The sequence below is a fragment of the Phalacrocorax carbo genome, chromosome 3, assembly GCF_963921805.1.
Source record: "Phalacrocorax carbo chromosome 3, bPhaCar2.1, whole genome shotgun sequence".
In the NCBI taxonomy this organism is placed as follows: Eukaryota; Metazoa; Chordata; class Aves; order Suliformes; family Phalacrocoracidae; genus Phalacrocorax; species Phalacrocorax carbo.
The window spans coordinates 90,398,075-90,542,253 of NC_087515.1; the positions used below are offsets into that span (position 1 = coordinate 90,398,075).

Sequence of the window (144,179 nt, forward strand, 5' to 3'; positions counted from 1 at the left end):
GGGATTTAAACTTAGTGAATAAGCCACTGTTTTTGCCATTTACACTTTTGAGGATAACTTTAAATGAATTATGAGGCATTTCATGCTGGAAAAAGCACACAGCTTAGAAAAAGCAGGATCTCCTCAGACCTCCTGTCTTTCTTGATTCCTGTGTCCCTCCACTTTCTTTTTCTTCACATAGTTTAAGCCCTTCCAAACTAGCCAAGCATCTACAAGAAGACAGAAGAAAAGATGGACAAGAGATATGTCTGTCCTTAGAAAACATCCTTAAGCAAGCACAACTGACACGCTTGCGATTTGTCTGTTTATGCATTTCAGCATTCACTGCAGAAACCAAGCTAATGTCCACTGATCTCACTTCTTACATTGTACTGTGTAACACAAAGCTGAAAAGCAAGATGTGTGTGTACAGGCCTGACATCTCCAAGCCCACAGCACAAGAGCAAAGTAAATAATGCCAAAAAAGTCTTTTTTTGGTGAGGCTGCCATAGTATCTTTCAACTAGTTACTTAGAAGTGTAAATCCTGATGCTGCAGGGGTAGGGACCTGCCCCTATATGCTGAGCAGCTTCATTGGACTATGATGTTTTACCCAAAATTTCTGTTATTGTTCTGTTAATTGCTTTTTTGCTTCTCCATATTGCTAAAAAGAAGGAAATGCAAGTTTTCTGCCCTTTTTCTTCTGGAGAGTACAAGAATAGCTTGAGCGCTGTCTTTTTCTGCCCTTGGTGCCCAAGGACGGTCCATTTAATTTGCTAATAGTGACATAGTTTAGGATGACCACTACCTGCTACCAGCCAACCGTGAGGAGGCCTTAAGGAGAAGGAGAAGGGACAAGTACCAAGATGCTTTTGCTTATTAACTCTCAGTACTGGAAGACAGGGAACAGCGGGACGGTTACATTAATCATACACGTACACTGCTCCTGGTCTTCTCCTCTCCTAGCAAAATCCTTTCATTCCACACCAGATCAGTGGAGAGGTCAGACTTTGCACAGGTGCCAGGTTAAGTTACTCTCTGTTCTCAGATACGCTTGCTGACATGGCTGGCTGGTTTATAAAGGATATGTCCAGGATGTTGTGGGGGTCCCTGCCAGATCTCCACTGGTTTAGACTGTCTCAGATCCCCACTGCCACTCTCGGGGGAGAGGACCTTGGCACAAGCCACCCTTTCCTCTGCGTTTTGGCTGCTTCTTGGAGGACATGGTTTGGTTTGTTCCATTTTCAAGCCCCAGAGCAAGCTACCAGTTACACAGAGGCCATGGAGTTAAAACAGAGTAGGAATAAAGCTGATGGAGCCATCGCACCCACTTCAGACTACCCTAGCTGCTTGGACCTGGCCCCTGTTACTACTTTACAACCTCTGGCAGAAGGATTAGGCAAAGTTGTTTTTACTGGCAAGAACAAGATATGGTTGTAAGGGAATGTTACTGATGCATGAGGAAGAATGAAGATGGACGGTTGCACTAAAAATACAGTGGTCACAACATAACTGTTAAGTACCTCAGTAAATGCGATCACATTTCCCCTACAACCGCCTCCACTGCCCGAGCATCCAAGCCTCTTCCCCCGGTGCCAGAGGCACAAGTCACTGGGATCAATATCCCCCCTTTGCTGAGAACTGCAGTGCACGTGTCTGCCCATCTGATTACGGGTTGGATCCACGACTAGAGCAGCCAGGAATATTTGCTTCGGAAACATTAATTTGCTACTGGAGTAAATGGTTTGCCAAGGTATTTATTCCCAGAAGAAACTCACACCAGTTGGAAGTGTTAGGCTCTTCGACCTGTTGCTCTGGCTGCAGTGTCCGTCCAGCTCTCCAGGAAAGGCACAAAGGGAGGTAAACAGATGCCCTCCTTCTCCCCCTTTTGCTCCTCTGTGTGGCTGAGGTTCCCACATCATTTCTAGTATTGAGTTCCCACAACTTTTTTAGTGCTGAGTTTTGGATCAAGGCCCCTAGTCTTCCTGCAGCTGTAACAACAGCAGCAATTTAGTGGTAAATTCTGTCAGAAGGATTATGAAATTCATTGACAAATGTTCCTGTATAGTGTGTCAGATTTTAAGCATAACTGAATGGGAAAAATAGTCTTACTCCAAAATGAGTTTTAAAAAAATGCGCAGTATGTTGCACAACTATTTGCTCTTTTTTGTTGCTCAAGGAACCAGTTTTGGTTATATTCACATTTCTTTCATCACTGGTTTGTTGGACTGGGTCTGGTGGTGGCTGATGGATCTGCTTTTATGACATTGCCAAGGGAATCCAGAGGTGTGAGGTAGGAGTTCTGGCACTGTGGTCTAATACAAAGGGAAAAAAATGCATTCAAAAAGTGAATGTAGAAGAGAGATACAATGGGGGTAGTTTCTTTTCTTTTTTCCTTCCCTCTAAGTAACTCCCGTTTATCATGACCCTTGGGATGGCAAACAGCCCTAGCCACCTGATTGCATCTTTTCTCTTTTGTGATTAAGACTTCAGTGTTTTGCTGTATTTGTGACCAGCAACAGTTGATTTAAAAAACAAATAAAACAATGAATAAATAAATGAAACAAAACAAAAAAAAAACCCACCACCAAAACCCAAACCCATCAACAACAACTAAACAACTAATTCTTTAATTTGTGGAGTCTGGCTGTGCCTGCCATAAAGTGGGAAGAAGTGATAGAGAGTATTTCTCTGTACAAAGGAAGAACAGTAGCTTTCCTAGTACGCTTCCAGGGCAGAAGGACTTACAGAAAATCTCAAGTTCCACAGCACATTCAAGAAACTATTTATTTTTGCCTATCCATTTTTAGGATCAATTTTTTTTAAGTACTCAGATTTGGCTTAACTCTGATTCCACTGACTTCAAAAAGAACAGAAATAATCCACTGCTGAGTTCTTCTGCAAACCTCACTCTTAATTGCTATGCAGGAAGCTAAAAAGCAGCCTAGGAGAGCAACGAGTCGTGTAAAGAAGTTGAAATGGAGGATCTCTGGACTCCTAGTTCTTCGCTTAGAAAATGCAACACTGAGTCAGAGGCATTATAGCAGCAAAGCCTGGTATCATGCACACTATAGGTGCCAACTAATTCTCTGCCAGGGTAAACTGGGAATAGCTAAGATTTCTTATTTGGGAAAGAGAGATCAAGGACTCCAGAGCAGGTCATATTTCACAGCATGGAAATATGCACTTCTGGGAGCAGGCTGCCTTTTTCTTACTGCAGGCAGCTAAATAAAAAAGCTGAAAAAGAAACAGGAGTGGCCAACCTATGACTTGAAGCACGTGTAGCTCACAAGAAGCACAGTTGTTTCCTGAGTTGAGACTGCTTTACACGAGCAGCAGCTGCAATGTGTTGGTGGATAACTGGGATGCTCAGGAACAGGAAGAAGGGACCATCAGAGGCTGCAGCAGCTGGTGGTCACAGAGTCTGTCAGGATACTGGTTGCTTCCTTCTCAGTGGAATGGTTGGACACCTGCAGAGCATCTGCCATCTTGCATTGTTGTTACTCCCCTTGGTTTTTTGAGGTGTGTGGTACATATGCTGGGCTTTTCAACTAGGTGAAAAGCTTGATATACTTACTGGGGCATCAGGGAAGGCTGGTGACTCCCATTTGTTATAAATCCACATCCCTTGAGGAAGCAGCAGACACAGTAACACCCAGCTGGTCCCCCACTTGTTGTACTGAAGACAGTAGCTCCTGCCCTACTCACTGTCCACTGATAGAGACATCTTCTTGAGGCAATTCTTATGGTAATACAGGATTCCCACAAAGGGAGTAAACCTTTCATGATAGACTACTAACAGACTTAACCCCTGCAGGTACATACTCTCCAATGCTGAGAAGAGAGGTCTCCTACAGTAGGATACCTCAGCTGGTCTTCAACTGCAGGGTAGACAGAGAAACCTGCAGAAGTGCTTGGAAGGAGCTAAGTACAGGTCTTTCCCTATTCCATCATACACATTAGATTAATTGACCATAGCATACGGCCTCCCATGTCTGGTTGTTTTCTTCTCAAACAAGCATGATCCAGATGAATAAAGTTTGGAACAGGTATTTGGACCAATATGGATTGGCAGAGTCAGACACACTGTCTCACTCCTTTATACATTGCCATATATTCTGCATCTATAATGGTCCTGGGATGCTTCTACCAAACCATGCAGCTGCTGTCAGTAAACTTACCAAGTGAAATCCATGGGAATTTAGAAAGAAAAGAATCAGGATCTCCTTCAGAAAGGTATTACTCTAGGGCTGTGTTAAGTTGCCTTGCCTTTGTGAATTTTCATTGAAATCAATGGGGCTTTTGGTAAGATGAAGAGGTGCACGCTACAAACTGTGCAAGCTGATCCAATACATCAGAGAACAGAATTTGACCTGGTCCTCAATGCTCCAGCCCTCAGAGGGGGCATTACTCAGGATATCCCCTGGCTCAGCTGCTTTTAAGTGTTCCCTGCAGTTCTGAGGAATCTTGTTGTTTGCTGGTGTTATTGCTTCCACGTAGGAGGTGCATCAGAAGTGGTCCAAGATTCCATTGCAAGTCACTTATGCACAAGTCCCTTGGACTGAATTCCTATCACTATACGCTTCTTGCTTCACTTGTGAAGCCTCTGCAAGAGCAATCAGAAGTACTTTGTTACCTCCTCCAGGAGGTATATTCCCACCCCATCCCAGCAAGTGGCTGCTGACTCCAGCACCTACCTCCATGTACAATGGGTGCCTTCTATGAATGTTGCCCAAGTTGTCTTTTGATAGCTACAGCACTGCTTTGCATACTGTGAACGTTTAAGTAAATATATTAACCTCAGATCTGTAACTTCACAAAGCCTCATTATGTACGTTTCACTGAAACCTTACCCTGTAGTACTTAGCGTCTGTGATTCAGGGTGTCAAAGTGTTAATCGGCTGGCATGATCAAGATTAAACAAGTAGATTATTTTGATATTCTTCAGTAATATATTAAAAGTGAAACATGATCTGTTGGCCCTTGAGGTTCAGTCTCAGCACATGCAATTATACACGGAGTCCCCTGTAAAAGTGATCTGGAGAGCTGAAAAAAGCGAGTCCTTCCCAGATGTGGTCTTAGCAGTGGTCCATAATACATGACATCAATGAGTTAAACTAAGGAAACTAGTGAAGGCCAACATCTCGGTTTTAAGTTTCAGATGAGGTTTTTGCTTATGCCCACCTCAGGAAATGAATATTGCATTCATAAATTGTTTTTCTTATCCAGGAGATGAACCTTAACATTTTCATTCAGCCCCAGAGTATTAGATTTCTTTAACACTTTGCCACATTAGAATATGTTTTCCATCTGACTCTGATGATGCAATATCTGAAGAAAAAGTTGGCTGAGTGGCATTCCATAACAAGCAATAAAAGTTTATGATGCACAGAGTATGATAATTGGCACAATATGAATTGAATGCTTCCTTATGGATAATATTTGATAAGATATAGCATGTGTAGCTATCATAACATTTCAATCAACCCACGATTGCTACTTTAAACGGTATTTATTTTATTGTCTGCATAATGGATTTTACAGTGCCAAAAATTGGTCTGACTTCACTAGAAAGATGAAAAATCAGTGTGTTGTTTTCCCTGGTGCATTTATTTCCCACTGAAATCCTTCTCTCTTATTCTCTTCTCATTTTCTTCTCATTTTTTTCAACCCACCTCCTTGCCATGAGCTGTTGACGTATGATTTGTTGAAAGTCAAAGCTAGTGGACACCAGTGTTTTATTTTTTCCCCCCTTCGTGGCATTATTTTTGCATAGGGGCTTTTACAAGGTTAATTAAACCATAATGGGGAAATCATTCACGGACAATGTCCTTTCCCAGTTTCCAGATTTTATAAACCTCACACCTGTTTTTCTTAGGTTTTTGTGCTACATCAGCCTATAAATCCTCCTATATTTCCCAGTGTAGTTTCTTATGAAATAAAACTTTTTTCCCTCCATTTGCTCAACTGTTTTCAATACTTGCAGTCAAGCCTGAAGTTGTCAATCAAGGAACAGCTTATCAGTCTGAGCTTTTCCTTTTCAAGCTTATACTCAGTGACTTTTGAGACCTGTCAACACCCAGTTGATTTTAGCCTTAACAATAAAGTCACACTCTATCTCCCACCTAGTAGCTTTAGATTAAATTCTGATGTCATATACGTCATATTTACATAGTTAAAACTCATAACAAAGCAACCCACAGGCAATAGGATGTAATAACCATGCAACAGAGCCATTTCCTGTCCCCTTTTTTCTCTCACACTATGTTTCGTGTAGTTTATTGGATGTGAATGTTTTGAAAATGAAAATCGTCTGGGAGAAAACTGCTAGCCAGGCGTGAGGTTTAGAAGAATTCAACTAAAAGAATATATAGAGTTGTAAATGCTTGGCCACCTCTGGTATTGTAAAATAGAAACTCTTTCAATATTCCTTTCATTTCCACAAGAAGAATAGATGGGAGGCCACAATTATGTGCTCCAACAGTCGATTTTTAATATCTTTAATTCTGTTCATATTAAAGGAAAACAATTAACTTGGAGTCAGAAAGCCTTAAACACCAAAAGTTTTACAGTTTTCATTTTAAAGCACAAAGGACCTACTTCAAATACAATGCAACGGGAACTTTAACCACGGGCTATGTTTAAAAGACAAATCCACCATGGTACTTTAAACAATCAATTAAGGCAAGTTTAACAATTTTTTTTCAGCCTCACAAAATAGCCCCATTAAAAGTAAGAAAATAAAACCTGCTGTGTGCTTCTCTCCCTCCACCCCCCCACACGCACACACAGAGTACTCTTTAACCATAGTCATATCACAAGATCGTGTTTTATCTGAAAATAAAGAAAAGAGTAAGCCTTAACCAGTGAACTTTATGTAGAGCAGTGCAGTACCTTCTGCAAACTGGCTTTTCAAACTGAGAACAACTGAAACCCTCCCATCGATTTCGATATTGCTAGGACTCTGAGTGAAATGTAAAATATCACTTCAAACTATTTATCGAGGGGAATTTTTTTTCACTAGTATTGACTTATTTTAAGGTTTGAACCTAAATCTTAAATAAGAGAATACAAAAGAGTGAAGGAAGTTTCTGCCAGAAGGCCAAAGAGGACCGTTCTGGTTGGCAGACCCTGCGAGCTTCCCTTCTACCCTAGCCATGCCTTTCTCCATGATGTTCCTGCATGGAAATAAATGGTTCTTTAATGCTGAAGGGGGGCACTCCAGGAGATCCTCCAATTGCTAAAAGCTTACGGGTAGGCTGGGCTTAAATGCACATGTCTGCTTGCATTGAGCAGGGCTTGCATCACGGGTTGTGTGCAGTGGGCTTGCCCAGATGTGTGGCCGGCATCCAGTTCCTGCAAACCTCCCTGCTTCTGTTTTCCTTGCTGCTGTCACTGCTACTATTGTTCCAGCAGCTTTCTTTGTTATGACAGCCTGGCCAGTGGAGGTTAAATCAAACTGGCCTTGGGGTCAGACAGGCTCTCCACGGACTTGGGAGAACAGTTTTATTTGTGCTGAGTTCTCCGGTTCTTGCTGAGTAAATAACGGTCCATTTCAAAATGAACTATGTATCAAAGCACTGGCTTTCTAGTTTGCCCTGACAGTGCTTTACTCCTTAGCAATCAGCAGCCTAAATTCATCAGAAGGGACAGATTGTTACACAGCAGACCTATGGAAAAAGGAGCTATGGGTGACCCTGGCTTGGACATAAAATGTGAGATACTGGTACTGTACAGTGGGCTGCAGAAAAGGTGAATATTGTGGTTATAAACAGCAGCAACATTCATGAGGCATCCTTTGGCTCGCTTGGATGACTTCTGCTGAAGTACTGAGTCCGGTCTTGGATGCAGCACTTCAAAATGATGTGAAGGGAGGGACTTGAAAAATAACGAGAATAAGTAGAGATCAAGCAAACAAAGAGAGAGAAGAAATTTTATACTGCTTAGCCTAGAAAAAAAGAAAACTGAGATAAGAAATGGAATAGGCCTTGAATGCTTTGAACAATAGCTGCCAAAAGGGAAAAATCTTTTCTTTCTCTTTTCACCTCTCTCTAGGTGTGAGAAGCTTAAACTGGAGAATAGAAGAATGAGGTCAGGCAGTAGGAAAACCCTCCAGCCATAAGGATCCTGGAAGTTGCACTGGAAGGTGCTTCTAAGGGAAGTTGTGCAATTTCTCATTCGTATGGCCTTTGTAAGAAGAAAGACATCTGACAGAAATTTTTTTTGCCACAGCAGATCCTGTCTGGAGTCAAGGAGATGGGTAATCCCTCCCTATGGCTCCTCAAGCTCTTGTTATCTCTAAGTCTATGCTTGGCCTTTGTCTCTCTTCCTGACTAACTCCATATTAACACCTGTCCCTCCTCCTAAGCCACCCTGCTCAACCCTTCAGCCCCTCCTAAGACAAAGTTAATCACCAGCAGGCAGTAGCACTCATTGGAAATAGCTACCTTTATTCCCCCAGGTCCTGCTGGTGTTGCCTGACAGGAGCTTACAACTGCAGGGAATGGATGACCAATGGCAGTAGTGGAGAAGCAAAGTCACCCAAGGTCAAGCTACTGGTCAACAGTTCAGCAGTCATCTTGGGCCTCCTGTGCCCATCGACTTGTGAATCCAGCGGATCACATTAGGTCTGTCAGTCAACTGGCCTTCAGTACCAGGTTTTGGCTATCTCTACAGAAGGAAAAAATATATGGGTATAGTTAACATGTGTAACTCTAATGCATAACACATGTAGCCATGTATGTAGCCAGAAGGTGTTCATTGTGCTTGCTGGAGTGATGATTGCCTCAGCTTGCACCACATTTTTTGTGCCACTGCTGCATTTCCCCCACCAATTGCCTGTTTGGCCACAGAGCATGAGTGCTTTTTAATTCCTGCATAGTGAAACCACCAGTCTCATGCCAGCATCAAACCCACTGTGGACCTCCCTGTACCAGAGGAGACTTTAGGATGTCATGCAACCAGTTTGACATTCAGAGTTGCTGAGCTCTTGCTGAGCTTTTGCACCACGCACTGAAGTCAGCAAGAACAACAGATGTTCAGCAACTTTGGAAATCAAGCCAAGAGCCTTTGTTAGTGTTGGTCTGGTGGTAGAAGGACTTTACTCTGTGTATGTGATATAAAGCCCAAGCTGTAGACTCCCCGCTCCTCAAATGGACATGTCATGTACAGTGAAAGTGCATTCTAAGTCTTCTCACTGCTTCATTTCGTAGCAAGGAGGTTCATATGAAGCCTTCAGAGAAAATATGAAGCTGCATAACGGAAGACTTGAATGAGCGGATATACATGGCTTAGGCTTGCAGTAGCCAAATTTTTCAGGGAAATGAGGCAGACTTTGTTTTTCTTTCCTAGAGATTATATGTTCCTGTAGAAACAAATGAGATGCTGCTCATTAGAGAAGGATGATGCCACTGAGCAGCATCTGTCTCTGGACTCCTCGTGGGCTGAGATTAGTGAAGGCAGGATGCAGGAGCTGGTGCCCCTCACAGACACCTGTTTTAAGATTCTGTGGTTCCCATCTTCAGGCCTTGCACCATTCCTGCTGCATGTCAGTCACAACATGCTGGTTGCCAACCTTGGCACTGGGGTGCAGGTTGTTGACCACCTGGTGTAAGTTACCAACAGGATACCACCCAGTTGCTTTTAAGGACTCAGTGGGAGAGCTTTTCAGCTGACCTGAAGTAGCACACATATGTGTGAAATAGCTACTGCCCTTCTCATTTTTCAATCATTGTATAAGGCAATGAATCCCAACAAACAAGCTGAGAAAGAGCCCATGATAGTACCTGCATATTTCAGCCCATAAAGGCTGAAATAGCTTCTCAGCTTTGCACACAGAACAATGCAGAGGGATGAGGTCTCTGCTGCCTTCACAGCTTACAGTGGCCTGGGTCTGCAAGGGCTTGTCTGCAGCACCTGGGATGCTGGCCATCCCTCTGCAGCCCTGACTCAGCTCTCAAAGGCCTTTTGTACTGCCTTCTCTTCTTACTAGCAAAGCTTTGTCACAACTTTTCAGAGAAAGTATATGTTTCTTCTTCACTTTCCTTACCTTTTTGTTTATTTAATCAGAATACTTCCTCTTCCCATTTACCAAGATTTTAACTTGTCTAGGATAGAGGCACTTTCTTTTAATCTGTCACTCATTTGTACAGTGGTTGAGACAATCAATGTTGCTCTGAACCACTTCTTTTAAATAGGTATAATTCTTTAAATAAGAATAGTAGTGGTGATGATAAAAATAAGAAATCCATAAGGCTTTATAACTCAGGGAAACATGAACTGGGATCCACATGACTGCAGGAAATGTTGGGAGAAGGAACCTGGAGGTGACTTAATAAATGTATCCATACATTTTCTTCTGTGAGCGTTGCATCATTAGGCTTTCTGATTCCTTGGTGAATGAAGTGTAGTGTATATAATAAGGAAAGAAGACATTGCACATGAGAAGTTTATGATGATTACAAAGGCAGAAGCCAGGGTGCAGTGTGAGTTTCCTTCAACTAATCTTCTACCAGACAGTCTAATAGGGAGGAAATATGGGGGTAATAAAGCAAGAAAAAGAGAGGTGCAACTGAATTAGGTGGAGGAATGAAGCAGACTGACATTCAGCTTGCCCAGCTTGTCGCTATTAGATGTGCAAGTGATAAAATAATCAGACAAACAGAATGGCCTCAGATACTGCAAACTGTTACACAAGTCAACTCTGTGTGTCACATTAATGAATATTTATGAAAATTAATATGAAACAATAGAAAAGCTCAGTTGTTAAAATATGACCTGCCAACTGCTTCTACCATTGTTTTCACTGCACCCCATGAAACAAAGAACATTTGGAGTCCAGGCCTCTGCTTCATTTTCAGCTTGTCCCAGGCTTGTGATTTGTTGCAATTTCGCCAAGATGTGAGGAAACAGTGGCTGGTTCCACCACCAGCATCTTCCAGAGGGGTCTGCAAAGACTTTGTTACACGGCAACTGCCACACTGAAATGAACTATCTCTTCTCAAACCCTACATTGCATTCTCTTTTGTGGAGCTAAGGGCATTCTCCTGTCCTTAGTTATGCAGGACAAATCCTGGATTTTTTCCACTGGGAGCTGGGCCCTCAGGGCTGGGGCAGGCACCCATGTTATGAAACGGCAGAGCAGATGGTTGCAAGCCAAAATCAGGGCTCAAGCGCTACCTCTCTACTGAAGCCAATCAGACCTAAGGACCTCACTGGGTATCATCGGCATTTCATCAAGGATCTAGAATTCACACACAAGGATATCTGAGATTAATATGTTTTTTCTTTACACTTTGGCTAGAAGATATCTGTGGCCACAGTGAGGTAATGACTGGCAGACGCTGAATTTCCAGTGACCTGTAAGGATGCTTGCTCTTGATCTCAATTCAGCACTCCTGCTGGTATGTTTTCTTACCCTTTTTTAACTTACAGTCTTGGACTGGCTCCCACATACCCAGGCTTAGTTCTCTCAGGCTACATGTAGCAAATGCTGTCCCCTTTCTGCAAAAGCCTTTTTCCTAAATGTATTTCTAGTCTTCAACATGTTTATTCCCTTTTTTGTTCACTTCCTATCGCCCCTCCGTAAATTAGCTTTCCCTGCTGAACCGACGGGTCTCGACTTTTCATTCAGCCTTCACCTCCACCGTGGGCTTTCTGCACTCGTTATGCTCTGCCACCCCTTGTCTTTGGCTGGGAGGCTACTCCCACCTTTGCCATGCCCTGCTCAGGGCCATAGGAGGCAATTTCTAAGCAGCGATGACTCCTCCACGCCAGTTCTTTCTCTGTCTCACATCTCAACCCTCCTGCTTTCCAGAGCAAAGGATGGAAAAACAAATTAATAAAGAATTTGCTTGACTTGGGGGCTTATGCATGGACTCTTTGGTCCTGGCACCTTCCATTCTCCTTTAATCTTATCTATAGCTCCTCCTCATGCCAGCATATAATATGCAGCATATAATGCATTTTCCCCTTGCTTCCTGCTTTCGCCAGCTTCCTTGCTCTCAGAATTTGAAGTGCCAGCACTCTCTTTTAATGTCTGAATCTCATTTTTCTTGATTCCCCTCTTGGCTTCAACATTTTTGGGTGTGCTGTCTCCTCTCTGCCTATGTGATGTATCTTACAGACACTGCTCACCCCTCCAAAGGTAAACCATTAGTATAAATATAGAACAAACAACTGAGATGAATGAACACCTGGGCAACCATGATCAAGTGAGAAAACTGATTACTGAGAAAAATAATACCACACACTTTTAAGAACACTTGGGGAAAAATGCTTTGCTTTTTACACAGCTCTCCCTTCCAAAGACAGCTGCAAAGGACAGCTGCAAAGGGAGTGGGTTTTTTTCGTTTATTTTCCTGGCTCAAATGGTAGATTCATGTAGTAACTTGAAAAAAGTTCATCTTTGTTTCAGGTACATTCAGTTGTCCTATACTGTTATATCCAGAGATAAACTCAAACTGGTAACACAAGCACAGCTCTGAACACAGGTGGAGCCTGAACATAAATCAGACTGTGCCCAACAGTCTCAACATCACTTCTCCCCTATCTTGAGGTCCCATTGGCATCCCCAACACAGGCAATGCATGAGGTTTAAACAAAACCAGGAGGGTTGGAGCCAGCCCTCGATATTTCAAGTACCTGTTCATATTGCATTGTCCTTCATAATTGCCATCATATGTTACCATGTGCAATGTGACTGAAAGATAGCTTTATATCCGTTCCGCTGCTTGCTTATGCTGCATCACAGTATATACAGCAGGAGTTTCTCACAGCTGTATAAAAGTCAGGACCAAACTGTCCATAAACAAGCACAATCAGTAGCCTGGACTAATTTTCACTAGCAATTATATTTTAGTTGTGTGTTCTATGATGGAAAGTAGTTAAAATCAACTCTCTGCTTCTACCGATATTAGATGCAGATAGTATTTTCCCTGCTGTAATTGCATAAACTAATTGTAACGAATTCATTTTGGTTAAAGCAAAAGTAGACTATGTCACATTTTAAAATAATATTTCTTTATTTTTTTTCTCAAATGTAACAATAATATTAATTTAATATGGCAGAAAAAAGAATACATTATTTAATTCTTTAAAAGTTTCACATGAAATTCAATCGACGTGCATAATTTGTCTCAGATTGTTTCACACTTTACTGCCAATACTGTTCGGGGTTTTTTTCACGTGTTTGTTCATTTTGTTTTTAACACTCCGTAATCCCAAAATTGCCATGAGGAAAATTTCACAATTCTGTGTACTCAAGGAAATTTGACAATGTTACTCCACCAAAGACATTTCTATTTGGAAGCTAAAATGAAACAATCCTGAATAGATGGCAGGACTGTTATGAAATGAAAGACAATGTTGCAAACTTCACAGCACCATTATAAATCAAGATTTTTCAATATCTAAGTCACATGATCACCATGGTTCCCTATTTCCTCAACAAATTAAGACTATCCATCAAACTACAAATCCTTCCATTGATAGGAAGGATTGTCTCCAGGCTCAGTAAATATATATCCAGTTTCAGAAATGCAGTAATATGAAGAAGATCCTGTGCATAAATAGAGACTAGAAGTATCCTACATTGTTTCATAATTTTACACAGTATCACCCAGACAAAAGAAAATCATTGTCTGAAATCAAAGCACATGAACTTAGATAGCATCACTTAGAGAAGAATAGTTCATTCAGCTCAGGGGTTGGGGTCTTAGGCTGCCTTTGAAACATTCATGATGCCTACGACCACATGCATGGCTAATTATCACTAAAGTGCTCCATTAGGCAGAGGTTTTCATGGGTTAAACAATTAGAAGGGACCAGACAAACATGTCCACCCTGATCTCCATCTGCCTCTCTTGGTCACCATCTTCCAGATTTCAGCAGAACTGTGTTTTCTTTCTGTATCAAACCATCAAAGGAGGCCAAACACAGTCAGGGAATCCATTAGAAACCTCAAACCTTGGTCGAACCTGCTAAATATTTATTGAAATTGGAAAAAATGTGAGACAAATTTAGACTGAACTTGGGCTGATTTATTGTGTTTGGCAAAACATGGTTGTTTCGTATGATTATGACTCTCAAACCAGACAAAGCTAAGTGGTTTCATTTGAATGAAACTAAAGCTTAAATCAAAGCTGGGGAGACATTACTGGAACAAAAGTTTTTGGCATTTTTGTCTTTTCTTCTTCTTTTTTTTTTCTACAGGAACAAATGTTATTTTGGTTTAGTTCTTTTTTCATCTTAAGCCAAACTCTATAAAATACTTTCTCTGCACCTTTAGTCTGCCTGTACATATACAAATGGAAAATCATGCTGATTTTCACTATGAAAATCATTATTTACCTATCTTCACCAGAATGTAAGAAGTCCTTGCAGTTTTCTCAAGGTTGATTTCTTCACAACAAAAAGATTCTTCCAGAACAGAGAACTCTTTGCCTAAAATATGCAGAGACTTAACCAAAAAGAGAGCGGAAAACTCTCATGGGTTTATTGGAGAGGTTAAAACAAATTACTATTCCAAATGTTAAATTACAGGGAAAAGGTACATGAAAGCAACAATAAAATAGCAACAGAAAGATGAAAAAAAAGAAGCTAATTTTGCTATTCTGGAATTCCCATGCATTTCAAAATTTATAGCACTTTACATCATCATTATCATTATTATTTGGAATCATCAAGTAGAGTGTTGCTTTCCAGACAGAAGTTTTGGAGAATGCAAGTTGCAAACAGTTTTCTCATTGTTTCATTGATACTTTTACATAGACTTTGTTTTTACCTAGCGCAATAATTAATTTAAAACTAAAATATAATCTTATCTTGAAGTTAATAGCGACTCCTCACAAAAACGAACAACAAAATTTAAAGAACTTGGGCAGGTAGCACTACATTTTTCCCTCATATATTTATATAAAATCATTTTCTTTCCAGTTTGAATTATAAAATTCACCAAAGCAAACACAATTTTTGCTTTGAATTGCAGATGTTTTCATTGACAGAAGAATACATTTAATTTAATTTGCAATGCAGTTGATGCTGGAGTAAATATAGCAGTAGTTGCACTCCGATTTCTCTTAAGATAGAATTAAAATTTATTTAAAATTTTCATCACTGCAGGCTAAAGAAGAACATTTTGGTATCACCATGGACATGTAAAGCAGAATATGATGTAGTTACAAGTTCATTTACACAGATACTGTGGCAACTGAAGGTGGAATCAGGGACTTTTGGGTGTCATTCAAGAAAATCCAAAGATGATGTTTAAACCTGAGCAAAATGCAAAAGGAGGGCACAGAATATTTTGACACAGGATGTGATCAAAGGTGAGAAAATAAGGTTTAAAAATAAATTGGCATTTTATACAGATAAGACGACTAACTAGAAATGCAATAGGTAATGCTTAGGAAAGAGGTGGTGAGAAACATGCACCTTGGAGCTTCATCCTGGGATTGCTTATCCCTCTAACACCCATCACAAAAGCATGTCCTTCATGAGGTCAGACCCCAATGTACAAGGTGGCTGTGCTGCCCAAGCCTTCCAAGATGGACAGGGGAGACCGGCAAGGCACACTGCTGGGCCAGGGGTGATAGCAGCTCCTCAGTACCGACAAATTAAAGACAACAGTATGGTAGTACGGCCATGCAAAGGCTAATGTAAAGAAAAATCCTGCAAAGTTTCAGTACAGCAGATGTGACAATTGTGTCTGCTCTGCGGGCAACTGCTGGCTAACACCTATGCCAGCCGGGGTCTCCCCCTTGCCTTCCCATTGCCTTGTGTAATGCTATGCTGCTCAGTCTGAGTGATGTTTCACAGCCTTTTGCAGGGTCGCCCCAGATTAAGTGTTTGCAGAATAACACAGCAGAAAGGTAAAGTGAGGTGATTTTATACTCCACCACAAGCACATCTAAAATAATACCCACTCCCACTGTGGCAGGAGAAAAAGGCTAGTTGTAATTAAGCTGCTGAAGTATAGTGCTTTCATTCATTAAAATCAATTCTTTGATTTAGCGCACAACACCAAACACCCACAGACCACAGGAAATCTCTGGGCTAATTCTCCTGCCCTTTCACCTCTCACACATTCGAGCTTTCTGCTTTCTTCCTCTTGTCCATCTGCTTTAATCATTAGCAAAAGCCTTGTGCAACAGCTCTAGCAAGTAAAGTCAGCTGTCATCAGAGCATATTTAAACTCTGACTGTTAGTTTCCACTAAATCAGCTCTATGCCCACAGGCCTCATTAAGCACAGAGAAGGGCGGTCATGCAGGTCCCAAAAAGCTCTAGGGGGAACTAGCCTTTCCCAGATGATACTGTGGTCCACATGGTCCTCGGACCATGTTTATCCTTTCCTGAGTTTTCTGATAGCTTTGAAGTGGAAACGGAATCGGCACAGAAAACAGTTGTGCATGACTGGCACGCTGGTGGTAGATCTGAGGATGGTGGGTTTGCATTTGAGGCACTGGAGTGCCAAAATATACTATCCTTAGGAGGGAAAAATAAGTGCAGCTCTTGACAGTGGTCTAATATCGTGAGTACAGAGAGGACTGCAGTAAAAGACCTCATTTGATTTTGCTTAGGAAATGAGCTCCCCTTTCATAATATGCTTGCCTTCCCTTAGAACAATGGCTGGAGGAAAGAATTGAAGGCAACAGCAGGGGAAGCACTTGATGCCCAACCAGGAGAGGCTCATGGGCAAAGAGGTTTGGAAAAGTCACAGTACTTGCCTTTGAAAGCAGGAACAGCATTCATAATAAAGTAAATATACTGAAGATGCAGTCCTGTGTTGTGAAAATGTTTATACACTTGGATTAGCTCTGCTGGACAATGGCCTATGAAATTCAGAGATGCAACTGAAACTACCAAGTTAGGCCAAAAACCCAACTGGCAACAGGTAATCTGGCAAGCTGAAGCGATACCAGGGCACTTCAGTTTCCATTGTCTTAGAAGAAGCTTTGGGTTTTTTGGCTGTGCTCCTAAGAATACATACAGTATCTGCTTTGTACATACACTATCCACGAGAGTGTTAAATCAACCATTAAGTAGTCCTAGAGGTGAACACATCAACGGAAAAAAGTCGAGTAAAAAATTGAGGCGTTCATTCTGCATATTCATTTTAAATGGATGGGTAAGTACACATCTTTGGACCAGATCCTCAATCGGTGCGAATCTCTGTGCTAGAATTAAAGAAAATACATAGACAGACAACCAGGACATTCACACATAGAGTTATAGAACCATAGAATAGTTTGGGTTAGAAAGGACTTTTAAAGGCCATCTAGTCCAACACGCCTGCAATACACAGGGACATCTTCAACTAGATCAGGTTGCTCAGAGCCCCGTCCTACCTGATCTTCAATGTTTTCAGAGATGGTGTATCTACCACCTCTCTGGGCAACCTGTTTCTTCCTTATATCTAGTCTGAATCTACCCTCTTTTAGTTTAAAGCCATTACCTCTTGTCCAATGGCTAAAGGCTTTGCTAAAAAGTCTGTCCCCATCTTTTTTATAAGCCCCCTCTATATATTGAAAGGCTGCAATAAGGTCTCCCCGCAGCCTTCTCTTCTGCAGGATGAACAACCCCAACTCTCTCAGCCTGTCCTCATAGGAGAGGTGTTCCGTCTTTCTGATCATTTTTGTTGCCCTCCTCTGGACCCGGTCCAACAGGTCCATGTCTTTCCTGTGCTGAGGGCTCCAGAGCTGGACACAGGACTCCAGGTGGGGTCTCACCAGAGCAGGGTAGAGGGGCAGAATCACGTCCCTGGACCTGCTGGCCACGCTTCTTTTGATGCAGACCAGGATACGGTTGGCCTTCTGGGCTGCGAGTACACATTGTTGGCTCATGTACAGGTTTTCCTCCACCAGTACCCCCGAGTCCTTCTCTGCAGGGCTGCTCTCAATCCCTTCATCCCCCAGCCTGTACTGATACTGGGGGTCACCCTGACCCAGGTGCAGGATCTTGTACTTGGCCTTGTTGAACCTCATGAAGTTCACAACGGCCACTTCTTGAGCTTGTCCAGGTCTCTCTGGATAGCATCCCATCCCTCAGGCATGTCAACCTCATCACTCAGCTTACACAGCGCCTGCCATTCAAGAGGAGACTATTTAGGTTAGAAGTCCTCAGTCTGGAAGAGTGACAGCAGAAAAGTGACATTACAGAGCAACCAATGGTATTGTAAGTGGCATGGCAAAGATGAATAAGAAAAGAATGTTTGGAGGTAGGCAGACTGCCTTTGGACCTACCCTTTGCCGCGTGCAGCCTGTGAAATTATCAGATGCTTAAAACACCTGTACAGAAGTAGTGTTTAACATTGCATGTAGTGTTAAAAAGAAAGCCAGAAAGAATCAGAAAGATTTATGGGAGGTAGATCTCATTCAGGTTATTAATCATAGTGGGTATCAGCATAGGGCATCACTAAGCCACTGATTTCTAGAGGCTAGGAAGATGGGTGAAACTCGACATGCCTTGTGTTACTATTCTGTCACTTCGTGCCTGCTGCCACCACTGTTAGAAACAAGATATTGGGTTTGAGTGATCTTCAGCTTTTCACAAAGACAAGAACATGTTTATGTTCTCCAGAGAGCTTAACAACTCATAGGACGTCCTGCCAGGTATTGAATTCAAACGTTAAAGTTACAGACTGAAACACTACAAAGCAAACAAATGAATAAGCAGTGAAAACTCATGTTCCCATCGCAGGATTGCCAAATTATCACCTGATATCTTGAATAGTGTTTTTAATCTCCAGCATACTTTACTTATTAGCTGGTGGAAGGGTGGCAAGTCTACGGAGGAAATTACCCTGAGCTTCAGAAAATAAGGTATGTTCCCCTTAGGGCAGCAACAGATTCAGGTTACCCTGACTGTACCTTCTATAAATGGGTATATTTAATGAAATAAGTCTGAATGTTTCAACAAAGCTGAATCACTAGCATTAATATAAGTGTAATTAAAATTATATCAGCACCTTTGTTCTGAAATTGCATCTCAGTGGGTCAGTTTCAAAAGTGTATTTTGGACACAAGTTTCAATAAGTAAAAAAAAATCTATGCTAAGGACAGTCCTAGACAGGCAGTTCCAGAGGGTGCAGCTACGCTCAGAACTCCTGACTTCATGCTCCAGGCTTCTGCTCTCCATCTCCCTCCGGAGGAGCCTGGAGCTCTTAGTGGTTAGAGAGTGAGGGAGTGCCTTGGACCAGCCTCCCAACTAAGGCACCCTTCCACATGTCTGCTGAAATGAATCTGGCTGTTTTCTGCCTTCTTACACCTCTCTAAATGGCCACATTTTAAAATACACACATACACAGCATGCACGAGAACATTTCACATTTGGTTTTTGCAATGTAATGGTTTTGCTTGCTTTGTTATGGTTTCTTGCACCAGATGTAGGAATGCTGAGACATATGGAAAAGAAAATCAGCTACAGCAAGAGCAAGCTACCAGTCATTGTTGCAGGTTCCTCAGAGATAGGTGAATAAGATTAAAGGCAATGTCAACCGACTGCCAGAATGATTTAGAGAACCACTAGCGTTTCCTCCTTCCTTATCAACTCCCTCAGCCCAAAAGAGTGTAATGCTGGGCCACGATTGCTCAGTTCTTCAAAGGAAGCAATTCCAGAAAAAAAGCCTATGATGACAGTCAGTAATTAATGATCCTGTTGTAAATGTTGCAAGATCATAGCAATTAAAATAAATTTAAGCCTCTTCACAGCCTGGCTTGGGTCTCTTCACCCAACACTTAGGGAGGTTAAACTGACCTCTTATGAGCAGTCCAGCCTTAGAGATGTTACAGAAGACAAACATTACAAGACAGTTTTAAAATATCTCCCTCCATACTATGGGAAAACTTGGACATAGGATGGAAAAGCTAGTAAGGATCTGTTTACTCCTGGTTTACAACCTAGCACATGCTCTCCACTCCACCCCAGCCTTATTAAATGTCATCATTTCCTCACCTCTGTCTGCCTGGGAGCCTCAGCAGAGACATCATGGACATGCTTGAACTAGCTTTCATCTCACCAGCCTGCAAGACCTGTGGCTGGGGACCAGCATAGACACGTAATGGCCGCAGAGAGCTGCATGGGATGCAGAAAACACCCACAACTCTGACATCTGCCCTGCTTGGCTGCTGCCGTCCCTGAGGCGAAGACGTGTGAGGCAATGCCTCTTGCTGAGACAGCTGGCCAGAGCCTTTCTGCAGCACACTCCTGGTCCTCCTCCTCCTCCTCCTCTTCCTCTTCCTCCGTGCAGCAGCAGCACTGACTGGTACGGCTGAGAAGCTCAGAGGCAGTGCGACATGCGCAAGCGGCCATGGCAGTGCAGAGAGCAAGGTGGCTGACTGCCTGCGAGCTTAGCCAGCCTCTCATCTGGGGTTCACAGCCCTGGCCACTGGCCTTCTCCCAGTACCTCAGCCACCTTGTTTAAAACTAGCTTAAATAAGTAAGTCTGCACTGCACCATGCTTCCAGCCACATTCACCATCCCAACCAAACGGCAGGCAATCTTGGCTCCAGAGATAACCCATCGCCTGTGTGGTCATGCACAGAAAACTCTGGTTTTTGAAAGTATTGCTCAACCCTTCAAGCAGGCATTAGGATCGCTTACAGAAGCATACAGGATACTTTGTTTCAGCACTCAATGGTCTGTTTGTGTGTTTACCAAACCGGAGGGGGCTGTCGCTCGCAGTTTTGCCAAGGCAAAAAGGTGTTCCAAGAAGAGCAGCAGCAGCTGCAAGCAGGCTCTGGGAATTAAATAATGGCATCTTATAAAACTTCACAAATTGAGCCAATAAGTGTGCAATAAGTCAGTTTTGAAATTACTGTCTTATATCAAGTTTCTCTAATAAAAGTCAAATTTGTGCTTAGAAAAGCTTAAAGCCCATATGCAGGAAAACTTTATAACTCTAATGGGAGCCATGATAGAGCAGCATGTTAGTAAATACATGTGTAAGCAGCACAGTACAAAGAGAAAAGTAGCAATATGTTAATTATCTCCCTCCTGTATTATTTTTGCTTGTCACTGTGGATGCAACTGCAGCAAAACACATGCACGCTCCTGACAGCTGCTCTGTTCCACGAGGAATAAAACAGCAGGAAGACTGGCAATGTGAAAAAGAGAAAACAGGCTTTTCTTCTATAAAAAATCATTACATGTCCATCCAGAGATAGAAATAACCTTTTTATGTTCTCGGTGACTGATTCAGAGGCAACTTTTTTACAGGAGATATATGGGTTGGAAAAGAAAGCTGTCTGATGCTGGAGAACTAGTCTGCAGGGACAGGCTCCTTATTAACAGCCACAGGTTCTCACTTAGCTTGGAAGTGTTGCAAACAGTTGTGCCAGCACTGACAGCGAAGTAGTCTCTCGCATCCAGAAGGCCTGTATGGCCTCTGGCAGGCTCACTCAGCGAGCGTGGAGCCAGGCTGGAATCCACTTCTCCACCAGATGAAAGGTGAGCAAGGCTGTTGCTGCTTTGCAGGTGTGAGACTTGGACACTCTGCAGAAGACACGTCCCATCATTGGAGATGTTCCAGCTGTGCCGTGCAGAGCACCACCAAGCAACAGCAACTCAACCAGTGGCTAACTGCATTTGCCAAATGGGCAAACTTTCCATTGCCCTAAATAAAACTCTTTTTCCTTGCTTTTTTCCTTAGCCGCAGTACAAAGCAGCACCACTCTGTCCTGTCCAAGTGAGATAACCACTGCTCTACTGGTTGATGTATAATAATAAAGGTTCAGCTGAAATATGCCAGGCAAGATCTTCAAGGACAGATATTGGTCCTCTCATTTGAGCTTTTAGAGAAAAAAAGCATCTAATAGAGCACCAACATAAAGGACACCGTAGGCCTTTTTCCACAGAAACCGCATACCCTTAAAAAGAAAAGATGTAAAGACAAAGAACTCAGAGCAGCTTGACAAGGTGGTTTCACATGCTGAGTTAATCCAGTAAATTATGGGATAAAAAGAGAACATTACACATACTGTCGTCCCTGCATCCACAAAACCTAACCAATCTACCACACCACAGAATCACCTTCTCATCTAGAAGACATTAACCATAACAGGGCAAATAGAAACGTTTCCAAAGTTATCAAAAACTATTTTGGCCAGTCTACAAAGATGTGGATAATTAAACTGAAGATGTTGCATAAAAAGGGTGACAGAGTGCCTAAGACCAAAAGGATATTCAAGGCTACAAGTTTCAGTGAGTCCAGAGTTAATAAACTAAGTCCCACCATAGAATGGGTCTTTAAGATATACCTCCCTCTTCACCATTTCTTAGCTTCTATGACTCCAGTTCAGCCTATTGGATTTTGTGGTTTCCGTTCTTAGGCACTTGACCCATGCACTGCACTGCATAAGAACCAATCCTAATATCTTTATTAGATGATGTCTCAAACCTGGGCGTTACAATGCCTGCTTCTTTTCATGGAGCTACTCTTGGGCTTAATGTAGTAGACTGGGTCACCTGCGCTTTAATTACATTTTTATCATTTTGAGTTATTGGACAAGGCCACTTCAAAGATTTCCTTTGCCTTTGAGAAAAAAATGTAGCTTCTATAACCTTTCCTTATCACCAGGTCTCCTTGAGACCTACTGTTCTTCGGATTACTGCATGCTGTGCTTTTAGAAGTAGACAAATTATATCCTCTTCCTGTGATATGGTGACTAAAACTGTATAAACAAGCCTTTCAGATAGCAATGTGTAAACAATGTGCCAGGTCATCCCAGTGTGCAAATATAAGAGGAATGCAAAATTTCCTGGGCCACAGAGAGGGTGTGAGCAAAGTTAACTCCCCAAATATGCAGGGGCTCTGGACCTGGAGGCCAGAAAAAACTGCTTTACCAGTTGTACTCCACACAACTTTGGTCATCACGAGAGTATGTAAGTGTGGAAGCCTCTTCCCTTAGCATGGTATCTGTTATACATGGCTGGTTGTCTGGATAAGAGTCATGCATAAGGCAGTGGGTTGTTTTGCTTGGGCGTTTCCTTTTGTGGTTTGCTTTTCAGGTACACAGAGAGGATGGGTGTGTTGGAGACAATAGGTCATGGATGTTCACCCTGCTCGTTGGACAGGTGCAGATGGTCCTCCTTTCTTGTAACAGGTTATTCCATGGACACAGACAGTCCTTGTCGCTGTCAGGGCCTTCAAGGTGAAGCCAGGCAGCCATCTATGGTCTCACCTCCCAGACCTCTTAGCCCATCCTCTGGAAAATCTGAGTTCCAGTCCTATTTTGCAAACAAGCACCAAGGCCTTGAACTTGCTTCATAATTCAGGGGAAAAACAGTTTTCCGACACATCCTTAAGAGGGAAGAGCTCCATGGTCCAGATTTTGGGCAGCCTAATTCCACTTAAATCCCTGTGCTTAGGGTTTCCTGTGGCTGGCTCTAGACCTTTGGGCATCCTATGCAATACAAAACACTAAAAGAGGGGTATTGAAGTGAAGTGAGGCTGACTGAACCTAGGCCTATAGGTTTTTACTCCTAGAAGTGGTTTTTTCCTATGTTTTATCCTACAGTATGTCCAAGACAGGCAGGAAGTGTCCTGGTTGAGAGCAAATTACACAACAACCTGCTGCAAACAGCCTGAGCTAAAATACCTGACTTTCAATAGGGCTTTCAACTCTTAAGATTCCGGATCCAGCTGCTGGTCTTCAATTTTGGCTGCAACACGGGCAGAAAGCTGCAGCCTCTGTTGAGTACAACGGCAGGAGCATGCAGAGATATTTTTGTCACATTTTGTGAGAAGGGCTAAGGTAAATAAACAGAGTCCCAAAATCCAGTACCTGAAACAGCTTTTTATCTCTGGCATTGCAGATTTTTTACTCATCCTCTTGATCTCTTTATGCATGTGTATGTATACTAGAAAATGGAAAAAGGGTCTGGAGCAAATAGTACAATTTGGTTTAGTATAATAATTCTGACAAAGCCATAAAGTTGTAGTAGAATTTAAGTTGGATTCTGTTAGTAAAATAACTATGTATTGTTTTCAAAAACATTCGTATTTTTCCATTAAAATATTGCAATCTATGCCTAGCTTTTGAAGCTCTTTTGCCTTTGAGGTGATAAGGCTCGACAGTTGTGCAACCAACAGGTTTGGCCATTGTTTTTTTCTATTATGTCACAACATGCTCTGCTCCTAAATTGGAAAATATCACTGTCTCCATATTTCATGATATTCTGGGGAATACAAAGTGAGCTTTTTTATGGACTAGGACAAAGAAGCATTGGAACAGCATGTGCAGGAAGTCACAGTGTGACCACTGGGGATACGGTGAGATGCAAAAAACTCACATTTCTACTTACAGTGCTATCTGGGAAGCAATTTCCCAATAATATAAGAAGATATATGGATAGTCTGACCTATTTTTTTGTAGAGACTCACTGCAGCTGAGTATTTCCTGTAGTGACCTGGATCCAATATCGTAGAACCTAATAAATCAGTTAATATTTCAGGTAACTAAAATATTAAAAGATGCCTTAAAGATTTAAAATTTTCCACACATCATACTCCAGCTTAACAAACAAAGGTAATGTGAAACATGTAAAAATTCCCCTCCTTTATTAATTTTTCATTCTTTTTTTTTTTTTTAACTTGAAAGCTATCCAACTAAGCAAAGGGGAGCCATGACCTTAGAAAGCACTTTTCTCTTTACCAGAGTGTTCAGAGACAATGTGTGTGGCACATTTAAGTGATACATAATCCCCAGTTCTTCCCCTCAGTCTCTAAGGAATAAAGACAGAATCTCTTGTTGTGGTAAGAACTATTCCCCAGAATACAGATTTCATCTATGCAGTGCATCTAATGCTGTTCAGTTATCAAACATCCTGTTTAGTTCTGATCTGTCCACACATATGGGATTTTTGTCTGTGATTTGACTCAAGAATCCAAATTTTCATTTGTGTCACATAGGCTTCATGGTAATCCCTCACTTCTCCTACGTATGAGATTCCATATAACCACCCCAGGAATAAATATACTTGGAATAGACCCAACTCCTTTCACTTTGTTGGGCTGTGCTGACATGATGTAACTGCACAGGCATCAGCTGCTTAGCCCAGGAGAATCTTTCCATTAAAAATGAAAAATAAAAATGGAAGCCTTCCTATTGTTCCCCTAAAACAAAAGGATCCCAGTTTCATATAGCCAGTGCTTTTGTATTAATCAGAGATCTGTTGATCTTTGCCAGCCACTACATTTCTTGGCAGTTCAAGGAGCTGAAACAGTTAATTCAATATGATCTCTTAGAAAGAGCCTAGTAGCAGAAAAGGGTTGGCTGAAGGCATTTTCCTGTACTCAGGGTTTTAGTTAATTTTATATACAACAACTAGGATGACACACTATTATGGAAAAGGTCATAATTCATTCCAGTCCTTTTGCAAGCCAGGAATTCCAGGATTTTTATAAGTCTTTTGTAAAATAGCCAATTTCATGTTGGGCATGCAAACACTTGGAATTGCAACTGTCAGGAGACAAAATTCATCAACAGTCGAATGGAATTAAACTCAAAACCATTTCAGTTACTGTCTTCTCAACTAGATAAGCACAAAACAAAATTTTAGAAAAAATGGTTGTGACACTAAAATAATATTTTGCCATCAATCCATAGACATGAATTCAACCCCAAAATCCATAAAACTCAAGGCTTTGCATTTCTCATGAACCTCTGATGCAGGCTTCTACCCTTTTCAAGTTATCCTGCCTCTCCCAGCCCCGCAGAGAAACATGCACACTAGAAGTCCTTGGTGTAGCCATAGCTAACCACCGAGTTACTGATTATAGTTGGTTTTTTCTATTTGCAAATATTCTATGAACGTGCTGTAATTTGCTTATTTCTTTAATTTCATGTAATTTCATTTTCAGGTTACAGACTGAATACACCGTATTCATTGCAAGTATCGAGCAAGACACAAGACTTGAGCTAAGATTTCAGGTCATCACTGATAAACCAGTAGACAAAGACTACATCATGTCATTATGCTTACACATATACCTAATGCTAGAAGTTAAGTAGTTCAGCTTGCAGTGGGATCAGGGACTTGTCACAGGAGGAACATCAAAATACTCTTCAGCATTGTTTTTACTTTAGAAAAAAGAATAAAAGGGTGGCTTCTTTCATTTAGCTGGTTGATTCTTTTTTGTTGCATAAATGTGGACCTAACAACATCAGGTTTGTGAACACATCAGGTTTATGAGCACAGAGTTTATGAACACAGAGTTTATGAACACATTTTGCTTTTTACAAATTGCTTATAGATTGGGAAATGTTAAAAACAAAACCCAAACCATAACTTTTCACAGTGACGTTTTATAAAAAAATATTTTTATTTTTCCTAATTAAAATAGGAGATTTCATTCCAAAATATCCTTCCATTTTCTTTTTTAAAAAACGTTTAAAAATCCCTCAGACCTATAGGTGTCCCTGGTGGTTTAGGATTTTGCCTGTGCTACCCACCAAAAATCTCTGAATGTTTTAGGTTTGGTTTAACCTGATTTCCCCCTCGCCCCAAACTGCAGAAAAACCATCCATCCTGGAAGAGTTCAACAGAAAGACAAAACAGTCACAAACTTCAGTCTGAAATTACCCAGATATTCAGTCCCCCTCAATGCCACAAGCCTAAAGCCGTGGCAGGGCAGGAGGTGCCCAAAGGCTGGTGGTGGTACCTTCCTCTGGGGATGCAGCCCCCTCGGCCAGCTGGAGCACACAGCTGGGGGCAGAAACCCCTTCAGCCACCCGATATTAATCCGCTGCCATGTGTGAGTCAGAGCCCAAAGACTCCCCAGGGCAGATTCACCATTTCATAGCAACCTTTCTTGATACGCTCTAAATTTCGCCAAGTCAAGCAGCTGCATAGTCATTTGGCAGGCAGGTTGATCCTGCAATTTGTTGAGCACACATAGTAGTCCTTTAATGTAGTCCATTAAACAGACCTTGATGCCTGCGAGCAGTGCTCAGATTCAGTAGGAATACTGCAGCGATTGGTTTCAAGGTCCCATTCCTGGTGAGTACATGGAGATTTTGTCATTGAATTCCACCAGTGTGTGTGGCATACTCCAGGATCAGGTTGACTCTAACAACGTGGAGGAAAAAATGCTTTCAGGTGTCATGTCTGGTTACCCTGGCATTGTTGTTCTGCTACAGAAAAGTTTTCTGCATGCAAAATCTGCATTTTCACCTTGTAATGTTACAATTACAGCCTTTGCGAATGTCTGCCTAAATCCACTGTGAAAGTGGGGATAAAACTGAAATTACTCGAGTTGAAGGTTTCACATTTTTGCAAAAGCTTAAAATGCCTTTTTCTCCTAACTCTGCACACCACACATCCTCCTGGCTAATCCTGTGAATCCAGGGAACAAAAAGCCGCTTCACAGTCTGGCTTATTTGGATAATGAACTATCCAGAGGAATTAGATCTGGGGAAATGCTCTGATTTGCAGTTGTTTGAAGGCAGGACAAGTTAATAGTGTCACTGGTGAAGATAATACAAGGAATTTCAGAGATAAGCAGGGGCTGAAATGTCCCTGGTTTAATGGATAGCTGATGTTACACCTTGTTATTATTTTTAAAAGTCTGCACTTATAAAGACTGTCAACAGCAATGGATATAGCAGACTTCAGCCGCCTCATATCCACCAGACAATCCTGTTCTAACCCAACTATCACATATTCTTTGACTTGCAGCTACTTTTCCGATAGACGCTGCTACACATCAGTGCTGACCTACCTCAGTTTTGGTCCATGTGGCTATTGCTGTTCCCAGAGCACTGATAGGTGGCTGGAGGATATACCGTGGAGCAGAAGAAAAGGTCACTACTGAAATAGCTTTCCAACCACAAGCCCTGTCTGCAGGGGCAGATGCATCTTCTCACACACACCCTGCATCCCCCTCAAGTCAGGGGGCTGCAGGAGGAGCAGACAGGTCTACCTGTAGGGAGAAACAGAGAAAAGGCACAGATACACCCCTGATAGGAGAGAAGGGTCAAGAGAAAGGGAAATAAAAGTGCCCTGAAATAAGCTTTGCTCATTATAAGGGTCTGGAAGCTGGTTTGGGTAATTTTTTTCCTCTGACCTGCAAATGCCTCTTTGAAAAGAGGACATATAAGCCATTTAGGAAAAGTGTGTTTCCAGAAAGTGTTTAAAGGAGAATTATATGAAGGCAGAGACAGCCAGCCACTCCAGGCAAAGGAGACCATAAGTATCAAAGTATTTTTAACAGTAGAAAAAAACATAACTATGTTGTCAAGTAATTTCTTCCTGCTGAAGTCGGCAAAAATATTAATTGAACAACTTACTTGACAAAAAACTCTGGCTATTATTTAGTCAGCTGAGGTTACAGCCTTATTTATGTCTGTTTCCAACCTCATTGTTATGAGAGTATCCCTCAGGAGCTAACAGTGTGAGATAGTACAAAAATGCTTTTATTTTATTTCATTGCCTACACCCAAATGCTTGGTAATTGTACTAAGTTTACTCAACAGGACAAGAAAAGGACACGGAGAGTGAGAATTTTAGTAGCAAAAATTATTCAAGAAAAAAAAATTTTGTTTCCCTCAACTCCCAACATCCTGGGCACCAGCAAATAACTAAGAGAAAAATGTCATCCAGAAAGAATTATTTGTGACCCAGCTGGTTCACTAGCTGGCTTTAATGAGATGACAAAAAAACTAGAATCTAGCTGTCTACAGTGAATCTTCAGGTCTTCAAGGTGGGGTTACTTCCAAATCATCGAAATAGTCTAGTATTCATATGGCAGGCTTGGAGATCCCCATTGCAAAGTGTCCCCACAGCCTCCTCTTTGCATGTACACACAAGGCACGCACATAGTTTTTAAAATGCCTGGAAAAAAAATCACAGTATGAAACAAAAAATACGGCAAAGCCAGCAGGTGTTTGGGGACACTGGAGTATTTCCTCCCTTTATTCTTTTGCTTTTTCCTTCTGCTTTTATCCTCCCTCTCCTCCCTTAGCCGTGCTACCCCTCCCGCAGCCCTCCTCCCATCCCCCGTGCATCCCCATACATCCTTCTGCAAATACTCAACGCCTGACCAGGGCCTGCCCACCCAAAAAGAGAGGGAACAGTTGAAATATTCCCTCCAGGTTTTCCCTTCAGCATCACCATCAGGAAACTTGCTGCTCACAAAGGCACTGGTGGCCCCAGGAATCAAACACCGGCCCGAAGAGCAGGGGCTCTCGCCGTAGCCCAAACACAACTTATTGTAATCCCTTGCTGCCTCCTGTGCTTATACAGTACAGACCTTCTTGGGTTACAAGACACTTTGAAGATCTCACCTTCTCCCATTACTTGTCTTTTACATAAAATGTCCACAGATGTGAGTCTGCTAGTGTGTCAGAGGACTGCGGTTAATAATTTATAAACCAATACTTCCTATTGGGCATATTGTTTAACGTAGGGGTGTATTGGCAGCAGGAGTGGGCTGCTTTGCTGCAGGAGCACCCTCTGCTGACTCATGTGGGGCAGCACCCCTGAGGCAGGGTGATGGCCGCCGTGGGGGGCCAGCTGGGGGCAAGCCCCCAGCTGCAGGGACGCTGTGTCTCACCTTCTCCAGGGTGGTGGTGACTGTTAAACCACTCGCTCTGCAGCAAATAGCAAGGCTTCATGGCCAACAAAGCACAAATGAAGGGGACTCTAGTGGAAATACCCTGATGTGTAATTCTCAGGAACCCCATGCAACGCACCCTCAACTTGCAAAGTGTCGCTTTTAGAAAGCCTAGTGTTCTTTCCATGCATGTGCTCCAGCAATTACACTGAAAGGGCTCCTCTTGAGCCAAAGCCACAAGGAAATGGTCTAGGCAGCTACACCTGAAAACAGGCTGGTGTGTGTGATGGTGTTTGCCCCGTACTCCTAAATCACCCCAGATCTGAGCGGAGCACAGGAGAGGATATGGGCAGATATATTTGCTGTGTCAAAGATAACTCTCTGCAGGTGGGACTGATGCTCTGGACCAGCAGTCACAGCCTGAGAAGACAGGTTCTCCCTAGGAGCGTGCACTGGGTGGATCTTCTTCAGCTCCCTTCCCATCCGTGACAGCTCTGGAGCTGGAAATGCCGGCAACAATAGTGAGAACAGTTGAACAGCATCTTCCTGCAGGGATGTGTGAACCAGATCATCATAAATAAACAATCTGGCACAGCTAGCAATGGCTGCTCATTAAAGAACCATTGTGTAGCTCAAGAGTGCTGGTGGCAAGTGCTTATCCTTCCAACTCTTACCACATCTATCTCTATGAACAGTAAGTCTATTTACTATTTCACTTCTTTGAAATATTTTAAAATGTTTCTAAACACTTTTTGAGTATTTGCTAATTGGTGAGCTAATGGTTCTTCACATCATCAGGAATCCTTGAGAGATTTTAAAATTATGATTAACTTCAGATTCCCAAAATGCAGTAAGTGGTATAAATGTTATAGAAAAATCTTTCCAGGGCACTGTGCAATTTCAGCTTGCTTTCAATTTTGCTTATGTCTTAGGTCATTTTTTTACTGGAAAAGTGATTGCAAAACCAAAGCATTCATGGCTCTCTAGGCATACCTTTACTGACCTGAGGAAGAGTTTGCTGAAAGCTTGTCTGCTTTTTCAGAGTAGTGTAATAAAAGATATTGCCTTCCCTTACAAACCTTGCCTTGTTGACTGATAAAAATGTTGTGAATGTCATTTCCAGCAGTGCTCTATTATTTTGATTAGAAGGGCAGGTTTAAAAACCTATTGTAGAGGGATGTCCTCATTTAGATAGAAACCAAACTGACATCCTCCTGCCTCAAACTTTTAGCTGCTTATCTCCAGTCTGTGGCACAGGAGTCCATTTTTGCACCAGCAGGAAACACAGCCATTGGAGGCTCTGTGCTGAACACCCTTCATGGTGGGATGGAGGTGCCATCATGTCCTGCCCCAGCTGAGGCTTCAGTGTCCTCTCACCATGCACCAAACATGCCAGCTGGGCTATTCCTCTCTCCACACTGGTGCTGTGAGCCCCAGACTGCCCTTTCCCGCTGTCTTCATGTCAGGGTTGCTGCTGTTGATATATAGTGGGAGGCAATAAGCAGCCTGGACAAACCGTGGGACACATGGAAGGTGCTGTGTTGATACTTGTGCAGAGGACTGTCATAGACTCCTTCACATGCACAGCACAGGTCCTCACCAGAGGTAAGGTCTACCTGTCTTCACAGACTGCTGCACCTCTTGGAGCATCTCCAGGGCATTTGCTGTTACCAAATTTCACTATGCCCTGCTTTCTTGGATTATCACACAACACAGAATTTGTCTTGCTGATCTGCTGTTAACAGGGCAGGAATACAGGCAGAGGTGATTTTGTGGTAAAAACTGAATTCTTTCCCTCTGAAAACTGAATTCATTCACTCATCCGGGGGGAACCAACACCTTCACAGAGGGCAGGCCTCAACCGTTGCAAGGACAGACAGTAAACTGAGACCAAATGCTATCAGAAATACTGTGCGTGTTATACTGTTGTGGAGAGGCAATTTATTGAGCTCTGTTTCTGTGTATCAAGACATTTTATATTTTTAAAGGAGGTGGTAAAATACAGACAGCCTCCTTCTGCCAAAACATAACTAGTAAGAGGTCTTGGGCTTTATTTAATTGGAAAAATGTTCTGATTGAACTGGCTTTTGGGTTTTACTTCCAATTCTGTTAGACTAATTGCATCAATAGCACACGTACCATCTCTCTTCCACAGCTATGTAAGCATCTCAGTTTCCTTTCGGTGACCTCCTTTTGTTGCTTCTCCTTTTCATATCTATAGCTTTCTCTTCCACTCAATAGGGAGGAGGAGTTTCCTCCAGACAGTCATTCATGATGTGGACCAAACCTTGGCTCTGCAAGGCTCTGGTGGCTGTAATGTCACAGGGTGTACCATGTTCTTACGAAAAGCCTGAGCCTTTGGGGTTTTCATGAGACTCTCACTTCTATGTGACAACAACAGAGGAAAGATTGCCAGTAGCAATCTTGGGCATCTTGAACATCACCCAGTTGCAAACATCTGCATACAGCGACTTCCAGACTGTTCTTTTAGTTGGCTGCTTTTAACATAGCCTTGGGCCACGGCAAACCTTGAGTAAAATCAGTGGGACTTCTTTTCTGGAAACCAGGTGTTTCTTCCTGGGACATGCCATGTTTTTCCACCACATGTAAGCTTCAGTTTTGTCTTCTAGGTGCCTTCTACCTCAGAGGCTCATCCTCTGTATTTTTACCAGTCTTTGGATCAGCAACAGTTTGCTGTTATGTGTGTGCTTGATATTCATCCTCATTGTGGACAGTCAGTCATCAGGTACGGAAAAAGGGCAGTTTTGACCACAAGTTGTTTCACTAGCACTTCTTAAAAAGCAGCATCTAACAAACTCCCTGGCTCGCTCAGCCCAAGCGTCCACAGAGAATAAGGTGCATGCCGTCTGACAGAGCAACTCCCTTGCAACAGCAGTAACAGGATTCGTTCTGAAGGTCTTTTATTTAGGAAGAGGAGCAAAATGTTAAGAAGTGCCAAGATTTTTCTTTTGCGTATAAATCCCCTCACTTTTTATTTCTGGGGTCATGCACCGCTGAGGTATGTGGTAAGGAAATAGCATCCTGAACTTGCCTTATACTGAAAAATGAAACAGATCTTCAATATTCCATGGAGAAGAGGGTGTGCATCGTTTCTTGAGAATAAGCCCTTTGTGTCTCTATTATTTTTACAATGCGCTTTAATGACCTGAAAGCATGTGTGTGCCTTCTTAAATCATCGCATACAAAACTACATTTTGACTGTAAAATATATTAAGAATCTTATAAAGGAAGTTATGCCATGTGTGGGGTTTTTTCTCTGTTTTCAAAGATAGGATGAGTTTTGCCCATATTACAAAGACAAGCCCTAAAAATGAAAAAAATAAGGTGGGAAGGGGAAGGGTTTTTTTTTTAAAAAAAACCAATAAATCCTAGCCCTAGACACCAGTGTTAGAAAAGTCACCCTTACCAGATAGCTAATACAGACAAGGGAAAATAGCCAACTTGATTTCAAATGTGAGAGTGATTTTTAAAATGAATGATAGAAACTACTTCAGATTCATTACTTTAAGCAGGGAAACTCATGTGTTTAGCTTATGGGTCTGGTTTGAATAAAAGTTTGTCTTTCTTGAATAGAAATCATATGTGATTCCAGGCAGTGGCCTGGACCATTTGCTAATACTAATTGTTGCTGGTTGAAAGTAGGGTAGAAGATTGTTAAAGTCTTCCCTGGCAGTAACTTGATCTGTGGAAATGTACTTTACAGGAACTGTGATGAGGTTTACAGCTGGCAGAAGCTTGTGATAGGATGGCCACATGACTTTACATCTCCCTTGTAATAACAGAAAAAAGCTCACAACACAGTTCTGGTAGGTAAAGGATGGCAGGGATTGTATAAGCTGAAACAGGGATATGTATTTTTATAAACATTTCACATTTTGAAAGATACCTGATGATGTGCCTGGTTTGAAATAATATTATCAGAATACACTGAAGTAAAGCTGGCAAGTTAGAAAACCACCAACTGAGGCCAGATGGGCTGTTGAAGTTCTCACATGAAGCATGAGTGCTGAAAAAAAAGTGTCAGATTATAATCATATTAGTCTGCCCTCACCCAGTCTCAACAGAAACCTGGTCAGTTGGTAAATACTTTGTTTGCTGATAAGGAACAGCTCTAACCTTAGTTAAATAGATAAAATGTGATTATTCTGCATAATTTACATGTTAGCGCTGCTACTCTGGTAAATTCCAGAATGAAGCCTTATCTTCTGTTTCTGAAATGCCAAGCAGGGATACACTACTTTCAACCTTAAGCCATGGTGCAGCGCTGCTATTCATATTCACATCCAAGCTGGTGGCATCTTACTGCTGCATGAAACACTTAGGACATGATTCAGCTGCAAAAAAATAGGTCCTGGTGCCCTTCATAATGCCCCAACATGTCTGAGACATCCCTAAGGGGCTGGCAGATGTGGTGCACAACCCACCACAGCCCATGTCCCTGTGTCTCTGTACATCAGCATCCTTCCAGAGTGGCAGCCAGCTGCTCTGGGGGGGACACCCTGCAGCATTGCAAACATTGCCAACAGCAAAGGTTGAAGCACTAAATGGAGTCCCCTACATCCATGCCCTACATCCATGGTATAAACTTGCTAAGCCACCTCAGGATCAGGCTTTACAGGCACCCATAACAGAGCAGTGGCTGTGGAGCAGGAGAGAGCTGTGGGCTTGATGCTCTCTTCTTCCCAGGAGGGATGCCATCACTCCTTCCCTATGGGGGGTGTGCTAGAGTTGTAAGAAAAGCTCAGCCCTGGTCAAAAGGATGAGCGGCATTTTGTTGGTGTTCATACCAATGGCACATCATCTGCGAGCTCACCCAGAAGTATTTCATCCTGCAGTTTCAGTCAGAGCATTGCACACTTATTTTCATTGCACATCCCATCAGTATCAACATGTTTTCTGAAGCTTTGTCATGCTGTGGTAGACAGAAAGTATTCTTTTCACTAATATTTGTATTGTTTCACATCTGGTTCATAATAATTCTCATGCTATTGTCAGTGGAATTGCTCTGCCATTTCCTTTCATGATGTGGTTGAAGGCTGCTCTGGAAAACAGTTTATTTACAGGTTCAAGAAGATGCCATTGGGTGTATTTTCCATTTGGCAAACTACAAAAGTAGCATTTATAGTTATAAACACCTGCATAGACTAACATGTATGTTGTATAACTTTCTTCACAGAGATGTACAGAGCATAAATAACATGTAAACAACTTTCCAGAAGTCAAATGAATTCAGAAAAACCCAAGACTCTTAGGGAAATAAAAAACAGAGAAGTGCAACTTTTTTTAAACCTTTTCACTTCCACTCCTTCCCAATCCTAGTCATGGTTACTTCACATTTTCTCCAGTGACTCTCTTTTGGAAGTAGTCAATATTGTGTACTCGTTTTATATCCTATTGAAAAATGCAAACCTTCACAACCACTGATTCTTTTTATTCTTGATTTTACTTCTCTTCCCATTTGCAGAGTAGCAGCTGGCTGTGAAAATGCTCTGTGTTGTGTCCTGTTCTGTGGTCCTATAGGTGGTCCTATAAGAAGTTTCAGTGTGCTTTTCTCTGGGGAAAGCTGAGCTCCTCAGCTGAGTCGTGTCCACAGCCAAGGCTGGCATTAAGTCCTTTCACCTTCTGCCGGTTCTCACCTGAGCATTCTCTGGCATTTTTAAGCAGCACAATGTCCTTGCCCTAAACACAGGTAATCAGTTTTCAGACCTGTTGCTCAGCTGGAGAGCAGTTCTATAAATTTTGGAATTAATATTCTTGACATTAAAATGTGGGCTTCAGTCATACTGTTGTCTGGGCTAACTCTTGCTTTTCCTTGACAGTTTGTTTGGGTATTTTCAGCAATGTCTTGTGACAACAACAATAACCTTACAAGTATAGATCTAAAAGCAAGCTATTCTAATTTCTTTATAGTTGTCAGGTGGAAATAAAGGTAGGAAGGTGGGATGTACAAGAAAGTCAGTGTTTCCATTGTTCTGATGTGTTCTGAGCAGTATATTGCGGCATCAGATATGTCTTCCATGGCTAACCACAAAACACTACCCATATAAATACTATGTTTGGATACATAATGGCCACTTGTGCATAAAGACAGGAGCTTCCCTGACTGTGGAGTTTTCAAAATATTGTAGCAAACTCACAGCTGCCCATGGCAAAAATACCTGGGAGAAAGTTCAGCTCTTACACTCATAAACCTGATATTACTGACTGAAGCCTACCTCTGCATATCTCTCAAGAGGAATAGAGATGGCTGTGGGACAGACCTCCTCTTCTCTGACTCAAAGACCAATGCAACATCTCACTTATTTTCCTGGCCCTCATGTTCCTGAGGAAACGTACTTTCTTTCTCCTTGCCCCTTGTACCTCCTTCAGTCCTCTTCCAGTGGACAACAGGAGGCAAACAGGCACAAAAGGTGCAACAAAACTCATTTCACTGCCTGTGGGTAGGTGGAGCCCTACCCTGTGGTCCTCTCCTGCCTCTGCTCCTGCACATTTCTAGGAGGTACAGAGCAGCTCCAATGGTGTGGAGAAACAGATCAAAGGACCTGCAATTCATAGCTGTTCACTATGGACAAGGCTGCAGCATGGACCCTTGGGCAGGTTCTTGGAAAGGACTGATTTAACTTAACTGGGTCTCCAGAACTGCCAAGATAATGCAGAAGACAAGTGAGGCCACTGGAAAAGGAGAACAAGATAGATTGAAGCCACCTGAGACCCACACTTCTAAAGCCATGCCTCTGACAGTTTCTGGACATGTCAACCTTTCACCGGCAGTTTGGTGCAAACGCTGAGCAAATGTTGGCCTTTGCCAGGAATATACTTTAGAGAACAGCGTGGACAAAAGCTAAGAAAAGCTTTCACAAAAAGCACAGAAAACAGGAATTAATGGAATCCCTTCCCCAGCTGTAATTCGTATGTGTTTTAAATCCTATTAACACAGACAAAAACAAATTCTCAGATAGTTTCTGTAATAGCAAAAGCAGTTGCTGTTATAACAGGTTATGATTCAATGTTTCATTTTCTTTTATGTATTATAACTTAAGTCCAGCCATCTTTTAGCTGGCTCTGTCACCAAGTCCTGACTCCCTGTTAAGCCTCAATCTCTGGCACTCATAACTAAAGCAACAAGACCAAGCCCTTAAACTTATCCACTAAACGTGTTGGCTCTGAGAGCTTTTTCCAGAATTATGTCAACCCTCCACTTATCACTTATCTTCCTACCTCCTGCAAGTGCCCTTATTCACAACACTTCGTACATAGCCTGGGACTTTCAGAGACCATCATGCAACATATTAAAACCATTCTAATCTGCTGCTTCACACATAACCCCTCAATCACAGCTCGTACTGATTCCAACCATCAGGCTCATAATCTTTGTAGCACATTAGCCAAAAAAAAAAAAATATCCATTTTCATTCTATCTTATCCATAACACGTGCAAATATTACCTCATCCATCCTTGAGCTGGCTCCAGAGATTAACCCAAAGCTGACATGATAGATGTCTAATTTAAAAAATAGTCCGTTTCCTGGCAGTTGATTTTATTGTCAGTTTTGTTTTAAACATCAACTTCGGGTGTGACATTGCTACCAGAATTTCATATTTTTAAATACCATTTCACTTTCAAAAGCTGAAGCCAAGGATGATGTCATGTGTGCTAGTAGTTTAGTGCATATCTGAAGCGGGAGCTTGAAGATTAAAAGGAAAGTTTTCCTTGCAAAAACAAGAGCAGGACATATAGGAAAAAGATTTTTGAAGGAAAGCAACGTGACACTATTTAACCTTCTGATTAAGTAAAGCATTACATGAGTCTTTTTAATTGAGGGAACGTCACTTAAGCAGTTTACTAGGCAGGAAGTGGCCGCTGATGCCTGGGAAAAGCAGGCTGCATGAGGTTTGAAGCAGCACCCTTTGAAGTGAATGGAAAGAGTTTTACTGAGCTCAGCGGAGGTACTCTGCATTTGTACTAATGCAATTCTGAGTACAATTTGACCCATGGGGATGAAGGGCACTGGCTAAATGAAAAAAATAGCATGAATCCTTTGTTTATGTTACAGAAAAGCTCATATTGTATGCAGTATTACTAAGAAATAAAATATCCTTTGCAGTGAAACAGTTTGTTCTTCCTAATCCAGTATTATTGTTACGCATGTGTTAAATCATAGGATACACATGGTTGTAAAAGCTGATTTATTAAGTAACTAAAAATCAGAGGCATCCACCCAAGCGCCACCCAGCATCTGCTGGGACTAATGTCCCTCAAAAACGTCCCATATGTCAAAGGAGTGTATAGGCTCAGAAAAACACTAATCCCAGCTGGTCAAAAGGAGCAAAAGAAAAACAGGTTTTGCTTTATAGACTACAGTATTTTGTTTGTTTTCATTAAACACTCTTACTGATTTTAAACATCTGTATTTGTTAACTTGTTTAGTTCTTTCAAACTTAAGAGTACAAACAGTGCCATCTGTGCTCACTGCTGGCATTTCTGCTCCCCATGCTAACATTTGCCTCCAGAGCCAGGCTTATCTCTGACAACTCCGTAAACACGGCTCGCAATGAAATTTGAACTATGCGAGGTACTTTGCTGCCTAGAGAAGGCAGAAGGGACACGTGGAAACCTCTCTCAAAACCTACGACACCCCCTGTGGCAACGTCGGCTCATCTGAAGCAAAGCTGACATATGGGGAGGATTGCATGTGGCCAGCTCTGCTGTCTCTGGTTGTTAGCTTTCTCATCGCTTGTGTTTGCTGGCTGGAGTTTACGCAAGCAGGTGGAAGGATAAACTCCAGTGACCTGCACATCCCACCGTTCTATTATCATAGATGCTGGCTTAAAATGAAACGAGTAGCTTCCCAGAGTTGTACGAAGCCAGTCTACTTGCCTCAAGTCACAACTGGTCAAGAAGATGATTAAGAAGTGGTTTGGCTTCAGTGGACTAGTACTTTCACAGAGACAAAACAGAGTGCACTCCAGGGCTCTTTAATCTAGCAGAGGATGCTCTCACAAGTGGAAGGGTCAAGCTAAAAACAACTAAGTGATGAATTAGATGGGTTTTTAACAAAAGGAGTAAACGTTATCACTGAACAGACCCAGTTACTAGGGGAAGCAATGCCTTTATGGCTGCTTTTCTAGAAGGCAGGTCACAGTCAAACAAGTTACCAGTTCCAGAGCCGCAAGACTTCAAATGGACAGGAGATCAGACTACACAATGTGTAGTCACCTTCACCCTGTATACTCCAGGAAACCACCAAGCAGTGGATACATCCCTTACACTCCCAGAAAATGTAGGGAAATTACAGTCTCGCTTCTTCTTCCACTGTGGGACCAACCGAGAAACAAAAAAACCTTAAATTCTGCTAATTTTTGGCAATTTGAGCAGCCATGTTCAGAAAAAAACAGACTCATTTAAGGCATTTCCCATAGAGTGTTCTCATTTGGAATACACAGGCTGCCTTTTGCAACCATTAATCTAATTTCAGGCCGATCCCTTTTTTGGAATATTTTGACTTCAACTCTTTTTTCTCCTATGATCGACTTGTCATGTCTAATTCCAGTTTCTAATGTATGCTTCCTTGGCAGGCATATAATCTTGGAACCTGGCCTTGAAATTATCCAACCTAATTTTTGGCACCCAAGTTTCCTGCAGAATAGTTAATACAAATGGGTATCTCTTAAGCAATGATTCTCAGCTGCTTTTTCTCAGGAAGTTTGCCCCTTCACACAGAGACCGTAGATACTGACATTAAACATTTGTCTATATTTAGAATTACAGAAATATGTACCTCTTTCATCTCAAACCCTGTCCCCTTTGCATTCAAGACCTACGTTTCATACTCAGTCCTTCTCTAAGGCTTTGCACCCAGCCTGTGCTCCATGCTATAGAGGTACAAGTCAGTGGTCACCTGTCCCAGTTTATTCTCCATGAGCCAGGCAACCATCCACTCCTTGAGACAGGGATGTACCTATACGCAAAAGCATGTGTGTGCACATATGTGTGTTCACACTCATGCACTCACTTTCTAAACAAATGCAACAGCTCTGCCTGCCCCTCTCCAGCAGATGACGTCGGAAATACTGATGCTACACAAAAAGTGGGGGAGCAGAGGCAAGAAGAGGGGGTGGTAGGTACATGTACACATATACGTCTTCAAAGGAGAATAGGAACGGTTAGTGGAATTTCAATGGGAAATGAGAGGGGAGAAGCAAAGGGATAGCAGAGCTTATTTGTCAAAGGCTACAGAAGGCAGAAGACACAGACAAATTGGGTTTGTGGATACTGGGGACAGCTTCTGCAGTTCATGTGCAAGTGTATTCATGTTGGGGTGAGGGAGAATCATATTGTGAATAGAGGAAAACTTCTGATCCTCTCTGGACACATCCCATGTGAGCCTGACAGCAGCTGGATGAGGCAGCTAACAGAAGATGAGGTCGGGCAAGAGCTATGGTACAGTCTTGGTTCACTGAACACTTCCCGAAGGCAGGAATCCAGTGTTAGTAGAGGTGCATTAGAGTCCTTCAGAAGGCTGGTAAACAATCCATCAGAGCCACTGAATGTCACCACTACTCCTAGAGATTTTCTGAAGTGTCTTGCAACATTTCACTAACAAAAGTGTGTGAAATTGTCTCTTTTGCCCTTGTACGCTTCCCTACAGGTGGCACCAGCAATATGAGCCGCTCAGAGAACGCACAGGTTTCTAAACATGTAGTTGGTACCTTTTTCTTGTTCCTCTTTTTCCTGCAACATCCCTTTCTCTCCATGTCATTCTCTAATGTGTATCTTTTTTGGATTATTAACACTGGACTCCAGGACAGCTAACTCTTGGCACATCAGTAAGAATGTGTATGTTAATCTGGTTAGACTCAAAGTCCCCTAAAAAGGCAAAAAAGCATCTGAAGGGATTATCACAAGCTTCTAGGCAATGAAATATCTCAAGAAATCTGGCTTTACTCTCCTGGGTGTGGACTGTGGCTTGTATACATTTCTGAAATCAGGGGCAGGTGTCTGGGAATGCTACTGCAAAGAAAATACGCGGGGGGGGTCTAATTCATATCACTTCACATTCCCTTCTGAATTTGCACCTCTTTCCATGTCCAACTATTGGGTGTTTTTTATCGCTTATTACATTTTGAACTCGACACTGTGAAGATCAAATAAGCAGCCAGTCATCAATTAACTTTCCAAAGCAAATACTTCAATATTCACAACACATATGTGTTGCAGGCATAAATGCTGGGGGGTGGGGTGTGTTGGTGTATGTGTGCACATGTAGAAGGAACCGGGGGAATGGGCTGCTCAGTTAACACACAAGTTTCCAAACATATGGATTATACACTCTTCTTGTACCTCTTTTCCTCACAACGTCTCTTTCACTCCAGATTCAGGCAGATACACATACACACGCATGCTCACCTTTGATATAAAACTGGTCCTGGCTCTTGCTGTGAATGTAATTTTCTTCTGCTCAATGGCTCTCTTACGCTCTCCCGTAAGTGGGCTGAGGGGGCCACCAGGTAAGGAGAATTTTGGCCCACCATGTTTTAAACCTCATCACACATTAGGGCCAGAAGCAGCAATAGTTTCTCATTATAAACTGTGCCTGTTATTGTAATTTATCAGGATCAAACAGTTGCTGGCAGCCCTTTCCATAAGATCCGGCTGTAGTGTCTATATCAGCATCAAGCAAAATCAAACATGGCTTGCGAACAGAGGTTTAGCGATAAATAAATCACTCAGGAAGCTTTAGAGAAACAAGTCTTCACACACACCAATGTTATGGTACTTGTCTTTATTTCTCTTCCAGCTTTCTTTTCTTTTCTTTTCTTTTTTTAATTTGATTCACAGCGTTCAGATGACATGTGTTTTGCCTTATTCGGCCATTTGGAGTACAGGTGCATGACTGTGTTTTTGATGGAGTGTTGCTATTCTGGAGTGCTCCGTCCAAAACACAATCCCACACATGTAATCCAAACTGCCGAAGATGAGTCAACCATCTTCCCGTTGCCATGATAATTAGACATTTTTTTTTTCATTCAAAGTTTCATAGTCTTTATTATTAGTTGCAGATGCCATGCTTAAACAATATTGTTGAATCTTAAAAGGCTTTCGCACCGGGCTATTTTGTCCTTTATAGTGGAGGAAATTAACAAAAAGCCCAAGCTTATCCAAACTTAAATGACATCAAATCAAATATTATTATACTGCACGAAAAAGTGAGACCTAAATACCTTTAGTGTACATGCACAAATCGTATCTTAATATTCTATTAAGTAAATACAGCAGCTTGCCAGGGAAGATTTGTCGTAATTAGGGGATTCATGGAACAGCAGCTTCCAGTCCTACTAATCCACACAGGCCACACATCTAAGTGTCTTTTCTTTGAAAACATTTCAGTTTCTTATCACATTAAGAAAATGACCACTTTCCAGAAGCCTGAAACAACAAAGAACTTCACTAGGTTTTAAATCCTTAAGCTAGGTATTATTTTCCAGACAAATGCCTGCAAAAGGCAGTTTTCACAGGTCTTAATATACACTGTCTGAACCTTGGGGCTGCTCATGTTTATTTCTGGTTCCTTAGGAGCTAATAGGCGATTAGTGGAGTAGATATGAAGAGAAAGAGAAGATGCAGGAAAGCAGGTGTCATAGTCCTTCGAGGCTAAGCTTTAAGGACCATTTTAGTCCTCTGACAAGCTGATCTCTTGGTGGCATTTTTGGTACTAGGTGGGTGGCAGACAGACACCAACTATTCAGCTGCTGGAAATCTCTAAGTAGTGACAGGTCATACCCCTACCTAAAGCACTGTTTATGGGGAAAAGAAAAAATCTGCCTGTCCACATTCGAGAGTTTTAGAGTGGTGAGGTTTTCCTTTCCATCATACCTATCTGGCCCGCTTTTGTTTTCTGTACATGTAAGATCAGTTTAGATCATCTTTATTTCCAGTATGAAAAAAAAAAAAACACAAAAAGGAGGACACATGCTGACTCCAGAAAGGTTGCCTCATCTCCTCATCTGGTGGAGAATAAGACCTCTCCGTCGAGCACCGCCAGCACAGGACAACAAAGGCAACGTGCTTTAAATGTGTTGTAGATGAGGGATCTGCACCCAGCCGAAATGGCCCCAAACACTGCTGGGGATGTGGCAGTAGAGAAGGAGACCACAGATCCTCTGACTTCCCCATCCCCCAACTTTGTACTAACAGCATCTGCACAAACAGCACGGGACCAGGGCCTGCGTCTCCACGAGCGAGAGGATGACGAGTGAGACAGCTACATTAAATCGACAAACACGAAAACTCGCTGTGCACAGACTTGTAATAGTCACCCTGTCCCCCGCCATCGATACCGGTTAACACATCCCAGGGTTTTTGTTATTATGTGTGAACCTGAGTTCTGGGGAATTTATTCCTTCGTTGGCCAAAGACAAAAAAGGGTATCCATATGAGCCCATGTACCTTTTTTCCATTCATTGGGAAACAGAAACATGTTCACCTGGGCAGTCCACGGATCAGCCAGGGGAGCAGAACTTGTACAGGCAATGATTCCTGGCAAGGATCTGATTTTAAGACCTGATGCTCAACTCCCTGTGTAGGAATGTTAAGACTGAACCTCGCAGCACAGTTTCAAAGAAAATAAAAAACATGGAGCAGATTAATTTAGGATTAAATTATAATGAGAAAAAAGCTTCAGGTGAAAGGTAATTGGGATAAATTTCACACTCCAGCTCTCCTGTCCAAATATACACTGTAACCAACTTTAGCCTGCTGAAAATGCCATAGAAATACTGCTAACAAGCCGCTTGGTTCACAGGAATACCATTTATAGCAGACATGTAGTCAGGAAAACTGTGGAATACATTATTGGTTAAAAAGTTAAATCAAACTCCTGGCAAATAAATTAATGGTCATTCCAAATTTTCTTTCTAAAAATGTAGGCTAGTATACAGCAAAGCAAGTGATCCATTAACAAAGTAATGACCTTTCAAGCCAGAAGACAATCTTGTCCCATACCTAACTGCTTAATGAAATCATTACCTCAGCAGCATAATTACAAGCCACAAGGAGTCGAGTAGACCCTGCCCACCAAGCTTGAACTGTGGTGCTTACAGCTCCACTGCTCCATTTCGGTGCAAAGAGCCATGCAAGCACGCTGGACGCCCGGCATGGAGGGCCGAACCACTGGAGCAACACAAACTGGTATCGGATCAGCATTCATTATCACACCTGTATGCACCTGTCGCTATGCCCCACGCCTGTCCCAGGGAAGACAGACCTAGAGTTACTGGGAAAATGCCAGCAGTTACACACAGGTAAAGAACAGGTTGGAGGGACTGTTCTCATACGCCTCTGTACGAGGAACAAGCGCCATGTTCCTCAGCTGCAGCCATCACTGGTGTGGGGCACGCTTAGCGGCACGCGTCTGACAGGTGACGCTCCCGGCCTCTAACAGAGACAAATCTCAATATTGTGGAGGCATAGCAACTCTGAAAACATTTTGACCAGTTTTCCTGAGAAGATGCACAAATCTTTCTTTCTACCCCTTCACTTCAGCAGAGACTCCAACCCAAAACGACCAGCCTGCACTGAAAGAAGGGAAGGACAATCCTTGGCCAAGTGGGTGTTCCAGGTTCCCACCACTCCAATAACAGATCATTTTTAAATCACCCCCCTAAATCCCTGAAGACCTCCCAGTTGCACAAAACACAACAGCTTGATCCTTTTTCAGTAGGATAAAATGTGATGTTATGACTAGCTGTATTTTAGGGAGAAATCTCCCGTGGCAATCCTAAAGCTACCTTACTTTCAGAGGAAAATGTTGAAAATTGCAAATCTATCACTTACGATCTTGCGCTATTTCTGTACCGACAAACGTAAGAGCACTCGCCATACTGTGCTTTTTCGGATATTTATCTGCAGAGAAATGATGTTCCCCTAAATTAGCTTTTTAAGATAAACACACATGCATGTGCTGTTTATTGTACTTTAAAAATAAAAAAAAAAAAGAAAAAAGAAAAAAAAGTTAAGCGCAGAGAAAATTCTTCAAACTGCATTTGGAGAGTGACCTAAGATGTGGGAAAGTTGTCTATTGCTTATGTTATTTTTTCACCCACTTTTGAGTGCTTTGAGGCTACATTTCCCCTGAGTTATGACAGATATTGCCACCCACCTTAGTTCTTCCTGCCTCTGCCCTAACAGAACCTCTTTGTTGTTTTATCTAATCAGATTCAGAGGCCCTGCTAGAGTTGGCTCTTTCAGACTGTTCAAAGCGGTTATATTTCTTATTTCCCAGGCTTCAGAAGAACTAAAAATAACCAAGTGAAAATCTGAAACGCAAAGCTAATATTCTTGCCAGTGTTAAGCAGATATGTTGTCAGGATTAACGAGAGATTTTAAAGATCTGAAAAATTTGAATAAATCAGAACACTTAATTTTTCTTTTCTGAGTTTTCTGAGTTTAAACTTTCCTAAGCCACGAAGAATTTTTTATAAAAATATTTACCTTAATTTTTTCTGAACCGAAGATATGTGGTGTGTCTTCATGCAAAGAGAAAAATTTATTACAAATCTTTCTGTATACAAAAGAGAATATTCACGACAGATGAGGGCTTGCAGCTCAAATGACTCTGGGGTGAAAGTGACCCAAGTTGTTTGTCCAGTCCCCGTGGAGAGTAGGAGTCGTAGGTGTTCTCCCTGAAGCCTCTTACCGGCAAAGACGGACCCACAGTAGGCATAGGGCAGGATCGTTAGGCTAGTTCAAATGTTGGTTGAACACGGTCACACCAGCTATGTTTGCATCTATCTTTGCACAATAATTTTGCCAGGATTTGTTAAAAGTGAAAGCTCTTAATAGGAGGGATTCTGCTCCGCTGGCTGGATTATGCAGTAAAGCAATGTTTCCCAACAAGTTTATAGAGAATTGGGAAATGGAAGAAAAAGCAGTGTGAAATGTTGGCAAATGCACTTCTTTTAAGCTGAGAGAGTGACAAGCAGCTATAATTACTGACTGCAAACATCCACCGTCTTGAGGGAACTTTTAACTGCTTACATTTGCTGGCGGTAGCCCAGTTTTCTCTATGATGGAGAACTCCAGCAGCCAGTAATTACAGCAACTTTGCGCTTCCCCTCTTCCAGAGGAACTGAAGAGTTGGCAGCACAGGGCACAGCATTAAGGCAATTAAACATTTACACAAATGAGCCAAAGGGAGGATCCATTTTCAAAAAGTCTGAGAAACACTGCATGTCTGCTGACTTCCAGAAACCGGGAAATGGCCGGCAACGTGACAGCCCAGCTTCCAAACTTGGAGCTCCGTTCAAGGGGCACGAGCCTGAAGCAGAAAGATTAGCGACCAGTCTAAGCCTCTGGAACAATCTGAAACACGACGCAGAATTTAGTTCTCAGCTCATGGAGAAACCACATGATGGAAAAGACCTGGCAGGTGAGATGCTAAGCTGAGTCCAGGCTAGCTACCGTAACATGGCCAACAATAAATCTGGCCCTCAGGATCTGAGGACTAGGGTTATCAGTGACAGAACAAAGTAAGACCTGTCGTGAAATAAAAGTATTAAAGATGGTCTTTTAAACTGAAATTATAGTTAGGTGGACTATTTTATAACTAATCCTAACTTAACAATGCCAGAGTACTGTTTTCTTTCGCACAAAATGCAGTTTCACATAATTTTTCCATCTTCTGTGCAACTTGTACTTTTATGGAAGGCTTTTTCTTTTTCTGATGGGTATACTGGAAAGGATTTGTATTGCATAGTCATGTAAGGAAGTATTATCACAGTGGGCATGCACAGAGAATGCAGTTTTAACTTCTTAATTCACCACTGTTTGTTTGCTTTTCATTCAGTATGAAACTGTTAACCTTTAAAAAAACATAACCAAGAATATGGCTAAATATTTATTATCATAATCTCATATTTCACATATTTGCAAGTTCAGTACTGAAATACTATCTAATGCAATGCCTCAGCCAAAGTGGATGTGGCAGACGTTTTGTTTCTTTTTTATTTGATGTCTTTTTCCCCATTGACATTTATGGATGATATGAATCTGAAATTAGACGTGCAAAAACAAAAGTATGGATATTTTATCCCTTTTAATTTTACCACTAATTGTTTGAACTTATTACACTAATACATGAAGCCCTGTATTTTAGGAATCGGAAGGAAAAAAATTGCATGAAGCGTACATATGCCACACATTTAAATGAGAAACTGGTGACTACAGAGGCAAAATCTGGGTTCATAGAAGTCAACAAGGGCTTCCCACCCATGTCAGCAGAGCCAGAATTTTACCTTATACTCTGGGGCTCTGCCCAGCAGGATCCATTTCAGAATTTGTGATCACCCTTCTGCTTTATTAGCATCGCCACACAAACTGCCACGTTCCTGGCTGAAATTCAGGGCTAGCCCTGCTCTCCGTTTTTTAAGCTCCACTCTTAAGACGTCTTGAGAAAACTGCTCCAACTGGTTGGCATTAGAAGGAAATGAAAATCTTTTAAGTGGCTATTGTGCATGTCATTTGAATGCACTGGATGACATTTCAGCACCAGGCAATGCCTCCTCTCCACCACAGTCATCAGGAGTGGTTTGGTTTTTTTTTTCCTTCCCATATGGGCACTGAGGTTTCCAACAGCATTGATCCCGCTGCACATTTTTCTATACTTTGTACAAGCCTCTTTCTTTGAACATATTTCTGCAAACAGAAAGCCCTCAATGTGCAACAGTTTTTTAGCAGCTTGCAGGACTGAGCCCTTGATGTGATTATTTGATTAAATATGAAATAACTCTCATGATCAATGAATGATGTCACAGCTATCACTTTGAAGTTAGCAGCAAAATTTGCATTGGCTTAAGTCTGAGCAGGATCAAGGCATGCAGCATCAGACTGACATCCCTTAATTAATTTCCATATTTCTCTTTAAATGCTCATGCCTCACTCCACGCTTTTTCATGAGACGAGAGAAAAGAACAAACGCTGGAAACTGATGTTTTCACCAGCAGTAGGCTGTCACGCTTAACAAATTGTTCAAGTATATTAGTTTACGTGGGCATCCTGTCCTTGATCAGCTCCCACATTTCCCATAGACAGCAGCAGAAGTTGCACACAAAGACAAAACAAATGACCCATACTCGGCAAATGGAAATATAGCACTCCATCTGCAGACAGAAGGCCTGACTGAAAGAAGCGCTGCAGCACCTTTAGCAAAGAAACTGCCATAGACTTGGGTGGAAAATACAGAGTCCGTATTTCTTTGCTTCTTTGAATTTAAACTGTAATTTATACTTGCATTTAAAAAAAATCTGGGATATATAAAGGCCATATTGGAAGCACGGTCTTTATCTCACAAGCTAACAGGAAATGAGAGACAGTAATAGGATTTTAACTAGTTTCTCACTTGCGATGAGCATCCAACACTCACCAAAGAAAACTTCCTTTCAAAATCTTTCCATTCCAAGTCTGCTCAACAGAATCAAAACGTGTGTGTGTGAACAATGTTCATTTGTATTCTTAAGTGAGCTTGTTTTATTTTGCCATTTACTAAATGCTGGCGTAAAAATTCCTAAAGCAACGTGACTCTCACAACAAACACAACTGACGGACCCTAGCTGGAGAGCACATGCAAGCACAGACTGCAACTGTTCTGTGGTTATTTGAGAGACAGTGGTCAGGGAAACAGGGGTCATTAATTTCTCTGCGTATTTTAAACATTTCCAGAGATGTGCTAAAATGCATTTAAAGCACAGCAGCCGACATCTAAGGCCGAAACGCTAAAAGAAGCTTTAGAAGGGGACTCCTGTGCAACAGCGAGAAGGGATGGTTTGGTTTTGACCTTTGCAGTAGGGAAATCAACGCACTTTTAACTCTTTCCATCTTGCTTTTGCAAAAGGCCCGCTGGGAAACTTCCAAAGCAGGGCGCCCTTCCCAAAATCGCCGAAGGAATTGTGGCGGCAGGTGGCCACAGCGCTAGCCCCGCGGGCTTCGTGGATGCGGAGGGGGCAGCCCTCTGCGCGGGCCTGGCACCGCCACCAAAAGGAGGAATAAACTGAACTCGGTTTCAGCCCCCGCGCCTCACCCACAGGCTCCTGCGCGGCTCCCAGAAGGCGGGAAAACCAAAGAGCCGCCGGCTGAGGAGAACCGACAGCGGGGAAGCGGGTGGGGGCGGTGTGTGTATCCAAAGCCCCGCGGCCGGGAGCCCGGGGGTAGATGGCCGGAGGGCCCCCAGCCCGCCCTTGCGGCCGGGCGGAGGGAGGGAGGGAGGGAGGGAGCCGGCGGCAGCGGCCTCCCCTCGCCGCCAAACCCCCGCTGCTGGCTCGCAGCCCCCGCCGGAGGCAGGTGCGCGGGCGGGCCCCGCTAGACCGGCGGCTGCTGCGTTATCCTGGCGTGACCTCTCATGGCGGGACCGGGGAGCGGGGAGCCGGGACCGCACCCCGCCCCCGCACCGCCCTCCGCCGCCGCCGCCCAGCAGGTGGCGCCGCTTCGTACGCCCAGCGCGTGCCGCCGCCGCTGCCGCCGCCTGGACGTCACCGCGCGGCGACTTCCGCCTCCAGCCGCGCGGGGCGGGCCGGGCCGGGCTGAGGCGACCTTTGCCACGGTAGCAGTGGCCGCTGGGGACCGTTCTGTGCCGTCACGTGCCTGCCCCGCGCGCCAGCGGCGGCGGCGGGGCCGGTGAGAGCCAAGCCAAGTCAAGTCAAGCCGGCGGGTTTGGCGGGATCGCGTGAGGCGCCGTCCCGCCCCGCCCCACCCCGCCCTCAGGGTTGGCGGGCGGTACGGTGGCCGGGAGGGTTTCCTCGGCAACCGCGCCGCGCCGCCAGCGGAGGCGGCCATGGCCGAGAGGGGCCCGGCGCGGCCCAGGTACGCGCTCGGCGCCCCGCGGCAGGGCAGCTGCCCGCCCGCCTGCCTTCCCTCCCTCCCTCCCTCCCTCCGGGCAGCGCTCGGCTCCGAGCCGCTTCCTGTCCCGCTTCCGTGGCCGTCGCGCCCCCTCGCCAGGCCCGGGGCGAGAGAGGACGGGGCTGGAGGAGCGCCGCGGAGCCGTGGGTCGGGGGGGGAGAGGGGCTCGCCGCCGTGTGCCAGCCCTGCCTGTGCCGCAGGGGAGCCGGAGGAGGAGGAGGAGGAGGATGATCAGGTCACGGCCGATCCTAGCCCGGGGGTGATTAAAAGATTACATGAAATGCGTTAGGCTGTATAAGCTTTCCTTCATCCCTGTGGTTTAGCCGTACCCTCCCAAAACTTCTGCTCTCTGCCCTGTGTTACAGCGTGTAGCCCAGCAAATGGCTTATGTGTTTGGCAGCTTGCAAAGTCATTTGTGAGCCTCCAATTCTAAAGGTATGGCTGTAAAGTGTATTTGCGAAGGGTAATGTTTGTCCCCAGTCTTCTGTTATGGAAACTGTCTGACATATTTGTTGCTGTCCTTTTGAAAAAGTTTTATATTGTTTGTTTTTATAAAAGGTGTAGTTATAGGGTAGACTAAAGTACAGATAATGTCAGAAGAATCTTTTTGTGACAAGGCTGGAATTAAGTATTCCCCACTTGCTGAAGTAGTTGGCACAGCTAGTAAACTGCATCTAGTGTTCTTTGATGTAAAAGCATAAAAGAATACTGGATTATATGTGTCATGAGAGGTAACATTCATAATCTTCTTATCATGTTCTCAGAGTTACTGTCCAAGTGCTTACAGAAGGATATCTTATTCGATTCAAAGTCTGGGTACTCTGCTATAACTTTTTTTTTTTTTAACTGCTAAAGCCAAAGTGTCGGGTGGTCTGTGGATGAATAAGGAGTGAAAGCAGGAAGCGGTTGTCACAACTTGCCTGTCAAAACCAATTTACTAGGTAGGTAACAGTCCCATGTACTGAGAGTGCTCCATATTGAGAGAAGTTTTGTTTAATGGTAAAAACATTTCTGCAAATGTTTAGCCCTTTTATGTTTACATAGCACTTTTCAGCCTGGAAGATGCTAGGATAGATTAATGCTGCCATACATACGCAGTTTTGAAGGTAGCCATATGTGTTGAGCAGTGTGATATATGAAAGCTTTGTAGCGTTTTGAGTGTGGAGTATATTTGATACCTGAGAAGCCAGCACAGAGTTTTGGGAATGGGAGGAGGGCAAGTGCCATTGGCTTTCTGAGACAGGGCAGATCAAACCAAAAGTCATCCTCTAATCTTGAAGACTATCATGCATTTATTGCTTACTGAGTCCTAAGCATAGCAGAGATGACAAAATAAAACTTAGAATGCCAGATGTCTCCAGTTTTGGAGAAGAAACATAGAAAGGAATTAAAAGCCCTTAAGATGGATGGGAAGTATTACTGCAGTGGATTCTTTTTTGATCACTGACAAAATGCTTAATTGTGGGTAGCTAAGAGAGCTGTCTTTTGAAGAAAAATGTAAAGATGGTGATTTATTTATCCCTCAAAGTTTAAATGCTGAGACTGTTGCTTTGGAAATTAATATTTTGATTATAAGGAATTTGGGTAACCCAGGTATGTTTGCATTGATTGTCTTGTTCAGTAAATAATTTAAATTAGGAGTTGGAGGAATGAAATGTGGCATATCTCGAGATTTTGTTTGCTATAGCTCCCTATGAAAGCAGCAAATCACTAGGCTACCTCTGATTTCAGAATGCTTTTAATTAACTTTTTTTTTCTTAAAAAAAAATCTTAGTTTTTAGACTCAGTTGTTTGGAAGGTAACATCCAGTTGCAGATCATGGCTCATCGAATTTCAAAAGAAGAATTAGATGAGCAGTTTGAAGAGTTTCTGAAAGAGGTATGTTTCAGAGCAAGGTCACATCCCTTTTGCCTATTAAAATACAGGAGGGAAATTGAGTATGGAAGAATATGAAATGGAAGATGCAGCTGTGCTTGTATCACGTAATTCACATAGCTGTCTTATGTGTGAGCCTTTGCAAGGTCTTCGCTTCATTGCTAAACTTAATTCATACTGTTTTACTGTGTTAAAATCAAGAGAACAGTTTTGTGATTAAATATTTTGTCACCCCTAGTCCATATCTTCAGAAAGAGTCCTTGCTTCTTGATTTTTGTTTCAGTTTGTGTGTGTTATTTAGTACCAAAAGCTTCAAATTGATATATAATTGAAAATGAGGTTAAAAACTTTTTCTGTATGTAGGTATAAGATACGTTTTACTGAGTTCTATTTAAAAAAACTGTTTTGTTAGGATTAATACAAGATATGTTGTAGTGATCAGAAAATTTTTAATTTGATTCCTTTTATTCCTCATGTTGATTTTGAGTACAGGCAAAATCATGCAAGTCTGTAGGTTATGTCTTAAGTTATTGGACATAGTCAAAATGGCTTGCCTTGGTATGGTTTTTTTACTGCATATAGACCTTTAATTTCAGAATTTGCCCTCTGGTCTATCAGACACACAGTGTAGTAATCCTGAGATGTAAATACCACATACATAAGGCCTTTACTATATTCTGTTGCTGTATATAAGTGTAGCTGGTGATGGCAGAGAGTATTCTTGGGGTCTCTGTAACGTATGCTTGAAGATGTAGAGGCTGTGCCACAATTTAATGACTTGTGAAGAATGTAGGTGCTAGATTCTATAAAAATTGCACTTTTTACTGTAGTAAAGATCTGTAGTAGCCAGAGGCTTCTTTTTCAAGATTTTCGCTTTCCCAGATTGGTGTGTAACTCTGCTTTTACTTTGTAGCTTGTGAGGTGTTTTTACAGATAGAGAATAAATGTAACTTCACTGAGCAACACGAAATGGAGAGAATAGAAAACCAAAATACCACCTGAAAATTAAGATTGACAAATAACTTAAAGGTAGATTTTGGCCTTTAATTCGATGATGTAATTGAGTTAACATTCTTGAATTCACTGAAATTATTAACATTAGTAAAAAGAGAAAATTAAGCTCTGTATTTCTGTCAAAAGTTCTTTTCTTACTATTGTTATGAAGGGAATTGCTCTGGGGAAGAGAAGGGAGGCTTATTCTTTTATTTTGTGCATCTGACAAAACTTTGCGCATGATTCCTTCTAGTATTTTGTTCCTCATTTGACATGCTCTTCCTCCTCCTCAGCTATTGCCACATTGAGAATGCTTGAGTTAGGAAAACAAAATCAAAATAGCTGTACTGAAGTATCCAGAGTGGTATTTGGCACATTCCAGAGAATGTAACTTTTAACAACACATGTCTTAATTGTTTTTTATTGTTTCAAACTAAAATTGTTTGTAAAGTGTTTAAACTTGCTTAAATGCATATACTGGCAATCCAGTCATTAAAAATATGCATTATTTTATGTTTTGCCAGCTAGATACAGACCCAAATAACAATGACATTATCTACTCTCTGTTAATTTATATGCGTTCATCTTCTGTTATGACCCTCCCTTTGCTTTTGTTTTTTTATAAAAAGTGTGCAGCCTTTTAATGTTAGAAAGATGAGAAACTGGTGTGCTCCATTGTTTGAAATCACTGTGTAGGTGATGTTTGTGTGAGTATAACGGCAGGGGACAGGAATAGCAAAAACTCTTTCTTAGTAGCGTGAGGAAGACTTAATATATTTTTAAGCAAATCTTTCGGAGAAGAAATGGAGCAGGATAGTTTTTCCGTTTCAAGTAGCTCATAGTTACTGAAACTGCATTTGTTTGGAGGGAGGATTTTGTGTATGTTTGCAATTAAAACATAAAGACAGACTGTAGATGCAGTTGGATGATGCAGGTCTACTATGAGGATTGAACTAAAGTCTTTCAGCATATGCACTATCAGTGAAGAGGCTTTTCTAGGCTTTTATTGTTATACAGAAGGAAACAAATATGTCTGCCTGGTCACACTTATTCCCAGCCCCTTGCCAGAATGGCCTGTTGTCATCCATAATTCTTTTCTTCCTCTTCAATTTTCCATGTGCCCGTGAACCTTCCACTCCCCACTACCAGTGTCTTGCTTTAGCGTATGTCCCCTGTTGTCACTTTAGTTTACATATCATCTGTTGTGTTGGTATGACTGAGTTTTCTGAGTGTTGGCTGTGAATTTCCCTTGGAACATGCAGTGTGAGGAGCTCTTTCTAATAAACAGTACTTGAATTAATTGCTTTTTTTGATGGTACTTCAAGAAAAGTGAAGTTAGGAAAAAGCCATTGTCTGCTTCTAGTCTTCTAGGCTGGCTTTTGTTCTACTTGATATTCATGGACAGCTGAGAAGGAAGACTTTCAAAAGGAAAGGCTAAGCCTATTCCATCTTCATCAGAAAATCTGTAGAATAGTACCTGGAAGAGTAAACTAACATTAAATCGTGTTTGGAAAACATTTTTAATTTTTATTAAAAGACCAAATATATTAAAATATTATTTTGTACTAAAAATATAATTTGGAGTAGACTTGCTTTATTGAAAAATACTTGTTTCATTAAATAATTAGGACAACTGGTCGTGAAAGTCTGAGTGTTGTAGATCCAATCCTGTATTACCTATCTACTTAAAGTTCTTTCATGTGTATAGGAGGTGGTAAGCTGATTATGTGCCATATAGGTGTCCCAGTTCTTCAGACTGACCCTTTTGGCTTTTATTTAAGTTGAGATTAAACAACTGACACTTTTTTTTCTGTGTGTGTGTGCCTGTGCCTGTGCCTGTCTTCCTGAAAGGCTGACAGGCTGTTACAGAGGAGGGGAAAGAAGAAATCAGTGCCACTTACTGGCACTGAAAAGCCATTACTGGTCCAAAAAGTTGATTGATTTATTTATTTACTTTTTTCAAAGGAAGGAAAAAATCTGTAAGTTTTGCTGGTGAGACAACTGACACATTGGGGAAAATGCATGAGTGCTTTTGTGTCAGCATTTCTTTCCCAGCTGCTGCAACTTTACTGTCTGCAGTTGACAAGATGGCTGGACGTAGAAAGTTTCCAGAACTTGAAAACAACCTGTGGGAGTTTCAGTTTCTTCAGTTACAGTACTCTAAGGAGTATGAGCATCATTGAAGTTAGTCGTAAAAGAAACAGCAAGCGATAACAGAGCTTGCATCAAGCACCTGTCAGTACTTCTAGCTAGCGTGAGGCAATCCGACCTTTGGGGACAATGGCAGTAGTACTTGTGTTGCGATTAGTGTAAGGAATTTGTTATTTATAGGACATTTATTAAGAATGTCAGGCTATTTTGTTCTATGCCACTGAGCCAACTTTAAAAAATTGCAATATACCCTGTTGTCTAGCAGTTTCATAATTTAATAAAATACAACTTCAATAAATTACAAGGCTTGCAGCACTTGAATTTTCTTTCTGAGACCGTATGTTAGGTGTTTAGTTTTCTCAAGTGAAACTGTAAGCTCTAAAGGTGTTATTGGTCAGAGATATTAATAAGAATATTAATTTTTTATGATTTTTTTTCTTAAATGGTAGTTTTGGATAATTGGTACTTGAGCTATGGATTTTCTTGTTAGGCCCATATAAATTGAAGTCTTAGATGTATAGTAAAGGTAGGCTTTTATGGTAGTGCTTTTTATGCAAAAGGAATCAGGTAGTAGACTGCAGAGGCTTGTTTCAATAAAACATCCTGTTGTGTTTTACATATTAAGTACCCACAGTCCTGTTGCCTCTAGTATTCTGTTTACACTATCCCATCTTCTTATTTGTGACTATTACAAAAGTGAAGCTTTTGAAATTTTCCCATATGATGCATTTCATATGTGAATTCTTTGTTTCTTATGCTTTATGGCTTTTGCTAACTTTATTCACTGTGTTCTTTAAAAGACTTTAGGACAATTGGTTTCAATAATTATGGCTAAAAATTAGATAAAAATAAAAAGTACACCACTCCCCTTAACCCATGTTTACTGAGTTTAAGCATGAAGAATGTGTAACACATGAGTTTGCAGTGCACTGGCTTAATGAATATATTTCCTTGTTCAATGTCTGGACAGCTAATTGTGGCTGTGAGCCTGCTGTAAGCCACAAAGAGCTCTATTAAAGGAAAAGAGTAGAGATTAGTTTCTTTAAAAAAAAACAAACTACATCACTTCAAAAAAGTGCTGTTGTCTTCTGAAGTGTCTGTAGGTTTTTTCCTTCCTGTTACTCTTCAGTAACTTAAATTCATAGCATGTTCATACCCACAGACTTTTTTTCTCCATTGATTTATGCCATCAGTTAAAATCAGTATGGATGACTAACATATATGAAAGCTTAATACACAGAGTTGGGTTGGAACAGCTCTGGCATTTCTATTAATTTCCATGAACACGAAGTATAAAATTAATTTATGAAATCTGACTTGCTGGGAGCTAGAATGTTGCATGTGAAGGTTTATTTTTAGAATATTAATAACGTTGTTCATGTACAAAGCAAGGCCAAGGCAAAACTGTTTTCTGCTTTACTTCATTATCTTCAAGGATATAGTCAGGATTTTGGTTCTTATATGTTGTAAGTAATTGACAAAGCTGATGATGCTATTCATTTGAACATATTACTAAGCAGTTAACTTTTAACGTATCTAAATTCTGTCAGCAAGGTTGTTATAACAGGCAGTATTATGCCACATGAATATAGTTATTGTTTCTTACTCAGCTTTGTCTTGCATGTACAAAAAAAAAAACAGCAGTGGGGATTAAAGCGGGGCATCCGGACTCAGAAGTCCAGAATTGAGTGGCTGAAAGACAGTTAAACAATGTGAAAATGTAAAATCTGTCTTTAATCTTGTGTGCAATTGACTCAGTCTCTTTCAGATGATTCACTTGGAAATTCAAAGAAAAAATCCAGCATTCTTGAGACATTGGGACAGCCCAGGAAAAAAGAAACAAAGAAAAAGGATTCAGTGCCGTGGTGGATATCTGAGGAGGATTCAGATGATGGTGGTAAATAATGTGGTTTTGCAATCTTTTGGCCACAGGGGGTCAGGCTAGTGCCTCCTCATGTGTCATATAGGCCTGGTTTCAAGTCAGGTTGATGCCACTCAAGTGCTTTAGAACATAACAATGCAAGTTTGTAAAGTATAAAACTCAAATGTAATTGTATTTTTTTAAAATGGATTGTATTCAAGCTGTAAGCAAGCTGTCTGCTATTTTTTCTGCAGCTTTCAAGTTATTAAAACTTGTAAAGAGTAAATACATTATAAATAGTAAGATAATTAGAAAATGTAACTCATGAATTCTGCTGAAATATTTGTAGGTGTGTTTTGTAACTAACCTGTTCCTTATACTGAGTTTTTATAGATTTCTCTTTTCAAAACTGGAGAGGAAAAAGACCATTTTGTATAACCTTATGCTAATTGCAACATTTTTAATAGGTTGGGAAAGCACAGAAAAACTTTTCAACAGCAGCTGATTCAAAGATGTATGTCTGTCAGTATTCTCAGTGTTTCCCTTGCCAAGGACCATGGCTCAAGGGGAAAAGAGTTGTGATGACATGATTGCTAGTTCAGTATTGACTTTGTCACATAGTTGTGGAAGAAAATATATTATTGTTTGCAAGCTTTCCACCTCTAGTTTTCTTATTGGGTAGTAAAGCCTATGAGCAGTTAGTTTCCACAGGGTGATTGCTGCTTGGTCTTGTAGTGGTGGCTTCTCGTTTTCATGATTTGTATAACTTAAAACTGGAGCTTAACAGAAGGTCCCAGAAATCAGTTTTTCATATGACAGAGTTAAGATACTGCTGGTAGTCTCCGATTTTAAGCATAGCTCTGTCCTGTCAGTGTTGTCATAGTTAGGAGGCAAATTTTAGTCAGCAGTTGTGCCATTCAGGCATAACCCTAACAGGTGTGCAACTTCATATCAGGTAATTATGAGATATTATGAATTCCTTACTTACAGCTTTTCAAAAAAAACAGGACAGAGTGTTCTTACTGGGTAAAGTGTGAGAATTAAGCAGTTAGCATGGCCTCATTTTTCGACTTACTATCGAAGAAGATTTTCAGGGGACTTCAGAAGTTCAGCATTCTTCCATGCTTTTTGTCTGAGTTGCTTGAGGCAACCCATAAAGCACTTTGCTTCTCATGCTACTTCTACCAAAAAACACTGGAGTAGGTACTTTAAAGGGCAGGGTGATTAAAAGTTTTAGGGAACAGTGCTTGTGTGGGTAAGTACAATGCGAAGCAGAATGAGAAGAAATGATGTGATCATATCCAGTTGTTCCCATCCAAACCAATTCTACCACTTTTATTTTTTAAATTAAGAGTATCTTACCAGCTCTGTAGTTTAACTAGAGGTAAAGCTATTATAACTGAAACATGTTTGATCTGCAGTTTATTGATGTATAAAATAAAAAGAGAGTTCTGGTAAACTTTTTAAGGTCTCTTTTTAAAAAAGCTTCTCCTTCAACAGGAAAACATTCAGAAGGTGGGCCTACCCAGTTTCGCCAGTATGGAAACTATTCACTTGCAAAAGAAGCTAGCCTGTTCGTTTTCATACTCTTCATGATGAGGGGCTGGACTTTTTCGCAGGGAGCTGGAAGTAGTCTGTGTGTAATGCTTTTTGAAACAAAGGTCCAGCATGTCTTGGCAGTTGGACATAATAAAGTTGAGAGTACAAGAGTAGCATGGTGCTCAGATGTATTAACAATGGTTTATTATTAATAATGTAAGTTACTGCATGGGATGACTGTGAAGATGATCATTTAGATTTTTAGCTTTTTGTAAGGTTATTAAATGTGCCCTAAATAGCAAAATAATTGTCCCACTTAAAAAAAATAATAATATTGCTGTGATTATAACAAATATGGGAATAAGCTGAATTTATTTCTCAAAAGGGTAAGGTTGGCATTCTTTGAAATGTTGTGGAGATTCTTCTGGTTTCTCCTAGGCTTGAACCTCCTCATTGGTTGCAGATAGGTCTCTTGTTGACAGGATGTCAGCTAATAGAATTATTTTTGAATTGTTTTCTCAACATGAATCAAACTTATGTAAATGTGTAAATCTCACCTCCACCCCCAGTGTGGCACTGCATTACAAATATGTGCATCATATGTATGAGTTTATGTGTTTGGGTGGCACTACATAGAGGTACCGTTATATAAACAAAGTACAGTCTGGCTAATTAGCTTGAGTAATGCACCAAGCTGATAAGTTTTTTCCAGTTTGAGGTTTTCATTTTGAGTCACTTCAGTATCTATATCATGCTGTCTTAAAAGACACAAGACAGATGACTGGAAGACAAAATATATGCTATATATTTATTTGTTGTCTGATTGTTTTTTCCAAGGCATCTTGTTGCAGAAGTGCAAGGAAACAGGTAGAGATGTAAAGTAATAGCCTGTTTTCACTTGGCTTTGTAGATTAATGGTAAACAGTGTAGACTATTTCTGTTCATTTGGCTGAGTACTGTAAAGTACACTTTAAAATAACTCAACTTGTAATTCTAGGCACGTTTGAACTCTTTGTTCTTAAGCTTTAAACTGAAATGTGCAAATTGTGATTCAAGATACTATCTTCCATATTTGACAGGCTAAAGACATACCTCTAGCTAATGTCCTTTTTACCTGTTTTTGTCATTTAAATGATAAAAAGAAATTGGATAATAAGAATTTCTGTCCTGTCTTGCTTGCCCATCTATTCTTGCTGTTTGTCTTACTTCTCAAGATTTTCAAACAAGATTTGTTAAACCGAGAAAAGAGAAGAAACTGATGGAAAGCGATGCTGAAATAGTGGAAGATAGTGAGCAAAAGAGCCCCCATTCAGATTCTCAGTCTGGTATTTGATTAAATAAGTTGTATTAAATTTATTCAGTTCAGCCTTGTATTACTAATGTGTTTCCTATAGAAAAGCCTTTGCAAATTGTCCATTTGACCGTAGTGTTCTTACTGAAAGCAAGCTGCCACTTACTTCATTTGTCATTTCCAGAAGAAACTAATAACTATGTGAGCTTTTGCTCAATTGGCATTACATCATACATCGCTACCTATAGTGATGTGGAAGGACAGACAGTATTGAATGTAAGCCAATGGGAGAATAACTTTGAAAATCTAAAGAAAGGTCAATATGTTTAGTAAACAGAAAATCTCTTACACTGTCTGTATTTCATACTCAAGAAATATTAATATTCACTTTTCTACTTGTTTAATTTCAAAGACTCCAGTCAGAGAAGCATTCTATTTATGTTCTACTGATGTGATTCTTTTCCGTCTGCTGGCCAGCAGGCTGCTCTGTGCATGCTGCCTCTGGAATGGAACCAGTAGAGTTGGTGTAATAATGACAAACTAAGTTGTTTGATCTACAGGATTATTTTAGTCAATGTAACTTCAGAGTCAGCCCTTTACATGAAGTTACTTCTTATGCTATCTTAAGAGAAACTCCAAAGAATCATTAAGAATTATTAACATTGATCCATGAAATAGTTTTGTGTAAATGACAGTAGCAGTTAACTTTTATGTAGTTTAAACGTGGCTTTGGTTTTAAATTCAAGCAGATCAGTAATATTTTGGAGAGCCATGACAAAGAAATATTTGGCACTTGGTCTTCAGATTGTGTTGGTGGTCTACTGTGTGGCCTACAGAACATTTCCCTGTGTTAGCTTTCTAAGAGCATGTGTGCTGCCCTGTTTTCATATGCTTCATTTGCATAGAATAGCTACAAAGCATCTCGGTCTGGGAGATAAACACTAAAACTGAATGTATTTCTCAAATTAGGCTTAATATCTGAAATATGAGCAATAGGAAGACTGTGGCAGTTATTTCAAATTACTGTTTTAAAAGGCATCAGGTGTTTGCATTATTTCCAGCAGAAGGCATGCTGTCCACACTTTTAGTGTCCCAGTAAATGTGGGAGAATATAAATCTAGAGAAGTGACGCCTTACTAGTGGACTTGGACATCAGTTGAGGGAATAAAGGACCCATGCATTGTTTCCGAATGGATCTCATATCATTTCTCTTTTTGCATTGCACCTGCCAGATACTCACCAGCTTCCTTTAGTCATCTTGGAACTTTGAGTTGTGTTAGCTTCTGGTCACACCTCCCCTTAGTCCTGTTTCTAGATAGCAAAAGTATTTGGCCTGATCCCCTAGACTACTCTTGTGCTCTCTTTTGTCAAGGTAAATTCAAAAAACCTGTAACAGTTTTCTCTGAACTAGCTGATTTAGAAGCCCTTTCTACCCCAACACTTTGAATGAGGAAAAGTCTAATACAGTGCATCTGGCTAGCCTAAGGCATATAAAGTGTGTAGTGTGACTATCATCTAAGAACGATGAGAGAGCACAGTTTTCAGCACAGGTACTGTTATCTTAAACTTAATTCTACTAATGTGAATGGAAGGCATTTGGTTGTATTTGCTTCTAAGCAAGTCCTCACAGGGTTTGATCAAACCATGTGCCGTTCTCGTACCTGACAGTGATAAAGACAGTAGTAATTCACATTTATATACCTATGTTTTTCTGCTTTTTCTTTGAACCGGTCTAGATGCTTTCCTTCAAAACTTGTAGTACAAAACTATGTTTATGCTTGAAGTAGTTTTACTAGATTTTCTTTGTTTTCAGGTAATATATTGAGCTCCTAGAACAGTGTATTTGCATACAAGGTATACATGGTGCAAGAATGAATTTGTCTTTTTTTTTAAATAAAAAAAAGAGGAAAAGAGTTGTATTCTCAGAAGTTATAAGTATTAACTTTAATTTTTAGTTATAGCTAGAAAATTGTAGATAATTCAATCTACAAGAAACTGAGCTGCGTTAGGTTTTCAGAAGTGCCAATTTGAATTCTCACATCTTACTTTTCTTTTTATTCCCTGTCCATTATGTATAAAAATTTATAAATGTTTGTGTACACTTAAAAGTAGTTCCCCCTAAACCTTCTTCCAGTGCATCTCACAGCAAAGCTTTGTCTAAATTCAAAATGCTGGAAAAATTTCATAAGGACAAGAAAGATTCATACTTAAACAAGGAAGAAGGAAGCCTCACTTCTGACAGTCCAGGCAATTCTGAGGGTAACAAATTTATTGTATTTTATATCATCTTAAAAAGCTAAAATGGCTCAATTCTGACAGTCCTGGTCAGATTAAGGAGAAAATAAGTTACTTTTTAGCCAGATATTTGTCATTGTCCATAGGTCTGTGTCCTCTGTATTTATGGTTTTAAATTTTGCTCTGCAAGTGTGCTGCTTAGAAATATTTTTCTAAGTGAAACAAACTCAGGTTCTTAATTAAGTGGCAGGACTTAAAAAAGAATACTCTATGTCATTAGCCTTACAAAATATTGCATGTGAAGATATGGGTAGTGAAATCTTTGGAGTTTAAGAAAACTGCAGCTTCAAGAAGTTTTTATGAAAAGTAATAAATGCCCCCCCACAAAATAACTCACTCTTGCAAGCCCCAGAAAAATCAGTAGGACTGTTCAAACAGCCAAAACACACAGTGAAAAGAGACTTTGAAATCCATCCAAGCTGATACTTCTTCCAAGTTTGACAAGTTTCTCAGAGTTCAGATTGTGTAGGACTAGTAAAAAGACATTTTTGCCTTCATTAGCAACAGTAGTATCTCCTGTAAGGTGGGGTGTGTATCTGGGAATTGGCAGTGACTGAGCTGCAAAACTGAATGGCTGCAAAACAGCGTTTGATTTTTCAGATTATTACCGGAGGTGCTTTTTTTAAAAAAAAAAAGCATTAGTCTGGTTTGAACTGGTAAAATACTTTAAAAATACTAGGTAGCTTACATAAGTCCTGTGAAGCCTTCAAGATCAATGTAAGTCTGTTCAGAAAGTTCATTGAGTTTGAGATTATTTAAATAAACCAACTCAGGAAAATGTTTTTCTCTAAAATCTTGTTCTGTTAAACGTTCTAATTGTCTTTTTACTGACGTATATTCCCATCGCCTTTCTTGTAGATCTTACAAAGGAGGGCAGTGAACAGTTTATGTATTCTACTAACATATTCTCCGTGAAAAATAGGGTGTTGGGGTCTGGTGAGATTGTGGCTAATCTAAAGGTCTGCAAAAAACTTGTGACCAAGCTGCAAGCAAACTCCTGTTTGCTGTCTTGATAACTAGAGTACAACACCATCTGAGTAAATTACTTAAATTACTGCATTTAGCTACCACAGAAATGGACTATTCATGGTTTTTCACTTCTGTTCAGCACTTTGAGCTCTTCGTTTTATACTTTTCAATGGAGTAGCAAAATGTATGCAAGGATAATGCCTAAATACGTGGAGAGCTTGACCTTTAGTCAATGTCTCTGACATTTTGCATGCAGTCAGTCAGAGCTCTGTATCTGGGACGGAATGTGGAAGTAATTTCCAAGATGTAGAATTTTATGCACTTAGCCTCCCAATAAAATGTGCAAGGGGACTTTGTCATTGCAAGTCAAGGAAAAAACCTATTATACTTCTTAACAAGGAGGCTCTTATAATCAGAATGGATGTGCTAAGGGCTGCTCAGCAGAGAAAGAAAAGGTGTTCGGACTCTTACTTTCCCCACCCCACCTCACCCTGGGTACATTTTCAGTACTGAAAGGAGGGGATTCTCCATTGTCATGATATAAGCAAATATGGCAATTCTTAAAAGGAACTTGGTTGAACCTGTGTAGAGGGTGGAGTAACATCCCAGAGCTGAAGCACTTGATCAGCACGTGCAAGACTGGTTTAGTGTTCTTGGTCTGAAGGATTGATGCACGCATCTCCTGCAGTCTCTTGCCTGCAGGAAATAAGCTGCAGTCAGTGTCTTCAGCCCTCCTGGTATGTTCACCAGCCCTTCTAGCCCTAGTGTGTTCACTAGCCCTTCTCCTAAGAGAACCTCGAAAGAATCGAAGTATAAATGTGTGTGTTTTAGGGGCAGGCAGAAGGGACTTGGTACTGCTTTTTAACTAATAATGTACGGCAATATTTGGCTTTTAGTTTTCTACAAGGAAGTAGATAAGGCAGCATTCTGTCTGAGAGCAGAATTCATACCTAAGGTTGGTAGGGCGATGTTGAACCCTCACAATGATGAAATTACAGTAAGGAGAGCAACTGCCTTTTGTAGTTGCATAAACATACAGAGTGGGAGAACTGGTTTTTCATCAGTGACCTTTCGGTAACTTTGGTTAATATTTTTTTCCTTAAAGCAATTAATTTGCAACAAATGTAAAGAAGCTGCTGGGCCAATGACTACAATTTTCAGAAGTCTGTGGGTAGTAGATGAAACAAAATTAATAGGCTTCTAACAAAGAAATGTTAATTTCTGTACAAGGTTTTGTGTGTGATTGTCCTCCATAAGTAATGTTATAATAAGTCTGTTTTTACAGTAGTTGTATTTGCCCCATGCTGAACTATAGGTTTGTGTGCAAATTTGAAGGATGGGAAGAAAATGTATATAACAGACTAATTAATTGCAATTAAATAAGATTTATATATCTCTTAATAGAAACTGAAGTTAGATGAATGTGATTTGTGAAACTAGGCATCCTTGCAGTTGTGATGAGCTTAAAATTCGTGGTTCTGGAAGATGACTAAAAAACTAAAGTGTCATATAAATAGCTTTTAGATGATAGTCAAGAATATTGCAACTTTTTCCCTAGGAATGCTTGGAGCCAATGGAAGCTTTGTCAAGATACAGAACACTTCTCAGCCTATGGGGGAAACAGATGAGAATGTGCACATGGAAAAGATGCAGCTTCAGAAAAGTAATGGGGTTGCTGTCTCCTTAAGTAGAGACAGCCTGGAGACAAACGGTGAGAACTGAAAATGCAGCCATTTCATGAAGCTGGCTACATCTAAAGAAACTATTTTATGAACTGTTCCTCTTAATTGATTTCAAGTTGGGATTCTTCACTTCTGTCAGCTGCATCTCGTGAGCTGAAGGCTCCTGGTAGTAGCTTGTGATTATTTGATAATGTTGATATTTTGTGAGTCTGTCTAAAGTTGTTAACTATTATGACTCTTCTTTGAGCACAGACACAATTAGTTTATTCTTTGTTTTTAAATTTAGATTCAGTTTTAGCTTCTGGGCCTAATCAAAGTATCGTGGGAGTTGGACTGGATACCTTGGAAGAACAAGAAGAAAAAGAGATCTTTTTTGCCAAACTTGAACAAGAAGCTTCCTCTACTATTGATTATTCAAGATTAAATAAAGAGCTGGATTCCAATGATTCTGTATTACTAGCACCATTTGTACGGTAATTTAGAGGGAAGAAAAGTTGTGGGCTGTATTAGTGGGCACATGTGACTTGGATATCTGAATACCATGGCCCCTGAGATTTTGTGGGTTAAGATCCTGTATGATTTCACGCAGTTTGTTGGTTGGTTGGTTTGGGGTTGGTTTGTTATTTTGGGGTTTGTTTTGTTTTGTTTTGTTTTTTATTTGGAAGACAAGAACAGAGGTGAGCTTAATAAGTAAAAGCAAGGAATAAGGTGAAAGCATGACTTGGTGATGAGTGGACATAGCTACACAGTCCTGTGCAAAACTCAGTAGCTAGAAGTCAATTTAACATTGTAAGGTGTAACTAAATGAAAAGTTAACAACTGATAATAACACGGATGTAGATCAGGAAAGGTTCTGTGTCCCCTTAGACATGATGGTACTAGAGGAAAGATACAAAATCTTCATAGACTAGGGCAATCCATTTGTAATCAGTTATGTGAAAATAAGTTCAAACATATGTGAGAGAAATGGATGAAGGGGCAATTCAGTCTGCTGTTTCAAAGCAAGCTGAGTGCAAAGGAAACTTCCACTATGAAAACAGTTGGAGGGTCAGAATTCTAGAGGGTTTTAGGTAAGGAAAAAAACTTTAACCTTACAGGAAAAGGGGAAAAAAGGAGAGATTTTTTTTTTCTTAGTGGAGAATAAGAAGGTCAGAAAAGGAAGCAAACCTCATGAGAAAAATTTCTCAGAGCAGCTAATGTAGATGTTGGAGGGAATGCAGAAAGGGAGTGATTTTAAGAGTTACATTAAGGATTTTAACTATGGACAGTTGTAAAATCTTAACTATTTATTTTAATAATTGCTGACATTTATCTGCCTTTGTCATGATTGTTATGATGGACAGATTCAGGTTTTTAATTTTATTGCTAATTGTAAGAGGTATCAAAGTTTGGAATTAGAGAAAAGAACCTATATTTATTTCCTGTCCAAAAAGAGAGTACAATTTTATTTTTTTTTTTCTCAGAAATGAAAAAACTGGAAAAGGAGAAGAGGAATCCGCACATGAAGAAAAATCTGGTAATAACATCTTTTATCATTAATTTGAAAAATCTTTTTTATTATTATTTATTTATTTATTTTACTGTGTGTGCACTAAGAATTGTGAGTATCCCATCAAACAGAATAATGGAAATGAAAGCTGTGGATTAGTGCTCCAGTTGAAATGCAAAGTCTTCAGAAAATGTCACATCAGGGTGTCAGGAGGGTAGCATAGGATCTTTGTGTTTGTAGTGGGATGTAATCTAAAGATCTGAAAAGAGGAAATTGTACTACAGTCTCCTAGCTTGTTCTATACTCTGTGTTACCTTTGGAGCTAGTCAGAAAACTTGACTTTCTAGGCTTCAGATTCATGAGACAGTCCAGCATCCTCACTGAACGTTTTTGTTCTGAGTAATATGTAAACCAATTGACTTCTGTTCCCATATCCCCCTGACCATTGTGGGTAAAGCTTTTATTTTTCTGAAAGCTGTTTTAATTTTCTTATTAATGATTTGCATTTATCTGTAGTTCTCACAATGGCCTTTTAGTCTGCCTTTGCATTATGACTGTGCAGCTCATGTTCAGACAGGGTTTTCAGGGGTTTGCTGTTGCTTTGTGCTTTTTTGTTTTGAAGTGGATTTTTAATCTATTGTGACTGATGCCTAAAAGGAAAACAGCAAAAACCCCCCAAGCAACTGTTGATCAAAATGTGAAGAAAAAATGACCACCGTGTTGAAACACATCGTAATGTTTGAGTTACTCCAGTGTCCTATCATCTTTGGTTTTGTACTGTCTTTTCATACCTGAGTTTAATCTCTGTAATCTGCAGTATTACTCCTACCTGTTCTTTTTCCCAAATTTCCATGGTGCATTCCTTCCATCTTGCTTTTTTGTCTTTCACTTGTCATCTCTATCTCACTGTTCATTGCTGGCGTGTGATAGAGTGTATTCCTCTATTTTAATGAACAAATTGTATTTTCAAATTTATTTATTTAATTGAACTTTTGGGAGGTCCTGTTGTCAGGCTTGAATTTCCCAAACATAAAGAGACTGTATTTGCAAACCTTAATCACAGGAAATCTTTTCTCCTTGCAAGTTTGGTTACTTTGTAGATTGCAAGAGTTCATGATAGTTGTAGCAGAATTGCTACAACAATTTGGTAGCCTTTTACTGAACAAAACGGTTGAAATTACCTGATTGTTGTGGTCAGTTTTATGAAATCAATACTTCTGATTTTTAGGAAAAGAGTTTCTATAGAATACCTGGAATGACCAAGCGGTGTTATGTGTGGTTTGATTTAGTCTTTGTCAAACTGCTATTTCATGAAATAGCAAACAAAATAGTGGATAATACTTACGCAGGAATAGTATAAGCAGTGTGTATGTCTTAAGTCAGTATGAGAAAGCTCTTTCCAGCTGATCAGACTTTTCATGGTCCAAAACCAAAGAGAATGCTGATAGAGTGGTTTTTACAAATGAGTTAGACTGAGTTAGACAAAACACAGAAGGTACGCATTATAAACCGGTGTTGTGCAACACTTCTAGATTTAAGTGTTTAAGACAATGCAGACGCTGAAGCCTGTAACCCCAGGCAGTGGGGGAGATACAGCAACAGGGAATCAGAACTTGTGGAAGGATCTAGGTAACTGGGGGAAAAGCATCTGACTTGTTCATAAAAATCATTCTCGGGCACACTTACGTTTTTAAATAATGCTTACTCTTGAGAGTGGCTGTTGGGCCACCAAAGCAGGTCAGAAGAAGCAGAGTTACAGATTCTGAGCCTAAGAACTGCTGGAGTTGTCAAGGTGGGTCTACAGAGTACTTTGTCTGCTGGGGGGGAATTGGCATCATTTCACCCCTAAGTGAGAGAAAGTGATTGAATGAAAGGGATCAATTCAAGTATGCCATGAGGAGACAGAGGTAAAGTATATCTGATCATAAGGCAAACTTCATTTGAATTTAGAGATATTACATGTGATGTTTACTGTGGTTTTAGTACCACATTCAGTCTCGAAACGTTTCTGTTGCCCTTGTGAAAGGAGTAATAGTGGCAGTAGCTGCTCTTAGACAAGAGATTGGGGAAGAGGAAATAACTTTCCCTTACTGCTTTATCGTCCTTGAATTTTCATTCTATTTGATGTTTATTTTACTCTTCAGGCAGCTACAGTGAAGATTTTGAGGAAGAAACAGATGCTAATCCAGCCTTTAAAACTGAGGGAAGCCAGGTGAATCAAAACAACATGTCAGGAGTTGATTTAAGTCCTCAAGAACCGGTATGACTTACCAAATGTTTATATTACTTGCATGAATTGTAAAAGCTCTGCAATGAATAAATCTAAATAGAGTAAACCTTTATATACATAGGAACATACAGGAGGAATTTCTCAAATTACAATGTAAGAGAATCAGGAAGGTGCAAAAATATTATCCCAATTACGTGGAGTAGCATTTAGTTCCCAGTCACTTGTGAGAACGTTTAGAGTACAGGATGTTGAGGACCTCTCCTGAGGAGAGCTTCAGAGAAGTGCATATTCTTGGAGCACCAAGAACTGCTTAGTTCTAAGTTCTAAGAACTGTTCTGAGGTTCTGGACCAACTTTTAAAGTTTGTCCAGATTTTTTTTCCCCTGAAATTCAAAATGTTTTTTTTTTTTTCTTTATTTTTGCTAGGAAGAAGCAAACACTGGCATGCTGGCTAAAGGTAAAATAGAAACTTGGATCAGTAGGAGAATACTAAATGTAACTTTCTGAAACTTTCTTACCTGATTTTTACTATTTTGATATTTTTCACCTGATTTTATTGTCTTCTGCTGAAAGTCTGTTGGGCTGAAATGGTTGAAAATTTTACATTAGCGTTTCAAAGTGATCATCAATGTAAGTTTTTAATTTTACTACATCCAGTCAGTACTTGCAATCAGAGTTAATCAGTTTGCCGTTAATCACATTAGAATAATCTATATAGCAATTTTTGTATGTTTAGTACATCATGATAAGCTTCGGTATACTTCTAATTCCAGCGTAGACAGAGTATAAATAAGAGAATTGTATTTTCTTTAACATTTATCTCCTTGGGTTTAGTTGTATTACTTGATTCACAAGATTCAACTACAGAACTTCAAAAAGCCATTGAAACATCAGATGTAGCTGTAGGTGAACATTATTTGCCTGAAGAAGTCAGTGGAATTGAAATGAATGAAGCAGGTAAGGGTTGCTTTAAAAAAAAAAAAACCAAAAACCAACAAACCCAAACCCAGGCGACAAAACCCAAAGCCCAAAATCTTACTTTAGTAGAATAGGTGGCTCTGATGTCTTCATTTCTTCTTAGGTTATTAGCAAACATGAAGCCCTTGGCTTTTAGTAACAAATCTTGAAAGGAAGAGGAAATATTTCAGGAAAAAGTCATGTTTCTACTAAAAAGACATCTGTTTACACTTGGTTATTGTAAAGTTGCTTTTGACGTTGCAGTTCGATCTTAAATACCATCTCCTTTGTTATTCCTCACAGCTAAAATGCTTATTTGACGGCATTGAACACAATTATAAAACATGTTCTCTTATCAAACTTCGTAAACGGTATATGCCACTTATATCCAGAGTATGGCTCTGATAGCATCTATTAAAATAATTGTATTACATACACTGTTAGTTTTCGTACTGATAAAATATTGACGCGGGGGAAGGGGAAGGAGAGGCATGCAAACTGTAGATGAGACTATTTAGTATGTACTAATTAACTTGGCAACTGTTTTATTTTTGTAGCAAAGATGAGATTTTAAAATATTTTTTCATAACTGAAATCACTGTTCTTACCACGTAATAGATCAAGCTAGTAATTGAAACACAGACTTTAGTGGGATGTTTTCCAAACTGGAAAATCCTGTATTGTCTCTTATGAGCCTGCATTTTTCACAGGCACTTCCTATGGACAAACCACCAGTGACATCGAAGCGTTACACCAAGCATACCATCATATTGATCAGTCTTTGGGAGACACTGATGAGCAAAAAAACCTGCATGATTCTGCAACAGCAGTCTCGGAATACTTGGCACAAGGTGTTTCGCAAAATAATGACATCTGCTCAAAAAACATGTCAACTATTGAGTCAGGTGAATACCTCAAAGGCAGGCATGTATTGTACAAGCACATAAAATAACTGAATTAGTAGTATCTTTAATACTCTATGAAACATTTTTAAATGTTGTCCTTTTTACATATATTTTTCTAAGGGTTGGTTTTTTTTTTTGGTGCTAATTAGATTTACCTACTGTGGAAGAATTGATGAAACCAATTAAAGGGCATTCATGTAATATCAGAAGTTCTGATGTGGAGCCTGAAAGGTATTTATTTCAGAATGCATAGCTCTCCAACCTCTGTAACCGAAGATCAAGTCCTCTTATTCTGTTTACTCTCGTGATTCCTACTAACCTGTGCTCCATACTTCCTTCTGGTTTGCTCCAGCTGTTGTGTCTAGAGCAGAAAGCGTAGGCCCTGAAACTGTCGGATTTAGGTTGTGCTTAGCAAATGAGTTTTGGGAGCTTATTGCATAGCTGCACCCTGCAGAAATTACCATTCATTGTTTTATTAGCATTAACTGCATGCTTGCAGGTGTTCATCTTGTAGCCACGTTTGGTACCTCCACAAAAGCAGTCACTGCTGGGAAGTTACTCTTGTTCCGCAGCGTGAGAGTGAATCTGTGTAACTAAGTCTGCGAGGTTGTTCTTAAAAGGAACCTAGTGGCTCTTTCAAATTCAAGCAGTCTTTATAGCTGATATCTAAAGGAAAAATGGCCCACTTTTTCCAGAGCAATAGAAAGGCAAAGGGAAAAGTCTTATTATATATGACTTTATTCCTTTCTCTTGTAGTCCTGTGAAACTGGTAGACAGCACAGCAAATGACCTCATCAGCCACTTGCCCTTTAAAGAGTACCAGAGTAATACAGTTTGGGAGACAAACTTACTTGAAAAATTTAACAGAGAAGAGAGCATCTTTCTGCAGACAGCTGTGAATGACGATAACTTTCAGAGGGTGACTGAGAAAGAAATTCAGACCTGTGACGTACAGCCTGATGTACTACGAGAAAAAATAGTACAAGACACTCTGCTTTCACAAGGCACCAAAACTAGAAAAGTAAGTGATATCAACCAGATTTTTATTATATGGAAATATATTTAAAATGTATATACTTTTAGACTGCCTGTCATTTGATTATGTTCTGATGTATAGAAATTGAGAGGCTGTTGCTGTTTTTCTTGAAACTCTCATGTTACCATTGCTTTTGTTAGAGGTAGCCAAAACCAGTGGACTTTGGGACCAGCGGGATTCATCCTGTCCCAGCCCAATATTTGCAAGGCTGTGCAGTTCCATGTCCCCAGCTCAAGCTGGTAGCAAGTCTGCGCATGTGTTCCCATTGCAGGGACATGTATCAACACACACAAGCTCAGAATAGAGAGGACAGTTAGAAATAGAATTCAATAAGAATATAGGAGAGACTGCAACGATCAATGTGGGACTTAGACAAGTGTACTGCCCAGCAACCTGGTCATGCCACCACCTTCTTTAATCTTATCTTCCCTCTATTTCCCATACTTGTTGCTACTTGATCCACTTAATCTCTCCCCTTTACCTAGTTTTTGTCCTTTCCCTAAACATTCTACAAGTTCTGCACATTCTCACAATCCTCTCAAACATTCTGTAACAAGATTTACACAACCCCAGATCTTCTCCCTGCATCCCCAAATTCTCTTCTTGCATCCCCTAAATTATCCCCACACTGCCTTAGGCAATCACCTCTTCTGTCTGCAAGGTGTTGCAGGGAGAGAGATTGTTTGGCTGATTCATCCTGGTGGATTTCCAACCAGGGCCAACCAGCTAAGCTTTCTCATTTGCTGGTGTTAGGAGTTGTGTGCTTTGTTTTTGGTGATCAAATTTAGTAGGGTTCCTCTGCCTGCTGCTATTCCTCTCTTCATCACTGGCTTTCTGTGTTCACTGTGATTAGCCTTTAGTCATGTACTACCTGCTTTGGTAAGCTGAAGATCCTGTGATGTAATAATACTTCCCAGAAAATTAAACGAAGCCAGTAGAAAATACTTGCACTACATACACTTCTGAAGTAGTAAAATTCTGCAAAATTACATACTATTACTTTAGTTAAAAATAATGCTTCCTGCCACCCTGACTCCTACAGCTGTGTAATTCTGGTAACTGATTCTATGTTTAGTACTGAAAGTTACCTCCAGATTACACTAGAGCCTAAAACTTGTTTTAAACAAATGTGCTCTGTCACAGGCTCTTCGGTCTAGTTCCTTGAAGAATGAAAGATCAGAGTCAATGACAACTAAACCGGTGTTATACAAGAATATCAGAAGTCCAGCACCTTTACATAAAAAGAAATCTTCATATGGTCCTCATGGGGTGGTTAGAAGTTCTGGGTATGGAAAACCCACATCACTCTCAAAACAGTCTTTTCCAGTTAATGAAAAGAAAACACCAAAAGAAACTTTGAAAAAGACCAGTGTGAAAACCAAAAGTCCTGCAGATAGAGCAAGATCTAAAGGTAATTCTGTTGTACAAAGTCTGAGTTTTAAGACCCAGAGAGCTTTGCTGTCAGTGCTTCACATTTAAAAAACAAAAACCAACCAACTAAACAGGGAAAAAAAAAGTAGTAGAAGAAATCTAAGTCCAAATGCAATAAAGTACTGATTTTTTTCGGTATCAGCATGAAGTTGCTGGAAGAGAGACTTAAATAAAGCTTTGCACTGTAGTCTTGTTTCATTTCCACTCACGTATACCACCACTATGTTTGAGACTTGCCTATTGTTCATCACTAGGACCAAAACAATAGAAAAAGCTGGTGTTCAAAAATAAGTGTCTACAAGTTACATTTTTCATTACAGTAAATGCAAAGATTTGCTGACGCACTAACTTTCGTGTGTAATTCTGAATTTCTATTCTCAGCCTCTTTTTATCTTTGCTTTCCTAGAGTACAAAGAAAGCACTAAAAAGAAAGTCCTATTTTCTGTTCATGTCTCTTGTAACACTAAGGAAAGGAAAATAACCATGTAGGCCTGTGAAAGCTGAGTTGCAAGTAAAGGTCTGAACTTTTTTATTTTTGGGTGCAGCCTAAAGAGTTTCATGAGATAATTCAGCTTTGTGTCTTTGCAAACAATGTTTGCTATCTCTGAGACATGGGAAAATAACTCCACAGATGCCCAGGTTTTAGCACACTTCTAGCATCTAATGCTTTTTAAAACCCTTCAAGTAGTCTTGGGAAAAGCAGGTTAGGATTATGTTGCCCATCTTAGGGAGATGCTTCAGTGGCAGCTATCAAACTAAGGTACCTTAGTTTCTCAGTGCATTGCTGTGGTGCTCCCTGGAGAAGAGGAGGGTGTACAGCCAGATGGCGGTGGTGAAGTGAATGACAAGTCCCGAGAAAACGAGACCACTAGCCTCATTCAGACATGTTCTTCTCTCTCTAGCTATAGCCATTCTCCATAGCAATTCCAGGTGACTTCAGAAGTTAATCTCACCAGGATGCATTCTGCAAGGGCCTCTAAAGCGAGGAAGAGAATGACATTGAATCAAACAGTCCCCTAACCATCAGTGCTAAGGGAGCACCTTTGCAAGGGAATAATGTGAGAAATGTAAAAAATATCAAATATGGAAAATGATCATTGCCTGTTTGTTTTCAGGTATAACATTCCGAAGCAGGAGCTCTTGGCTTAAATTGCTGTAGGCAGAAATGAAATGGCAGTTGTTGTTACTATCTGTATCTCAGAAGACTAAGATATGCATAGTTCCATGTATATTAGTTACTCTCTAGGGGGAACTTCACTGATTTTTAATTTCTGATCAAGGTGCTATTTGATGCAACAAATACATGTTGCATGTCTTTCTATGCTGTCAGCACTCCAGAGTCCATTTTGAAAATTGTTGTGTCCTGTCTTCACCATAGCTTGAAATACATTGTGTTTCTCTATACTTAGATAACTGGCCACTTCTTGAGTAGACAATTGAGGATAACCTTGTTTCATGAGGGGTTTATTATCCAGCTACTGGTTTCAGTTGTTCTTTGGGTTTTGTTTTATCTTGTCACCAGTTCCTTACTTAAAAAAAGGTACAGCATTTTCATGATGTCTCATTGCTCTCAAGTTTCTATATTTAACTCAAAATTCAAGTTGTAGAATACTTAATTTATATGCCTAAGGGGTGGATCGCATGAGTAGATTTTTTTGAAAGGACCTCAAATTCTGAGTTTAATTTTGCTCTATTTTACTTTCTGCCTAAATGAAGAAGCCTTATTTGCTACTAGGATAATAAGATCTGCAACAAATGAACCAACTTTGAAGGGAAGTTTTAACAGAGTTACGTCTGGCCAATCAGTTGTTAATAATCTTGGACACCAGGCTGTGGATTATTGCAGGCAGTATCAGCATGTAAGTAATAATCAGTGATGCTTCTAATGATAGTATATACAACTTGGGTTGCAAGCCTATTTTGTCAAGAGTGGCAAATGCTGAAATATTAAATCAAGCCTTTCCTTTAGTCAAATACTAGTTTTTGCTTTTAAAATAGGCAAGTATAATCATACTGCTTTTCAGTTGCTTGGATAATTTTATTGCTTGGGTGGCTGTATATGCTTAAAGTTGGAATGCTTATTAATTTCTAAAAGTTATTTTTTGTGGTAGAAAAGAAAAATTTTAAAACTTTTACTTAAAAATATCTGTTATGGATGTTTTATAGTACTACGGTTTGGGGGTTTTCTTCTGTTTGCATTGCATTGAATATTTAATAGTATCTTCTGACTTCTCTGAGATGACTGAATTTGCAGCACCATGATGGATTTCCCTTCTTCCTTATAAACTGGATAAAAAATTATTCATTGAATATCTAAATCATTACTGCTTTTCAAAAAGTAAGATGCATAATAGAGTAATTCTGGTAGCTACGTAATGGCCATCATATGAGAGGTGTTTTTACTGGTTGTTTTTTTGGCTTGTTTTCCTCATACGTATTTCAGAAATGAGAACATAGCTCATTAAAGTAAATGCAGAATGTTTTGCTATGAGAACGTTGGGGTTTGTTTCATTACAAGTGCCTTATGTGGTTGCTGAGAGCCAGACAAGCCAGTTAAATAAAATTGGTGAGTGGAATTTTTGATAAACAATCAGCTCAGTGTAATGTTTCTCTGAATTTTTCTCTTCATTAGGATTTATCATTTTCTCCTATCAAAAGTTGTGATAGAGAACTGTATTTGCTGAAACGAGTACAAGTTGCAGAGGAGGACCTGAACACAGCTCGTGATTTGATTCAACAGCTAACCAGCACGGTTTCACAAAAAGAAAAAGAAACAGAGACAAAGATAGTAGAACTGAAAACACAGCATGAAAAAGAGATTTCTCGGTTGGGTCAGGAGAACTATGTTCTTCAGAGTAAGGTACTTCATCATCTTATATACCTTTACTACAAAACAGAGGAGACATTGCTTCTGAAAATTATATTGTTATTTTATGTAAATTGTTAATGAGCAGAACATCCTGATTTATACACACACTGCTAGTCTGAAAATGCATACCTTCTGTTACATCTATTGCCCAAAAGACACAATCTTTTTTTTTCCTACAAACTGTGTTATCCTGAGTTCCTTTAGTTTTCTGTTTTGAGAGTTCTGCAGTAGGTTTTTTGTGAAGATTTAACTCACTCTTGTCTAAAAAAATATGAATAAGAGATGATCCATACCATTTATTATAGATAAGTACTATATGTTGAGATACTGGGGGGAGGCGAGGTTGATGCATTTTTCAATGTTGTGTTTTGTCTACATGGCATAATCCCAGGGTTACTCCACTATAACCTCCTGTCTATATACATAAGAACAGAAGAGGGAGGGTAAAACTTTGTTAACTTTTCCCAGACTTTTTATACTTTGCTGCTGTTTGTAATGCTTCTGTAAAACTCCAATAATAAGATCGGCTCATTGGTCTGCTCTCATATCTTAATGAAAAGATTGGCCTATTTATATTATAAAAGTGTAGTCTTGTAAAGAATTCCATATTGCTAAACAAACTGTACTATTAATTGTGTGTCTTTTTATTTCTGAAAGTTAAGAAGCATGGAAGAGCAGAAGCGGGAAAAGAGATGGACCCATCACACAGCAACAGTTCCTGTCACTGAAGAAAAACTGGCACAAATACAAAAAGAAATTGAAGATCAAGAGGTCATTATTCAAGGTTATCAACAGGTATACCACACAGCATACTGAGCTGTTCTAGCCACTTTTCAGAAACAAAATTGTGTAGTGGTTACTACTTTTCTGTTGAAAACATTTATCTTCCTATGTAAAAAGTGAATGAAATTTAAGTGGGAAAGGCAAACGTATTGCACATTTAAGAAGTGTTTCACGTATGTCTAGTTTGGACTAAGTTTTGATATGATTCCATGAAACTGCTCTAAATTCTAAAAATACGCTGACTTGTCAGTTAGGAACTGGGAAAATACTTTATGGCCAATAAAGAACTGCAAACATTTTGCCCCAAATATAGTAGAAAAGTAGTATTTTTAAGCAAAATTAGAAATCTAGAGGGTTCTGTTTTCAAGATGTCTTTCACAGGACCTCGGCAGCTGCTTTCAAGGAAACCTTATTAGTGGGTCTGATTTTTATTACTCAGCCAAGTGTAGAAATAGATAATGCAAACTTAATAATCCTTTTGAATACTTGCAGCTGTAAAATCAAATAGATTAGTTTAACCAGTTTCCAGATGGTGCTCAGCAGCATTTCTTCGTAGAGGCACAATGTCTTGCCAGTATGGCTGTGAGCATCCCGAAGGGGTGATGGTTTGTGTCCACAGGATTGGAGCATGGGCAGGCTGAGCTCTGATCTGTCGGCACCCATCCATCTCTGTGCTTTTAGAATACAGTTGGGGTAGCTTTGCAGAGGAACTAGCATAGGTTCTCCAGAGTGAACAGACACTCAGACAAGATTGTAGAGGTCACTGTATACTACTTTAGCATAAAGATAATGAAAGTAGATGTCCATTTTAGAAACTTAGTAATAAAACATTTACTGTTTGCTTCCACTGTTTCAGTGGGCAAACTATGCAAGTCATAGACAATTGTTTTTGAACTGGATAAAACAGTAATTTACGAATATTCTTTAACTTTGTCTGTCTTAGGAAAATGAGAGGTTATACAAACAAATGAAAGAGCTACAAATCCAAAACAAAAAAAATGAGGAACGAATGTTTAAGGAGAATCAGTGTTTAATGTCTGAATTAATAGCCCTAAGGTAGGCTCATTTAAACATCTGATATAAAATCTCTGGAGTATTCAGCTGTGTTTATTTTATTTACGAAGAATCACTAGAGTCTGTCAGGTGCATGTTTTCTGGTGTTTCTGGGGTTTGTGGTATTGTTTTCTCTTTTGAGAATTTATTTACATTGATTATGGGCACTTAATTCTTAGTCTCCTTGCTGATGTTGCAGACCTGTGGGAAGACTAGAGTCCTCCATTTGGGGAATATTTCAGTGCTAAAATTAAAATACTCTGATTCATATCTGGATGTGAAAGACATATACTAGTTCTGGTATTACAGCTGTGCTCACGTGTCAAAATGTTTTGATACTGTTGTAAGATACACTGTAGATCAGGGGCCACAAGGGATCCTGGTAGTGGAGAAACCATTAGATTCACTGCGCTGTTGGTCCTGTAAGATTTGCATCCTGTGCTAATAACAAGGAAAAAGCCTAGCGATTGCGTATGCTCCTAATTTACTAATCTTTGCTTGGGAGAGGCCCATAGATGAGTTCCACTGATGCAGAGTAGGTTTTGTTTCCCTCCCTTGTGTAGTCCCAACAAACAAGTTTATGCAAGGTGAGAAAATTTCACCTTACAGGTGAAATTTTTTTGGTATAAAGATGTACCGCATAGTTGCTTCTTTCTTTGTTTTGAGCCTGCATGGATTAACGTCATGGTACCAGGTGGGGGAGACAACAGCATTTGGTTTTTAATACACCACTGTAGTGTGCCAAGTCACCACATTGCATACCTGTTTTTGCTGTTTAGAGAAAAGGTAGAGAAGACTAATATCCAGTCACGAATCGTGCAGGATTCTGAACCAGCCAGAAATCAAAGCTTCACAGAATTGATTTCAGAGCTTCGAGCTGCACAGGTAGGTATATACCAAGCCTGGTTTTCACGTGTTCTTACAAAAAACGCATAACTATCCACATTGTAGACTAATAATGTAAATTAAGTAGTGGAGCATGCTACTCTTCTCCAGTGGTAATTATTTGCCATCCTTGTATATCACAAATGTCTCATCAAATGAACTTTCAGAAGTAATCCCTGAAGACACAGATTCACTGAAAGAAGTGTAGTGTTGCCATGTTTACTGGAAATTTGGAAATATCTTGTGAGAGCTTCTGAAAGTAGTGATAGCTTTCCCACGTAAGACAAATCCATAAGAGTGCTTATCCATGCTCTGTCCCAAGTAAGTTCTAGAAAAGAACATCAGAGTGAAAAGAATTGTTTGTTATTCACTCACGTAACTTCTGTGTAGTTCTACAGATGCTTGTGTTTTTGACGGAGTATGTTTAGTAAGCTTCATGTAAAAATTAAAGGTTTTCAGGAAATTCTGTTTGCTGTTTACTACAAGAGGGGGATTGTTCTGGTACGTAATTCCTCTGATAGTTAGACCAGAAATTAAAAGCTACTTCTTCTGGTTTTGGTGGTTTTTTGTTTGTTTTTGTTTTGTTTTGTTTTTATTGTTTGATTGTTTTAACAAAATTAAACAAAAACAAAAACAAACAAAAAAAAAACTGGTTAGGTAGGTTATAAAAGAGTCTGGATCCAGTGAGATTCAGGACCAGCAGAGGCATTCCTGGTCTGATAGAGCTGACTTTGAGCTCTTAAAATTCCAGGGACTCCCCTAGTTCCAGCCTCATAGGTGCTGCTGCTATGCTTCCCTGTCCTTAGGTCCAGCCTGTAAGGAGACTGAACACAAGATCCAAAGATGGAGACAGACACGCAGACAATGCTAACACAGTCAGGCAAACAGATAATACAGAGAGCAATGCCTTTGCTCACACCACAGAAACACAAACAGTACTCTTGGACAAAACACACAGAGCACGTATGGACTGACCCTGTTCAGCACATCAGGATAGGAGTTCACTTCAACAGCAAGTTGAACATGAGTCAACAGTGTACCCTGGCAGCCAAAAGGGCCAACCGTGCCCTGTGGTGCACCAAGCCCTGCATTGCAGCCGGTTGAGGGAGGTGATTGTCCCACTCTGCTCTGCGCTGGTGCGGCCTCACCTCGAGCACTGTGAGCAGTTTTGGGCGCCACAGTATACTGAGGAAATAAAGCTGCTAGAGAGTGTCCAGAGGAGGGCCATGAAGTTGGTGAAGGGTTTAGAGGGGAAGCCGTATGAGGAGCAGCTAAAGTCACTTGGTTTGTTCAGCCTAGAAAAGAGGAGACTGAGGGGAGATCTCACTGCCATCTGCAGATTCCTCACAAGGGGAGGAGGAGGGGCAGGCACTGATCTCTTCTCTCTGGTGACTGATGACAGGACCCAAGGGAATGGCAGGAGGATGTGCCAGGGGAGGTTTAGGTTGGATATTAGGAGAAGGTTCTTCACCCAGCAGGTGCTGGAGCACTGGAACAGGCTCCCCAGGGAGGCAGTCACAGCACCAAGCCTGACTGTTCAAGAAGCACTTGGGCAATGCCCTCAGAGACAGGGTGTGAATTTTGGGGTTGTCCTGTGCAGGGACAAGAATTGGACTTGATGATCTCTGTGGGTCCCTTCCAGTGCAGGGCATGCTATGATTCTGTGACAAGCAGTAACACACATACATGCAGATGCTGGCCATTGCTGGCTCTAGACGCTTGGTCTATTTGCTGGCTGGCCCCAAAATCTCGGCCCGTCCGGAGTTGCTGCTCCCTGTACCTATGGTTCTCTAGGACCAAGGGCCTCCATCTGCAGAGGCTGGCACCAAGACCTTTCATCCTACTTAATCTTGAAGTTTGCTAGCGATCACACATAAATAAACAGAACAGAGTGCATGCAGAAAATGGTGATAAGTAGAATGTGGTAAGATGAACTGTTGGACAATACATCTGTCCACTTAAGCTACAGTCATAAGTCTTAGAAATAAGTAGGAGCCATTTTCTTTACTGACCATCCCTAAAGGCAGAAGTTTTCTACTTCTAAAACAGTTATGTAAGACATATTTTAAAAAATGGGATTTTTTATATTTAGCTGAAGTTTTCCCATGCTCTCCTGTAGCAAGGCCCAAGAATAATACTAAAAATAGAAAACCTCATTGTTGGCTGCAGTCTGACACAGCTTTTGTGACTTAATAATTTTATGGAGAAAAAGCACATTCAGGTTTTTTTGTATGACTCTGTGTGTTTCATTTTCCTTGTCTACTGTTTTCTCTAAAACCCAGAAGGAAGAAACTAAATTACAAGAAGAGATAAGACGTCTCAAACAAGATAAGCAAGCTCTTGAGGTAGACCTGGGACAAGCAAAGAAGGAGAGAGATTTAGCAAAAGTCCAGATTGCATCCACATCAGGTAAAGCACCTTCATTTTATTGGATAATTTTGCCTAGTCTGTGCTTCACCAAATAAGTATGTAACTAGTTTCTTATTAAAACATTACTTAGTCAAGTGCATCTAGACTAATTCTTGAAACTTCTAATAAAAACATACAGTGAAGGATATGCTACAGTACCTTTGCACTCTATTAGAAAGCCTTTTCTTCTGCCCAGCCATACTCTTTGTTACTGCCTATTAAGTTTGATTTCTTGCCCATCTTCCACTGGGTACGGAAAACAGATCATTCCATTTATGACAACTGTGTTCATAAGGAAAGATTTACGATGTTGCATCTTAGTTACCTCTTTAGATGTTGCCCATTTTTAACCTATTACTTACCTTTTTTTTTTTCAACATTCTTATCAGAACTCTTTCCAGTTTGACTGCAGTTATCTCGATGTGAGAGGCCAGAAAGTGGACTCTTTCACTTCCAGTATCATGTATCACAAGTGCTTACAGCTGTAATGTTTACCTCCATATCTCCTCAAAATGCTTGATCCCTAAATAGGAGAAGTATGGTCAATACATTTCTAAGCTTATATTCTGTATTGTCATCCATGTTGTTACAGAAAATTGTTTACTAGAACGTGATCAAGAATAGATCCCCCTGGGATTCTGTTTTAAATACTTTCCATGGTAAACTGAGAAAAATTAAGTACTACTATGTATGAGAGAGAAAAGGTTTTTTTTTCAAATAATGTTGCATTTAAAATCCTAATTAGGGTCTGGTTTTAAAACTTTACTGCAGTAAAGCATAAATCAAAAGCGTAAATGTATGAATTGTGCTGAGAAGGATGGTGTTGACTGATTACTTCAATACATAATTACTCATAAAACAATACTAAGGATGTGTTATTCTTGTAGGTGAGAAGTCTTATGAATTTAAAGTTATGGAAGAATCATACAAACAGGAAATTACTCATTTAAAAAGGCGACTTCAGTGGTATGCAGAAAATCAAGATCTTCTGGATAAAGATGCAGCCCGTCTTAAAGATGCAAGAGAAGAAATTGAGAAACTAAAACTAGAGGTGATAATATCTAGCTTTATCTAAGAAGATGGAACTTAAAATTACTTCTTGTCTAGTGATGAGTATAATGTAATTCTGTCCTTTAAAATAATCCCTTTTTTTTAAATCAAGAAAAAAACATGTAAACTCTATAACCTTTAAATGAAATGTGGAGTCTTCATATGCAAAATTGATATTACTGCATATGCAGTGAGAGTTGCAAGTGCAGAATGCTTAAAACCTAGTTTTGCTTCTATTGGACATCTTGATGATGCTTCTGGAAACAAAAGTAATGTGCTTCCTTAAAACCTGGAAATTTCTTGGCTAAGAAAAGGATGTCCATTGTTACATCAACAACTTGGAACATCCCTCTTGTCATTCTCTTTTCCTCCTTTTTACTCCATGGTAACATAGGCAACACTTATTTTTTCTCTTAAGTACCGGTTCTAAATTCTTTCTTAGAAAAATTCTCTGGTTGCTCTAGTAGGGAGATAAAAGCCAAAACACTCAAAATATAAAGCAAGCAAAATTAATACATGAATCTTGAATATTTCTGAGATTTGCATTGCCTGCGTGGCAGTAGATTTGACTTAGGATTCACAGAAATAAAGAATTTTACCAATTATAAAATATAATTGATCTGGGATTTTTTTCATGGTGTTTTATTAGAGAGAGCACAGATGAAAGGAGGTGCTTCTGAAGGAGCAGCCAGTGAAGGAGATCCCTTAAATGCCACCATATCAAACTTTGATCAACATATCATTGCTGTGAAAGGAAATATTTTTATTTACATTTTCTCCAGGATGGACTGGTGTTTAAAAACAATGAAGAGCTTTGACTTCATAGAAACAATCAAATTAGTCAAACTATGCTGGCATAAAAGCATTGCTTATGCTAACATTGCCAATGTGAGAGAGAAATCAAGATAGGAATACTTCCAACTATACAAGGTGTAATGTGCCTGTACAGTGATCTTAGTGGCTGATAAAGGTAGGAAATTCAATTTTAGATTAAAGCTTTTAGTCTTCGTGGTCAGACTTATGGGAGTGCAGAAGCATAAGCAATCCAGTTCCTTCCCCTGATCCTGAGAGTCAGCATTTATTTCGGCACAACATAACGTTGCTTTTTGGCTGTATCTGTATCCCATCACAGAGCATAGCCTTGCAAATCACAAACTGTTTCCTTAACTTACCTTGAATTCATGTAATGAACTGTAGTACTTTATATTGTAGCTTATTAACTAAGCCTGCATACTGGAAGTATGGGAGAAAAGCAGATTTACTGTTCTGAAGACAGGAATGTCCCAGAGTTGAAGTTCTCTTTTAGATTTCCGTATCTAGTTTCAGCTCCTTTGACCTTAATTGGCTTGAAGAAGCTGTAACTTAGTTTAAGAACCTGAAGAATCAGTTAGTACAGGAATTACTATTACCACTTTTTAAGTTGCAGAATACTTCCATTAGATTGTATGTCTTTGAAATGCTTACTTTTGTACTACAGGCCAATGTCTCTGAATACATACTTCAATTTATTTTCTCATAAATTGGATAGGTTGAGAAGCTCAGAGCTGAAGCTGGACATCAGTGCGTGCAACAGAAGAAACGTTTGCCAGAAAGAGCGGCAGATGCTAAAAGAATACAGGATCTTGAGCGACAAGTATGAACTGTGTTTCATTTAACCTTTATTTCAGATAAGGTCTCTTATAACACTTACCAGCCCTTTCATAAGGATAAAGCATTGAGTGAAGCTCTGTGATAAAGTAACTTGTGCTATGGAGCACTCTTGGCACAAAAAGCTGCAATTATTTACTTACAAAGGATTCTTCTACTACGTTCTAATAAGCTATTTACTGATATCCCTTTTAAAATCCTTTGACATACTGTTTAGTCTCTTGGAAAGGGACAAGAGGGCAAAAGCACAAACAAGCTTGCTGTTTATTTTCTAAGGCTCCTTCTGAGTATGTTGAGTAATCCCTTAACATGACCCATTTCAACCAAGTTGATTCAAGAGTAGGGGTTTAAATTTTATTGGATTCCTACAAGATTCGTGAAAACTGGGGGGAGTAGAGACCTTAAAATCCATGTTTCTACTGAGGAAAAGTCAGGTGGAAGTGGGCCTTTCTGAATCTTAGGAGGTGTCATCTGCATTTGGTAGGGATGCGGAACAAATTGCCTCAGCAATATTCTAACGTGAAGAATATCTTATCCATAGATAAAAGAGGGGCTTATTATTAGACTTGCATGCAAGATGGTATTTTTATTTTATTGCAGACTCGAAAATAAAAGGCATATAATTTGTTATTAGGAGAATAAACTCTTATGAAATCTCTCTGTAACAGTTGGAAAAGTAGAACGTGAATGTACGTCCAGGAAAAAAAGCAAATACTTTAAAAGCATTAAGAGCCACATACAACTTCAGTGCTAAGAAAATAAATAAAAGCTCCATTTGACATAAGGCAGTCTGAAGACCAGAGCAATATTTTAAGATGATGTATAAGTGAATCAGTAAGAGGTGATGAGTCTTGCTTTTCTATAAACAATAACATAAATATAAACAATATTAAAAAAAATCTTAACATATGCATCTCTAGTTTTCCTCTTCACCCAGCTTAAGTGGATGAGATTTGTTAACATTCTGTCACTTAGTTCACTTTTCATTAGAAATCTCTTATTTTGACTTCTGACTTAATTTTCTTTTTAATAGATCAGAGAAATGGAAGGAATTCTAAAAAGAAGGTATCCAAATTCTTTGCCTGCTTTGATTTATGCTGCTGCTGCTGCTGAGAAAGCTAATGGTCTTTCAGCTAAAACAAGCACCGTTGATTTTTTGGAGAGAAGAATAAAAAAGTTAGAAACAGAACTTGAAGGTAAGGACGATGAAGCTAAAAAAAGTCTCCGTGCCATGGAACAACAGTTTCAAAAAATAAAGGTAAGAGCTGGAGGCTTGTTGAGTAGTCTGCTCCACAAGTAACAGTCACAAGGTTACTGGGGTCTAACACAGAGTACTGGTGAAAACTGAAGGCAAAGACCACATTCAAGGGAAAAAGTAGTTAAAGAATTTATAACCAGAATTTCAGTAGCCTCAGCACCTAAGATTAAAAGAGCATTGAAATTGCTAGAGTAGTATTGAAACTGAGAAGATAAATTCTTGAGGCATGATAATTTAATTCTTACAACTAAGATAAGTGGGTTTCATCCTGTGGGTCAGAGTAGCTGCTTACCTAATTCCTCGCTGTACCAAAGGCTGTGGTTTCAAAGGTCTGCCGACAGAGCATTTCTGCGGGGAACATCTGGGAACGCTAAACTTTCTATCCAAAAATTACATGATAGCAAGTCTTAAGACTTGTGTTAGGAAGCATGGAAGTCTGAAATTTTACGTCAAGGAAAAGGTGAACCACACAGGTGCTTAATGAACAGGAAAGTAAAGCATTGGCCAGTTGTTCCTCCTTTTCCCCATGTGAATAACTCATCATGCTTTCCCCAGAGGCTGTCCAGGCTATTAAGAGGGGTTAGGTTTTCCTCAGCTCATTAGGAAGAAAGATTCTATATCTCTGAATTCATACTTGTAAATAAATAAAAATATATCCTGTTACAATGTAAGATTTTTTTTTTAAAAATGTGAAGTACAATTTTGAGGCATGTGACAGTAATGTTTGCAAAATGACACATGGCAAATACATAATGACAGATGTTTAAAAAATTAAAGACTTCTTGCCATATTAAAATAAGGCGCTACTTTGCCTGTCCAAGTCGGTAACATCTGAAGAGAGCTCAATTATATAAAAATGAAATAGTTTCTTGTCAATTTAATTTTCTTTCCCATAGTAACTGCATGCATCATGAGTAGAGGATTACTTTGTAGTAAATGTTTTGAGTAATTCTGTTTTACAGGAGACTTAAGTTTGCTTCACATAATTTTTTCACTCACTGATTTCTGAACTGATTGAGTAGTGTTGTTAGTAATACTGATGTGTATCCTTGCTTCAGCTGTGCAGTAACTTTAAAGAATAATAGGAAGAGCTAATAATAAAAGTACACGTGAGGAAAACGCTTTTTATTCCCCTCCTTCCACTCCCCTCCCTTAGATACAGTATGAGCAAAGACTTGTAGAGCTTGAGCAACTGCTTGCCTACAAATTTATGAGCGAATCGCCAAAACTGGACAGTGATAAAGCCAGTCCTGCAGAACTTGAACAGGAGCTTCAGAATCTGAAGAAGACCCATCAGATCACCATTAAAAACCTCCAGACAGAAATTGAAAACCTTAAAAGTCAAAATTCCCAATTAAAACTCAGAAGTAAAAAGGATAATAAAGACTTAGAGTCCACAGACTCTCAAATGAAACAAGGTAACACAAAAGACAGGCTGCTAAAACTAAATGAAGAACTGGTCACCAAAAATAGGGAAATACAGGACCTTACAAAAACTGTAGAGAAACTTCAAAAAGAAAGAATGGTGATGTTGTCCGATAATAATTTGAGAAATAAAACTGATAATAAGGAAAACTGTACAGACATCTTGAAAAAGAGTACTTCAGCAACAGATAAAAGGAATTCCAGCAACAGTGAACCCTTTCTAAGCATTTTCAAGGATGACAAAATATACCAACCACGTACCTTTTCTGATTCTAACCTCTCGGAAGTTCTGCAAGAAAATGCACAGCTGAAAGAGGAGCTAGACAGATTGTCTCTAGAAATGAACCAGCAGAGGGTGAAGTCTCAAGCAACACTGGCTTATTCTGAAAATAACGTACGAAGGTAAATGCTCAACATGTTCCTTTAAAAAAGTTATTAAAGTGTTGGCTGATACAGGATTGAAGTGACACATTAACATGTCTGCCGTGTGTGAAGCTAGCTTTTACTTGGCCAGTGTTCTCTGTAAATGTCATTGTTACTGTTTGGTTTTCCGGGTTTTTTTGAGTTTTTTGGTTGGTGGTTTGTGGTTGGGTTGGGGTTTTTGTTTTTTTTTTTCACAGAATTACAGAATGGTAGGGTTGGAAGGGACCTCTGGAGGTTGAGCAGGCACACCTAGAGCAGGGGGCACAGGAACGTGTCCAGGCAGGTTTTGAATGTCTCCAGGGAAGGAGACTCCACAGCCTCCCTGGGCAGCCTGTGCCACTGCTCTGGCACCCTCACAGGAAAGGAGTTTTTCCTCATATTCAGGTGCAACTTCCTGTGTTCCAGCTTGTGCCCATTGCCCCTGTCCTGTCATTGGGCACCACTGAAAAGAGCCTAGTCCTATCGTCCTGACACCCACCCTTTAGATGTTTATAGGTATTGAAGAGATCCCCCTCAGTCTTCTCTTCTCCAGGCAGAACAAACCCAGGTCTCTCGGCCTTTCCTCGTAAGGGAGATGTTCCAGTCCCCTGAGCATCTTGGTAGCTCTCTGCTGGACTTGCTTGTTTTGTTTGTTTTAGAGCACTGCACTGTCATGGTTCTTTCTACAGGCAAACCTATATTAATCCTTCTTGTTAATGCTACAATTCATCATGGTTTTGAGTAAAAAGATCTCGGTATAAAGAGTTGCATTTTAGATGCTTTGTATTTGTGTTGTATAGCATTAATATTTGGTACACATACTTTCCTTCAATCTGGGATATGCTTTAAGTGGGATTTACTTGACCAACTGTAGAAACTTCACACTTCACCTCGTTTCCCTTAGACCCCTTCATAGTTGAAGTAGAGGAAATTGGCTTATTTAGATTGCGGCACATTCTGTTCTAAAATAGATATCTGAAATAGGACAGCTGAATTATGATTTAAAAGCATCTATTTTCTCCCTTTTTTTAATAAGAGGCACCAAAAAAAGTGATTGGCTGAGCTTTCTGTATTCTAGCTACTTCCAGTGAAGTGAGGCACATAGCCAGCGTTGTAGGCTTCCCACCCTGTCATCCCTCCAGAGCAGCAGAAGTAGCAGTGGTGCTGTCTTGCGAGGTTTTGTTTTGAAATTTAAGAGATGCCTTTAACTTTTTTTTAATATGTTCAAATGAGAAACTTCACCGCAGTTTTGAAGAACTCTCTGTAGCTGCTTTACTATATCTTATTTTCCTCTCACTCTGTTCAGGATACAGGAAGAGACAGCAGAGTACATTTCATCTCTGAAAGCTTCCCATCAGAGGGAAGTGGAGAAGATTCTTTGCCAGCACGCAAAGGAGCATTCTACTTCTAAAGTAGCTGAACTAAGCAGCAGAATTTCAACACAAGAGGTAACATGCTGTAGATACATTCATCGTATGTAGATACCTGTTAAAGTTATTTCTTTCTAGATTACTGTAGACTTTGTCTTGCATTGAAGTAGGTTCTATAGTTCCAAAAATGAGCCTGTGCCACTGTTTTCACAGAATCATAGTACCGCTGAGGTTGGCAGGGACCTCTGGAGGTCATCTTGTCCAACCCCCCTGCTCAAGCAGGGTTACGTAGAGCCAGCTGCTCAGAACCATGTCCAGGTGGCTTTTGATTATCTCCAAGGAGGGAGATTCCACCACCTCTCTGGGCTTAGAGACCCAAACAAGTGCTTGGTCATGCTCACAGTAAAAAAAGTTTTCCTTATGTTCAGACAGAACTTCCTGTATTTTGGTTTGTGGCCTTTGCTGCTACTTCTGTCTCTGGATACCACTGGAAAGAGCCTGGCTCTCTTGGCTTTGCACACTCGAGATACGCTCCGAGCCTTCTCTCTTCCACGCTAAACAGTCCCTCATAAGAGAGATGCTCCAGTCCTTTCATCGTCTTAGTGGCCCTTTGCAGACTCCCTCCAGTAGCTTCATGCCTCTTGCACTGGGGAACCCAGAACAAGTGCTCCAGGTGCAGCCTCACCAGAGCTGAGTAGAGAGGAAGGACCACCTTCCTCGACCAGCTGTCAACTTTCATACTAATGCAGCCCAGGATACCGTTAGCATTTTTTTCAACTTGATGTCCACCAGCACACCCAGGTCCTTTCCATCCAGATCTTTACTGAAGATGTTGAACAGGATTGATCCCAGAATTGACAATTCTATGTGTTACACACCCCAAGTTACTGGCCTCTAGCTCAACTTTATTACAGTCATCATCACCCTCTGACCCAGCCATTTAAGTTTGCAGTCCACCTCTCTGTCTGCTCATCCAACCTGTACTTCATCAGCTTCTCTATGAGGATCTTAGAGCAGACAGTGTTGAAAGCCTCACTACTGAAACCCAGGTAGGCAATATCAACTGCTCTCCCCTCATCTGCCAAGCCCATCAGGGCCATGAACTTAGTGTATGCGCAGTTTGCGTAAGTATTCCCTGATGAGATCCTCTTCCACCAAGGGTGTATCTTCCTCGTTCCAGGCTTGTCCCCTAGTCTCTGGGGCCTTGGATTCCTCAAGGCCAGTCTTGCTAGTAAAGTCTGAGGTGAAGAAGGCATTCAGTACCTCACCGTCTTCCATGTCCTGGGTCACCAGGGCCCCTGCCCCATTCAGCAGCAGGCCCACATATTCTCTAGTCTTTTGTTTGCCACCTAGGTGCTTAGAGAAGCCCTTCTTGTTGCCTTTGCCAGTCTCACCAGACTCAATTCCAGGTGGGCTTGGGGTTTCCTAACCACATCTCTGCATGCTCGGACAGGGTCTCTACATTCCTTCCAGGTTACCTGTCCTTGTTCCCACCATCTGTACATTTCTTTTTTTGTGTGTTTGAGTTTGTCCAGGAGTTCCTTGTTCATCCATACAGGCCCCCTGGTGTTTTTGCCAGACTTTCTGCTTGTTGGGATGGACTGCTCTAGAGCTTGGGGGAGGTGATCCTTGCATGTCACCCAGCTTTCTTGGGCCCCTCTTCCCTCCTTGAAGGCCCCATCCTATGGGATCCTTTCAAACAGATCTTTGAACAGGAGAAAATCTGCTGTCCTGAAGTCCAAGGTTGCTTTTTGCCCTTCTCGCTCCCCTCAGAATCCCAAACTCCACCATCTCATGACCACTGCAGCCAAGTTGCCTTTGAGGTTACCATCCCCCAACAAACCCTTGTTCGGGGGTTTAAGGCCCAGCTCTCCTCACTGGCTTCTCCATCGCTTGGGTCAGGAAGGTGTCATCCATGCTCTCCAGGAACCTCCCGGATTCCTTATGCCCTGCTGTGTTGTTCCTCCAGCAGGTATCAGGGTGGTTGAAATCCCCCATGAGGACCTGGGCCTGTCCTTATATTTGTGCATTATTATTTTGGGAAAAGTTTTACACACGGTATGAACGTAGAAAGAGCTAATGCATTCAGATTATTTCAGAACTTCTTTTAACTGAAGAAAGTAACTTGAAGATCAAGACTTGTTTTCATGTACATGTATTGTACATACATGTGCGCTATTTAACAGTCCACGTAAAGGACTGTTAATTAGCACAGATAAGCACGTGTCAGGGGTTGCATTGTTAATATATGCATCACTTATACCTGCAATACTACAATACTAATTTTATTTTTGGTGTATTTTTCCTGTATAGGTCTTCACATGTTGTCACGGATATTTACGTTAACGATGACTATTTTTAACCTTTTTGTAGATATTAATAAAGCATCTCCAAGAACAAATCACTGAACAACAGAGACATCAGGAAGCCCTTCTAGTTTCACAAATGCGAGAGGAACTCCTACAAAAAGAGGTATATTTAAATTTGGATTAGGGGTACCTTATACTAATTAGAGAGTTTTCACTTTCATCCTTGTAAAGCCTCAAATAATACATAGGAAATAAGTCTTAGATACAGTATCTTTTCAGTTGCTTCTACATCAATTGTACCTGAGAATGCAATATATTTTTCTAATGTGAACAAGAGAACAACACAGCACAGAAGGTGGAACTTTGACCTCCTTTGATGATGATGATATCATTATTTATTATGTTAGAAATGTCTGACATCTGTATGGAAATTGATCAGCATGTTAATCCAAGCATTCATAGCCTTTTCTTTGAGAGTTGTGATGGGTAGTAAATAGACCACAGGACTTTTTCTTTACAAGAGGATATTTTATTATTGTTTCAAATTCTTTGTTCGGATAAAGCCTTCCTTTTTTCATCCTTCATCGCCATAAAACTGACTTAGGCAATTACATTCTTGGTTTTCTCCTTTAATATCTACAAAACTTGAGATCTCTTAAGAAGAGAAGGTTAGCTGTAATAGTTCTTCTGAAATTCACTGGTTTGTGAGGTATCTGTTTTTCCTAATCTTCTATTAATAACATATAAAAATTACACTTGTTCATGTTTTCATTTTTGAGTTAATGTGTAAAATTGCTGTCTGTCTTTCAGCTCAAGCTTTTTGAACTATTGGCTATGCTTTTGTCGTTCTTAAAATGCTGCCAGTCTTTTTTATATCACCTGCTGGTCAGGAGGAGGATATAGCCTGGCTTAGCCTTGTGCCTATGCTTAATTCACCATCCCCCGATACATTGCTAATTTTAACTTAATTTTGATAATACAGTAATTAACCTGCAAGTGTTATTAAAAAGAATCCTCCTGTTCTGTAAGGGACTGAGAACTTCAGACGTTTAATCTTGTTTGCTGCCCGTACATAGAAGAAATGAAAGAATTATCAGTATGTGTTTAGTACGTACTTAATATAATAAACCTTAGTCTCACTAAACTCATTCAATATTTCTTACCCATGACAAATTCCACCTCTGTTGGGATTTATAAAAAAGTGAGGGTTCATAGGGTGAGAGGCAAGATCTCCTATTAATTAAACAAGCTCTGTATTTCCAGAATAAAGGCGGAGACTTTGCGTTCATATTATGAATCTAATGATAGATGTTGCCTTTCCATACGACGCTGGTTTCACTCCAGTGACCGCGGTGTATATATAATACTTCCTCCTGGGAAAACAGGGCAAGAGTACAACGAGACAAATGTTATTCAACAGATATGTTTCTTCTATGCCTCTCTGCTTTAGAGATTACTAATGACAGCGATGGTTAAGAGGATGGTCATCCTGTCTGACCCAGACGTTACAGGCCGAGTTCGAGATGCTGGCATTTAAGAAAATGTAACGGAGTGTCTTGGTTGCAAAAATCATTGCAGGACTATACAGAGAGAAATATCCAAATAAAGCCTTGCCTTTGCCCTCTGGCATGACTGCTTTATTTAAATAACAATCTGCGCTGCTTTTAAAATACATTTTAAGCATTAAATGGTTAAATAAGTTGAGCTGAAAAAAGAAGGCAACCAAACCTGCAAACGTCATTAGTCGTGATAGGGAAAACCACTACCATTCGCAGTAGGATTGAGAATCCTCTGTCTAAAACGGTGGTACCTCAAAAAGGCAAACTTTTTTTCTGAGGCTCACTGGAAGATTGCTATTTGAATAGTGATTTCAGAAACGCTGTTCGTGGATGTTTTCTATTAAGTATATTCTTCTCTTGAATAACAGCTTGCACGTAGCACAGCTTTGTACTTAACACAGTTCTGTTGCTGGCAAAATACACGGAGCTTGTTTTCTCCTGGGGCTTCTTCCCCCTCATATCATCTTTCCTGCATTAATTTTTCTGGAATTTAATTATATGCTTGAGATCACGCATCAGCCCTTTCCTTCAGTGGCGCAGCTTAGCAGAAAAGCTCATTTTCACAGAACTTACGAAACCAAGACTTCTGCTCCGCTGACAAATGTGGCTGAAATTGGCCCACAGGTTCAAAGCTGCTGGAGAAATGGACAGGAAGAATGTAGTAACATAGGCATTGGTATTTTAGAAAACCACAATAAAAAATGGAAATAATAGTAAGCCATCTTGGAGTCAGTTCTGAGTAAAAGTGGCAACATCTTATGAAGCACACAAGGGATCTTGTAAGAACATCTAATCATAATATTTTCTGTTAACTTTTTAGTATGTTTAAAACTACAAAAATTTACTGTAAATAATCATCTCATAACATATTATGAACAGGACAGGACTTATAAAAAAGGACTAGATTTTCATATCCTCAGGCCTCTTCTTACAAATGAAAGATCCCGGTTGAAGTCCCTGGAGCCCCTGTTTAAGTGTTTGAAAACAGAAGACTTCTCTTTGGTCTTCCTTTCTGCAGCTTTTGAACAGAATGATGAAACGACACAAATACACTTTGAAAGGAATCTGTTTCATATGCTACTTAACACAATGATTCTCTCAAACCATAGGTGACAAAATTGTTGGAAGAACTGAGAGAGGCTAAGGAGAGCCAGAGTCCTGAAATGAAACATTTCTTGTGCCTGGAAAAGAAAATCAAGCATATAGAGACCAGACATGCAGAAAGAGAGCAAGAAATTCAAAAGGTACGCTGGAGCATACCTGCATTTACTTCTCAAGAGCAATTTATGGGTTTAGCTGTAACTTTATGCACAGGCTCGTTTAGCTCACGCTGCAGCGGGGCAGGAACTTTTGAGTGCAGCCATGGTTTTGCCTTTGGTGCGGGCTGACGCCGGTGACTGTGGATGTAGCGTCAGTCAGCACCTCCTCGCCGTGGTACCTTGCGCGTGACTCGCCTATCAGGTGCGTAACTTCCTCGCAACCTGACCTCAGGAGGCCTTGCTTTAGCAGAGGGTTGGGTGGGCCACGTGACCTCTAGTAGTCGCTTGTATCATTCAGTTATGTCGTATTTCAGTTACACAGTGAAAGCTAGGTGTTGAAAAATTGCGGCAGTTTGTAACGCAGAGTTAGTTAAGCTATGATATATTCCTCAGCTGAACTCTAATTTTATTTTCTAGTCCTACAAGTCCCATTCAGAAAAGCTGCGTTAAAAGCATAGAAACATCTCGCAGCAGTTTACCACGTACTGGTTTTAATACATGAAACAACAACTACAAAGCCTTTATCCTCTACAAACTAAAACTTTTGGATTTTGACAGTTGGCTCTTTGCGCTACAGCTTCTTGTATCTGACGCTTGTATCCCTTGCATGGGTAAAACAGTTTTGCATTGTTACTTCCGTCTTATGTCATGGCCTCCATCCTGATTTTTCACCTATCTGGGAGCTTCTATCATCTGGAAACAGTTTTCTAGCTCATATAGATTTTTTTTTTTTTTCTCGACACTTTCATCACTTAAATATATGATTGTCTTTCATTAGTGTTTTAACTTAGGTTTTACTTAAATACATGGAGTCGAAGGGCAGTTGGGCTGGAAGGTAATCAAACCTGCCGTTGTTCCTAGTTTGTGGAGTTTGTTCTACAGTTTTGAACCAGATCTCAAGGAATACACTTTTCTTTACAGAACTGTTGGTGGTAGAAGGCTTTATTCTCATACATTTCTACATCAGATATTTACTTTTCTTCCCAAAAAGAACTGTGCGTAAAACAAGTCTGTGCACTGAGAACGAACCCTGCCACCACCGATGACTTTATTATTTTGGTTCACCTTTTGTCCTGCTAAAGGCAACTGCAATAGCTTTTGTACAACACAATTTCTCTTCCATTTCTCTAAAGTGTCTGCCGCTGCCTAGTCTGTCATCTGTCGCCACTGAAATCATTACTGACCCATAGTGTTTACTAAGCTGTTTCGTAATCTACTTTAATAAAATAGGAGCGACAGTACACGCAACAATTACTACTAAGTAATTTCCTCTTTCCTGGTGCCACTGGCCTTGTTATTAAGCTTTGGGGTTTGTCTGTCCTAGCGTTGCACCTTTACTCACCTGCGGCGGGCACCGAACAGTCCCCCAGCCGAGTGATAACGAACTGAACAATGTAGAAAAACTAACTGCTGAACAAGGAAATCATAGGTTATCCTTAGGATCAAACTGCAAATACAGTGATTATGGCCTTCAAGTGACAGAGCTTTCCTTAAAGGATCTGTTACAATTAATAGTGGCGTGGAGATTTTGATCCCGTGTGATACTTTTTATTCTGGGCAATTTAATAGGATCGTGCCATGGAGTCACGGCAAAATTATTGCAAATTTTTATCTGCAGCAGCTCCAGACCTCTGTGACTACAGGATATTTTCTCATCATTCATAGAACTTGTGGTTATCTAAAAGAACAGTTGTAGCCCAGAACATGTCATTCAGATTTGGTTTCTCTTGCAGAGCGTTTGTTTAATTAACACGTTTAAATGGCAATTCAAAAGGTTCATTTTGATTATAGAGGGGTTTATGTTAAATGCTCAGCTTTGTCTTAAATATTCAAACCTTTAATTGCTGCTTTGGAGAGGATAAGTTAAATTCTCTCAAGGCTCATTAGTCAGTAATGGATTCTACCCTTCTGTCATTAATGCAGCTATTTAAAGAACTTCATCGCTATCAGAATGATTTTTGTAACAGTCAGGACAAATTGTTTCCACTTCACATGAGCACTGTGCTCCGAGACTGAGCATCAAAGAAAGCGAAGTGGCGTGTTTTTGCAAAGGGACGGCGTTGGCTGAGCTTTTGACTAGGGCGTCCCAGCGCTGACTCGCTTCTCGTTTGCAGGCAGCCCAACTAACACAGCGCGCTACTGAAGCGAGGCAAAGCCGCGAGGCTGAGAAGTGGCGAAGGCTGGCACAGCGGAAGAATCGAGAACTGGAGAAATTTCGAGTGGAATTGGATTCGATATTAGATGTTCTACGTGAACTGCAGAAACAAGGGGTTGTTATTCCTGTACCTAATTCCAGTGGATTCAACGTGACGGACAGCTTTTGGAAGACGTGATTATGTAGGAGTGGGCTAGAGAAGCAGAATTTTAACACTCAGTTATCTATAGAAAATATTATTGAAAACCATTAATGTAACGCTTGTAAATTTAATTACATTCTGATCTTACCTGGAATCTTGCTTGTCCAAAGGTAGATTCGCATTGAGCACCACCCCAGTCATCTTGTATGATGTCTCGTATTTTGTTAGTAATAAAGTTACATGCAATTTTTAAAATATCTTAGGAATACTGAGATTATTCCATGAACTCACTTACCATTGAGAAATTCCATTTGATGCTTTTTCAGATACTGGAGGACATGCCTGAATACCTTTAACTTCTGCTTAGAACTTGTCTCACAGTGATTCCTCTGTGAACAATTTGACTACCACGCTGTTTGGCTTGTGGTTTTAGTATATAGTGTTGTTATTTTTCATTTGATAGGGCACAAAAATCCTCTCCCCCCTCACCCCCCCAACATGTTGCTTCTCTCCCTCCACTTCATAGAATATTCCTTCCTTTAAGACACCTTTTACCCTTGTGAATGACTGGAGGGGTGGAGCAGAGCAGGTGTTCCCTGGTGATGCTCAGATTCCAAGTGGTCCCTGTTTACTCTGCAGAGCTTTCCAACTGCACTGGGAAGAATGATGGCAGAGCGGCTGCCTGAATTGTTACAGGGCAGACAGGAAAAAAGCCTGTAAAATACAGTGCGAGAGTAGTTATTGGTATCCCTTGTAAAAGGGAAGGCTGTCCTGAGTAAGTTTACACAGGGCTGTTCCGGATCTGACGGAGTACCATCTTCAGAGATGATCTTGACAGAATAGAGGCCCATCAAATGTGAAGACAATGTACTAAAGCTCAACTGCAGGGTCAGGGTGGTGGGCAAATTCAGAGTTAAAATACAGAGCAATTTGGAAAAGGGGCCAAGAGGAAGAAAAAAACATCTTCAAGAGTGACAAGGGAGACTAGTTTGCTAAAGCAGGAGTGATCTACCACCCAACCACCGCCTGCAGATGTACCGGCCTGTGAACTGACGGGCATCGTAGCGGGTAACAAGCAGAATGTTAGAGACACCATTGCCTTCTCCCTCCCTGCTTCTGCCCTGCTGGAGTCACACGCCTCTTCAAGGCCCTTCCATGCTCTTTTTGACACACATGCACACAAAGATAATGTGAGAGAGAGTGTATATAAAGAGACATGAAAAAAATTGTTTGCAATTAATATAGTAATCTTGGTTGTTTCATATTCAGATATTTTCAGTATTTTTTGGATGGATGTTTTGTCCCCCATTAATGATTAGTCTGTATTCATAAAATGTACATACAACAAGACTTCCTATATAAAAATATCGGCTACGTGTAAATATGCTGCATTTTCTTGATTTGGGAATATTTTGCAAATGAAAAGGGTAAAAAAGGATAATCACAACTTCCTAGTTATTTCCTGTACAGTTGGCTCTATGTGTAACTCTGTATTAAAGTGTGTGACCTGGAGTGAGATTGTTGTTAAATTACAGCAACCCTCGTGTTCCCCGAGCGGGAACGCAGGGATGCTGTGCGTGCACCGCCTGGGACGGGAAGGCCTAGGGGAAGCATTTCTGGTTGCTGGAAGCTCTCTCTCAAATGTATAACAGCTAGGTCATCAAGAAGGGGGTTGCCTTAATGTTCATGCAGTTCATTCAAACAGCTTTTAAAATTCTTATCCCAGCATTTCCTGAGAACTGAATGTCTTACATAGTTTTAATTAAATTTCAAATTAAATTTTCTCTGTGAGTCTATTTAACTGAGCAGAGACAGTTTTACTTACCATTTCTGTAAGCTATGGTAGAGTTTAGACTGTGTTCTCACATGTATTTATGTAGTTGTAGACTCACTGAAGCGTGGGCTTTAGTTTATAGGCACTTACCACAAAGGTGACACACTAACAGCCTCTCTCTGCTCTTGAATGGCTGCAGTAACGGTGTTCTTTTTTGCAGAACTAAGGTTCAAATTGTAACTATTCTGATGAAGTCAGTAGTTCTTGACTCTCCAGCAGGCTTGACAGTGCAGAAAGGGGAAAATCCCCTGAAACGGAGCAAAGGCTGACAAAACGGGTCACTGGCTTTTGCTGTATTCCACCAAGCAATTCAGTGGGATCTTTCAGAGAGTACTAGAATTACATACTCCTCACGTATGGTTTTCTTATGTTACACTAGTTCATCATGCATTTCCAGGAGGCATTACAATGGATGTATTAAAAGAATCCTAAACATCATTCCTTTGAATCATTGCTTTATGTTTAGCTGCAATTCATTTGTTCACAGCTAAGCAGCTGGAGTATAATAATTTTAATTGTCATGTGTGAAGGTTTTAGGGAATCAAGTGAGCAGCTGGCTGGGTGACTCAGCAACCCAGACTGCAGAGAAGACATTTGCTTCAAGAGAGGAAAACTGGGTCTGCAGAAGAATATGTGATCTCATTGTCGCACTTGTGGTGGAGAGAGATGCAGCGTGTTCTATTTCAAGTCCTCTGAAATACATGTCAGAATTGTTCATGTAACAAAGAGGTTCTCATGGATGAAGACTTTATTTGATAGTACATAATACATTTTGAAGTCTGCCACAATAGCCAGTATTTAACGTATTCTGGAAAAAAAAGAAGGAAAATGGATCTATGTACTAGCACTAGCTGTGCAAGTCCAGTTCTGCAGGGAAGGGCGCCTTGCATCGAGCGCTGCCCTGCCCCTTTTGAACAGAAAGTCCCCTGGTAACTTTGAATCATAACATTTAGCCTTTCACACAGCTAACTAGGTACCTCATGTCCAAAACAAGGAAACCACAGGCCTCCAACTCTTGCTCTTGTTGGAGAACGTCCCTGCTACCTGGCAACAGCTGAGGCTACTTGTTCACTCGCATAGTGAGACTACTACTAGTGCAGCTCCGCAGCATCTCCGGCGGCGTATTTAGCTTTGTCATCTTTCACTGCCAGGAGGATAGGGCAGAGTAGAAGAGGAAAAAGCACGCTTGAATTCTTCCTTTGCCAGTGGCTTATGAAGGGTTTTGTGGGTTCTTTTAACCACAGGATGGCTAAAAATGTCAGTATTAAAGTACTCAACATCTACAGCTCAGGTACATAAATACTAAAATGCATGGCAAATACCCATCATTTACTTCACCTTTTAGCCTCAGAGACCGTGTAGCACTGGACTTTTAGTAGAGAAGTTCATGGGGTTACCTTTCCCTTTCTTTTCTCTATGAACAGGCATTTTCTGATTTTATAGTATACCTTTTTTGGGTTTTGTTTGTTTGTTTGGGTTGGGGTTTTTTTGTGTGTGTTTTGTTTGTCTTAAAGGTACACAACTAGAACTTGTTTACGGTAAGAACATTTCACAAATACTCACATTTGAAAACTGGAATACATAACTTGACCTAGTAAGTTCTTACAGACTACAATACATGTTTATGCAAACAAACATATGTAATTATCTTAGGGGAACTCTCCATGAAGTTAGATCTACAACAGGTAAAGCATTTTTAATGAGTTTTGAGATGAGGCTCTGAAACAGATGGCCCAAGCAGTAAGAAAACTTGCAAAAATCGTGTTTTCAAACACCACTGAATTCTGAGTACTCCTTTTGAAGGATTACCCTTGTCAAAACAGTTTCTATTTACTTCATAGTGAACCAACTCTTGGTGTTTTCTCAGAAAAGATGAATCTTTTTAAAAATTATATTCAAAAGTCAGTCATTACACCAATCGCCTTTCCCCTGAGGCAAAACATCGTGTCTATTACTAGCTCTTAAAAAAGGAAAAACAAAGAACAGCTTTAAAATAACTGCTTTTGAAGACTGCAGAAAGTTTCCGCGTTTGTCTTTGACTCTGCTCTAATGCAGAGGCAGAGCAAAAATCTGAATCAGACTATTGCTGCTGCAGCACTTCTGAAGTCACGTGGGAGCTGCGCCGTGGGGACTGCCAGGTTGTTTTTCTGTAAAAAGCAGCGTGAAGGACTTTAAAGATAGAAGGGAGAGAAGATCGAAAAAGTAGAACCACCATCAGGGACAAACAGAAGCAGGAACCAAACACTTACAGACCTCTACAGGATTAATACATGCTTCAGAAGGACACTAAAAATACAATTCAAGTGTGTTCTAAGTTAAGCTGGTATTAGCCCTTGATAATTTTATTAAATACTTTTCATCTAGGCGGTAAGTGTAACCAGCATCCATACATATGAATACTCCTCCTTTCTCCCCAAAGCAGCAATTATGAGCCCAGCAATAAAAGCCACAATGATTTAAGGTAGCAGAAGAAAAGCTTAGGTTAGCCCACTGGGAATAGCAAGCTTTTCTTTTCTAAAACTAGACCTTCATTATTTTTAAACCTGGTTTTAAATCCTTTAAAATTAAGCTTCACTTCTCAATTGCAGAGGATCTGGATTCTGTGCGAGTTTTCCCCTCATTTAAGCAGAATTTCTGTTTTCAAGCATGGTAAAGGAAAAAATTAGAAAAGAATAGATCAGACATCACTGAAGGCAGCTCACTCACCCAGAAATAGGCTATAGAAGCTACATTTAGAAGTCCCAGAGCTTGTTGGCAAGAACAATACTGAGCTTCAGTTCAGACAAAGCCCAACCATCAGATAGCCAGCAGTTGTCTGAGCTGCCTCAGCAGGAAGCAGTTGCCACATTCAGAAAGCAGATTTCCCAAATTTCTTTATTTGGGAAAGGAAAAGTCCACAGCTGTGGCCTTCATACTTGTGGTGAAGTACTTACTGTAAGAGAAGGCTTTTTCTGCACCTTTTTCTGCATGCTGGAGACCTGCGCTGCAACCCACGCAGCCACGCTCTTTTCTAACCTGGGTCACTTCAGTCTCCTCTTGGGAACTATATCCAACAGTAATCTGCTAGTTTTGAACAGTTTCTGCTTTGCTTTAAGTATAACCCCATTACTTTAAACACTAGGAAGTAGTGCAAAAATTGCATTTGGAAACAGGAAATTTACGTGTAAGTGGTTTGGTTTTATCTCCTGTGCCCTTAATTATAAAAGAGGTTTCCCCCACTTTGTATTCTTTAAATACACAACCCATTCACTATTTTTTCTATTTGTCAGGTGAAGGAAGAATGAATTAATCACCATTTAAGTGTCTGAAGAATGTATCGGTCTCATATTGCTGCATTTTCACTCTGACACAAACATGATGTATACAAAGCAGGCTAGTTTCAAGAAAACCCAGTGAGGCACAGTATCTTGAAGCCACTAGTTTCATTTCAGTTAAGAACCTCCCAGAGTGCTCTTACTCCAAATCCAGTGAAGGATTTTAACCCCGCGCCCCTGCATCCTATGTGCTTGCCCTGGAACCATTTGGCCAGGAGTTACCATCTTTTGAAGAAAGCTGAGAAGTAATGTAAGCGCTGGCTAAGGTTCAGAACCTTATTCTCTCTCTAAAAAAAATAAACTTAAGGGTTGAAATTATACCCATTCCATTCCTTAACAAACCTCTCCCTGGGAGAGCAGTTGTGGTTGCAACACCATCCCAAATGAATACAAAAAGAAGATGGAGCAAGCGCAGCTCAGCTGTGCTTTTGGAGCTGGTCCTCTCAACAGCTCAAAGCCTGCCAGCCCTTCACTGGCCCGCTGGTCAAAAAAGGGCCATTTACAGAGCCAAAAAAAGCATGGGAAGGTTCAGCCTATAAGCAAACTGCAACACCAGCTTAATATAACACCACTGTTCGCACATAGGAACTCTTGGCAAAGGAAGAACAGCTTTTATCTGATCTCCTGTGATTGAACTACTGAATCCGCACTTACCAAACTGGAAGTCTGCATCAGCAATTAAAAGAAAAAAACAAAACCCAAACAAAAGCCAAATGTCTATTTGTGTGTAGAATACTAATTCCAGGTCATTACTGGGCAACTGTCAGGATGTCACTCTGAAGTACTATAATTACAGGCACTAATTTGCTTTTACTCAGCAGCAGGTGGTGGTAGCATTTTGTAAACACTGTAATCAAACAATTTCACATGCAAGGTATTCCCTCTGGAAGCTTTGTAAGTTGGGTTTGAACCTGTACCGAAAAGCAGTCAGGAACCAGAAACAGCAGTTAATGCCAAGCAGATATCCATTGTGCTGCTCAGTTTTAGGTGTCCTTTTGGGGAGCGGCCGAAGCTGCAGAACCTCCCCAGGGGCTGCCTGTTTATTCCTCGCCTCAGTCTTAATTTGAGGTTTACGCTTTTCTTAGCTGAGGAGTTTTCACACACCTCCCAATGCCAGGCTCCAGCCTTCACAGTCCCCGCAAATTACTATGGTGTCTTTCAGAAGCTGGACATAAGCAGTCATTTAAAAACAAAAAACAAAACAACAACAAATAATCAGGAAGCAAAAATAATGTTGGGCAAAATGTTTAGACCATGACAGAAGGCATCAGAATAAAGCATCCAGTGTTTTACTTCTTGTCTGAACTGAGTTCTGTCAGCACAGCCAGTCTTATGTACCATAAAAAGCAGAGGTCTGAAATACCTTCTATCAGAATACCAGAAGGCCAAGAAAGGCTTCAAACTGGACAATAACAGGAATGTTTACCTTAAAGTAAAAAGACTTTTCAGTCAAGGATCCGATGAGAAGATTGCATGACCGATTTACTTTCTAAAATGATTGGTGGCTCCGAGATGAGGAGATCATCCTCACCTAGCGAAGAATTCTGCTCAGTGTTCACAAAGTTAGGAATGTTAAATTTCGTAAGACAATTTAGGTCCCCCTCAAACATTCCACTGCTCCTGGGAACTTCCTGGAACTGGATATTACTCTCCAGACCTGGACCTTTGTGACTTTGTTTTGCTTTGTCCAAATGTTCCACTTCATTAATACAGAAATGGAAAAGTGACCGGGATTCTTCAGCTATTTGACGGGAAAAGACCCTCTCCGACTCTAGAGGTCTTCCAAAATCTGCCACAAAACTATTCATGCGAAATCTTTTTTCAGAAGGTTCTGCATTGCTAAGGAAGAAAAAGAAAAATAGAGTAAGCATGAAAGAACCATTCAAGTTCTTAACAGCAGATTTAGTTTCAGCAACCATTACGATCAGGAAGAAAGGAAACCCTACAGTTTTATCGACGGACTTTAAAAGCCAGCACTATTTATTTTTTAATGCTGATGCTATTTTAAGTCTTGACTTGTCATGATAATTTTGCATGGGAGTAAGTTATCAATGCCAGCACTCTTAAACGGCTCGGCTCTTCTAGTAATCAATATACTCAAATAATCAGCTCTCTGAATGAGCTCAGAAATACTTTTCAGTATTTACTCTTGACATCAAATAGTATCGAGTAGTAACAAGTTTTTTAGAATGGCTTATAGAACACTTTGAGACAAGTCTTTGATCGAGAAAATCATTCCGAGACACAGGCAGCGCTGCTGTCCCTAAAGGCATCATTTGAGTGGTTGGTTGTCTGGACATGAAACCATCTTTTCCACTGACTTCAGTCAATGACATTCAGATTTCCAAATCAGGAGAGCTGGAACTAAAGGCTGCTATAAAGACCAGCAGCCTCAACAATTCAGACATGTAGCCCGGGAAGGACATCATAACATTGCTCTTGGCATCTTCTAGAAGCATTAGCTCAAACCAGCTCTAATCGGCATGGGCTTGCGCAGGAGCCATGAACAGCTAGGGGTGAGAAAAGCTTGAGCTAGACGGGAGTTTTACAGCTAGTAATACATTCTTTGTCAGGCTGAATTTATATGCTATCATCATAAAATGCAAGTTAATTTGCATCTGAAAAGCAGCAGAGGCATTCAGAGGATGAGTAGTGAAAAATCTAAATGTATTCTCAGAATGTAAGTTTTGTTAAGTAAGAATTAATAAATCATACTGTTTACATGTGAACACGTAGCAAATGGCACTGGAGGCAGATAGCTGGGCTCCCAAGGGTGCGCGCAGCACTTACAGAGATTTGCAGAGAAACATTATAATTTAATTCCCTCAAGCCTGCAGTAGGAGTTAAGTGCCTGTATGTTTCCAAAAGGCTCAGATGGCACCTTCAGAAATCTACCCCTAAAACCTTCAAGTTCAGAGGGTAACCCTAACCCATTAGTCTTTCAGTGATAGTTAAAGATCCCTGCTTCTCAAATGCTAATTTACTCCCTTTACATGATAGGAGGGTTCTGTCCTAACAAAATCAGTTACACTAGCCTTCAAATCAGAGAGTCCTCTGGTTTATCAAAACTATATTGGCTCGTTCTGCATTTTGAAGTGAAGCATGTAGAAGCATAGTGTTTAAATTAACGCAAAGCAGACAAGTAACAAATAATCTGCTGTATACATACCGAGAGGCAAACAGATTGGAATAATACTGTGGTAGCCTTCAGAGCTGATGACTGACATTTATTTACTTATAATGCAACAGAAATCACCACTCAATTTAAATTGCAGATGTAGTTTTAGAAACTCTCGGCGATGGATTTGCATGTACTATTGTGGCACAGAGCGGAGGTGGCAAATAAGCTCAGAAAGAAGGACATGCATTTAAGCCTAGGAAGAAATTACTTCGGAAAAAAGCTTGAAAAGGTTCTATTAGAGAAGTAAAACTAGCTCATAGGTGTGGAAAGCGCTTTATAAAGAATAGAAGATGCAGAGAAAATCTGTAATGACCCAGGATGTTGAGAACATATGACAGAACAATCCTGTGCTAATGAGTGGGGAACACATGATGTAATACGCAGTCATGTTTTCAGATTCTAAAATTCACAAACGCGATCCTCCTGAAGTTTGGAGAGGAATTTTTTTTTTTTTTAAACTAGACTAGAAACTTGCATAGTCTTGCTCATTACAGTATGCAAGTATACCTCAGTGTGTATCTTTTTACAACCCTAAAAATAAGAAATCCCCGTTTTAGTGTGGAAGGGAGTACAGCCACCAGGACACTCAAACCGTTTTGTAATATTTGGGCCAACTTAGAGTCCCAGAAACTGTGATCAAGAGAGCAGGAAGGTGAACGCCAGGCACCTTGAGCATCACACATACCAAAAACTACTCAAAACAAGTAGTTGCTAACGAACTAACCCAAGCTCCATTTTCTGGTAATCTTCCAGCCTATGATGCTGGGTTCTGCTCTGCTGGATTCAATATTAAGCTCTGGACTCTGCCCATTGGACCTGAGTGCACTGTCAGGGTACAGACCATTTTACCCAGTACACTTTTCTAACAGAGGCATACTAGTTTGGGACTGACACTTGACATTCCTCTCTAGCTTAAACACCCCTTCTCTGAACCCTCCCTGAAGTGACCTGGGGTACCTGGCAAACCACAGAAAGGAATAAGCCAATCCTCCAAAATAGCAGGGTTTGGGATCCCAAAGGGAACTTGGGGGATCTAAACAGATTCTTAGTACCAAGCCAGAAGGGCTACCATGAACCTGAGAAAGCTTCCTGAATAAGTTTTCAGCAAACACATACATATATCTGTAAAAGTTTTTGTTTCAGTGGACCTGCATTTCACCCCAAGAATGCTTAACCAAAACCGATCTCTTTAACAAAACAAAAGTCATTTCACTTTTACTGCAATGAATTGCACAACCTGCCTCAATAGCTGCACAAAGCTTTGAGATTACAATAGCCTAGATTTTGTACAGACAGGTTACATGAACACACGAATTTGTTGCACAAATGCATTTTTAAGGACCTTTTTAAATGCAGAAACATAGCGTACCATCTCCTCCCGAGTGATGAACAAGAGTACTTCTCAGGCAGAAATTCAGAAAGATCGTCAACACAATTTTCTGTCGCACCAGCTAATGTTCTACACATACTTACATGCAAGCAAACAAAAGAAGAATGCAACAGGCATAATTTCCACAGCTAATTAAATTCCTGCCCCTCCCTATCCATATCCTGACCCTTTTCTTCTGGTCTGCGAATGTACCCAATTCTGAACATCTTGTACAATTTTGAAAAGTACATGCTATCATACCCCTTTATATTGAGCCAAGAAAAACATACTACTAGAAAAAACAGAGTATTCTACTTCAGATCCATTCATCTGAACCCAGCTACACTTATCTCTCACGTTAATGGTACTTTAAAGAACAGCTAAATTGACTTACTGAAGTCGGAGACATGTCCATCCATCAGGCTGGCTTTCTCCTAAGACCTAGGAACCCCATTAACATCTATTTCTAAAGGAGAGCTGCAAGACAGGCCACTAATGAAACTGAGTCATGAAGAATCCAGTCAAGTGTAAAGACAGAAGATGCAGACAAACTAAATCCACAGTCTGCACTGGTTTTACAGGTAGGTATATATGTTCTTCAGTTCTTATATACATGCACCAAAAATAAGAGGAAACAACAGTATTCACTGCCCTTAGCATATTCCTGGATGTTCTGTTTCCAGTACCGCACACAAGGGGTTACCGAATCTCAAAAAAAAAAGCGCTCAAATTTGTTAAAGGTGCCAACTCAGTGTATGTAGTAAGCGCGCAAGCATTCAAGCACACAGCTCCCAAAGCTGCAAGGAAGTTTAAAGCAAATACAGAAAGGAAATGACTGGGCTCTTCTCAGCAACTGAAGAAATCATATTAAGATTTAGGCTGGAAGGGACCTCTGGAGGTCTCTAGCCCAGTGCCCTGCTGAAGGCAAGGCCAACTCCGAATTCTGATCCAGTTTATCTGGATGTAGAAGCTGACCAAAGATGGAGGTTTCACAAACTCTCTAGGCAACCTGTTCCCAGAAAATTGATGAAGAAAGCAGAAACACAGTGGGAGTTATCAAGCAGCCCTCTGCTACCTGAAAGTACGTTTTTACAAGTGTACACGCTTTTGGCAAATATCCATATGGAATCCTTTTTGTTGTTTATTGGACTTCATCACGTCTTACCCTCTCATTATTCACATGGGATACAGACTCAGATGCTCAGCTAAGAAACAAGATTTCCAGGGAAAAGCAGCAACACACCAATACTTACAAGGACTTTAAATATATTTGGGAGTAAGGTCTGGCTATTTTCTGGCAATCTGTAAGGGAGGCAAAAATACCAGCTGTGAAATTCAAGTCAGTGCTGGGAAGCTGAATTCTTCTGCCTCTATTTCCTTCTCTCAGAAATAAAAATTCAGGAGCACAGAAGAGGCTCACAATATATGTATGCCCTCCCTCATATAGCTCTGCCTCTAGAGATGTGCTATTACGTGAAGTTTCAGAGCCAGTCTACGTATGACTAAATAGCAAAGGGCCTTCAGTAGGCAGAGGTAGGAAGTGATAAGCACTAACAACTGCCTTTCACAATCAGCTTCTCATCATTGCTACCTTCCTGCAAGTGCTCTCACTCTCTAGAGAGGCCTTTTATTTTTACTTTATGGCATGCGAGCCTGGGAGGAGATGTGGGTTCTAACTTTCTCAGAGGAAGGGACACTGTCAGCTTGTGTGCTGCACAAATGCAGATAAATGGTTGAGGCAAAGACATGGTCTGCACATGCTTTTTCTTGTTCTTTCCAGCTGGTGAGTGATTAGTTTGTGATTTTCATGGGACCCTAGTGTTAAACACATGTGGGCTGATCTGTACTTCAGCATCTACCAGAATTTCTCAGCAGAAACTAAGACTCTCTGACACTAGGGGAGCTACAGGGTTAAGAGAAGATTTTACAAATACACCAATGTCTACCTTTTGGACTTGAACACAAAAACATGTAGAAACCCTCCAGACTTCAACTTCCTTAAATTAACATATGCACCACATTTTATCTGTATATACTCTGTCAATATTCACATTGCTCTGTTCCACTCCATCGTGACCCTACCTAGAATGACTCCATTTGTTTGCAGAACAGTAATCTAAAGCCACCTGTTTGGCAGCCTACCCACCAGCTTCATTTTAGCATGAAAATACATACATGCAGTTATTCCCTTCTCACTGCATGCCTACTGACTATTTGCTAAATAGGGAACATACCAAATCCCATTCTACAGAACTGGTCTCCTAGAAGTGCTTGGAACAAAGATTATTTGAAACAACGACAGACCTCACCCTTTCATAAGAACAGAGTAAAACAAGATGGTGCTGAGCCAGTGCAACGTCAGCACTGTCGCTGCCTCTTTGGGTGCTGCAAAGAACAGGCACCCTACTTAGCAAGCTGGATGTGTTATTCCAGTTTTCAGACTCACTCTTGATGTGGTGCTCCCGTCTTGGTCAGCAGGGTCAGGACAAAAAACATGAAGATGACAAAAACCGCAAGACCAACCCAAAATCCAATCACAATGGAATCTGGTGGAAAAGAGAAAACAAGATGATCAGTATTTCACCTGCATTTGCAGGAAGTTCCTTTCCATGTGCAGCATGACTGCAAAACCCAGACTTTACGTCTTATTCTGGGATGGCAAAGAGGAAGAACAATCAGATTTATGTTTATCTATTTTTAAACAGAATGCCACCACTGAAGCTTTCATTTCTAGCCTGAATTTCACTGATTATCTGGACAAACCAAAAACAAGCTGAAAGAGGGAAGACACTGACTTCTCTTGCTTAGTAAAATTGGAGCAGCATCCTTTGTGATGCATGGCCCATGTCCAGGCATTGCTTTGGAAACAACGTCAGTGCTACAACTCAGAAGAGAGGATTATTTGATTTTCAGCAAAAACTTCAATCCCTGTAGAACTGAACTCCTCCTATTTTAAATTATTCCTGCCTGAGACCATTAGGTTTCTGGGTTTTCATGGATTTCTTTGACATAATAAGTTTAGGAAGATCTAGCTTTCTTTCAGTGGTAAGATAGAGGGTTCTGAAATAAACAGAACCACAGATACTACTATTTGCTACCTCAACAAATAACAATAATCAACATATACAAGGCATTTTTGAGTAATTTTTAATTTGGGCTTCCAACTTGCATAGAGAAAACTGCAACACACTGAGGAGCCAAAGGGATTTGGACAAACAAGTCAAACCACCAGTTAATTGCAAGGAAAACACCAATGCAATAGCCAAATATAGAAGCAGTTGGGAAGAGCGTGGTGTGCATAAAATGTACCTGTGCACAAAGTCAGGGTTTTTTTTTGCCTGTGTGCATAAAATGTACCTACTATTCTCATTTACAGCACATAGACCCGTAGATAAATCATCAGTCCTACTTAAAATAAATCTATGCCCAGTTATGACTTCAAGATTGATCCACAATTGCTGCTGAAGGAATCAAGTCCCTGGAAGCTTTGAGCTTGAGAGGTACAAGTGGGACAAACATATTACCAGACAACAGTCAATTTTTAAGTACGGCCCAAAGCTACAGAGCACCAAACCAACTGTCATCTCAGTTATTTTTTGTTTATGCAAATATTCAGAACTTCCACTGTAAGAGTTTGAAACATTAACATATAAATATGCAAGAGGGAAGTCTTGGTCAGAACACGTATCTGATCTGCCCTCAGCCTCTCATTACACAGCTACTACTGAACCTCAAAGATACTCACTAGCTGTAAAGCTACGTGATGATCTGTCTGACCCAGTGCAGCAGGCACAATGCAGAACTTTAGCCAACATGTTGAATCTCCTACAGGACCAACTAAAGACACCAGAAAACAAGGAATCAGCTATCCTGCCTGGTGCTTGACCACAACAGTTCATCACACTCCCACACTCCCCTATCTTCCACATCAAAAAGCAGATCTGGAAACTGGAAATCAATTCAAACCATTTGCTCTTTCTCTGCAAAGTCAAAGTGCCTGCTGCAACTTGAGATTTTCTCCCTGTGAAAATACTTTATCACAATCAAGTCACTCCTTAATCCCTTTTTCTGGTAAGCTAAGGAGGTTAAGTTTCAAGTCTTGCACTGCAAGGTTTATTCAATCTCTCATCTGCCACATCTCCCCCTCTCACCCCCCTTTGTGAAAATAACTAGAGAGTGGTTCAAGTAGATGTTCCCATGCTGGGGGATAGGGGGGGCTGGGGGGAGTAGAAGGGGGGAGGGGGAGTTTGCAATACTTCTTTTTGCTTAAAGCACACTGGTATGAGCTCATTTCTCTAATTCCATGCATCATGAGCCCTAAATTATTTTCAGTATCGTTCTATAAGTCTAGCCTGTATTAACTGGTTCAAGACGCAACTTGTGTTTGGCCTTACTACTACACAATAGCTCATGATTATCTACCATCCTACTGGACTTTGCGGTACCTGAAAGTTTCATCTAAAGAAATACTCCCATTAAAAAAAAAATTAAAAAATCACCATTTAACCATTTACAGGTACCACTACCTACCAATTAGTCAGGCATCCTTCAGTGATATGCAACTGCACTGATAACCAGAACGTAAATTCTGATCAATTAGGATGCCTTAGAAATATGCACATAGATTATATCAATAGAGCTGCAAAACTAAAATCACCAACTAAGGAAAAATACCAAAGGAAAAAAAAAATCAGGATCCTGATAAACTACTCTCCACAAAAATCACACCTGCCAGCATTGTGTACTCCTGTAATTCATGAGTAACAAGCCCGTCTTGTGGTTTGTTCGGTGTCCTCCCCCACCAACAGAATTCCTATGTTTACTGAGCCTAGAGCTACAACTTCCTTGCTTTATTGTGGCTCCTCACACACTCCCAACCCTCTGCTGTATCAATTACATTCCTTGGATTTGTTTAAAATTAAAGCAGGTGGCCTGAGTCCTCTTCAGTATTTCATTTAAGTGCAAATTTTCCAAACCTACTAATTTCTAAACATTTATTCAAAATGAACAGTACATAAAACAACATTCATTCAAATAATATGGTATGCAGGACTACATTTCTAATACTGCCCCAAGTTACAAATAGTTTGGGAAATTATCCCATGACTTTCCCAAGTTGCAATATCAGCCTTCCTTTCCTTCCTAGCGCAGACTCGTAACATCCTGGCAGCAGTTCTGATCCCCCGATCATTCCTACCTATTTTACCCCTCTCTCTCTAACGTTACTGAGGTTTCTTCTGATCTAAAGGCACAAAAAGGATCTTTTTCGTATCTCTGCCAGTCACAGATATTACCTGGATATCTTTGTATATTTACTTTCTAAATTTTAATTTACAAAACATCTGGTACTTACTTTTCTGGATTTTCTGATTTCTAGCTCCTGCCTTCACCTATCCTCAGGCAGGACACACTTTTTGCTTATAAAACAGCTTTTTTTTCCTTTGCAGTGAAATATTCAAAAAGTCACTGTGTCATTTGAACACCTCATCATCTCCCCATCTCCACTTTGGTTTTTTTAAAGAAATGTATTTTTGTGTATTAGATTGTTTTGTGAGTATTTTTTCTTCACAGGTCACTTTGCATAAATTTTTCTCTCAGAAAGCAGGCTTTGGAATTCCTTTATATATATATTGAATTATTAGGAACCTCCACTTGCCTACAATTAATTAATCAACATTAATCTGAAGGTGGCCGCCAACTTTATCTTGTGGAACTCATTTTACCTTTTGGTTCAAAACAGTGCCTTCTCATGTTGGGTGAAATACCTTGTGTATCAGAATTAAATTTTTTTTTTAAATTTAAAAATCGCACACCTCTAATTTTAAGAAGGGTCAGTGATGTTTTACAGCTGGCCAACTGTCACTGCAACCATCTCTGAAACTGAAGTCCTCTCCCCTTTAAATTCTCCAACATAAGTTACATGCATTCATTAACACCCCTCCTCCAGCTCTGCTGTTTTATTTTCTTTTAGACTCGCTTGCAGACTTCCGTAGCATTCACATCCATATACCCAGCAGCATTCAAGGACTATCCCACCTTCAAGGTGCTTCCTGCTCTCAGAGAAGCTACTCAGCCACTTCTGATTATCAGTACTCAGTCTGGATGAGCTGGCATTTTCTAAACGGAGCAGTACCACTGACATTTTTTCCCTGCACCACACATTTCCCCACCAACTGCTCAGGCCATTTATCGCCTTGGTTTCATTACAGCTCACAGTACAACGTACATATGAGCCAACAGCACATTTTAACTTTACATTGTAAGCCCGATCACCGAAGCAGCCTCTCTCATCACTTTCACCTCAGTTTATATCACCAATTTGAATTCTACCATTACTACAAAAGTTACAATAGCATGCCTGAAGGAGACAGAATAGTTCCAAGTGATAATAAGTCTACAAAGCCCCAACTTCACCATTTGTGGTACCTGCCTCTACAAAATTTATCTTGGTTAACAGAGGCTGAAACTAAGCCTACTTGCAGCTGTGACAAAGGCTATGACAGTCAAGATTTCTTACATGGCCAAAAAAAAGGGCCAAGAAATAAAAAAAAAATGAGGATTTGTCCATATTCAAAGTCTCCAAAGTCTCCCTTCTAATACAACCCCAGTGTAATCTGTCCTCCTTCCTCTCAGGTTAGGATTGCAGTAAAGTTAAATGTCTGATCACGTTGCCTCCACATTCCTCAACACTCTCAACACAGCTGGAAATAGCTAGAACAAGAAACATGCCAAGAACATACTATGACAAGAAATATCATGCCATACACAAGACAGACGTAGACTGTTCTTTTACTAGGTTAAACTCAGCCGTCTCACAATGCATGCTGTAACACCAAAGTAAACAGAACTAACTCCAATCTATCGGTTAAAAAAACTGGGGAGGAAAAGAAAAAAAAACCAAAAACACACCAACACAGAAGGGACTTCCTAGGTCACTGATTCTACTATTAATCTCTCATAAGTACATCAAGCTCCACCTGAAAAGCAACTGTGTCTTCTGTACCGTTCTCTTACTAGAGTTGTCCAGAACCCTCCCACTCTACAAACAGCACAGCCAGACAGCGAAGCTGAGCTGCCACACTTTGCATGGCAATCGCTTTGATGGCAATCCAAGATCCATTTTGCCACTATACCTTCTGCGGTCCAGAGCTAACTATCATGTATATTTTTCTCTCCTGTCACACTCTTTGTATACACCGAGCTAAAAAGAAGGCATGTACATAACATTGCAGCTAATCTTTGTAATCAGTGATCTCCATAATCACGTTTGGCCTCTGATTAAGTGGAAGAATGGAATATACATTAGAAATATGATAAAAGCTGACCTACATTTTTCAAGTACCTAACATTTGTAAAAATACAGACAGTACTCAGCAGGCTTTGAGGGGAAAAAATAGGTAAAGTACAATTCAGGCTAAAAAGCAATTTCTGCTCTAGTTCTTTTAAAAGTTATTAATAACTTCAACAAGTTTCTTCTGACCCTTACAGAGCCTCCCCAAAACATCCTGACTGTCCAGAGCCAAGGGAGGTCAGCCTTTCTGGACTACTGATTGCCACTGCAAGCACTCCTCTCTCTCAGTCTGAACCCTCATCACGATGAATGAGGCAGAAAGTACGATCCCACACCAGCACTGGCTGGAGACCCCTCCCCACTTTGAAACCTGGTGCTCAAACCCTTTCACAGTGTATCCAGCTCAGGAACAGACACACAAAATAATTTCCTTCTCCTTGCCAAAATGCTTGCAAAACTTGTCCAGTAATTCTGGGTTAGTCTCTGTCAGTTTTTTTCTTTTTACCAACACTCATCTCCTCCCCCCCAAAAAAAGAAATTTTGTAAAAGTCAAAGCCATTGCCTAAACTTTAGGTACATGTTAGTCCAGCTGTACCAGCTTGTCCTAGCTAAACCTCCTCTCAATTCCTACCAATAGTTTTCATCTCTCTGGTCCCTGTCCTCCACTTGTTACTTCTGTAAAACAGTTCCAGTATTAGCAGAATGCTGAATTTCGCACACTCTTCCTATAAAGTCCCAATGATAAAATTTTCTTCAGAAAGAAGAATTTTTTCTTTTGTTTTAAATCTTTTATAGCCTTAAATTTATTTCCTATGAAAAAAAACCCAAAAGCCATAAGGCTGCTCACCACTGCCCTTTTAGCATTAACAGGAACAAGACCAGAGCCAAACAGATCATACCATGTAGTCACCAGAAGCAGCAGTGGCTGTATTTGCTGTTATAATCTGTTCCTGATCCTCTGATATTCCTCAGCATTGACAAATTTCTACCACAGCCAAGAAATCCATAGTTCTCTCATGCACAAGAAAAGCAGTCAATAAAAAGACACTGAATCATAAACAATTACAATAATCTAATAAACAGAGTAATAACTCTAACTGCTGAGAATAAAAAAAAAATCAGGGGAGAGATTTTTGTACAATAATGAGTTACAAATGAAGAGTAGGAACATTAAGATGGGCAAGCTCAGCTGCAATAAAGTGTACCTCTACTGAACTTACATTTATGAGCCTTCAGGCCTTCAAACGACACTGGTCCATACTCATAGTACTCATACTCCCAGGTGTAATCAGAGTTAGACAAGGCCTGCTGGGAGGTTCTGTTAGAAATCGGCCTCAGGGCAGACATCTTGTATAAATATATACCTGTGGATACAAAACGCATTAATAGAGACTACGTACCTCTAGTGCATCTGTTGATTTTATACAGAATTCTTCCTTCTTTATGGGATCTCTTCCTTGCCACTGTCCCCCAGAAGAGCCACTCACACTTAAAGGCGCTCTCACCTATTCCTTTAAAAACCAGTATCAGTGGCCCATCAGACAAGGCCATCACATTCTCCCACATTCCTTCCTGGCCAACCACTAGGCAACACAGAGCTTCCCTTCAATGGAAAGAAGAGAATCTATGTTCACTTGCACACAGATGCCTGTAAGCGTACAAAGGTATCAAAACCCAGGCTCCTCAGATTGAACATAGCTTTTATAGCTCAAAAATAGTAAATACCAAAGACCACCAGCCTCAGCACCTTAGGGTGAATGCTGCCATGAGAATCTGGATGGAGAAATGGCAGGACCACCAGGCTCAAAGGGCTATATCATCCACACAAAGGCCAGCTGCCAGCTGGTTACCATCAGTACCCCTCAGACTGACACTGGGCTAATAGCATTTAACATCTTCCTTAAATAGCTGCACAATTAAAGTGCACTTGTAACAAGTTCACGGATTACGTGAGGACAGTCAAGAGGCTGGAGGGCAGACTGTTACTTAGACGGACCAGACAAGCTGGAGAAAGGGACTGACAGCACCCTCATGAGCATCACCAATGCAGATGCAAAGTCCTGCATCTGGGAGGAGGAAATAAGCCCATGCAGTAGTACAGGCCGGGGAGCAGCTCTGCAGAGGACCTGGCACGGACAACAAGCTGAACGAGTCAGCAATATGCCTTGTGGCAAAGAAGGCCAAGTGTGTACTGGGCTGAATTAACAATAGTATAGCCAGCAGGTGAAGAGAAGTGTTTATTCTTCTCTACTCACCATGGGTAAGACTGTATCTGGGGTACTGTATCTCTTTTTGGTATCCCCAAAACCAAAAAGACACGGACGTGCTGGGGCAAGTCCAGTGGAAGGCCACCAAAACGGTCAGGGAGCTGAAGCACAGGATGCACAAGAGCCTAAGGGAACTGGGTTTGTTCATCCTGGAGAAGAGAAGGTTCCCAGGAGACCTTCGTGCTGTCTACAGTTACAGCTACAGTCAGAAGGTGCAGAGATGATGGAGCCAGACTCTTCTCAGAGGTGCAGAGAGTAAGAGGACAAGAAGCGATGGACACAAGTTGGGAAACAGAAAATTTAAATTAGATATAAGGAAAAATTTACCTAATTGAACATGCTTTGAGCCAGAGCTTGGACCAGATGACCACCAGAGGTCCCTTCCAACCTAAATTTCTCTGTGCACTAATAAACAGCTTCAATACGCCACTATGGAAGCAAAAAAAAAGCAGGAGTGATTTTCCCCACAGGTTAACAAGAACTGCAATGCAATATTAAGCATCATTAAATTGGCTTGATAGCTATTTCTGTCATTACCATGACATTACAGTAGGGACTGGAGTTTTGCAGAGTATTTCTTTCAGAATATTAAGACAGTTTCATGCATACCAAAAAGAGAGCACATCTCTGCACAAAACATCTGCTGCAGCAGCTGGAGTCAGGACATCCAACTTGAAACATATTACAAAACACTATTTGTAAAAGCAAATTGAGCTTCGGGTAATTTTGCATTCAATTAAAACCCAGCAGGGTGATGACTTCGTGCAGTTCATAGGACTATTGCAATTAGTTGTTCTGTGGACAATGAAACTTGTCGGAGCACAAAGTCAAATCCAGATAAAATTTCTTGAAAAGAAGGACCCTAAATAGCCATGTCACTCAAAATAACTGAGCCTTCAGTCCTTCCTAAGGAGAATTAGATTAAGGCTGTGCAAGTAAAGCACATCGTTGAAGGGCTAAGAGGGCCATACATAAAGAACAGGACTCAGCCACAAAATGAGGAACACTAATTCACCCAGGGAATATGAACCGCTTTTCAAATTTGTAACGAAGTTCTTTTTGCAACTGTTTTACCATGAGTAAATGCTAGCAAGAATGACTCAAAACATTTTTAAATAAACAGGGAAGTATGCCTGAAAAAGTAAACTTCATACCCAGTTACAACATTAAGAACCTTAACCACACGCCAAAACTTGACTAGCAAGTGATGAACCCCTTAAAACAAGAAACAGATCTATTTCTCAACTCAAACCAACTTAGTTCTCACAATGAGCAATCTGCCAACAGGAAGAGGGCAGGGGGGAGCGAGGAAAGAAGTGACCAACCCCATTTACTTGGGTCATGATAAGGAGCTTCACATTACCCTCACTCTCCTGTAACCACTCAGAAAACTCCCAGTGAGAATAACCAACCTGGAGCATAGAGGAGGAAGGAAAAAATGTGGCTGTAATGGACAATCCAGTTCATGGCTGAGGATGTTTCCCATCCTCTACTTCCAACCCTCAAAGAACACAACTAACTTTAAATGACTGTGTTAACAGTCAAGTTCCTCCTTTGCTTTCCCAGTGACTAGAAAACTTTATTTCCTGGCATCAAAGAAAGAATGTCTAATTAAGCTTTAGGCAGAGTTTTTATTGTTTTTAATGAACTAAGGTAACTGCTGCCTTCTGGGAGAAGCAAATGGCACAGATTCTTGTCCTAGTTTGCTCCCATCTCAGCTCTGTCAGTCATCTCTTACAAGACTTGTCTTTCATTTTGTGACTGAGCCCTTAAGAGACTACATGGTGCTGCACAGGGTTCCCACTATCTTTTTCCCCTTCTCCTCAGTGTTTTGTTGATGATGCGTCTCTTGCCAAAAGTTATCAGCACATTCCTGTTTAAAGACTACTTTTCTCCTTTATAGCTTTCTAGAGAAGTCTTTAAATATTTCTCATATGGCCTCACCAATGTTCACTGTCACCTCCTTGCTTTTAGTATTATCAGAGCTGAACAGTAATCTGCAGGCAGAAAACTTCAGAACAGAGTACATGAACAGTCTGAAAAACGTTTCTTCTTCCACATCGACTGCAGGCAGATTGGATTAATTGGGCCACATGCAGATCTCTCTCCCAATCGAGTCACAAATGCCCATTTATGATTTATGGGGAGAACAGCCACTTCTAGGACACAGAGATTCTGTCCTGTTTTAGTCTTAGGTTAAGACTAGAAGCTCCAGTATTTCACAACTGACTAAAAGCATTTCTAGACTTACTTCCATTGCAGACAAGCAACTAGCAGGAAAGGTGCTAACTGAAACCTGGGTCACCAGCTCGCAGGCTAAACCATTGCTTCAAGGTTTGTGGGAAATACGCCCCTAAATGACCCATTACAGCTAAGCATAAACATGGTCCCAAACTAGCTCACAGCTCACTTGTAAGCTTTTTCTGTCCATATGCCTCCAAAACCTCTGCCTGAAACACGTTAAAGCAAAACTTTTCTACTTAAAAAGCCAGCCTTGTATGGTGGAACAAGGACCCGCACAGCTAAAGTAGTGAACACTAAGACCTTGCATCTCCTGAAGCAGAGCAAAGCAGGGTGAGCTGGCACGCTAGCAGCCTGTCATATGCATCTGCCAGGCTGCACCAGGTCATGGAGGAACTGCGGGTAACAGGTAAGGGCTTCTGGGAAGGAATTCCCCCAGGAGATGCACGCAAGTGCTCTTTCTGCCAGGAGCGGCCATCGGTGATTCATCCCACAGCTCTGAGGCATGGCAGGGAGCTCCTCTAACTGACCTTACTGAGGGTTTTTTGTGGGGGCACGGGACTTGTTTAAGGCAAACATGAAAGCCCCTCTGTTGACTTTGATGTGTATGGGTGCAGACAGCCTTTCCTCACCCTGACTCATTTCTTTCAGGAGCAAGTAAGTGAGCTTCACGTTCATCATTCAAGAAACCCCAAAGGAGGGCTGTGTTCAGTGCTGCCAGCCAGGAAATTCAGGCAGGTCAGTCTCCTGGAAACTAAAAAGGGCAAGTGCTCATGGCCACCTTCTGGAGGATTGGGTTGGTCTCTGCAGATAAAAGATGTCAACAGGGACCCAGACACTCCACAGAGAAAAAACTGCAACTTCTGGAGTTGAATTATACCTTCGTAAGAACTCATTTGTGACCCCTAGAAAAGTTTGTAAGGTCACAGCTTGCCTGAGAGTGGTGCCTGAGCAAGCCAGTTTGACCGTTGGGCTACATTTGCACGAAATCCACATCTTTGACCTGCAGCAGCACGGCATCAAACACTGCTGCAGTTAGGCTATTTGCTTCAATTTGGACATCATCGGCACACTAAACAATGCTTACAGCCACTTACCTTTCAAACTGAGTCACTGTAAAGGCAAAACTGGGCACACACCGTATCTGAAGCACAACTTCGTGGCTTACACCACCACTGGGGCCACAAAAGCAAATCTGGGTTTGTGTATATCTGGAACCAGCCTTGTAAATAACCAGCAAGAACCACCTCCACACCTGACCTGCATGCACAAGAATAAATCCATGTGGACTGGTCAATGTACTGTTCATTTCTGGAGCAAGAGAAACTACCGATATGGTAGACACAAGCAACTTGGTAAATTCACAATCAAAAACTACATTTGTCTTCCACATACTTCTGTTCTGCTTACTGCTATAGAGTCTAAGCACTTTACAGTCTTCATAGAATAAACGAACAAACTGTTGTCCCCTTGCAAACTGCAAAGGCCCCAAAAGCCAGGCAGGAAAAAAAAAAGTAGCAACATTTCAAACTGTGAGAAAGCTTATCACTACACCCTGATGCATCAGCTAGGCAGTACAATTAACCCAGAAGTTGTTAGCTATGAGAAGTTAACAACTCAGGCTGTTCCCACACCCCCAAGTCCCCACACCGGCAACAATAATCTGCATGGGGGAAGAAGGGAATCGCCCACCACTACCATATTCCTTTTTACTCCATTCCAAGGACGAAGAGGTGAGGTCAGAGGGAAAGAATTCAATAAGAAAAGCAAGCATAAACTTATTTACTCTGCACTGTGTGAGCTGAAAGGTAATACAGAAACCATCTTTCTACAACCCTACTACATGGCTATTGCTTCAAACAAACTGTGCCACTCCCAACCACTGATGAGAAAGGAGTCTACAGGAAATACTTAACCAAATGGTCCTTCCTTCTTGCAAATTCTCAGGATCGTAGATGTGCAGGATTTGAGATCAAACTTTTGGTCTTTTCAGAATACCCAATCTTCCTGCCTGCATTAAAGGAAAGGAAAGCAAGCTATACTAAACAAGTGAAATTTAGAAAGAAAAACAGAAAGATAACTGACAACTGACTGTATAATTGGGAAAAAAAAAACAAAACCAATCATACATGCTAGCTGTGAGTGCATTACACCTGGGACCTACTCGGAGAGAAAAAGGAAGCACCACTGTTAGCATTGGTTAGGTTCGTGACTGATGCTCACAAACAGCATCACGTGCATGAGCTATTGCATTAAAATAGCAAGAATGGTTGGGTTCATCACAGAAGGACTTTATAACAATGGTAAGGAAAAATGCTGGTTTAGTCACTGCTTATCCTGGGAACTAAGGATGAGAAATGACTAAGTTACAGACATCTGTGCCTCCTACCACTCTATTACACATCATGTAACATACATTTTATTATGCTTGTAACTATGCAATGTAAACTAGACTCCAACAATAAACTGCTTACATACCGCATGTATAAATTTTCATCAAAATATCTTATTTTCCATGTACTAATGCTTGATGTCTTGCACTGTGTGTGCTGCAGTGTAAAAGGTCTCCACACCATTATATACAATTTGCATGCTAATTGTATAGCTACTGTTTGTACTTAATTTAAAAGCGATTACTTTATTACTCTAAAGTAAAGTCAAACAAATAAAAGGCCAAAACATTCTGCCAAATATTTTCCTAACAGATAATGATGACATATGCAAGCTTAGTAGTTCAACTCAGTAGGAGCCACCTAGAAGTAAAGTAGAAACTAACATGAAATCATACCATACTATGAGTTCACAGACAACTATATGGATTCAGAAATAAAGCGAACATTATATAAGGTCACTTATAAGCCTTGTCTGAGAAGACAGCTGAATTACACCTAACGTGCCCTCACAGAAGCTATCTATCCCTTCTGCTCTTAAAAAGTTTAACTCCTGCACTGAGAGTAAAGGGACATGGAACAGTTCGCATAGAGCTATTGTGATTTGCTCCCAAAACACACTGAACCAAATAGCTTAACCAAAAGCCTTAAAAATTACAGCCAGAGTATACAGTCTTAAGAGACAGTATTATCTGCAAATAATAAAGAGATGTTAGCCATAATTCCGTTTATTCCCTGCAGCTAGGGTAGAATTACGCAATCAATCCATCATCCGGCTTCAATGTATGAAGTTGAGCTTCAGCTGAGCTCAGAAAACATTGCATTTTGACATTCAAGATGGCAAAAACAGATATATTACAAGAATTCACCCTTCCGCCCAAATAATACATCTTTACACAAAAAAAACCCACCTCAAACAACTTGACAGTTATTATAGTCACAGTAGAAAACAAGACTAAACCTTAAACCTTCCTTTTAAGCAAAGTCTATTCTTCTAAAGGGAAAACAAATAGATTAAAATATGCTCAGAAATTTAAACCTGTTATTCAGATGGGTTTTTAAGAGTGAAGATTATCCCTTCAACAGTCTTTTGTCAGACATGCTACAGCTGAACCTCCACTGACCCTACTTCCGTAGGGCAGCAGGCTCACAGACATGGCTGGAGGCACGGCAAGGCTGCGGTCAGAAGAGAGCTCTGGGTATTGCTGAGCCCATGTTCCTCTCCACACTAAAAGTCAACCTCTTCTCAGAAACATGCATATGGCGCCTTCAAAATGCAAGTTCCCTCAAGACCCACCAGACTAGGAGAAGCCCTATCAGTAAGCACTAAGGTACCAATACCTTTCAGTCCTATAACATTACAAGTGCTAACATCAATGGTACGCAAAAGTACATTCAACACTCTCCAAAAGAAAGGCTGTCTGCCTTTCCCTCAGCTGTTTATAATACTGCAATTTTTAACCTTTCACACTACAAATTTTTTTAACCTTCAGCCTTTCAGAGGTCCCTGGCTGATTCGTTATAGAAAACCTTCAAGTGAGAGTGCTCTGGCATGTCCACTAATGAGGTAAGAGTAAACCACAGAGCAAGTCTGCAACTGGCCTGCCATGAATGCCTCTGCTTTTGAGCTGCACTATCTTCCTGAATTTTCCTGGCTTGGCAAAGTAGTCTTATTTTTTTTTCTTAAAAGCCTCTTTTTATTAACTTTATTCCCTCAGAAAGCTCAGCACTGAGATGGGGATGTTTTGGTTTCCTTGCTAACCCCAAAGCCTGTCAATCCAATGCCTTATTCTGAGTAGAAAGAAAAGCTTCCCACACACACACTCTTACTCATGAGCCTACCTCGTGTCAACTGGAATGGCTCCACCAGAAGATGGGTTAGCCGTAAGAGGTTGTTTTAAAATACCTTTTGTGTGTGTTATAATGTAAGAACCTATTTTAAAAAGCAGTCTCAACTAAAAAAGGACATTAAATTTAAAAGGAAAAAAGTAATCTTTGTTATGAGGATTTATGTCAATGCATATAACCCTACATATAGGGTTACTAGACTAGATTTAATCAAATTGGCTAGAGAGCAAGTCATGGAGAAACACTGGAAGCAGAGTGCTCAGCCTAGCCAAAAGAACAACCAAATCCAAGAACAGAGGCACTAGGGAGTATTACAAATGGTCAGTTTAGGTGTGGTTACTTGAAACGGGCAAAGCTGAAAGAAAGAGTCATTCCTGTCTGATTGCACCTAGGAAACTCGGTGCTGATTAACAGCTGAAATTACCCGGGCACCCTTCGTGTCAGCTACCTGGGCCTGAAGACACCCCATGCCACACAGCGGAGGTGCTGCTGCTGTCGAGGCCACCCTTACCAAACCTGCAGGGCACCCCATCACAATGTGCCAGCCCCATGGTTTAAACGCGGAGCAGATGTTCATAGGGGTTGCGCAGCCAAGAAAATGGATGAGTGCGTTCAGGCCTCGTTTCATAGCTGTTTTGGCTTTGCATCAGTGAAAAAACCACCAAGGCACTGAGTGGAAGCTGAGTACACTTCCTCTCTCCCATTACAAAATAAGACTTTAATCTTCATGTAAGGTCCATATGGTCTGAAGTACAGGCCACAGCACACCTCTCATAGCACCTCTTCATTTCGCAGTGGTTGTCCCCACAGAAATAGTTTTGTTGCCCATTTACGCTGAAGCCAGTGGAAGATAAACTGGCAGAGATGAAAAAGAACTCAGGTACAACAGACCATTTGTTCAGAGCTGTTCATAGCTTTTCTTAAAAAATTTCACACTCTAATGAAAAACATTTTCTGAACTTCTGTAGTTAGCCTAAAATACGATGCAGAAATTTTGCCTTAATCCGTTCAGTGAGAATTCTGGTCACTGAAATTGAGCTGTTTATTAAAAGTCAAACTGGTTTGGGATTTTTCCAAACCAGAACTGTTTTTTTTAATGTCTTTAGATCTAATTCATCCCTCCCATACTGCTGAAGAAGCACACAATTTACTGTAGTGCCTCAAATACAAATTTCTTTTCAGGTAAACCAGACAGCAGTGCACAACTCATAAGCACATGTCTGAATTGTCCCATTTTTAATCCCTGCCACATCCCTGTGCTACACCAGGCTATGAACAAGTAACTAGAGACCAAGGAAACATTAAAACAGTACAGCCAAGGCCCACTGCAGTGAGTATGCAGAAGAAAGCCTTCATTTATTTGTATTAAAATCTGTACTAAAATTTTGCCAGTGATAGATCATATTATTAGTTCAAAGACTGGAAATTTGATTTAACATGTTGAACAAGCTGCAAAAGTATCATCTGTTCTTCACCTTAAAACCTCTTCCACCACAAAACGTACATGGACAACCAGCAAAAGAACAGGCAGTAAACAACTCTGTCCAGCTCTTAATCTCTGGACTATTTTTTTTTCTTCAAAAAAAAAAAGGGTATTGCCTTGCAATAGCTTCATTTATTTAATACTTTTTTGCTTGTGACTGATACACCCAGAATGTCTCATTATTTTTGGCAAGAATGGAGTCAGACTGTCCTCAGTCAATGGAGAGTTGTCGTTCCCCTGGCACCTTTCCAGGCATTTACTCCTGTGGTTAAAAAAAAAATCTTGACTCTCGCATTAGGAACCTGAATAGGAAACCACAAATGGACAAGAAAAAACAAGCAGTATTTGAGACTATTACCTGATTATCTCCAAGCAGAAACCAAAACATCTATTTATTGCCACAGCGGTTACGTAAATCTGCATCCCTGTGTATACAGCCTCTGGGGAGCTCATATGAGAGTTACAGGCAGGAGCAGAAGGAGCGACTCCAAAACAGAGCAGCAGGCTGGGAAACACACCTGAAAATAGAAGCACCTCAACGTTCTCGCAAACAAACCCCAACCAGCCTTGCCCAGGCAGTTTAAGACAGCATTGTCACTGCTGTCCCATCCCTCTAGCAGCTATGCCTGTCACAGGAGAAGTGGCAAACTAACAATCTGCCTACGCTTCCAGTCACCACCCAGCTTCAAGCGCCGGACGAAGTTGATACACCAGAACGAGCAAGGCAAACGCCAGGGAACAGAGCCTGTTCTGAGGGAAGTTTTCTGCTAGCTGGTCACTGAGGTGATCGTCTCCAGCAAGAACAAGGGCAGATATCTCAGGAGAGGGACCTGAACTGCCTACCATACCAGTCATCAACAGAGGCTGCTCACCAGAAGAAGAGACTGCTAAGATAAAGACTGTTAAAAGAAGAGACTGTTAAGGGAGGAAGAAGGGAGGGGAGGAAAAAAAAGAGTATGAGAATCAGCAGCAGACTAGGGAAGAGAACACTGGGGAAAGGGAAGAGGGCAAGACTGAGAATAGGAGAAGCAGTCTAAGGCTGAGCAGAGGAGAAACATTCATCCCTTCAGACTGAAAGCAAAAAGAGAGATGTCATCTGGAAAGAAAAAAAAAAGAAAAAAAGAAAAAAACACACCACAAGAAACACACCACAAACTTATTTTGCGGGTTTTTTTTCCCCCAAACATTTTAGGTTACATCTTTAAGTTAATTCAAATGCCCCACAATCAGAATGGAATGCAACATATAACTGGGGGGCACTGACATTAATTTCCATGTATTCCAAGCAACCGATGTGCTTTCTAGCTGTTTTGTTTCTGAATACATAGACTTCATAACATCAGAAGGAATCACACCATTACAAATTCAGAAACGTGGCACAAGCTTTCTGCAGGTGGCATTTTCCACGTCACCCAAACGAACAGTGCCACCTCAAGCTCTTTTTAAAATTATTTTAAATAAAATAGAGGAGCAATTCAGACCTTAAGGCTCGCAAAAGTCGACGGGTCTCGGCTTCGAAACCACGCAGCCGCCCGTTCAAGCGGGCTGAATTACAGGCACTTGGAGCAGCGGCACCCCACGCCGCGCTCGGGGCTTTCCACGCCGCCCAGCCGGGAGCACCCACGCACCCACCCGCGGACTGCCCGCCGCAGCGGCGGGCCCCACCGCGGGGCAGGGCAGGGCAGGGACGGGCAGCGCCGCCCCGTCCCTCCCGCTCTCAGCTCGCCCGCTCACCCCCCGCCGTGGCGCCCTCCCCTCACCGCGCTTACCGGGCACCTCCGCCCGCGCCCCCGGGCGCGATGCAACCGCCGAAGCGCCGCTCACGTCCCGGGCGAAAGGCGCAGCCGCCCGACGAACGCCCTCGCCCAGCCACGAAGCAGCGTTGAGGGGGAGCCGGGCGGGACGGAGCCGGCGGGGGGTAACGCCCGTCCCCGCCTTCCTACCTGACTGGGCGGCGGTAGCGGCCGAACCGAACCGAACCGCGCCCCGCCAGAGCCGGTGAATCAGCAGCAGCAGCAGCTGCGGCGCCCCAGCCCGCCCGGGCGGCATGGCAGGGCCACGTGACGCGGCCGGGCTAATGGGCGGCAGCAGGTGCGGGAAGCGCGGCCCGGCGTGAGGCGGCCCGGCCGGCGGGGACGGGGGGTCTGCGGCGGCGGGGTCCGTGTCCCGTGTCCCGTCCCGGGCTCGGCGTGCGCGTCCGCGGGCGTCGAGGGGAGGGGAAGGGAGCCAGCAGGGAGCTGTCCCGGCTGCTGATGGGCAGGGTGCAGTTGGCGGTAACCCCCCGCGTGTGGCGCTCGCTTTGCGGAGCGCACGCGTCTCCGGGGGAACGTCAGCTGCGAAGGGTGAGGAGAGCTGAGGAGGATGGCCGGCTCCCGCGGGAAGCGTTTGCACGTGGGTGGGCCCAAGGGCCCCCATGGGGAGTCATGGCGAGCGAGCTGTGGGCAGCCAGGCCTGCTCCCGGTGTGGGGCAGTGAGGGTTGTGAGAGGTGCTGTCTCAGCTGGTAGGAGGCGAAGGGCAGTGCCTTAACACTACGGGCATTATGTGGCCTCTTGAAGCATTTCCATCCCTACAAACTGCAGGCTCTTAAAACCAAGAGCCCTTTGAGAGTATGTGAAATCAGTAGCTGGCTCTGCTGCTTGCAATTATCAAAGCGCAGGAAATGACAGAAGCACTGAGGGTCAGTAGGACATCTGGAGATTGTCTAGGCCTGCTGAAGCTGGATCAGCTAGAGCATGTTGCTCAGGACATCAGTTGTGTCTTCAGTATCTCCAAGGATGGAGATTCCACAACCATTCTGGGCAACCTGTCTGGTGTTTGATCACCCTCACTGCAAAAAAACCCCACGTTTTTCTCATGTTTAATGGAAGTTCCTGTTATTTCAATTGCCTCTTGTCCTGTCACTGGACACCACTGAGAAGAGTCTCACTCCACCTTCTTTGGTCTCACCATCAGTTCTTTATACACATTGATAAGAGCACCCTGAGCCTTCTCAGGGCTAAACAATCGTAGCTCCCTTAGTCTCTTCTCATACGTCACATGTTCCAGTCCCTTCGCTACCTTCGTGGCTTTTAATCATCTTTGTTGCGATTGAGTGCTGTAATGAATGACACGACTTAATTTTTCAGTCCAGTACTAGGAAAGAAGCCTCAACACACCTATCCAGCGAAGTCGCCAGCCTGCTGCAATACCCACCCTCAGACGTTACAGTGGATCCTTGCTAGTGCTGTGGCACTTACTATAGCATCAGCTTCTCTGTATTGTTCATATCCATTTGTCTTCTTGCACCTGAACGCAGGTTGTGTAGGTAAGGGCATCTGTGAAAGCACTGGTTTTCATCTATTTCTTTCCAGGCAGGACTGTGATCTTGGACAGTGCTTTCTCTCTCCAGCAATGGTCATAAAAGCTGTCAATACTGTCATCTTCATCTAAAAAATATAGAAGTGGCACTTATGTATCATCGTGATCACAAAAGTGAATAAGCATAACGGGAAGTCGGGAACCTCCCATCTCCTGCCAATTCCACTGCGGTTGAAAAGGCAGAATGACTCAGGCTTTTGTTCATTTTTCTTAGCCTTAAAGAAACAATTAGCATTCAAATTCCCTCTGAAAGAAAGAAGCCTCATGTAGCCAATACCCCGCTTCCACCACATCTCCTGTGCTTTGTCCTTTAAGGAAAGATTTTAGAGCTTGTATACCAAATGCAGAAGAGGCAAAACAAAAACAAACCACCGCTAGACTAATGAAACAGAACCGTAGCATTTACTCAAGATTCTTAATTTCACTTCTAACACATAGTGAAAATGCAGAATTAATGACTATTAGTAATAGCAACGTGACTGAGACTGCAGCAGAAGAAACGTAGTGTTCTTTCCCAATGAGATGTGGAACTGCAGGTGCACAAACTGCAAGTGTAGATAAGAGTGCTGCACAATCTTTTTTCCATTCCTCCTGTCATCTCCTTTTCTGTCTCTTCATGCACATCATTAGTGTCTCTTCCTCCTAATAGAGCCAGCAGTGGGAATTTTTAAAAGGCAAAGAAACTCAGCTGAGGGAAGAGGAGAGGCAGCACAAGCATTCACATTGCGGCTGACCAGAATGAGGATGGAGCTTCATCTGCAGCAGCTGCCCTCTTACGGCTCAGCGGCTGCAGCATCAGCCCAGGGTTTCGTGACACACAGCTAGAGACCACATTTACAATTAAAGCACAAATTCTGCAGAAATTCCTTCTACCAGTCCTTCTCACTTGCCAAATCTCTAGATTAACGTATGGTTAGTGGCTGCCTGGGGTTTAGCAGCCATCTAGAAAGCAATAGCAAAGGAAAAAAAAAAAAAACCTCTTCACTGTAGCTTACTTAGAATTGACACAGGAAAAAAAGCAGTCTTGAAAGGGAACGTTATTACGGAGTTAAGAGCTTTGCAGTTCTTCCAGATCAGTGGTGGTTTCAATGGAAGGCAACAGACGGACTTCCCTGCACTACTTATGAGAAGTAGGACTATGTTACAAGAATAAAGTTGTTTGCATTTGTATGTTAATAAAAAACGGTATAAGAAACAAACTTCAGCCTATTTATCATTTTTCTGTATTACACTCTGAAAAAAACTTATCAGGGTTGCAGATCTATGAGTAGGCTGCTCTAGTCGGCTTCCCAGTGCTGTTTATAGACAAATGTACTTACAAATTCAGGGTTCAAAGTTGCAAAAGTTTATTTTCTTTCAAACCCTGTTGAGTTCCTCTTTTTGTCATGTTTTGAAAGAAGTAATATTATAGGGGAAAGCATATTTCACATACCTTACAACATGAAACTAAATTAGAAGCTAAAACTAAAACATCCATGAATGGAGAGTGAAGTTTTAACAGAAGCCACCCGCGCAGGTTGAATTCAGTCACATTAGTAGAAATCTACAGATATACGTAACACTAATAAAAAGTGGGGGAGTAATGAACTGTGTTCATATCTTGCAGCCATATTGCTTTCAGAAGTGGTAATTTTTAAGATGGAGCTAGTATTAAGTTGAAGTTGCAGAAAAACTGTGGGGAAACTCCATGCTGTGCAAGTGGAATAGCTTCTGAGAGACCCTCCTTGGCCACAGCGGCAGTAGGAGAATCCATCTTCTTCCATTGGAGCATCTTTTGGTGTGCTCTTATGCTCAGCGACTGAAAAGGCTGTCTGCAGTTGTTTGAAGCTCTTAGTTCCATTTCTCTGTTAAAAAGCAAGTTGTTTCCCAGTATATTCTTCCAGTAATTGTGTAATTATAATTAATATTCTTTGGGTAGGGTTCATAGGCTTGAACACAGCATCCCTTTTTTCCTTTTGGTAACCCATTTCACTGTTTCAGTGAGGGTAGATCAGAACTTAGGCATTATTCCAGCATCAGCCACATGAGAGGCAAATATCACCTCTGTACCGATCCTGAGTATTCCCTTTTTAAGTAAGGCATAGGGCTGACATAGCTCCTTCATAACAGCCATTACATCCTTTACTGACAGTTTTGTCCTTTTAAACCTCTTCAGAATCACAGATTTCTAACATACGCTCCTTTTTTCTTTATGTGTCACTTTCAGTCTGTGTTCCTCTCTCTACAAACTGAATGTTCTAAAGTAGCTTTTAATAATAATAATTTAAAAATCAATTAAGCTCATGCCTATGCCACCTTGCCACTGGTGGCTGTTTAAAACCTGAACCAGCTCTGACCCCTTCTGATATGTCCTTATTGGCATTTTAATGGGATTCATTTTCTTATCTGAACACAGTGCAGATATTACATGTAACAGTTATTTTTATGAGCCAGTCTTGTAATCTAATTTTAAAACTGTTTTATAATTGTTAGATATACCCTAATTCCCTTAAAAATACTAAGTGATACTCAGGCTTGGAATAAACCCATGCCTCTTTTTACTGTCAGTGGTTAAAATAAACAGCTTGCTCTGACAGCCAGCAAATATCAGTAATCAGATTCTTGGACAATTATCCCCCCCCAACACCTGCAGTTACCTCTCAGTCAATTTTAACTTCCAAAAAGAAATAAACATCCGACAAGCTTGTAGTCTGTGCTTTGATTTATTAGATTAACACTGTGCCAGTCTTTATGCTCTTTTGCCCACCTGTGGCAAGCTATCTAGGCTGTGCCTATGCAGATGCTCTCGTCTAGTCCTTTTGTTAGTGCGTTAGCACAGCATCCCTTTTTTCTTGGTATTTTGATCACAGAATAAAATCCTTTCAGCTATCATGTTTCACCCTAATTTATGAAGCATCTTTTCTTGTTCCTGGTACAGCTCCTGTTTCTGGGAGGAGTAGAAGAGAAAAAGAACCCTCAAAGGTTTCCAGTTCATTCTTGTACACAGAGCAAGGAGAGAGGGACAGGCAGACTTCATTCCAATAAATTCCAGGTATTGTTTTCTAAATTTTATGTTGGATATGAAGCAGCTTTATTCTAACAAAACTACTCATGAGTCACAGGCATTACATCCTAGTTTATTTTACAGATTACGATACTGTCTCACTTTAACAAAATAATCTGTAGTGCCTGCCAAGCCTAGCATTAGTAAGTAACAACACAGAAATGTGCTCCATGTTACTGAAACTTCATAAGCCACAGCACATAGTTCAAAGCTTTATCAGAAGCCGTGTTCATCCTCTGTATTTGATAAGCCATGGCAACTGGTGGAAATCACAAGTATGCCTAACTACCCTAAGCAATAGCTCTTCCAGGTTACATATACTTTATTTTACGAACTGCGAAACAGGTAAACCTAATCTGCTTTTCCTGCACGGATTCTGCTGTGCTGCACAGAGGAGCAGTTCTGCAGTGGAAGCCGAGGCAGTTGTGTCTTTGCAGGGACTTTGTACTGAAGGGGCAGGAGGGACCCTAAATTTAGTTCTGCCCTCAGACATCAGGCTCACAAGTGCTCACAAACCCTTGCACTGAAATTCAAATGTCCCTGAAGTTGTCTGTAAGGAACTGGCTGCTCTGAGGCTGGCAGAAAGAAAATCTTTCCACTGGAAGTATCCCCAGACTAACTACCAAGGGCAGCTCTCTCTGCAGCTCTTCTGTTCTCTTTTCACAGATTCTTCCCTAGGCAGGGATGACCTGCCTAGTGTATTAATATTGTCACGCCTTACAGTTATTGACACAGAAGTTTAGATTGTCATAGGCTTTACTTCACCCACTGTCCTGCTCAGTCCATGTTGTCCCTCTTGTAGCTCAAGTCATAGATCAGGTGAGCCTGGAAGTGGTGCATTCTCTCCTGTGGGGGATAAACGGGCGTGTGCTCAGACAGGTGGAGACCGCACAGGCCGGACATGAAAATAATTCCTCATTCCCCCCTTAGACATGAGAGATGATGTTCAGGTATTCATTCTCTGGTCTTACACAAAGGCTGTCATCATACACTCAACCCTTGGAGCAGGTTGTGAATCTTCAGTTTAGTTCTAGAGAACTTGTAGTATTTTCCTTCCTGCTGGCTCCTCCTTAGTAGAGAGCACATAGCCTACAGTGGGTATCACTTCCAGAAATGTGTTTCCTTTTAGCAGGTTCACAGTCATTTGTTCACTGCTGTAGAGAGGAACTTGATCAACCAGAGCTGCACCTCTTGAGAAATAGCGTCACTGAACCACCACACAACTCACTGTAAAAAATTATGATGACACTTTCTGTGAGGCACTGTTTGCTACAAGAGATAATGTCTTTTGTTAGATAAACCAATATAATCAGACAGGCCAACTAACATGCACACAGCCCTTCTTCCAGTCTGATGGAGAAGTTACATCCTCAAAGCTAAGTAGAATTTGAATGAGATTTTAACTTGATTCATGTTAATCTATTAAACGGTTTGAAAGAAGAGGTGGCTGATACCTGTAAAGCAGAGATGAATGCTAGAAAGACAAGGCTGAAAGGTTGGTAGCTCCAAAAAAGAGAGAGAAGTAGTTTACTCCTTACAACGTAGATCTGTAAGGGGTAAACCGAGAGTGGGAAGTAGGCGGAAGCAGTATATACTACAAAACCAGCTTTATTTTCAGTCTGTGATTTTCAGAATGTTGTACGGTTACGAACTATACTTGTCAGACTTTTCTGGTTAAGGTGAATACCTTGAGGGTCATGAGAAAGATGAAAGGAACAATTCCCTGAAAATGCTGACAGTATGACAGTAAGGATATGTTTGTTCTGTGCTGATTGCATAGTGGCAATTTTCGTTTCTTCAAAATTCATAGACCATCACATCCACTTCTACAAAAACAGCAACTGTCCAACATAACCAGTACAGATACTGAACAGTCACTGTAATGACAATATTCATTTAAGAAGGATGTTCCTCTAGGGTAACACATTATGGTTTTGGGGAGCCCCTTAAATAGAGCTTACTGTATAACAAACACAAACCCAGTTTATGATACATAAGCAGTTGTCACATAGCACCAATACTAGTGAGTGTATGGAAGAAATATGCAATCAAGAGTGAATCACCATCTATAGAGAAAGAAAAGGTCCTTGGTGGGAAGGAATTGCCTCCTTCCCTCAGGGTGATTGATAGAGACTCCTAAAATTTTAACAGTTTCCATTTCTGTTAGGCACTTGAAATACCAAACATAACTTTAGACTCCCTCTCTCATTTAACCTCCCATGAAAATTTTGCTCCTTAACTGGTTTGCTGTGTTAAAAAAATCATTTTCAATCCTCGGATGGTATAAAACCACAGCTCACTGAAGTCTGCATGTAACACACTGGCTTTTAGGCACCTTCGGCTTTGAAAAGTTTCCTTTGATAAAACCAGATGTACTTCCACTACGATCGGTTTTTTTAGCCTCTAATCTTTGTGACTCATGTTTCTTCAAAGAAATAATCTTTCTGTTTGGACTGGTATAGGGCTCAGAAATAGCTATTAATATTTAAGTAAGTGCTATTTGAATAGCAAAGTACCTTTCATCTGGAGGCCTAGGACTTTTGGCCAGCTTCAAATCTGACTCTTGAGTTCAGCAGAGTACGTTTCGGCTGCCTACTGTGTCAGGGAGAAGACCACGCTCTGTTTTATCTTCTGCATGATGAGAACTAAAGCGGTCCAGAGGCCAAACAGTCTCAGCAGATGGAGAGCATGGAGAACAAGGACGAACACTACAGGAATCCTGCTGGCCAGCACAAGAATGGGAAGTCAGAACTTCTTACCAGCAACTAAGTGAGGAATATTCATTCCTGCTCCTTTGAGTGAGGCTGCCCCCATCATAGAGAGCTTGCTAGTAAATAAAAAAGGCTGAACTTGGTAGCCTGCAGGCCTTTCTTAACTGAGGGTCTGGCACTTGGATCATCCAAGAGTTCAAAGATTATTTCACAGTATAGAGTTTTGCTCTGCAGCGTTGAAAAACTCAATAGGTAGCATACAGCCTTATTTCAGTGCAAGTATCTTGTCAGAGGCTATACAGGTATGGAATGTATAAGTCTGTGCTCAATAAGGAGATTTTTGTATCCGTTCAATATCTGTCTTTGGTAGGGAAAAACCATCTCTCTTTAGCTGATTTTGGTCAAAAACTCAGTCCACTGGCTCTGCCAGACCTAATACAAGCATTGCTGTGTTTCCAAGTCAGCACTGTTCCTGAGATCCTCATTGGCAACTTGTTCTCAGATGGAACTTGGGATAGCAAAGTGAGGGACAGAGGTGGGTGCCACCGGATTCGACCACCATCCTGCCATCTGTGTACTCCAGACAAACACCTGCATGACCGTTCCCAAGAGAGAGTAAAACAAAAACCACTGCCACAAGAACATACTGTAGTCAAGCATATGGTTTCAAAAGCCAAGGTAAAAGTTTAATACCAGGTGCATTTAAACTCTCAAATATGAAAAGGCCCTCCAGCAACAATAGGCCTGATACAATAGTTCTTGTGCTAGGCTAGTCTTTGAGAAGGGAGTGAAGTTCAAACAGCTCAATAATATAAATAATAGGCAGCTTTATGGACTCATACTATATACCTCATAACAAAACTAACAGACCTTATCTGTATTCATCAAAAGAAAATAAGATTTTAGTATTTAAAATAACATAACAGTCATAAATCAGTATCAGCCCGACAGGGATATAACTGTGAAACAATTCACAGTACTGATTATATGATTAGTGTGGGTGGAAGTGATATGCCTGAAGTCTTCTTATGAGAGACATAATTAATGCTGAGGTGCTTCTCTCCAGCAAGAGCTGATTATTAACTTCTTGCCACTTTTACGTGTCTTCAAGAAGAATAGTTTTTGGATTACATGGGAGGGAATGAAAACAATACTGATAATATCCCTACATCTTTCTTATAACTCAGGTTCCTGGTAAGAAACTTATCATCCTTTAAGAAGTGCATTATGATAATGAAAAGTGACCAATGTCCTCTGAACTTGTAGAGTTGCAACATCCAGAAAAAAAAGCTTGACATACAAGAAAAGAAAGCTAACGAACTCCAAATGAAGTTGAAGAACTTCTGTTCATTTCTTTTTTTTTTTTTTAACATAGGCCTTGGCAGTAGCTCCAGATACTGAAATTTCATTGTAGGAAGCATAGTTCAAGTCCATATAGTGGGGCAGGGCCTGACCTGAAGCATGTAGAGGTTAAATGGGAGAGGAGGGATGTTACAGCAAGGTTTCCAAAGAGACAATTGAGAAGCCCAATGTAGAAAAATATAGTCACACTTTATGCCCAGGGAAAGACATCCCAGATGTCAATCCCAAGGAGGAAATATAAAAATGCACTAGAAAGACTATTCTCAAATCTTACCTTGTGAGTATGATTAAATTCTCCATCACTGGCAGTGAGAAAGCTCTGGTGAATTGCTGATTGATGTATCCTGTCACTGTGCTACACGGATTGGTTTCAGCTGGTATCAAATATTTCTGTGACTTTCCAGAAGAGTCAAATATAGGAATACAATATATTTAAACTTAATTTCCTTATTATCTTTACAGAAGCAACAAGGGCACAAAAGCAAGATATGCTGGGAGAACATATGGCTGGAGATACCAGCACAACCCATGGTTAAGAGCACCTCTCTTGGATTCTGTGCATAGACAGGCCATCCTTTCTTTCTCTCATCTAAATGATGACAAACAAAGGTGCCTTTGCTGCAACCCAAGCCTGATGTTTCCAGGAATCCTGACTACCTCAAACCTGAGCTCACCAACCTTTATGTTCCAAGTCTGAAGCATAACCGCAAGCTCACTTTAGAGACTCTTTGGACTATGAAAGCTTTGACTAGCCACTCAAACGCCCACTTGAAATTTGACTGCCACCATGTTGTGGCTTCATATTGGTGGACAGCTAAGCACCACCCAGTTCCTCACTCACTTCTCTCCGGTGGGATGGAGGCAAGAATTGGAAGGTTAAATTGAGAAAATCTGTCAGATGAGATAATTTAATAAGTTTAATAGGTAAAGCAAAAGTACAAGTGAGGCAAAACAAGGAATTAATTCACTACTTCCCATTAGGCAGATGTTTAGCCATTTCCAGGAAAGCAGGGCTCCATCACATGCAACAGCTTCTTGGGAAGACAGACACTGTAACTCCAGACGTTTCCCCCTTCCTCCTTTCCCCAGCTTTTTGTTACTCAGCATGACGTCATATTGCGTGGGATATCCCTTTGGTCAGTTGGGGTCAGCTGTCCCAGCTGCGCCCCCTCCCAGCTTCTTGTGCACCCCCGGACCCCTCACTGGTGGGGTGGGGTGAGAAGCAGAAAAGGCCTTGACTCTGTGTAAGCGCTGCTCAGCAGTAAGGAAAACATCCCTGTGTTATCAACACTGTTTTCAGCACAAAACCCAAGCACAGCCCCACACCAGCTGCTATGGAGAAAATTAACTCTATCCCAGCCAAAACCACTATGCACGAGGAGAAGATTAGGCCAGTTAAACACATGTCCACATGCTTTTTGCATGCAAAAAGGGTATATTCTGCCTGCTCACTAAGACAACCAGATGTTATTTGGCCATGATAGTATATCAATGAACTTGAGCTAGTATCTCTTAGGAATGATGTAGATAGAGCTTAAGTCAGTAGTTCACATGCAGTCTGCAGGATAACGTATCTATCAATAAGAAGACACAGATAAAGCTCCATGGGTTGGTTTGCAAAAGCAGAGACTTTTTGCCATTCTCATGATGTCTCCAGACATTGTCTGAATTCAGCAAGTGTTCAGCCAGTTACAGAATCCATCAAAATGCTCTTGCACTGAGACCTGATTTGAACTTATTTTTATTTTCCTTACTTGTGTCTTTTGAGATACATATATATCTTTGGGAGCAGTCTTTTCAAACCTTGCATTTGGTATCAGGAAAGAAACAAATGTGGTGACTGAACTAGCCACAACAATACTAGCTAGTGCTGAAATCTGGGGGAGAGGCACAAAGTCTCCTTCTTCGCTGAGAAGCTGACTCAAAGGTTTCCAATGCTGATGGATGACACCAGGAAGAATTTATGTCATGAAAACTAGTCATAAGCAAAATACTGGACAATAGCAGAGAAAGATGGAGAAAAGACTGCTAAATCTGGGAAGTACAATGTGTACTAAGTATTGAAATAGTAAGAGAGTGAAGGGAGCAAGTGAGTCAGACAACAAACAAGTGATAGGTGGAGCCCTAAATAAATATAATCAGACAGTAAATATCATGACAAATTCTGAAGAAGAAAAGAGTGAAAGGAAAATGCCAAGAGGCTTGTAATTAAATAAAGGTGCAGAGAGAACACGATGGATTAAAATTGACTTAATTCAAAAATGAAACCGTAGGGGGAAAATTTATCATTGGACTGAGGAAAAGAAAGAGAGAGCTCTCTATCCTCCTTCACTGAGCATGCAATTTGGGCAAGCCAGCTTCAAAGCACAGGAGAAAATTACTTGCAGCTACAATGGTATGGTTATTTGAGCCTGATACTAAGCTTTTCTGTGGCACCCTTCCACTGCCACACCAGTGGAGCTGAGGCACAAATTTGAAGGGTCTTGCCCAAGCAGCCGCTGGCTAAGCCAGGAGCTGAAACCAGCTGGTACTTGAGATCTTTCTTTCTCACTCCTGCATGACTCCGGCATACATATTGGCATGACTAGACTGGTCATCCCAAAGCAGCTAGCACTAGAAGACGACCAGGGCTTTGTAAATCAACATTTACAGCTGTGGATAGGACCCAGACCCACGCATATGTGCCTAGGTGCTCATGCCTGTTTATAGTCAGAAGCTCGATGACTTTCAACAAAGACAGTTGCTTAGTGTTTGTACTGGTAGAATCCATTTTAAGAGTTGATTGGCTTCAATGACCTGCTATATACATGCCAAGGTTTAGTGTACCATCCAATGCTGTGGAGAACATATGCTGTTAGATGTGAAATTAGTTACCTCTGGGAGATGAAAACATTGCAGCCATGCAGGTGTGGCTCTGTGTTAGGAATAATGAACCTTAGTAGGAGACATGACTAACGAGTCACCTTCAGTGCTGTGCAGACACAGCTTTGGGGATATAAATTAGTGCTCTGTGTACTTACCAGCTTAGCTGGTGCTAGATGAAATATGCTTAGTATCAGCAGCGGAAATAGTGATGGAGGGCTTGTAACTTGGGATCAACACTGTTAGCTTCTTTTTTCTTTCTACTTGTTTCAGTTCTTGTATAGGCAGGTACAACAGAAACTCACACAGCTTGATTTGAAATGGAAGCTGTCTTTTCAATGCAGCAATGTTGTGTTGTGGGTTAACCCTGACAGGCAGCTAAGCACCATAAAACAACTCGCTTGCTTCCCCTTCCCTCCCAGTGGGGCAGAGGAAGAGGAAAGGAAGAGTAAAAGCAAGAAAACTCATGGGTTGAGATAAAAATTGTTTAATAAGCAAAGGAGAAGTGGAAGAAGGGAGAAAGAAAACAAGTGATGCAAAGGCAATCACTCACCAGCTCCCAAAGGTGGCCTGATGCCCAGCCACAAGCAATGAAAAGATGGCTCATCTCCCTAAACCGCCTCCTGTCTGTTTTGTTCCTGAGCATGATGTTATATGGTATAGAATATCTCTTTGGTTAGTTTGGGTCACCTGCCTGGTTGTGTCCCCTCCCAACCTCTTGCAAGAGCTTGCAAGACAAGGCTTGCAGCCCCCAATCTATTCACTGGCAGGGGGGGATATGCAGAGTGAGAAACAGAAAAAGCTTTGATGCTGTGCAAACACTGGTCAGCAACTGCTAAAACAGTAGTGTGTTATCAACACTGTTGTGATCACAAATCCAAAACAAAGCACCATATGAGTGACTATGAAGAAAATTAAGTCCCTTCCAACCAGACCCGGTACACCATGCGCGATGGGTGTTACTTTAAGGGGTGTATGCTGGGAAGATGCTATTTAACATCAGTCTCCCAGAAGGGCTCCCATGCCAGGTCTGTTTTGCTCACCATGCTCCATACTGGCTGCCTCTCACCTCTGCTTCCCCATTGTGTCCTAACAAGAACAGAAGAAGACAACAAAATTCTGAAGTAAATGTAAGACTTATTTTGAAGCATAGTTTTATCTAAGTTTGTAAAACACTGGTATGATCTCAGCAAGCACTAATACTTCTGTATTCTAGAAGGGGTTAATCTAAATCCTTGAACAGTTGGTCTAGGTTTGCCCTATAGGGAAAGAAGAGGGAAAGATGGGACTTGCTGCCTAGTAGAAATGTGTCTGTCTGTAGTTAGGTGAAACATGCTCTGTAGGCACCCTTTCCCATCCTTCTCCCCATGACTGTGAGCAGCAGTGAGCTGAACACCCTAGACTTGGCTTCTGGATAGTTAAGGAAGTCGAATCATGCCTCTCACCTTTCTGTCACCCCCAGCTACATATAAAGCCTTTGCATTCATTAATGCTTTTGTTTGAAGGCAGAGCAACAATCACAATTACTGAAAGAATCAGATGCATGGGACGGGAGAAATGGCATTTCCTACAACATGCTTAACAACGAGGATTCTCACAGTTTGGGGGCACTTGTAATCAGAAGCTGAATGAAAAACTCGGGCTTACATATCATGTGATAGCAAGCAAATTACACTGCTATGCAACTGATCAAATGTTTACGTTCAAATCTTACCCTCCCAGAAGCGGGGAGTAATATTAGATTTACCTCTGGATGAGCCCTTTTTTCCCCTGCTGTTAGGGATGTTGTAGCACTTAAAAAGGAGCAGAGTATTGTACAGCTTACAATTTTCTCATCCCAAAGGGAGGGAAAAATTTTCTTGAGCTGTAATGTAAAGAATAAGAAGCTTCGATTCTGTTAATTCTTTGCTTTATTACAGCAAAAGCATCTTTTTTGCCTATCCATCAATGCCAAGTTTAACTCACAGATGTTTAAAATCTTACAGTTTGGGCTTTTCAGCTAGTAGATTCATAAACAAAGATTTCCTATCCAATTTAACAAAAATCAGCAGTTGTCCACTCATCTGCTTGCTGAATATAATAATTTATCACCCAAGTTAATGGACAGTGTCTGGGTACTGCCTAACTTACAGGAATGGCAGATTTACAAGTGTCAGCTGTTAGAAATAAGTACAGGATACAACTGACAATAAGTAAGAAAAACTTGAAGACATCAGAACCGGCTGATGAAAAAGGTTGTGTGTGTCCTGCCACTTAGCACATTTTCACTACTTCAGGCTTTTCTTGCCTACATCCCGTCTCCTTGTCCAGACTGGTCTCTTCTGTCTGGAGAAGGTTCTTAAAATTGCAGCTGGGAAGCAAACATGGAAATTGGAAGGGACAGCAGTAAGCTCCAGGAAAACCCCAATGGTTGAAGATCTACTCCAAAATAAGGTTCACCTCCTCACTGAAGACTCACTGGTGAACAGACTTCCAGAACAGTTAGCTCCAGGTCAGCAAGACTCAATAAAGACATTTTCAATAGTCCACACTGCAGGGCAAGGACACCTTCGGAAAAAAAAATCTTGTCTTGAAAGAGGACAGAGAAAATTAGCTAAAAGGAAACTTCTTGCAGATTTCACTCCTCAGCAGCAACCTACCAGAGTCTGGTTTACAAGAGTATCATGCTGCATAGCAGATAACTGTTTAAATATAAATACCACGCTGGTGTCTCTTGAACAGAACTAATGGCAATACCAGCCAATTAATTTTATTTACAAGATGTTTCAGAAGGTGACTTGCACAGACAGTGAGCGTAGGTGCATAGTGTCAGTGATAACTCTTCAACGGTAGGTTGTAGAAGTGAAGAGGAGCATAAACACAGTCATGACACATTTGCTCTGTTAAGTACCTTGCTGAGAATGAGGAGTGTAAGAGAGACACAGAGTAATTGGAATAAATATAAAATGGCTTTCCAGGAGGTTCAGCCGCAAGGCAGAAGAAAAGACATTTTGGGTCTAGCCCCTTGCAGAGACACAGAGGCCCATGACCACAGTAGGCAGGTGGGACACACAAGATGCTCACCTCCGACTTCCAGGCCCTTTGAACAGATCAGAGTTTCTTGTCAGCAGCAATAAAATAAAATATCCAAGAATAGATTTGAAGGGAAGATGGAATATATTACAGAAACAAATCTTCCATCTCTCAGCCCAAACACGCCTTTCCAGCAGCTCTGGCCCTAGACTGCCTACTGCCGCTGCTCCGGGGAACATAGTTTACTCTGATCTCGGAGCACTAGAAGAGACTCTCCCTTAGAAGATGATGTACACAGGGCCTGCTTTTTGCAAATGCCGTATATACATTCAGATGCCTGCAGTTACCTGCAACAGAAGCTGAAACGAAGGCCCTGCACCCACGCCTCCCAGAGGTTCACACAAACGAGTACGTGTACCCTTTGCAGCGCTCCCTGGGATGAGAGAAGTCACTCGCCACCAAAGAACTGAATTTATTTTAAGAAGTCAGCACTTCCTAAATAATGGGAATGCTTGTAATTGTGACTTCCTTTTTTTCCATGAGATAAAGGACTTAAATTATGCCATTCTGACAGTGTCTGCGGTAATCATACCTCTGCCATACAGAACAGATTATTTTCAGAGACAAGATAGTTTTTATTAAAAACTAGTTTCAAGGTTTGTTTTCAACAGCAACCTAGACTTGTAAAAAATCACCATTCTTACAAAAGAAATGGGAAATCTGAAACAAATTAGCAATTTGATTAAATTCTGTCATGCCAAATAGATTTTTGCCCAATGGAAAGAGGGGAGGGAGAAGACATACTTACTGCTTACGTTCATCAAAAGAGTCCCCTTCAGGCCCAGATGACAACAGGAGAATATACCTTCGTCGTCTGACCTCAGGCTTATTGAAACTGAAGATAAAAAGAAGGTAGCATTTTGCACTTCGGCATCACGCCTGGATTTCTGTGGGCACGTTACAGAATTTCACGCCAGTTTCATTTTCTTTTTCAAACACTTCTTAGAGCATCATATTCCCATCTCTAAACACCCTTGTGAACATGTCAGCAAAATAACACTCGCCAGTCAAAACATTTACATTTAGCTCAGCTCTTTTCTCTGGTAATTTAGCTTGGCATTTTTTCAAGCAATGCTCTGAGGCACCCTGAAATCAGGGGTTGTGGCAAGTTCACGTTTTACTCAACACCTGAATTTCTCTATTATGCTGCCATTCCTTCTCTTCAATGAAGGTTGAGGTGGGAAGATATAAAGTGTTTGCTGCCCTTCACCCCCACCAACACATGAAATCATCCCAAGCTAGTAACAGGACAGTGGGCACTATTTTCAAGTCCATGTTTTCATAAGTGACAGGTACTGAAGAGCCCAAGTTAACTTCAGATAAGCGCACTGCAGCTCTCATCCTTGTTTCATTCTGGTTTTAACTACCAGCCAGGCTGGGTACATTCAGTCCCAGCAGAGACATCTATACAGTTAATTGTGTTTCTCCAAAAGGGGTTCACCAAAACCAGTGTGCTCAGCAGGAAACGAGCTAGCTCATGATCCCATAGATGCGCATGAAGCCAGCCTGGCTCAAAAAGGCACTAAATGGAGGAACACCACATCCCCTAAGGTGTCCCAGCCATGGTGCCTCACCTGACTGTAGCATTCCACATCTAAGCCTGCACAATCCCAGGACAGAAGACACACTTGGACTGTTTTAAGGTTACAGGTTAGTCACTGCTGCCCTGCAGCTCAGTGGTCATGACTGCTTTGAGAAGCAGGGCATGCCCATCCTGTTTCTGCACAGGCAGAAGGGGCTGAAGGTCTCCCGCATGTAGGGATGCTCTGCTCACTAGCTTCTAGTAGGTTTCTTACAGCAAAGAAGTGGTGTTTTCAGACTAAGCAGTTTCACCAGTACTAGACATCACCACAGCATCAGCCAGAAGTATTTTTTTTTCCAGTGCCTAGGGTTACAAATTCTAGTTGCTGGTGCCATTGTTGCTAAAACTATTTTCACTACCTCGCAACACACAAACCTGGCTTGGAAAGAAAAGTTCACTCACTACACCTTGCAGTCGGGAGCATCTTTTAGTTCCAAATGGATGAATGACTAGTGGACATAGCATTAGGCTAAGCCAATTGTACCTCAGTTTGCTTTTCCAGGAGTCTGAAGACAAAGCATCTGCTGAGGCACACGACACATAGGCTGCATCCGTATTTGGTCAGGACCATCCCTTTCTGAAAACAGTGCCGAAGAAGTGTCGGCTGGCCTTATCTTCTGTCATATGGAGCAATGAGTACAACAGCTGCTCTACAAAAGTCTTGACTAACATTTATTTCCAGCACAAACAGGCAGCTTTGCTGCACAACAGCGTTAACTGTCTTCTTTGGGCTAATAGAAGCAATATTTAACAAGCCTGGGGCAAAGGTTTTCTCTGCAACAGGGCTGTCTTTGAGGACCTTCTTCCCAAGAGATTACTCGCCTTCTTTCTACTAAAAATCTTTGCCTGGGGACTGGTTCCCAAGGTGTTTGTGTAAGGTCATTGACAGGATAGCAGGTCTCACCCTGAGTGCTGTCAGAGGGCTTTTACTTTCTTGGCATCCTGACAAAGCTCCCCAGTACCTGCTGGCATGGGACGGCCAGCAATTTTTCATTTTGTGAGGAGCAAGTAGCCTATCTGATGAGGCAAGCGTGAGAAGACTGAAGCACCTTTGTTAAATGGAGTTTTCAACCTAGCTTTAAATCTGAGACATGAGCAGAAGGTCAGGAGTGGGGATGAAAGAAGGATGTCCTGCACATGTTGCCATTTGTAACCTCACAAAAGACCAGCAAGGTCAGAAAACCCCATCAGAGTGGGAATAACCCTTGCTTCCTAGACTCAATGTGCATTGAGCTGAGTGTGTACAGAGCCCCAGCCTAACCAGCAACAGGACTTTCTACAGTTGAAGAATCAGTCACCTCCAATGTATAACAGGAAAGGAGAAATCCCTGTTCCCCATGATGGACTTAATCTGGCGCAAGGCACATGCTTACCTGTCAAGCAGCACACGCTGAGAGACATTCCCAGTTAACTCTACTTCTCTGGGTCTTGGTCTGTCAGCTCCTTTTTCTAGTGTTCAGGTTGTGTGACCATCCCAATACACAATCCATAAGCATTGTTGCCGTGCTTAGAATTAGATTAACTCATAAGAGCTTTACCAAGAGGAGATTCCCCTGAATTAAAAAAAATGCACATAATAATTATTTATTGAGGAAAAATTCACTGTCTTTGGGTTTCACTGTACACAGCTCTCATGGTTCAACCCCAGCCAGCAACTAAGCCTCACCCAGCCGCTCGCTCACTCATTCATCCTCTGGTGGGATGGGGGAGAGAATCAGAAAGGTAAAAGTGAGAAAACTCATGGGTTGAGATAAAGACAGTTTAACAGGTAAAACAAAAAACCATGCACACAAGCAAAACAAAACAAGGAATTCATTCACTCCTTCCCATGGGCAGGCAGGTGTTCAGCCATCTCCAGGAAAGCAGGGCTCCATCACACCTAACAGTTACTTGGGAAGACAAATGCCATCACCCCGAACATCCCCCCCTTCCTCCTTTCCCCAGCTTTCTATGCTCAGCAGGGCATCATGGTGTGGGGCATCCCTTTGGTCAGTTGGGGTCAGCTGTCCCAGCCGTGTCCCCTCCCAGCTCCTTGTGCACCCCCAGCCTCCTCGCTGGTGGGGTGGGGTGGGGTGAGAAGCAGAAAAGGCCTTACTCTGTGTAAGCGCTGCTCAGCAGTAATGAAAACATCCCTGTATTATCCACACTGTTTCCAGCACAAGTCCACAACGCAGCCCCATCCTAGCTACTGTGACAAAAATTAACTGTATCCCAGCCCAAACCAGTACAACAGCTTAAAAGGATATAAATTCTGAATTTGCCCTACACTGATACTCTCTTGAATACCTAAAATTTATTTGCAAACACTGCCATGATAGCAGTCTATCTGAAAGAGGAAATAAAAGCAAACATGCTTGCGCTTAGGAAGCCAGCTGGCCTGCCAAAACCACTGCATGCCATTAGCAATACAACAGTGCACAGAATACAGACAAAAATTGTATTCTGTGCCTCTTTCTGTAGGATTTTGGCCACCTGATACATACTCTGGTCTTGTCAGTGTCCTATTTTATTAAACACAACATTATTCTGTTGGCTTTATTCCCAGCGAGGGAAATCTGAACTAAGTGTTGTTCCAAACCACCCATGGCATGTTCCAGCTATTTTCTTTCTTATGCTGAGCAACGCTTCCATTACTATGTTAATGTTACAGGATTAGGGTAGCAAATAACTTTTGGTAATTATGTCTTAATTTCCTCAAATCCAAGGGAACTCTTACTTATACTGCTATATCTACCTATGTTCTGGGGAGCACAGATATTCACTAATTACTGAATCTCTATATAGCCATGCTTGCAAAAGGAAAAAAACCAAACAACTGCAACTGCCAAGAAGCCCACACCCGATGCTGTCAAAGGGATCTCTCCCATAGGCAGAGGCAAGGCTACATGGATTTTCCAGGTTCATGGCATAAACTTGGTTTTGGACTACAGGAACTAATACTGAGAATCAAAGCCAGACACCTTAAAAAAAAAAGCTCTGTGGGTGTTCAGTCTGCCTGTGAGATCAGGACACCTCACTACCTTGCTCTGATAGACCATTTGGCTTTCTAATAGATTAAACTCTTTCAGGCTGTCCATGGACCCAAGCTGTCCATCAGTCTCAGTTTATGGCTTCCAGTTTAATAACTATGGTTCAACACCACCATGAAACCAACCATTGACACAGCACAGACAAAAGCAGGAGCATTAAATGTGCTGCCCAGTTTTGCTGGAGGAGACATTGGGATATCGAAGTAGAGTTCACCGTAAGTTCTCTCAGTGGTAACTGATGGGCTGGTGAAACTGAAACAGGTGTCTTTGTAGTATTAGTAGTCATTAAAAGGTTAATAACTGATGAGAATGTATTTCAAGTCATTCAGTTATTTTTAATCATTCTTAGCCTGCAGTATACAAATTTCATTAATTTTTCTGCTACCTTGAAGAATGAGCAAAATTAGAATTCCTAATTGGAAAAAAGCAATTATGCACAGGATTCATGGGCTTTCTTCGCGTCTGACAAAGGATGAAAGGGAAAGAAGCAGCACTCGATTTTTCTTTGGCGTCACTTTGAAGTAGTCATAGTAATAATCTGGAAAGGACTACATAAAAGTTCGGCCTCTACTTACAAAATTTGTTGCCAGATCTTTATTAGTTATGAATGTTTAAGAAATTCTTTTCCAAAGCAATTATGTTCTGGGCTGGGAAAAGCTCTTTAGTAGCCATAGATACACTGAGACGTTTTATTACAAAATTATTACTAAGAGAATGCCAGGGAATGCTACAGAGATTTAAGAGTTCACCAAGATAAGTTACATCTTCATTACAAGGCCGTATCAAGAGTGAGATTGGCAAATCTCTCTCAAATAGGCAAGACACCACATTCTTATGTCCTCAACATGTCCTAAAGGGCTGTGGGTTTTTTTTTAACGTTAAGAAGATGTGGTTTGCTGGGAGATGCTATTTCTTCTCTTAGACAAACTGAAATAGAAAAAAAAACATGAGGGCACACCAGCTTTACGTCAGAAATAGAAAGAGGAGACTTCAGGCTGAAATTTCAGATGGTTGGTCTGAGTTTAACCAATTCTGTTCATCAGTTACTGAGCTTGAAAGGAAAGGAAGGCGAGCAGCGTGGAGCAGAGGAGAGCACTGCCAAGGGGAGTGGTGAGCGCAGTGTCACAGGGGACAGAGACATGCGCACAAGCTATTAGTCCCATGGAGCATATAAGCTACCTTCCTGTATATGTGTAGGGGAATAGACAGGGATCAGCGACCGGAA

The 144,179-nt window shown here is 41.1% G+C and overlaps 2 protein-coding genes and 1 long non-coding RNA gene across 8 annotated transcripts; 2 read left to right on the forward strand and 1 right to left on the reverse strand.

Moving 5' to 3' along the window:
- The first annotated feature begins 23,534 nt into the window (after positions 1–23,534).
- LOC135312883 (uncharacterized) lies at positions 23,535–26,092 on the forward strand. Its single transcript, XR_010372502.1, has 2 exons — positions 23,535–23,729; positions 25,838–26,092. It is a non-coding gene; the product is annotated as an uncharacterized LOC135312883 (long non-coding RNA).
- A 22,992-nt stretch (positions 26,093–49,084) lies between these two features.
- Positions 49,085–96,229, forward strand: CEP162 (centrosomal protein 162). 6 transcript variants are annotated; one of them, XM_064447688.1, is made up of 29 exons: positions 49,089–49,403; positions 49,805–49,874; positions 50,295–50,380; positions 51,214–51,317; positions 56,217–56,355; positions 63,972–64,124; positions 64,382–64,568; positions 65,559–65,611; positions 67,729–67,844; positions 68,240–68,270; positions 68,648–68,770; positions 69,481–69,675; positions 69,825–69,906; positions 70,432–70,696; positions 71,855–72,122; positions 73,859–74,001; positions 74,775–75,002; positions 75,669–75,806; positions 76,738–76,850; positions 77,627–77,732; positions 80,015–80,141; positions 81,029–81,192; positions 82,720–82,824; positions 83,872–84,096; positions 85,253–85,923; positions 87,230–87,371; positions 89,667–89,765; positions 92,271–92,405; positions 94,535–96,229. In XM_064447688.1, the coding sequence occupies exons 4-29, from the start codon at positions 51,258–51,260 to the stop codon at positions 94,751–94,753; spliced, it is 4,287 nt and encodes a 1,428-aa protein (XP_064303758.1). In that variant the 5' UTR covers positions 49,089–49,403; positions 49,805–49,874; positions 50,295–50,380; positions 51,214–51,257; the 3' UTR covers positions 94,754–96,229. The 6 variants fall into 6 exon arrangements, with proteins under 6 accessions (XP_064303761.1, XP_064303759.1, XP_064303758.1 ...); XM_064447690.1 differs by lacking the exon at positions 49,805–49,874 and adding an exon at positions 52,228–52,343; XM_064447689.1 differs by lacking the exons at positions 49,805–49,874; positions 94,535–96,229 and adding an exon at positions 94,344–94,528 and having other exon boundaries at positions 49,086–49,403.
- A 1,108-nt stretch (positions 96,230–97,337) lies between these two features.
- Positions 97,338–113,053, reverse strand: MRAP2 (melanocortin 2 receptor accessory protein 2). The gene is made up of 3 exons (XM_064447692.1): positions 112,927–113,053; positions 106,862–106,961; positions 97,338–101,704 (listed from the first exon to the last, which is right to left on the reverse strand). Exons 1-3 carry the CDS (start codon positions 113,051–113,053, stop codon positions 101,311–101,313), a joined length of 621 nt encoding a protein of 206 aa, XP_064303762.1. The 3' UTR covers positions 97,338–101,310.
- Positions 113,054–144,179: the final 31,126 nt, after the last annotated feature.

Bases quoted from the DNA above. Each gene is read 5' to 3' on its own strand.
- CEP162 (XM_064447688.1), top strand. From the start codon at position 51,258: ATGGCTCATCGAATTTCAAAAGAAGAATTAGATGAGCAGTTTGAAGAG. The intron at 64,125-64,381 runs GTGAGAACTGAA...TTTTAAATTTAG, and splicing joins AGACAGCCTGGAGACAAACG to ATTCAGTTTTAGCTTCTGGG. The intron at 84,097-85,252 runs GTAAGAGCTGGA...CCCCTCCCTTAG, and splicing joins AACAGTTTCAAAAAATAAAG to ATACAGTATGAGCAAAGACT.
- MRAP2 (XM_064447692.1), bottom strand. From the start codon at position 113,053: ATGTCTGCCCTGAGGCCGATTTCTAACAGAACCTCCCAGCAGGCCTTG. The intron at 106,962-112,926 runs GTAAGTTCAGTA...CTTTTCCACCAG, and splicing joins AGGCCTGAAGGCTCATAAAT to ATTCCATTGTGATTGGATTT. The intron at 101,705-106,861 runs GTGAGTCTGAAA...TTTCTTCCTTAG, and splicing joins ACGGGAGCACCACATCAAGA to CAATGCAGAACCTTCTGAAA.